The 144,179-nt window shown below is 34.7% G+C and overlaps 3 protein-coding genes and 1 long non-coding RNA gene across 6 annotated transcripts in view; 1 reads left to right on the top strand and 3 right to left on the bottom strand.

Annotated features, from left to right (window-relative positions):
* Nucleotides 1–12,589, bottom strand: part of LOC116165565 (leishmanolysin-like peptidase) — a 70,252-nt gene extending 57,663 nt beyond the window's left edge. Inside the window, exon 1 of one of the 2 annotated variants that reach the window (XM_031480114.1) lies at nt 12,344–12,589. In XM_031480114.1, the coding sequence (XP_031335974.1) occupies nt 12,344–12,466 (123 nt within the window). In that variant the 5' untranslated portion in view covers nt 12,467–12,589. The remainder of the gene's footprint in view (nt 1–12,343) is intronic. The other variant, XM_031480115.1, reaches the window with a different exon arrangement.
* A 23,153-nt stretch (nt 12,590–35,742) lies between these two features.
* LOC116165337 (steroid receptor seven-up, isoforms B/C) lies at nt 35,743–103,332 on the bottom strand. 2 transcript variants are annotated; one of them, XM_031479683.1, is made up of 6 exons: nt 102,361–103,332; nt 96,779–96,934; nt 77,676–77,974; nt 77,273–77,437; nt 77,144–77,225; nt 35,743–37,140 (listed from the first exon to the last, which is right to left on the bottom strand). In XM_031479683.1, the coding sequence occupies exons 1-6, from the start codon at nt 102,716–102,718 to the stop codon at nt 36,875–36,877; spliced, it is 1,326 nt and encodes a 441-aa protein (XP_031335543.1). In that variant the 5' UTR covers nt 102,719–103,332; the 3' UTR covers nt 35,743–36,874. The 2 variants fall into 2 exon arrangements, with proteins under 2 accessions (XP_031335543.1, XP_031335544.1); XM_031479684.1 differs by having other exon boundaries at nt 96,785–96,934.
* Nucleotides 81,157–83,138, bottom strand: LOC116165338. Its single transcript, XR_004144132.1, has 3 exons — nt 82,811–83,138; nt 81,300–81,354; nt 81,157–81,250 (listed from the first exon to the last, which is right to left on the bottom strand). It is a non-coding gene; the product is annotated as an uncharacterized LOC116165338 (long non-coding RNA).
* A 27,438-nt stretch (nt 103,333–130,770) lies between the features above and the next one.
* On the top strand, nt 130,771–135,825 carry LOC116165732. The gene is made up of 4 exons (XM_031480396.1): nt 130,771–130,845; nt 131,391–131,511; nt 134,506–135,764; nt 135,811–135,825. Exons 1-4 carry the CDS (start codon nt 130,771–130,773, stop codon nt 135,823–135,825), a joined length of 1,470 nt encoding a protein of 489 aa, XP_031336256.1.
* The last annotated feature ends 8,354 nt before the right edge of the window (nt 135,826–144,179 follow it).

Here is a 144,179-nt window from a genome sequence, read left to right as displayed (position 1 = left end):
AGTCCGTTTCGTTATCGACAAGTTTCGTTATAGTCACAGTATTAGCGCTCTGAATTCGGTTGTATCGGATTTTTTATTATTAAAATGGGAATTTTTCCAAATGATATCAGCAGAGCCGAATCGGGAATTTTCGTGGCCTTAAACTAACATCACTTAATTAACAACGAGCACATTTCGTCAAACAACTGTTTTGTATAATCTAAATAAGAAAAAACTTTTTTGGGTCCATTTATCTAACCATAAATAGCGATATTGATGCTTCAAAACTAGTGACGTAAAAGCCCACTGAATAAGATCGAAACCGATCACCACCATACAAAATATACAATATGTCCCACCACCAATGCCGGCTAATTATTAGATCTCGACAAGGAGACATCTTGAATCCTAAGGGAATGAAGTGGCGATTCCTCGAGTAATGGATATTTTGGTCCATAGTATTATTGTGTACGACTTGCTCCTTCATAAAGTGCAGCTATTCACCAAAAAAACAACGTGTAAATCAAAAATGAATGGCACGTCATAATACATTTATCCAATGGGAAGTGAGTTTGGGCTACCCTCGGGGCTACCCTTCTATTTTCAGCTAGGTATGCATCCTACAAACTATTTTTAAGAGTAGCTCAACGCTTCACTCATACGGGATTTTTATATGAGAATTCATACCTACTAAAAACCCAAAAGTAATCTCTGCGCTTTTTTAAATATTTCCTGATTCATATCTGTACAAAGTGTATTGTTTTGTTTAACTTTCACAGTCATTCTTCTATTTTGTATATAATAATAATGTAACACATTATTTGTAATTGCTTATGTATGAAACTACTTTTTAAATATATCAAGGTGAAAGACAACACATAATACAGAGACCAAAATAATAAACTGCAGACGATTTTTGCGCACTTTTCAAAGGATTACTTTCTCGCATTGCTTCTAATTCAAACTATGCACTTAGAATCATAAGCTGTAGTTTTCGGTGTAATGTGGGTCAACGCATATAAAGTGCAGAATTTTAATCTGTTGTTGTCCTTTCGATAGTTTCACAACTATGATTCACTGTCGTAAGTTGTCAAGCACGTTGAAAAACGTGATCGTGATATAAACGTGCATTTTTCCTGATAATAACAACAACAAACGTGTACTTACATTAAAAATGCGAACCGGAAGGATCATTATGCATGCATGATGCGTTGCGCTTTAAGCACATTCAAAGTCACAGAACAAGAGCAATGATGCAAAAATGCATACATTGAAAAGAACAATAGGAGGTTGCATGCAAAAATGTTATTCGTGAAGAAGCATTGAGTAAACCCGCCCGTGGCTATACTTCGATTCAATACCGGTAAAATTAAGGTAAAGGTCATCCGTCTATAATCATTAGAAGACACTTTCTCAGTCTTCCACATTGGTAGATTCTACCAATTTTGTAGCATTCGTTAAAATAGCACTTCTCGACACGACCTTAAGAAAAATTAACGATCGAGTGATCTTGACTTGGAGATTTAGTTCTTACCGAGGGTCATTAAAACACTTTTTTATTGTATTTAACACGGTTTCGGTGTTTAGCAATGTGAAGGTAATCATCATACATTAGTTCCATACGGTGTGAGCGCTTAAAATCGAGCAAAAACTTGTACAATTACACTCGTAATAAATTGTAAATATTCCTTGCTTAAAATTCGTACACACAAGCTTATTAAATCCTCTCCTTGGCTTACCTAAATCAACCCTATTGCGCTTATCCGTAAAATTCAATGTACAATTTTCACTTTTCTCTATGTATTATATTTTAGAAGAATACAGCGAATTTAATGAATCCTAGAATTATGAGATGGATTCTCCACTCTCATCAACTGTGGAGTTTTTTCCGAATCAATAGTTTTTTTTCTTCGGCGCACGCCATCCCCATAACCTCGTCCATAACACACAATAGACCAACGTTAGACAAGTTTTGTCTATATCTCGTAAATCAAAAGACAGGTTAAAACTGTGAACCAGTTAATGGGAGCAAGTTTGATTTTCTGTCAATGAACTGTCAATCACGGTCGGAGGACAGAATCAATGACATTATACGTATATTGCGTATATACACTTTCTGAGTTTTACAGAAACCTGGTGCAACAACGATAACGTAGGAAATGTGTATTGGTCTGGTTTCAGAAAAACATCTCACTATTCCAGATTCAACCCATAAAGCGGTCGCGTTGCAATTTGATGCCGTCAAAATCTCGACGGAAACCCCATAAACTTACATCCGTAGAGCAACGAAAAAATATTCGATAGATGTGCTATTGTATGGAACACAAGGACTGGTCCAAACAACAGGTCGCCAACTGACGATTTTAATGAATTCTATATCTTAAACTAAATTCTCTTAAATAATTTGTTCAATCAAAAGAGCCATCTTAGGTATATCAGGGGACCTGAATGTCGATCCCACACGGTACGCTAGACTGTTCAATATGTTATGTAATTTATTGATTTCATATACCTATAGTCTAGTGCAAACGCCCACCAGAGGAGATTAAATGCTAGATCACCGTTTCACTAGTCTTAAGCCGGTAAATTATATAGCAGAGGAAAATATCGAGGAAAATATTATATCCGTTCATTTCACTATACCATTTAACTCCAATATAAAGGGCACTACAAATGTTAAACGCCCCCGAAGACGCCCACCAGGATTTTTACTCAAAATCAAATTATAGCTGAGTTTGTTACTAAGTAACGATTATTGGCTTTCAGTAACCACTGCGGAGGAGTTAGACGTCGCATTCAATAATACTCTCATTTACCACTTCAACAATCTGTTTCCGAATCAAGACAGCAAAAAAGGGTGGGTAACAAATGAGGTGAGAGTTTCTGATATGTAAAATATGAAGAGTCGTTTGAGTATTTAGCATCTTACATTTTAAGTTTAGTGTGTTAAGTAAAATTGAAATGCCACCGTTGACTTTCAAAAAATTCAGTAAAGAATTCGTTAAAAATCTCACTTGGAAGAAAATGTAGTTTAGTTATTATTATTGTTATTAGGATAAATTGTGTTGTTCAATTTTTGTTATACAGTTTTCCTTAACCATATATTTCACTTTTTGTCTGATTTTTATTTCGATAAGATACCTACTTATTGTATTCATTATATACCTACGCAATTTAGGAACAAGAAAATGTAACCTTTTGTCAAAGTTTACGCAGTGACTGATTGGAATATTAAGAACATTGTTGACGCATTTAAATCTTCTGGCGCCACTGTACGTCTCCAGGAACTTCCATTTTTCCTAATAGGCGTATTTTTCATAGTTCCCCACTTAAGTATGTAGTATGTGTGACTGGTAAAATTTTTCATTGAGAGTAGATTGGTATAAGCAAGTGAACTATCACGGCACGCGTCCCGCTAAATAATTTCTATCTATCTTCTAAATGCAATTAAGGGTACTTACTCGGTCATAATAATAGAAAGAATATTTACGTTAATAGATTTTATTAACTGGCTTAAACTAAATAACCTATGATCACTTTGTTGGATCTTTGAATAATATGCAATTGGAGTCACGTTTTTATATAGAGCATTTTTCACAGAAAGGAATGCGCTATTACGAGCGTTTTTCTGCCCGTCCGTGTGAAGGACGAGACCTCGGCACTGGAAAATCATAGACATTGAGGTCTCGTTTGAGGTTGACTTGATAGAGCCAAATTTTTATTTAATAGGTACTCATTGATTTCACTGAGGAAACTGCAAAACAGATTGTTGCATATGATCATATACCCTAGTTTTTGTTAATTAGCTTCATTTATTCAATAATTTCGTCGAGGAAACTGCAAAATGCATTGCACAATAGCTAAGTTACGTGTACTTTCCGTCTTGGTCAATTTTTGGAGCAATTTCATTGAGAATATACAGCAAAAAACGCTACCGTAATACCCTGCCTATTATACGCTAGAGCTTTTTTCTTTCTATTACAAACTCAAATTTTGTTTTTGCGCAAAAATAGTTCTAGTTTCGATAAATTTCAAAGAATAATTTCGCAAAACTACAAAAAATAATCACGACCATAAAAAATAGTGTTTTCAAAGTTCAAATACACCGCAACTTTTTGAAAACGCGGCCGCTTCTATGTCGCCATGAATTACACGATAAAGTTTGTTTTTTTCGAATTTCCCAAAAATTAACTTTGAAGTAGGTATTATCATATTTCTAAACTCCCAGATACCAATTTTCGTAAGAATCGGAATGTAAACCAGATGCTAAATTCTTGCCGTAACAGCTCCTAGCTTAAATCAGTATTTAAATAAAATCGTTTTTGACAGTCTTACATTCTTTACCTAATGTACACTGCACTGCCAGAAATTTAACGAAATCAAAATAACCATTTTGCCGACAAAAAATATTTTACTAGTAGTTTTAGTAGCAAAACCTAGCATATTTTTTGTACGTTGCATACAGAAAAAGAAAGTTTTTCTAACAATTTAATAAAAATTTGCGTTGCTATTTGAAAGAAAAAGTTCGATGCCGGTGCGGCGCTCCAACATTTTTTTTTCAAAAATCCGGCCCGTTAATTTACTTTCCGTATGTCTAATATACAAATCCAAAATTTGGACATAATCCGTCGTGCCGTTATTTCGAAAAATTGCTAACCTGTACATACAAGCAGACGAAAAAATTGTATTCCTTAAAAGTTCCAGCTCTTCCAATTCCGTATTCAAACCTTGTGCCATTTTTGACACTAAAAAAGTAAGTAATATATAGTGATGTGGATTGTAAAATAACGATTTGTAAGTTACAAAAAAAACGGTTAGGTATATTACGCGTAACTTACAAGAGGTCGTTATTTTATGTAACTTATGCGTTTTTTCCTAATTCTATCCATGGGACTCGAGCAAGGAACGTAGGAATTGTGTGTAATGGTGTAATTGCGATGATAGGATTTTAATATTCAGAATATGAGTGACGGATCTTATATCTTTTTTACTCACTTGATATGTAATACAAAATCTGGAACCATTTACAAACACCCTTAAAGATAAAGCTTCAAGCAGCAAGCAGTATGTCAGCAAGACTGTTTCATATAAGCTTGAGCTTTTAGATTTTACAAAAGGGATTTGGGTTACTTGCAAACGCTTGCAAAAGAATCGAATTCAGTTTTTAAGTTACAAGTCGATTTTAAAGAATAACTTCAACACCTAAAGTTTACAAAGGTTTCAACCCCAAAGAAAAGGGATCGATGGTAAAAATCAAAATTATAAAGACAAAAATAGATTATGAAAATCATTTGCGTTAGCGAATTACGTGGTAGGTAATACGGAATATTTCGAAGCACTCAGGCTATAAGTTTCAGACATATATTTTTCCTACAGGATTTCAATTCATTTCTATAATAGGATTCCAGTACCATCTGTAAGGGGTTAGAACTTCTCGAATAAAACGAATTATCATTGACAAATCCTTTTGCAAAGGAATTCGAGCATACGTTAAACCACATCAAACTACTAATACCTACTCCATTTGCAAATATGAAACCCCAAAAATTCGAATGACGCCCGGAGCTATATATAGTGCGTTTAGAAACGGTATTCTTGTGAATTTGTATGCGTTTCCGAAAATAGTTAAAACTGTATCAATCTTACGCAATTTAATATTTACATAAATCACACCATAAGGTAATCACGATTCACGTTATAATGGAAATTGGATACATGTAAATTCACTCTCTGGGATACTGTCTGTTTTGCTAATGCAGTCTAGGAAATACATTTCCGTAGTTTCGAATTTATTTATAAAAAATATGAACAAATGGATGAAAATATTCCATAGACGCTCTAAAACTATGCAAATTTTCTTTCGGTTGAATAGCTTAGGCATATACAAACCGGCTTTATAATACACGCCAGGGAATTTTTAAGGGAATTTCACTATTGTCTAAAATGAGATGCATCTTATATAATTAATCATTAATGAAAGAAACCGAATACTTTCATTTTTGTCCTTTCCATTTTGAAGTTCAATTTACCTCTCTCGGCGCAATCAATAGGTCTATTCCATAATATTATATTTAAACGGGACACAATTAAAGTTTTATTAAACATTTGGAATAAGCTACCGACGTTTTAATATTGCACTCCAGGCAAAATAAATTTCGCCCGCCTAAAGTAAATTAAAGCAAACTGAAAATTAATTATTAACTCCCGTGAAAAGCAAAATGTTAATTGCAACTAAACGTGACGCATTGAGACAGTTGTTTTCTTCTAGTAACTAGCACTAACGTACATATACATTTCTGAAATCTAATTTAGTTTTGACCGCAGGCTAACGTAGAAACGGTGTTTACAATCACTCATAACTGGGTGTTTGAATTAACCACAACTTAAGAAAAGTCACCCTTGCATAATCCCACATCTATGCATGAAAATAAGTAAGTTATGGGAAATTATTATGTTGCTTGCCTTGGATTACAATTTTTTCCACAAACTTCAACGATTAAATAAGTACACCGACAGACATTTGGTCCATTTTCCCTCTTCCGACACTCCGGACTGGAAGTTGTTATCCATACGTACTACGTCTTGTATATATCTTCCACTTTGCGCTTTGAGGGTGCACCTGCACACACTAGATATCTGAGCTTAACATTTTTTGGAGAATCAGTCATTCTTTGAATTAAAAGTAGTAGATTTTTGAACTTTTCACCAAAAGACCTACCCTGGCGACAACCATGTTGGTAGTTACTGTCGGTGAAGTATTTTTGACGTTAGCCTTTGGCTCCATATGAGAGAACATGAAGGGCATTTTAGAACTTGAGAGGTACTTCTTAAAAACTTTAAGGGGTTTTAAGAAGAACTTGAAGGGACCATCATAATAAACTTCAGCATGAATATATGTAATTAATCGCAATTAACGGGTTTACATATAAAGAGGATTGCCCCCCCCCCTTCTTGGCAATAAAATCTTGATCTTTTGAAACCAACTTGAAATATTTAGCAACAGTTTAATCTCCTCCAAGCTCGCCTCCAAGGCTAGTTTTTAACCTAAATTTATCATTAACATTAACTACAAATTCAGAAATATACGTATTAAAAATGACCGATCTAATCCAATCAATTTTAAATCAGCATAAAAAGTTATCCATGTTTTGTTACATGATAGTAATTGGATGCTGTATACACATCTAAATCTGCTTTTCGATGCAAACCAAAAATTGCTCGAATTTTATGGGGCCATCTTATTATTTATTAGCTCATATATTCACTAAAAATATATTTTTTCCGTCATGTTTTTCTCTGTGAAAATTTAGAAAACTTCCTAGACAAATTCACACCTAACGTCTCATTAGTATATAAAAACGGCATTTTCAAAATCCCCTTTTTTAGGAAATTGTTCAGTTTTTTATACTAGATTCAAAACTGCACTCGATGTTCCAAAATTAATACATATAAGGTTATGGAAACTTAACATTTGTGTCTGCGATAATTGTGCTTCGAGTTTTTATGTTCCACAGCGAGCAACGTCAAATTTAAACAGTGCTTAAATTGCTAATAGGAAAAAATCTATCCAACGATTGTCACCACAATGATTTCTACCGATATTAAACTACACTGTATAAATTTGACGTGCAACCTCGCGTGCAACGGGCTATTAATTTTATAAAGGATTACAAGTGAATTACTTGCAACCAAATCGCTTTACGAATGCGGTAATTTCTCATTAAATCAGACGTACTTGAAATCCACTAACAATGACTCTAATTTGACGGATATTTCCATTGAAAACTAATTAGGTAGTGCAAAACTTAGAGCTTTTGAAGCTTTACAGAAAAACCAGTTATTTCTTTTTCTAATTTTGTCTTCGTTTACAGATTTACAATGTAATGATATATTTTGTAGCTATAGCTTTTGCTTTTTGCTCTTTCGCCGAATTTATTTAGAAGAAACTATCGCAATTGTCTTAGCTAAAATGGAAAATACACAATTACAATTTCCAAAAATATTAAAAACGAAGAGCCCGTACTATTCTCCAGAAAGTACAAAAGACCCCACTGAATAAGTTAATTTCCGAGAAATTAGAAAAACTTGATGAGGAGAGAAGTATTTTTTGAAATGGTAGCGGGTATCTTTGACCACTAATCCTACTAAACAATATGTTAAACGAAGGGTAAATGATTTAATATAGTGGCGTACACTTCAATCCAGTCCAACATTAGAGCAAAAACAAAAGTAAAAAGAAACCCACATTTTGAAACTTTTGGAGATCTACCCCTTCAAGTACCAAAGAATCACCACCAAAGATTTGATATGAGTGATAAATAAACGTCATATATTGCTATTGGGGGATTAATAGCAAAATCAATGACAAGTTTCAAAGTGATTGTCGATATTAATAACTTGAGTTGTGATTCTCCGTGCTAGACAAACCTACAAAGTTCTGGAAAAACTCAAGGAAAGAATTGTTATAAAGCTTTATAAAAGGCCTGATCTGTTTTTTAAATACTAAATGCGTACCCGAATATATTTGGCAAAGGGCGTCCATTATTTATTTTAGAAACCCGGAAATCGACTAAAATTCTGTGACAAGTGCATACAAGTGTTATTATTATATATTGTTAAGTTGTTCTATAATTGGCTTTTGCTGTTGGGCAATAAATTTATTATTATTATTATTATACGTGCATAAGTACTCTATGCAGGGTGCTCTCAAGAATCTGTGTACTTCAACTTTACAAGCATAACACCCTGGAAATATCTACAAAGCCCCTAAGAGGTCTTCTGGCGTGGAACTGAAAAAGTCTAGAAAGGACTTTCTGATTGTAGGTGGTTGCCATTTTTGTTCTGTGTGGGACTTGCAGAAGAGTAGAATTGTCGAGAGAATTGTATAACTTATGCACACACATTGTGGATGAGGAAGGTTCTGTTTTGATTGTTCATGTTAAGGATGCCAAAACACATCGGCCAAGAACGTTTACTAATTTGAATGAATCTGGAGGAATTGATTATACCGAATTAATCAAAAAGTGTAGAAATTTGCAGCCAAAGCACTGCAAAATTCAAAAGGTTCCTAGTAATATTGCAAAGTACTTGGAGTGTATGGGATATCGGGTTGTGTTTCGTTTTTAATTTCCTTTAAAATATGGCGAAACTCGACCCCCTACAAAAAACCCTCGGCGGCGCATGAAAGTTTTATACAATCTAATAATGTAGTTTTGTGACCCTTTGTCTACCCCAAAATTTGTATTAACAGATATGTGTACTTATCACAAATTGTATTTCATTTTACCAACTGCAAACTTGACACAAATTTATCAATTATTCTTTATCAGTCTTATCATCATCATAAACACAGAATAATAATTAAATAGAAACCGTTATAAAGTAATATCGTATTTTCAGTACCTACTGTTTTTGTGCATTTACGTTTTTCGTGTTTTTGTGCTCTAAAGATTGATGAATTACTATATCGTCTTTTTTTAACGTTTTATCTGTCAAGTCATGATGGACAAAGTGTCATTGACAGGGTTAAGAGCCATATAAGATCTAAAGCAAAAACTTATTGTGCTAAATTTACTAGCAAATGCATAAAATAGCGTTTTTAGTGGTTAGATACATTTTTCAAAATGGTGGGTGAGGAGCTCCGGACTCCCTTCGACGTGGGGTGTACTACACAGACCCCGCATTACCGACTATCATAGATATATCACTGTACTGAGGTTTGCCCTCTCAAAGATGTTATTCTGGGTCCGCCACTGGCCAGGTAGTTTCTTTTGTTTTACCTTTCAAATACTGACAAACCACGTTCGGTCCTTAGGAGTTTAAGGGGCCTATATTTACGTTAGCGTTTTGCTTTTTTTCTGAAAATCATAATAGATGGCAATAAGATCAACGTAAAAAATTTCCATATTGGTGCTGATCGTTTTTCTACTCTCATTTAGGATAAATGATTTTCCTATTCGTGGATCTATAACTATAAAACTAAGACCGATATTCCAACTTTTATAAGTACCGACGTTCACCTCATCATTGCAAAGAATTTCCGCTATCGAGAATTTGTTATTTGTTAGACTTCCAACTACAATAGCAGCATTTCGTAGCAACGTTTAGCTGTTTTTCCCAATATGCCGATTGCATAGCGTTACTCGCGTATTACTCAAACTGTGTACACCAAATTACTCTCCTCGACGTACGCATATCTTGATTGATTCTGTTGTAGTTTTGTATTTCTCAAGATAAATTACGTCAATTTACTGTTTTTTATCATTTTGTATTGGAGAAAGAAACAAACTACATTACATTAAATTGAATTTGGGCCTGGACATTACCGACCAAGAGAATGAGCTGCCTCGCGGTCACATTCAAATTACATTCTCCAGTGAGCTCGGAGACCACCGTATAAGGTTTCAGGTACATTTTTCACATATTCCCGTACTCTTATTTTCCAGACAACCTCAACACATTTCTTCGCTGTCAACTCTAGTTATTGCTCATTGTGCAACAAATTCGGACAACACTTGCATCATGAGCAACACTGTCAGATAATTTTATCCAGAATCCACGCTTCCCATTTTATATCTCAGCAACCTAATCGACTCTGGAATTCGTCCAATCCATACGTCATATCTATTGCTACTTTCAACCTTTACTTTGTGCCAATTGCGTAGCGTAGCATTTTTACCTCAACTGTTGGTCTCTAGATCATGGTACCCAACACATGACTTTCGTGCTCGAGGCGTACCCTCCATCAAGTCTGGGTGGTTTTTGCCTGTTTAAAATACACTATTACATCACTATATGGCACGTTAATGTAGTAGATCTCATTTAGCAGTAGCAATCGGCTTTAGTCCATGTAAACTCAAGCTTTATCCGTTTCACCATCTGGAAGAGATCAGTCCTTTATGTACAATACACTGGAACTGGTAATATCTGCTTCAGGTTCATTTTTTAAAGTTATCATGTAGTGTTACAAATCGGCAGGTACGTTTCCAAAGCCCTGGGAAGGATTAGTATAGTATCTTCTTTTAGCATAAATCTGAAATTGTAGTGTTAAACATGCAATAAACATCTCTACCTATATCTAGTTATGTGTTTGTTAACCACGTATTTCCTCTAAGGTTTTAAAGGTGGTTTCCGACAGCGAGGCGATTTCCCTATCCCGGATCGAGTTCGGACAGGAATGCTTTCCAGTCGATTCTTCGTCCTCTTTTGATAGCGACAGTTAAACCGAGTATTTTTCTGTATTATCTACGATGAAACCCATTCCCCGTGAGTTAATAGTGGATTTAGGGCCGGTTCTATAATTACAGCTATTCACAGAATAAGATATTCTTCGAATAAGTGCCATAGCAACAACTATTCCATTGGTTGACCCAATGGTAACCAACGCAACTGACAAAGTTTATTCTAGGTATAGCTTATTCTCGATATATACCTGCATTGTAGAATCGGCCCTTAGACACAAACTAATAATTTTTCAAGTCTTATATTTTGCATTTTTATCACTTATACGACATTCTAATGTCCGTAGCGTATTGCGGATATTTATATATCTTAAGAAGCACACCGAAATGACGTTCTAACACGAACCAGGAAACCCGAATTTACCCACTTTATTCGATTTGGGCCTATATAATTATGTTCGCGGCTTCGATATAAAAGAGTATGGTAAGTATGCATACTAGGTCATGTTATTCTCTAATATAATAAGATATAATTTGAGCTAGTTTTCTCTAACGAACATCAGTGGTATTAATTGCAATTATAAATAATAGCGTGACTTGCGATTTGATCATAAAATGGTTAATAACAGACAAAACTTTTCAAGAGGAGAAAACCAGACGCGATTTTACTTTTCAGCGTTGTTAAAATCTTATTAAGTTATGGAAATTGTGTACAATAAAGTGTCTCTTAATTAATAAATTATAGTCGTATGCTTAGGTACCTATATGTATATAGCATGCAATTGTCGTTAATGCTCCTTTTAGTTCTGTGTCTTATTGACACCTCGTTGTCATATACATTTTCGAAAGTTTTATGAAAAGTGTAAAATTGGCCTTTTAGAGGATAATGAAAGGAAAAAGAAAAGATTAACTAACTTTTTATATAAGCTTCTTATGAACTAAAACTGTTGGTATGATTCTTTCATATATCGCTCTTCAATATTGGAAAAACTTTGTTTATTACCAAGGCATTGAAATTTAATTACAATTTAGTAACAATTGGTTCCAAGCTGTTGGTAAACAATTTGAATATTTAAAATGTAAAAAAGTTTCCAAGACTACTAATTTATAATTTATCGTTTAAGTGATACAAATTGAAATGTGTTCAAATTGTAAATAGGATAATTAGTACAAAATAACTTTACCTCGTGATGTTTTGGATGCACATGATTACATAGTCTTTGGGAACTAGTTTTTCGAACTGTATTTAGCGAAAAAAATGCAAAAAATAAATAAAACACACACTTCCATGCGGTAACAACTGCCATAGTATGATACAAAATTGAAAAAACTACATTATTAAAGTTTTATTCATGGAATAAACAAACGTGAAAGGTAGCTTTTTGCGAACAATGATACACTGGAAGGTAAACGTGATCAACTAATGAACAGTGATACAAGTTTTGCAGATCTGCGCCTGTGATGGCGCAACCAAACAGCTGATTTACTACAGAAAGGGGATCTATTCATTGTAACGTGCAACCGTTATGTTATGTCCACGTTTCAACTTTACAAGCAAACCTTCATCAAACTGTGTATCACTCTCTTACCTGTCGCTAAATTTTTGCGCTATCGAGTAATATAACAGGTGACGCTGTTACGCCATTTGTAAATAAAGACATGTGATAACATAATTTATAAAGGTTATGAAAACATACAAATGCGCATGAAGGGTGCGCACGTTGAACGTGAACGTCGGTCGAAAACGATTAGTTTGAAAAAAAATTTAACCTTTACAATCAAAGCCCCTAAATGCGTCGATTATGATCTCAGACTTAATTGTTTACCCAGCAGCCAGCGATACCTAAGTATCAGACATAGTCTCCATATGTAGGCCACCCACAATCTTCAATTTGTAGTACGTTCACAATCTAAATTTATCTACTTTGGAAAGAATAGCGAAATATAAAAGTACTAGGTTTAGGCCAATTTGCTAGTAAGTATCAAGTCCAGTAACTCCAAAGAGAAGGGATACTGATTCTGGTTCTCCAACAGTTTAGCAAAATTGTTTATTGTACCAAAGCACACTTCCAATTTTTTTCTATCCATACCTAGCACGAAAAAAGCGGTATCTTACTATAACGATAGTGCAATTGTTAATGAACAATTCAGTTTTGTATTACTATGGAACACCAGAGCTGATAAATATTCGAACGCGTGTATTATGATTACGCCGCGTGTGCACGTAATTAGTAATAGATTACGTGTACCATATACTGTAATCGAGACTGTAATTAAATTACTTTATTGGAAATTAACCCAGTATAGTAGCAATAATCATTTTTTGTATCAATCTATGTAAAAACAATTCATGGTTTGACTCGCCATAGGTTTCATAAAATAAAAAATGGCATCCTCTTGCATATCACAAAATTGGTCGCCCAGAAAGCGCAAACCCAGAATTTTTCCACCAATCAGTGCCTACATATTATATACTACATTAAATAAGATTCTTTATTCAATTAATGGCATATACTGAATTAGCTCCAGTAGGATGAATGTGTGTGTATGCGTCTCACCTCCGCAGCATTATGTAGAATGTAGATAATCGAAGAACAAAGGAAGCTCAGTGCAATAACGTTTATCATTTACTCATGTCAGCGGTGCCTTCTGCCATAGATTATTTCATCTATGCTTCTGCCCTGCTCTACAGTAGACAAGTAAATGTCAACTTGAATAAAAAGCACATTATACCAATTCTATGGTGTTGTCCTTATAATAATGGACTGACGTTAACTTAATTTGACTGTATGACTTCTGATAATATACACGACTCGCGAATACCGTCTCATATAAATAATACACAACAATTACTATCGTTCCATCTGTCGATAAGGTAGAAATGGAATGGGTGGATGTGATGTATGGTACTAATTTGATCTAAACTGTAATAAAAGTCGACGTACAATAAACTCCAATTTGTAATGCACTGTTACCAGACTGATATACCATTCTTTATTGATTTGATCTTAATCGAACATCTTTAAAATATTGTAAATCATGAGCGAACATGATTGCCGGAAGTCGTGGTACTAAAAATAACAAAAAAATGCAACATAAATGGCAACTGCAATGAGAGAGAAGCTAAAAATGACAAATTTTTAATCTTAATTTTTTAATTATAAAGTATATAATGCTAAAGATTTGTGCGTTGTAATTGTACACTATATACCTACAGGTACACTTCGTTGCTTGTACATACGCAAATAGAACGGTCTACAGCTACACTGGTAATCGGTGCATAGGTATTTAATTTGTGGTTTCGTTTACAATAAATTAATATGAATGTAGTTGTCTCCAACGGAAGTTTTAGTATTTTCTATTTTCTTCCAGAATTCTGTTGGAAGGTATAGGTAATTCCCAAAGTGCTTTTGTCTGAAACGTGACGAAGTGTGTAGTTTTCGAGAAATTTTTTGAAAAATTCCACATTGGTATAGGTATCGGATCCCAAAACTGAATAACATGGGTGCGTATGTGACTTTCTATGAAACACTGGCAATGAATAAACAATAAATGCAGTTTTTCACGCATTGCATAGAAATTGTATAGTAATATCATTGAATAAAGAATCTGAATCTTTATTCAATGGTAAAATTGAAAATTGCAAAGAAAAGTTCGCTTGAGGCTTTTTAATGTAGCCAAAAGGACAGGTGAGCGGATTCCCTACCTCTCTCGCAGAGTATATCAAAACCATAAGGCGATTAAAAAGAGAATCGTGGAGGAAAAAAATTCCTGACATGACAAGACAACAAAGGACTCTTCCAAAAAGACAAGAAGGGACGGAAGTTATACGGAAACCGGGAAGGATACATTGGGATTTTTTCTTCAAACACACTTTCCGGGATAACTAAAAAGTGACAATTCAAACCTGCCTATTATATTTCATATTAGAAAGAAAGCAGGAACAATTGGAAATTAGCAAATACGATCATAGATTAGACAAAATAAATGGGCGATTAATTTAAATCTCCCAGCTTTGTTGCACGAAAGGGTATAGCAGTATAGCACAGTTGCACACTTTACACTCCTAATGTTTCTCTGCGCTCTAACATGGCGAGAAGTAAAAGTAGGATTCATACCAAAGCCTGGACGCGAGTCATACGAACAAACGAAATCGTTTAGGGCCGATAAACCTAACTTCATTCCTTCTAAACGATGATCGAAAAATAATATGTTAGTCCGAAGACTTCTAAGCATAAACCAATATGTTTACCAAGCGGGGATGTTGCCCCCCTGAAGTTGGCTGCAATCTGCATACATCATTGGCTTGAAATGAACCAATGTATCTGTTTCTGAATTAAATGTACTAAATCTTTTTTCCATTGTATCTCTTTATGCATATTGACTGCGATTGCGTGCGCTTAAGACGCGATATTCTTAAAATTTCTATATTTAATGTGCAGTTACATTTGCAAAGTGCTGATGTGCACGCAATGTTACCCTTCCCACACTTGCTTCCCGTACAGAGTCCAGGGCATCAGCAGCACTTATCGAATTCTCTGCAGGCCTTTGACACCTCCGGGATTGTGATCCACTGCACTGGCTCCCACTTCTTTTCAACCAAATTCTCTTGGGCTTGGAATTACAGGCTGCATCTGATCGCTTGTAATCCAAATACTTAATATATCTATGCTCGATCAGAGCGTCTCAAAAAATATAGATTGTTAACTGTCATCAAAGAATTTCGTTTCTCAACAAGTGTAATATTTAATACAATATAAGCAAGTACATTACCAAACGTACTGAACTTCTGTATATAAAGGGCGTTGAAATGGCTCATAGAAATTGATACATTTCAAAATCTAAATTTCTTTAAAATGGGCAATTCAGGCATCAACCATGACATTACTTAATATTCAACAAGAAAACATATTTGATGCTCTGGTAAATTTCATGATCAACATTCAAATGGACATTTAAAATTAGTGTGTCTTAATTATAAAACCCAGGCAATTAGTGGCGTATTAAGAGCGAATAACGCCCTAAGCCCTACAGAATTTTGCGCCTCAAATTACACAACAGATTTGTTAATAGCAATAATAAACCAACTTTAACGAAAATTAACACAATAAAATACATTTACATAGAAACAAACCTTTTTTCTGTTTAAAAACAAATTGAGAAAAATTCTTATACTCACAATTCAGACATAGTATAAGTACGTAGTTATACAATGTTTCAAGTGTGCGTCACAAGTTTTAAACCACCTAAAAAAGTAGTTTTTTATGACCCTTTATTGATCTCAAAATTTTAAAATTTTTTCTTCACTCGTTTGACACTACGCCACGGGACTTTTGGGTAACCCTGGATTAAGTATGTAGTTGTGTATACTATGGTTCAGAAGAAGAAGTATGAAAATTAGTTTTGCACAGTTAAGTCAATTTTTTCAAATATGACCACAGTGAATCGACCGAGTATTTTGAAACTCGGTGTACCTAATATATATTTTCCAAATAAATTAAATTTTTGAATTTATAGTAACTTACGGTTAAACTGGTGGCCCGTGTGGCGCAGTTCAGTTGAAGCTGGACTGCGGTACTAAGCGTTCCTGGTTCGAATCCGGGTTCGGGCATGTAAACGTATAGGGGGTTGGGTTGGTAGAGCAATCTTAGCCGAAACCTCGCCCACTGAAAAATAAGGACAAAAATAAATAAATACATAAATAAAACTAGAAATGACAGGAAAATACTATTTAGATTATTCAATTCGATTTTTTTATAGTTTTTTTTTGGGGTCCAGGAATCCCATTCGGAACTTCTAGGGTAGAATTTTGTTGGCCAATAAAAAAGCGCCTAATCTTTTTCGCTTGCAACAATATAAATGTATCAAAATGTCACACACGACAATAGTGGGCGTATTTCCACGATTTGAGAGAACGTCCTCGAAACTTCCAAAGGGGAGACAATGTAAACAATGGCGCTGCGTATATCATTTTATTTTCTTTTGTAATAAGGGGATTTTTATTCAATAATTATTCTATAAATGTACAGTAATGTCTGCTACCTCGTCCCTAATTCATTGTACCAAGGTACCATTCTATGGTACCTGGGAAGATGAGATTGAATTCTAAGGTATGTTTTAGGGAACCGGATTTACCGAAAGGTGCTTACTACAGTCTGTTGGCAAAGAATCCTTTGCAGGGCCGAATTACCCATTAGGCACACTAGGCAGGTGCCTAGGTTCCGGAAAGGATGGGGGCCCGGAAAAATTAAGGACACGTAACGTAACGTGTGAAATTGTAAAGTACACAACACAACAATTTTACACTATATAGGTAGGGGTAGATACAGGTGCTTTATTTCTTTACATTAAAAATTTGCACTATATTTATATACTATATTAAATAATGACTAGAGTGCGGATAAAAAGGCATTTATTTTTATAAAATAAGCGCTTATTATATGCATCAAAACGGTCAAAAAAGCTGAAAATGCACAATCAACCATCCACACAAAAAAACCTTTATTACTCAATAAAACATGATTATGATGAAACTAACTCTAATTAGGTATCGGAAAAACAATTAACAATTAGATATGTATTTCTCCAAATTTGCAATTAAAAAATGTTGCCTTCGGGCCGATAAAATATTTATATAGACGGATAGACATAGATGTCTTTCACTTTTGGCATATTTTTGACCAGGTTAATTGAATTAATATTTAGAAGGAGCTACGAACGGTTTAACGTATATGCGAAAAAGTACACGACTGTGCTGGAACACGAGTTATTATAATGTATGAAAAGGGGCCCGAAAATTTCATTGTGCCTAGGGCTCGGACAAACCTTAATTCGACCCTGATCCTTTGTATTCACTGGTTCACTGAATAAGGTACACTATTCAAGAGTTTTGACTAGCAACAATTCTATATGTTTAAGATGCTAAAAATGAATTATCATGTCCAACTTTATTTGAACGTATCGACTCCAAAAGTCTACTTTGAGTTATTTGATAACGTGCCCTTAACAATTTTTGACTCAAATCCTTAGTTTTCATTAAGGATGATTGCGGTTCTTCTTCGGACTTGGCGGGGGACGTAGGTAATATAATATGCAACAGAATTCCCTCTATTCTCGACATTGAGACGCTTTTTGTTCTGTGATAGTGAGAATTTCACGTGTAATATTTTTATGGCTGCGGTGAGTCGCAAAAATATTGACGTAGAAAAGAAGAATTTGGCATCATTCTTATTCATATTGGATTTAACTTTGATATCTACATCTTAAACCATTTGAATTCTGAAATTGCGTTCCGAAAAACTAAATGACAATCAACGATTTTTGTCGGGCCGAGCCTTGATAGCGCCTGTAAGTAAAATGTCTCGTAATGGAATGTATTACAGAATCGATCAATGGAGGGGAGGTCTAGCAGGCTGCAGGAGGGTTCCTTGAGTCTCCACACATTGAAAACCAAATTAAGATGAATAAATATGGGAGATTTGCAATGTTGAAATGTAGCATGACCATAGAGACAGGGAACTAAATCCAAAACTGCAGTGGTCTATTGGTGTTTCATAGTACATGTGATTCAAGAATTGCTCCGTTTAATAAAAGTGAACACATGATCTTTTGGTGTAAAAAATCTTCCTTGAACTTTCAGCAAGAAAATAGTAGGTAGGTAGGTACTTTACTTTTACAGGTAAGAATTGACTGGATTGACGAACTAAAATGCTTTAAACAGTCGATATTTCAAAAACTGTTGGCGGTTTCCCACAATAATACGAGTACCTAGTCTCAAGTTGCATTGTCATATTGTGTCCAACCTACTTACCTACTGAAGAAAAAGTCACTCATTGAAGAACTTGGGCGATTTAATTATTACTACAACCTACGAAGGAGCATCGATGGCAAAAGCTTGTACTGCAAACTATTCACTAAAATGTATTCAAAAAGACCCTATACAAGTTACTGGAGATAATTTTGATGCAGAAATTTTCTCCGAAAGCAAACTCATGCAATGAGAATGTATTTCTAAATTAATCAATATAAGTAGAATGTATGCAGGGTGTTAGCTAAACAGTTAATAAAATTTGAAATTTGAAAACTATTTCTGGAAACGGAATAACAACGGTATTTTAAAAATACATGTTTTTAATGGAGGTGAATTAGAGAAAGCAATGAAAGTAAGATCACATTTAAAGGATTCCACCAGCAATATGTGTTGCTGTGGCGGACGCCATGTAACATTATTTAATTCATGTTTCTAAGTGCAACTCAAACAGGACAAAGTTGGAAAAATCCTGCTTACTGGGAAGGACAGCCATACAAAAATTCATACCTCTCGAATACATGATGTCAAACTGAAAGTAGAATAAGAAGCCATTATATCAAACAGAGTTAATTTTCCTGGTCCCATTTTTAAAATTAGATTTCAAGAATTTGGTTTCAGTTTTTACTTTTGTCACACATTCAGATAAATTTTCCTTTTTTTCTAAATTTAACTTTTTCCAGGATTATATGAGTAGGGCAAATTCTATTTGTGTAAGGGACGTATTTTACTTCTAACACGGTTAGAGGTTTTTAAAAATTGTGCAATTGAGGAAAATAAATGTTGTATTAAAAAAGATATCAGTAAAGATGAAAGAAAATTAATCGTTACGTAGTCCACGTCAGCAATAGGTCCTTTAGTTTCTTTTGGTATTCGGTATAAAATGACATGTATTTAAAGAGAACGGCAAATCAAAAATCTCCCATCCAAAATCATCCAAGAACTGTCCAGTACCGTTGACAGTGTGCGGGCGAGCGTTGTTGTCGAAAAACAAAACTTCCACCTCTTCTCAGCGATGAAGACTTGGCTCGCATCGCAACGCAGCGGTTCGATTACCCAGTGCAGGTTAAAATCTCAGGCGACGGTCCGACAGATTTATACAATGTTAGAATCAAAACACTTGTGCCACCCAATGATAACTGCATCAATTTGAATGGCGCCTGTGTTGATAAATAGCCCAAGAGTGTAGCTGCCAAATGTAAGTAGGTATATAAAAATGATTTTCGTTACAATTTCACAATTTCAAAACGTCTGTTACTTTCTGGACAACCCTCGTAATATAGGCAACACATCATAAATTCAAACAAATTTTCGTTTTTTTGGTAAAATGAACTTTTGTCAGGATTTACATTATTAGCACAAATTCTACTTCTGTAAGAGACACGGTTCCAAGTTTTTCTAAAAATGGTGCAGTTGAGGAAAATGGATTTGCAGATTTTCGAAAAAAATTCTCCCAAGTGTATGATGTGTTTGCGCAAATGGGTCCATGGAAGTCTTAGTATCCTCAAAAAACTAATAATTGTAATGAGATTAGATTTGAGAGACCTTCATTATCATTGTGTACCAAAATCGATAAACGAAGATGACTGTAGTCGTGAATACGTAGGTATTTCTAAATTAATTAATTAATGTGCCTCATTAAGGAGAATGTGTATGCGGGGTGCTATCTAAACAATGAATACAATTTGGACGATCTTGCTTGTAATCTATTTCCGGAAACAGAACAACGAAATCTTAAAAATACATGTTTTTTAATAGATCTTCATGCTGAACTGAAAATGAATCAGGATTAATTAGTATTAGAGAAAGCAATACAAGGAAGATCAGATTTGAAGGATTCCATTCCCCATGTGTTGCTGTCAAGGACGCCAGCAACGTTATTTAAATCATTTTTCTAACAATGAATGAATACTGCAACACAAACAGGCTAAAGATGGAAGCATCCCGCTTGCAATGTGTCTGGGAAGAAAGCCAGCAACAAAAATTCGTACTCGTATTCGATGATATCATAAAAAGTTAATATTTCCAGTTTCAAAACGGATTAATTAGGCTTTAAAATGCTGGGTCCAGTTTTTACTTTTGAGTTCGATCAAAAGTTTAACGTTTGTTACTAACTCTGATTCTTGGCCTCTGTTAAATACAAAATACACAAACTTTAGAGAAGTCATGGATTCTTCGTATAGCTATATAAATTATAATCAATGGTGAAATGAGCCGGTGTAAGACAAAATCTTGTGTTATGAAAGGCAGTACATCACACATTCAAATAAATTTTCGCTTCTTTATAAATTTAACTTTTTGCAAGATTACATGAGTAAGAGACGTATTTAACTTGTAACACGGTATCACGATTCCAGGTTTCTCTAAAAAAAAAAGTTTAGCGTTTCTAACTTCACCTTTGTTAAATACAGAAACTTCAGAGAAATCATTGATTCTTCGTATAGGTACATTTTCAATGGTGAAAAGATCCGGTGGACAAAAAATGGTGTTATAAAAAGCAACACGTCACACATTCAGACAAATTTTCGTTTTTTCGGGATTACATGAGTAGGAAAGGTTCTATTTGTGTAAGGGACGTATTTACTGCTATTGCGGTTCGAGGTTTCTCTAAAAATTGTGCAATTGAGGAAAATAAATTTTGCAGGTTCTTGAAAAAATTCTCGTAGATGTATAATGTGTTGCGTAAATGTCCATGGAAGTCCAAAAAACTAAGAACTTCACTATCGTGTACAAAGTTCGATAAACGAAGATGACTGTAATCGTGAACATGTATCTCTAAATCAACTAATTAATATCAGGCAAATGTGTATGCAGGGATGTTAGCTAAACCATGAATAATATTTCGACGATCTGTCTTGCAAAGTATTTTTGGAACCAGGATGAATATTAGAGACAGCAATACAAGCCAGGTCAGATTTGAAGGATTGCACTACCAATATGTGATTTGAAGGATTCCAGCAACATTACTTAAATACCTCTTGAACACATGATGCCGAACTAAAGGTAGGATAAGAATCCCTTAGAAATTTCGTATGCCTTTAATTGTCTTGTACCTTCTACGTCTACCATCAGAACCACGAGATATTACGAAATATAGTTTATTTGTGAACGAAATGTTCGTATTTCTTTAACGGTCTAATAAATTCTATATAAATTTATTATCGTCGTACCTAGGTAGATCTTCAGTGTCAAGTTTTCAGTTAAAACAATTCTGCCCCTCCTGGCATTTTCAAAAGTCGGTGTCTATATGGACATGAAGATATCATAAAAAGTTAAATTTTCCTGGTCCCATTTTTAACATGGATTAATTAGATTTAAAAAATTGGGTTCCATGAAGTTCGATCAAAAGTTTGCGTTGCGAACTGCGATTTTTCGCCTTTGTTAAATACAAAATACACAAACTTCAGAGAGATCATTGATGCCTATTAAGGCAAATTCTATTTGTGTAACGAACGTGTTTTACATCTACAACGGCTCTAGGTGTTTTAAAAAATTGTGCAGTTGAGGAAAATAAATTTACAGAGAAGTCTTAATATCCTTTAAAAACTGAAGGCCTCGGTCGTCACACCCACGTGGCAGCTCTGGTTTTAATAAGATTAGAATTGAGAGAACTTCATTGTTAACTGTGTGTGTACCAAATTCGATAAATGAAGATGACTGTAGCCGTGAACATGTAATTAATTAATTTTTTATTTAATGACCGTATACAGCGTAGGTACATATTATTGGTCTTACCGCTACAGTGTAAAGTAGTGTTGCCGCGAGACGAGACGAGACGAGACTTTCGAAAGTCTCGTCTCGTCTCGTTACCTCGAGACGAGACCAAGTCTGAGTCTCGTCTCGTCCTGGTTCAGTCTCGTCTCGTCTCGTCTCGTCTAGTCTCGTTTGGTCTCGCCTGGTCTCGAGACACTATCCAAATATAGTGTATGTAGGTAGAGCAATGAGCATATAGCATATCAAAGACCACGAACTACGAAGGCATGACAAGTAAATAATAGGAGTAATATAGTAGGTACGAGAGCCGGACGCATGGAACCAGTAGTGATAAGCTAACAAGATGAAATCTTTGTTACTGGATTCCTTGCAACTTGAATAACACAAAATGAGTTTTCTGCCAGCCTTTTTCTGGCCGGAATGTTATTAAAAATAGGCACTTCCGGTGAATTTTTTTCCGCAAATTAAACCGAAAACCAAACCACCTGAAATTGATAACCGTAGGTTGAGGGCGATGGGTTTTAAGGAAAAATTCTTTTCTACCGAGTTTTGTCCAGCCGGAAATAGCGGCAGAAGCGGATTAATTGAACTGTTTTTTTGTGAATTGCTATACTCATAACACAACAACTGGAGGCCTCAAGATGGCCTCCGTGTCCGTGGGCACAATTAAACAAGATATGTACGAAGAATCGCATACGATTTTCAGGGAATTTTTTGACAGCTCGTAATCGGAAACACGACTTCTAATCCGCAGTGATCCTTGAACTCGTAGAAATCGATTCGCAAAAGTTTATCTTTTTTTGTTCTCGATTTAGACTATTCCGCTAAAACAGTACAAATAAATACAAACAAATTCGAGACCAAACGAGAGTCTCGGCGAGACTCTCGACGAGACTCATGCTTAGTCTCGTCTCGTCGAGACGAGACGAGACTGAACCTCGGTCTCGTCTCGAAAATTCGAGACGAGACGAGACGAGACTGAGTCTCGTCTCGGCGGCATCACTGGTGTAAAGTCAATATACTAGTTCAGGATTCAAGTTCCATGTACAGCAAAAAGCCCTTCTACAGCCCCAGTTTGTTACAAACATAATTGCAGAAGTTACAATTTTCCCCTGTCTTTGGAAGGTAAATGTATCCCTTTAGCCTCCGAATATTCACTATTTGTATTGGCACGACTGTTTCTTAGGTTTTGCATGTTGTATAAATTATAAATAAATGCCACAACATTCGCATTTGTAAAGGGTCTCTTTGTTTTTGGGACCTGTTACTAAAGTAATTATAAAGGAATAACGATTAATTTATTTTTATTATAGTAGGTAGTTACTTATATGAGGTAGATTGATACTTTTTGTTGTTTTGTAGGGTTTTTGCATGCTTTCGTAGTTGATTTACATTTTTTTCATTCCGCTTATTTATATGCGTTTTACACCCTTTCTTTGAAAAAATCATAATTTGATATACTTAACTTAGCTGGTCATCTGTAATATTTGCGAATCTGAATCCGAATCCCAGGCTGACTTTAGCGATATCAACAAAAATTCATACTTCTGGAACACATGATGTTGTTGAACTGAAAGTAGGATAAGAATCCATGATGATATCATAAAGAGTTAAGTTTCCTTGTCCCATTTTTAAAATGAATTAATTAGGTTTCAAAAATTTGGTTCCAGCTTTTACTTTTGATTTCGATCAAAAGTTCTTTAGCGTTTCTAACTTCACCTTTGTTAAATACAGAAACTTCAGAGAAATCATTGATTCTTCGTATAGGTACATTTTCAATGGTGAAAAGATCCGGTGGACAAAAAATGGTGTTATAAAAAGCAACACGTCACACATTCAGACAAATTTTCGTTTTTTCGGGATTACATGAGTAGGAAAGGTTCTATTTGTGTAAGGGACGTATTTACTGCTAATGGGGTTCGAGGTTTCTCTAAAAATTGTGCAATTGAGGAAAATTAATTTAGCAGGTTTTTGAAGAAAATTCTCGTAGATGTATGATGTGTTGCTTACATATTATGTCCATACAAGTCTTATAAAAAACAAATAATTGTAATGAGATTAGAATTAAGAGAAATTCATTTTTGTTGTGTACCAAATTCGACAAACGAAGATGATTATTATTTAGTCGTGAACATGTATTTCTAAATTAATTAATTAATGTAAGGGGGATGTACCTATGCAGGGTATTAGCCTGTTAGCTAAACAACGAATAAGATTTCGCCGACCTTGTTAACATTTCTGGAAACATAACAACAACGAAATTTTAAAAATACATGTTTTTTAATGGATCTTCTTTCATTGAAATATGATTCAGGAGGAATTAGCGAAATTTGTAAATATGATCAGATTTGAAGGACTCAAGCAGGATAATGTTGATAATACTGAAAGTAGGATGAGAAGCTATCAGGATGATGATGATATCATAAAGAGTTATTTTTCCTGGTCTCACTTTTAAAATGGATTAATTAGATTTGAAAAATTTGGTTCAAAGTTTAACGTTAGCAATTACTGACTAACTGCGATGCTCGCTTTTCTTAAATACAAAATACACAAGCTTCAGAGAAATCGTTGATTCTTCAATGGTGAAATGAACCAGCATGAGACGAAATCTGGTGTTTTGAAAGACATTCAGACAAATTTTCGTTAGATTAGGTAAAGATCATACTACGATCTTTGGATTAGGTACATAAGTAGGGCAAATTCTATTTGTCTAAGGGACGTATTTTATTTCTAGCACGGTCTCTAAAAATTGATTTGCAGGTTTTCGAAAAAGTATGATGTGTTGCGTACCTACAAGTTCATAGCAGTCTTAAATCCCTCAAAAAAATAATTCGAGCTTTCATTGCGTTGTAAATTAAGTGTACATAGGGCCATCTATCTTTAACCGTGTCAGCATTACAATTTCCTGTATCAAACTTTTGCATTGACTAGGTTTCTCGAGGCGGTATCTCTGAAGTATACTAGTTTAAAAATGAAGCAGTTAGTAAATTCGGCAATAGATGGCCACAGTAGGGCTTTACTCATGCTTAAGTAAAATTTGAAATTTTCATAAAAATTAGGTGTAACTAAATCGTAAATTTGATTTTTAATATTCTAATAGGACAATCTTCTAAAGGCAATGTGAAGGCAGCTATTAACGTTTGGAGAGATTTTCATTTGAAAAAAACTGTCACAGGTGCTCGTGAAGGGTCCTAATGATAAGCACTTACTAATTTCGAACCAGCTGCAACGAAGTCGCTTTTAAGTGGAAAGTTTCTAAATAAACACTTTTCTCATCTCAATTATCGTAAAATATTCCACAGAATATTTTAATTAATTTCATTCACGAGCTCACCATACCTTTCCTCGTCCATTTATTAATTGTTACGAGAGGGGCGCATCGGATCTATTACCTTTCAAATACCTAATCACTACGTTCATGTTAATTCAATTATTGCAAATTCAGAGGCAAGGTAACCCTCCAGAAAGAAGTCCCCATTGAAATGAAAGGAATTGAAGCTGTCTCTTCTACTTTCCGCGCTCTAATGTAGTTTTAAAATCCCAAAGGGACTTTTATATAAAAATACACACTTTTTCAATTCAAGCTAAGTACCTATCACTGCTTTCTGACGTTGACAGGTGACAATTCTTCAAACGATAAAGGACCTCCGATGAATGGTGGAATGTCCTTATTATCATACATTGATGTACCTATTTCGCGTTGAAGATCGTCACAGGTCATCACAGAGAGGATGAAAGCTTTGATTCTTAGGTACGTTAGGCGGAATAATGTTAAAAGGGCGAAGAATGCAAATTTATTATAGCAGTGGGATAAACAGCAGGAATAATTTCACAGCTCACTGCATAGATGAAGCATCGCTCTGCTTCCTTTAGTTCGCCAGTGCTTGTTTTACTACTTGTCCTTTCATTATATACACTTGCTCAAGCGATTAACTTCTTTAATTTTACGGCGATGGCTAAACACTGATATTGACTTTTACGCGCTACCTATATAGGTATAGGTTCACAAGATCTATTGCAAACCAAAAGGGTCAGCTCCACGAAAGCTTGTTTAAGTATAAAACAGAAAATAAATCTGAAATTATTAGACAGTAAATGACGCAATCTTTCCGAGTTTTTTATAAGTTGGGTCTTTAATATTAATTGACCTTTAATTGACATCAATAACCGAGCTCAACAAGCACATTTCTATAATGAGTATATGCACAATGCTATGATAAACTCGGCGCCAACATAAATATTTATTTGTATACGTGAAGTCATTTGACTTCTGTATCTTCAGGTTACATCTACGATAGAATCGAAACATGTAAAACTTTAAAAAGCTTGCACCATTTATTAATTAGTTGATTTGATCACGAACGAGATCGATTTGCAATTAAACTAAACCATTATATTTAAACGAGCTTGTGTGGTTAAGTAATGATAAGGGCGAAGCTTTTACTGTTGTTTGAAGTTAAAAGTTCAGAATTACTGCATGGGTTTCTAAATACTCATTAATTATTAAAATTTTAAAAGCAATTCGGTAAAGGTCGTAATATGATCAAAAATGGTTCCTGCATTGTTAATAATTTATGAAGAATAGGGTTTAGAACGGACCTTCATTTCTTTAATTATTCAATAAATACTTAAGCCGTCAATTACTTGTTAATGAATATGTCGTCAAAAACAAAGGCGACATTGCTTGTTCTTTCCATATTAAATATTCTTTTTAGATATTAATGAAACCTATTAATTCCCTTTTAGTCTATTCCACAATGAAAGGGCAAGTTTCAAGGTTAATGAATGTATAAGAACTCTATTAATTTGCATTTTACTGGCACTACGTACTTACCTATATAAACTTTTTCGACTTTAATTCTTATACCTTACGCGTAACTATATATAAGACTATAATTGATTCTTCAGTTTTAGGAATTGCAACTATGATTCTACTTACATATAGGCACTACAAATTATGTTCAGGGATTAGGTAGTCAAAAGGAGGTTTCAGATTGTAGTAAGTATGTCAATTTTAAGTCAGAAAATACCTAATGTACCTTATACTTACTATAGACATGACTAAAGTTCTGCGGACGTCCTCAATTTTAACTATAAGATATACCTATACCTAGATTAAAACATTAATTGAAGATTTTTAGAACCTATTCATTTAATCCTTTATAATCAGCTTTGCCGACTCTTTAAAAATGTATACTTAAGGTAAAAATTTCCTCCATCTTATATAAGCGTCACGGCAACCTAAGTATAATACGAACTTTGTAATTTTGTAAGAAATGACTTTCCTCCACTTTAACATCACTGCTTTGTGTAAATAAGTACATAGGTAAGTTAGTGATCAAAAATTGAAGGAAAAATATAGAACCTGTGGTAAAGATTTCGTTCTTTGATTGTTAGTAGTTCATAATTTGATCTTATTATAATATAATTTCTTATAGTTTTCTATTTTCTTAAACTTCCTGACAATTTCCATTTTTCCCTGTTTCCCTGACAGAAAGCTAAAATTCCGGATATGTCAGGAAAATACCTATGTTATCTGATAACCCTACTCATGTACGTATATATATATATAGGTATATGATACACACGTCCTGGCAATTTAACTTCAGTAGATAAGTGAAAACTTGTATGTGTAATTAACTAAATTATTCAAAAAATTAAATAATGTACCAGTATTTCTACTTGTAGGTATCCGATATATTTGAAACATTTTTGTTTTCATTTGAAAAGACGGCCACTGTTACTTTGAAGCCTCGGAGACCCCACCAGTTATCATGCATAAAAAATTTTACTATCTAGGTAGGTACATGTACATACCATACAAACAAAACGGAAAAGTAATATCCAAGTAATGGATGCGGATGGGTCGTTCGAAAATGACTACTTTTAGATAAATCTAAAGTGAGGTTTTTGTACAAAAGTCTCCCTCAAAATATTCATCATTTCATCTGTACCTTCATCGGAAGCTCGAAGCTCAACAATTGTGTCTGGCTAATTTTGGATAAATTTATATCAGCTGCCTTCATCCGCGGAAACTAAGGAACTAATTAAAAGGTAGGTACGCTTAATACAAATGACATATTTCACGAGAGCTATCCCCTCATCGGGAACAGTACGCAAACAATCTTTTATTTACGGAATAAAATTAGCGTCGTCTTAATTTTCACATCAGATATCGGAATATCAATAAAATTAGGAAAAGCGAGAGAAAAACGATTTGTAAACCGAAAAAATTAAAGCATTAAAACCGAGTTTCTTAATTATTGAAATTTAGAACTTTTGTGTAGAGACGAATTTGATAATCACTCTAATCAATCTCTTACTAAAGGTAGGGATGTTGTCACATCGGTAAAGCGTGGGCGTATCTATTGACAGTTTTCCCGTGGCCAATCGTAGCAGGTCACTAGGTTGTCATGGAAACCACCTTCTAAGGATTCCACTAAAGTTTCTTTCGATTTCAGATTAAATTACCTCTTTCAACTCATATATCCGGGACATAAAGGAACTGCTGAAATTTTACGAAATGCGTTCCCATAATAGCATTTTCTTCGCATTTGTTGAATTTAAGATGTTAATAGTACAAAATGAACAAGCTATTAAAACAATTCACCCCCTTATTACTGCGAGTGATTTTTCCAAGTTTACTATCTTTAATTGTAATTTGACGTTGCTATCGAAAAAAAGTCACATAACTATATATAAAATGTTCTACAAAAAGATATGCTTTGAAATGTAAACAGCACAAAGATGAAAACTGTCAGTCACTCTGTGCAGTCTTTGTTTAGAGGGCAGGGGTTACTCTGATAAAAATTTCATTTCCTTTTTTAAACAGGTGCTTTATTCCATAACCAAGAGATTTTTAAAGAAAACATTTCAGAGGTTTAACATTCATAAAGTTTTCAATTTTAACTCTATTACTTTTTACTTAATTCGAAAAATATATTGCAATCAGAAAAATAAAGGTCTTGACCTTTGCGTGTTTTATCTTGAAGTACGCCATTGACTATTTATTAATACCATTTAATATACTTTATAACTTGAATTTTATATACAGATAACCTTTCATATCCAATACCGTAATCACTGAACTATTTTTTTATTTATCTGTAATACGTTGTAGGGTGTACATAAGCTACCAAAATTAGATATTTTGGGTGCCAACTCATCAACTGCTCTGTTTTATAGTCATTAAAATTGCTCTATATCGTGTTCAGGATTCTATTTAAACCTAGTAAGGCAGACTGCATCTCAAACATTTCTTTATATAGGGGTCAAGGGACCTGCACTGATTTACAATGATTGCGGTAATTAGAAATTACATACCTATTACAAATTACATACCCACAGTATACCGTTACTGCATCCGCACTACTTTCAGATTTAACCCTACAAAATAGGCACTTGTGCCTGATGGTAACTGATGGTAAATGCAGCACCTTCAGATTTAAAGCTACAAAAGGTAAGTCGTAAGAGAAATTTGTAACATTGAGTTTGCTACTCAGTTAGATATCAATTTTTTTTTACATCTTGATCTGCAAGTTCTCTTATAATACAAAAAGGGGACGAACGTACTTACCTACATGTTGTTCAAGTTCCACTGAAGATGTACCTGTCATATATATCCATATCTATAATCCTTATTGGGATAAGGAAACCCGATTTTTGATTTAAAACGAAGTCGGGTGAAGAATGCGGTCATACAAAGAAGGAGGACTTCATTTTCCTATTTTATTTTAAGACTTGTTGATGGATTTCTCTCAACTTCGTTAACGTGGAGATAGTTACTGCATTGGAGCATTGCTGCCAGTGCCTCGTATTGATTTTAGTAGACGAATCTTCAAGGAGACCAATGAACAAGCCGTAAATGCAACTTTGCTCACCTATACCATTCCATATGGCAATATCGTATCAATAAACTCATGTTAATAAAAACCTTCTCGTCACAAGTATAAGAATAATTGTTGTAGTTATGGCATCTTCGCCTGTTCGTGTAATTAACTTTGTAAAAAAAAAGTTGACTTCGAGTACCTATAGGGACCGTCTGTAGCTCTTGGGATAGCCGCTTTTGCAGAACTAAATAAATCAGGTGAACCTATTTGCTTTTCCTACTAATGCGATGTGTTCAATAAGCATGAAAATTTGGGCATATAGTTAATTAGTAGAACCCAAGAAAACGTTCTGTATCTGCAGTTCACCCTCACGTATATATTCGTTTGCGATTATGCGAGGAATATTATCGTTAATATTTCGGTTACTCGCAAAATTGGATATTTTTTAAAGTAAATGTGCTACTTGAGGAGCATTCGTCTCAATTACGGACGGACGTGAGGTGCTCATATTTTTTTAAAATAAATTTAAAATTATTAGATATTCTTAAAGAGTACATTTTTTTGGATTCAGCAGCCATAAAAAACAATCAAATTTAAGGGCAAAATCAAAATTAATGAAAATAGTTTAATTAATTTCATAATTATACTAGTTTGATCTTGTTTTTTATGTTACCATATTTAAAAAAGTCCATTTTTTAATAACATTAAAAAAAGTCACCATCTTAGTTGTGTATACTCCTCGGTAGACGTACGCCACTATACTTCATTTTTGAGCATTTAGATTTACTTAAATTTTTTTAATTGATCTTTGACACAATAAATTGCTTTCAATAACTAACAAAATAATGTTTTTTTCAACGCAAACTATAATGAAATTATTAAATTAATTAACACAACCGTTTTCCTTAAATTTGAGCTTTTCTTTTTAATTTGATTCTTAAGTTGTAGGTAATTTCTGATATAAAACACATTCATTATTAATTGTGGACTGTAATCTGTATAGCTACATGCTCTTTGCTATAAACCCATTACTCTACTCTCCTAAAACGTGCGCTAACCCCCGCTCTTGCTATACATGGCGGTTGTTTTTGGATTTGAATGCATAAAAGTAACAACCTAACATTAAAAAAAATTAAGCCCCCTCTGACCATGCAGAAGTATTGACCACGCAATTAAAGTACGTAGATTGGTAGCAAGCTTTTTATAGTTTTAAATACCATAAAAAGCTTAAAAAAATGCAGTGTTAAAGTCAACATTTTCGTCCTGTATTGAGAAACAAGGAACAATTTAGATGCATCGATCAACATAATTACAAAAACATTGTTTGAAGATTTCAGTAGATAATACGTATCGACAGACTCAGATACTCTACTTGTTCCCGCAAATCTTTTAATGATTAGATAGTGTTGCAAACATCTCAGATTTTAAATAAGTCCACAGGAAAAGTCAGAATTTGAGATATTATAAATTAAAGTTGCTCCGTCGTAGGGGTTAATAAATAACCCATCGTGGAAATTTGCGAAGCGTCAAGTTCGGTCGGCGGAATTTGGAAAAAAGATTTCTTTTCGTCTACGTGACGGGACACCCCCCCCCCTCCGACTGCATTCGGTACCTCAGTTACTTTCCATTGTAGGTAATATAGTTCGAACCATATGTTGTATGTACCTATTAGAACACGGCAAAGCGGTAAAGAGATAAACCAAACAGTGATTCATCATCGGATGATATGTATGTGTCATAAAATGTACATTCATTAAAACACATGCAATTATACTCCCCAATCCAAGGAAAGGCGACTAATAAAATAAACCCAACGAAGTTCTTGAAAAAGTAGACAGACATAGGTACAGAAATTCAGTAACCTCTTCCCTTACCAGAGTTACAAATATCGTGAATTATAAGGACCTTTGCCTGTCTTCTAACAAAAAAACGCATATGCGTGTCAAAACGATATTCAATTTTCTTTGCAGTACCAATTTAATGCACTTCCAAAGTATGTAAGGGTAATATTGGTATTATGAACAAACAGCCTTGCAATTTCAAAATTAACGCGATTACAAAGCAAAATTTAATGAAAACTACATGCTAAACTCTACCTTTTTCTGTAAGGCAGCATCTTCCATTCACCACCATAATCCAAAATCCACCCCGACAAAATATCACAACCGTTATTATATACGCACACAAATCCTGCCGCGAAATAACTGCCATAATAGACAAATGGAATTCAAGATTACTCGGCGTTATCAGTTACCTACAATTAAACGAGTTTTTCGATTTACAGGTATCGGTTCTATGCCGTATGGTTTAATAACCTTATCTCATTTTAATTTTTCTCAGCAGCGTTTCAAATTCTTTTGCACGTAGAGAATGAAATATTTCACCCTATACATGCAAATTTTGCTATAGGCATTTAATATAAAAAATTATAAACTTATGAAGTCATTGACGGGCGATACAAGTCCAAAAACCATGATACGTGCGATACTTCTTTCGTTCGCTACGGCAAAAATGCAAAAGGTAGTCTCATGGGCTCCACCAACGCGTGATGCAAGGGCAAGCAATTTCAACGGGTTTATTTTTATGAAAGTACAAGGCTGAATAAATAGCTAAATCCTCAGGAAGAAATCAATTCCTGTTTCATACATCTACTGCTCTTTTCCCAAAAATAAGGTAATCCCTCGGGTAATCCTAGAATGGTGAGCTTTGGTGTAGTGGTATAGTGCAAATGGTGATTAAGTCGTCAGTTGCGAACACTCATTAGGCTTAATACCTTTTAGAAAAACGTGTCAAATTTCATATTGCGCATTGTACAGGATATCCACCTAAAACTCACGCCCTAGTAAATCAGTTTTTTTTAAATACGTCCAATGTGTACCTATCGATCATTTTTATTCATTTGGCCTTCTGTCGCATGATAGGTCTTCTTTCGTTTAATAAAATAGGATTTTGAAACTGAGTTTATCACCTGGCTAATTAGAAATACATGTTTAATTGAAATAACACCTCCCCACTTTAATCTAGGAATGCCTAAGTAAGGACCAAGTGGAGTAAAGTTTGATTCCCTTTTGAGGCGGTTTAGGTTTACTAAGGGCTGGAAAGTTGTTGGGACCTTATAGAGTCATCTCTTGCCCCTTAATGTAAAATTGGTAATACCCGTTTTGCATTTCACTGCAACGTAGGTACTTATTAACTTTTACCATTAATCTCTATTTGAGACAATTTATAATCAATGATGATGGATAGTCATCGTTTGCAACTTGGAAAAGCGATAAATCTCTGTTAAATAAGTTATAACAGAAATTAAGACTCTTACTACAGGTATTTGTGTATATACCTATACGAGTACGTAAATTGTGTTTCAAAGACTATATAAGGTTAGGTCAAATTGCTTGATGCCTAAGTTATGAATGCAATTTGTCACCCATTTTTTGTGTCATTAATTCAATAGCAGTAATTTAAACCTGTACACAACGGCATGACCAAAATGTTGACTTGATCTTATTACCAACGAAGGAAATGGTTTAATTATGCAAACTAAAGTATTCTTATAGTATGTAGCCGGATAAACAAAGAAATTCGGGATAGGTATTATAAAAACAAGGGACTTACTGTCGTCAATTCTTCATTTGTGTATTAATTGTTGCACCACCACAATCACAAATAAACGAGTTAACTTTCGCGATCGATATAAGACTGACTAATTTTCGCATTTTGAAAATACGCTGGCCTTATGCTTATCTCGTCCTCCGCTCACGTTCTGCATCGTTTAACAATAAGTCACCTAAATGCAATTAAAATACATGTAACTTGAAATATGTATTTGGAGGCTTTGGGAGAATTGTTCGATTCTCCTCAGATCTGATGTAATGTAATATCGTTTCTAATTATATTAAAGTAATTTTGAAAAAACGTGGTATTAGAGAACATGCACCCCATACAGGATTTGTGACTAGATAAAGTAAAAAACAAGCATATGGTGTAAGAACAGCACAATTTACGGAAGTGTAAGTGCTTGGTGTACAAATTTTGTAAAACTGCTTGACTGATCCGTACAATTTCCTTTTCCGACACGTACCAAACTGTGGCTCGCCCAGTTACTGGCAGTTTGTATGTATTTGAAATAAGTTGATGGGAATGTTTGTCATAAATAAACGCGGGTGTACGTGGTTCCAAAACTGCATGAAATTCGTTTATGGAGATCGATCTACTGATGCGTTCTTATGGTGTCCTCCCATCTAAAACAATAAGCTTACGGCTGTATCGCTACTAGATATATTGTTCTAATTTTAACGCTATTTGGTTCGTTATCGTTAGAGGATTGCACCAAGCAAGGAATTTTTTTGTCTGCGTTTATTATTAAAAAACAGGATTTTACGTTTTACAGTTTACCAGGACAGTTAACGCAGATCCAACTTTTTTACTTATGGACTAATTTTTTAAAGAGAAGCTGCATAATAAAAAAATTGAAATGTGTCAAAAAAAGTAGTTTGCGCATGGACAGCACAAGTTTCTTATTTGTGGACTATTTTTTTCCAAAATTTTAACTGAAGAGCCTTTTTATAGAAGTGAATTGAAATCACGTGTGAAAAAATACATTCTACATGCGCAGATAAAACTTTTTTATTTGTGGACCACTTTTTCTAATATTTTAATTGAAAATGAATTGGAACCATGTGCCAAAAAATGGAGTGTGTATGTGCGCAAAGCCATCCTTTTTAGTTGCAGACGGATTTTTCCAAAATCTTAACAGAAGAGCCTTTCAAATAACGATTGGTCATCAAAATCCCTGAAACGAATTTGTCTAGGGGGTGACTAATTTTTTCGGAAAAGAGGCTATTGTGGAAATGCGCTTTACGATTACTTTTGCAACTTTATTTTTGCGTTGTACGTTTAGGGGTGTGCTCTTTAGGTGAACTTTTAAAGGCGGCAAACAAAAGGCTTAGTTTTTTGAAAGTGCAGTTTTAGTTAGTCAGCGAAAATGCAGGATTTCGATTTTGTTTTCAAAAATAAGACAGTCAAATAAATATGTGGTACGGCCGTCGATTTTTCTAGTATATTAAGCTAAACTGGCCCTTCAAAAGAGTAGAGTTTTTTTTCTTTTTTCCCCCCCTCAGATAAATCAAAGGGAAGTCTTCATTTGTCGCATAGCCAGCATTCCTTTTTTCACCTGCATAGTATGTGCAACTCGCGCTTGTACTGGAAATGATCAGGTCCGAAATAATAGGATAGCTACAAGTTTTAATATTTGATTTATTGCTTTAACCCAATACATGAAAACTATGTCAATGGCAAAAAATACAAGTAAAATACATACTTGTCTTTACATCACGAGATTCTACTAAACAAAAAAACATACGTAATTGTACTAAAACAGCAAAATTCTTTAAACTGAAAAATTAAAAAAATATATACCAATTTTATCCTGTCAAACGGTATGCAGGCTAATTTTTAGTGATAATGATAACTATATGTAAAGAAAGGGTTGCTTCGCTATTGTATTTTGCTGAATCAGTTCCACGTCGAATTAAATATAAAAAGTTTGTATTGTAAAACTTAACAATAGTTAATAATAACAAATAATAACAACCACTTGAACTACTAAATCTTGGACAGAAATAACTTTAAACATTGATAAGTATAAACAACTAAACAACTATCCTCTATTCTATAGTAAATAAAGAAATTTGATGTGTGCTAGATTACAAATCTAGGTGGTACACGAAAAATTTTACAAAAATCAAGGGTTACGCTACCATTATTTTTACAATATTATGTTTTGGCTACCTTATCTAAAATTTTCGTTTAACACCGCATTTTTACCGTTATATAAAAAGGAACACGTTTACTCTAATCACGCTGATATCCTGAACTTTGCTAATAAAACAATGTACAATTTTTATGTAGTTTTCTTTTGATGATATGTTATTTCCGTTATTATACCCCGAGTATGATGCTATCAAACGTTTCTAAAATAGATATGAATTTGCACTTTTGCACTAACAAGAAACACCATTGAGCCAAAAATTTTCATTCAAAATAGCTTCTATCCTACACACCCACACATATACAATTTTTAATTAAAAAATATATAAAGAAAGTGTCTCTCTTAATGCAAAATGCGTCCGAGTTTTTACACGACGTTTTGATTTACCGTGCGTTTATAACAAAGTAAAAATGTTTTATGCACTGCTTTTTGTTAACAATTTTCAAATCAATTCCAACATAAAAAAGTGAAGTAGTTCAAGTTAATATTCTTAGACCTTAATTACCTACTATACAAATGTACATACATTTACATGTACACACCCCTAAGATATGTACGTATTAGTTTTTGACTAGGATTTCTAGTATAATTTGAAGTATCACATGTACGGCCAGGAGAAGGAACTTCCCGACAGAAGCATATCCCGAATTAGAGTTTCTATAGGAGTTTTACCCACCAGTCTTACAAAAAACAGCTGTTCAATAACTGCCGAACTGACAGTCCGTAAACTGGGCAAACGTAGCAGTAATTTACCAAATCTAGTTGGCTGATTTGGATATTGCGTTCTACAGTACTCTTCTAGGGCACACTGAGATTTCTCCTGAAGAGATTCGATGTGAGACACGTCACTTAAGCCGCATGCATCTGTAACAAAAAAACCAGTTATAGCTATACAATTCGACATATTTCAATTATTTATTGAAGGATACAATCTACGAGTACTAAAAGCTGAATGTTAATCAGAAACTTTTGGTGCAATTTAATTTATATCAGTGTTCTTATAAAAGAGTTGAAGTTCTTTATGATCCCTTGCCGACAATATAAAGTTTGATGCAGATGCTTTATATTAGGAAGTTTTAATTAGTGGTATTGCCATTAAAACCTGCTGAATCCGAATTTACATAACGAACAATGTTTTATTAATTCAAAATTATGGGATTTTCGTCGCCAACAGTTGCTCTTTAGAGCTGTTTAAGAAAATATGTATGGAAGTTGAGTGTAATATAGAATTGTCATAACTTTCTTATATCTTACACACCGCGCTTACTGTGCGATTGCTACCCTCAACTACAACTATCACTAAACCAGTTTAAAAGGCCAAACAACCGCCCTAAAGCACAATTATTATTCGGTGGGGTGCGCAAACTTGTCAAGTTTCTCACGTTTTCTTTGATTGAAACTAATCGCCAGGTTTTCGAAACCTTCATTAATAAGCGACCTTTCTGATTTAATTAGATGTAATTTACTGGAGAAGTACTGCCAATATTAATTTAGCGTAAAAAAGGGAGAAAAATGATAATGATGAATGAAGTTTCTTCTTCAAGATAAATTGGTTCATCACTATACCAGTAGGAGGTCAACGACATATAATCATATAGAATAACAAAAATGAAACTTCATTAAGGACCGAGCCAGAATCTCATCAACACATTTTATGCATCTCAAATTTATTCTTGATAGCTCTGCATTTTTAATTTTTAGCTTGTCGGATACTTAGTATGAGGTACTTAATTTCAATTACCGTAATTAATCTGTTTTGAAAAATGTGGCCACGTTAGGGCTTCTCTAACGAAGTGACACTTGGAACTAAAGTTGATTAAACATTGTTTGTTTAATTAAAAAAATTACGTACTACGTAATGAATGAATGTAAGAGTGAAGTCGCTTCCTTATCTGGGTAAATCATGTGGTTTTTCAGAGAGTGAACCTATTAATAATCATAATTCTGTACAATTCAAAACAGAACGTAATGTCCACGGTAAGATTTTAATCTCCGCGCGCTTACGGCCATTCATAAAAATCCTACGTAGCCTAGGATATCTCCATAAACATGCGAATATCTCATCATATTTAGATGCAATTATTTTAAAAAAATGCACAAGAAAAACTTACAGTTGCGATTATAAGGCGTTATACGTCAACACAAGAGACGTTCGTTACACTACAGCGAAATTAACGGGGAGGGCCCGCAGAGATTAATTTAAAAAAAACCTTTATTGATGAAAATTACAAACATTCTTTTTCGCGGAGACTAATTCTTAATAATCGGGTAAAATTAACAACATTTAAAAATGTGACGTAATTAAAATTATAACTGATGGTTGTAAGTATTTATTAACGTGTAAATGTACTTAAGGACATTTTTTCTTCATAAATCTTAGTTTCATTACGAGTATTTGATTTCAATCGGAATTCTCACAGCATAGCAGCCGCTGCAGCAGGGGTTGGGTAATGAACTTTGGGGGGTCCTGAGTTAGCACTGGATACTTAGGGTACTACCTGATTAGCCAATGTTAGCCCTAGTATTTCAAACAATGTTTCATATGAGGAACTCAAAAAAACTTAAAACTTCTGTCTGGCATACCGCTCATTGGTGCAGGTGTAAACGACCCAAATTACCGGCTCGTGTATACCTTTCCCAGACAGGTATATAGCGCTGATGGATCGTTTTGCGAGTTCTTCATGAAGGCGAAGGGGCAAAAGGGCGCTATAAGCATAGCTAAAAGCTATTCAGATAACGCGGCGGATATCTTAGATTTCGTCGTCCCATCGAACAAGATTAAATCACGCTTAAAAGCTTAGCAGTCAATTAATTCTGAACTTGATTTACAAATTTCTGATTACTCTCAGGAGTATACTTCTGATACCCCAATCATAGCTGAATCGATTACGGATGCATAATCAAATGATATTCCAAACGTAGCGAAATCGGTTGCGGATGCAGCTTGCAATGATGCATTAATAATGAATTCATACAAAAATTACCTTAATCTTCTGGACCTGTCAATCCGCATTAGCAAAAAAGAATAGAAATTGAGAAATTTATAATTGAACGTAACCTGGACTTGGACATAGTGTTGCTACAGAAGACGTGGTGTACACCAAATTAAGTCGTCAAATTTAACCATTATCTCGTAAAGCAGAAGTGGGAACGACAATGGATTAATTCTCATCGGTTATACATATTACGCAGTATGTAAAAATTCAACTCGATTTAATAACAAGACATTGGGCCCGAGATTTTTCTGTGGGTGTCAGTATTTCTCTACCATCGCCAGACTCAAATTCGGTCATGGTATTTATCCTACCCATTTCTATACAATGGGCACCATATAGAACGGTGCGGGAGTGAGATGGCGGATCTAACCCATTTTTTCGTTGGATGCCGACCAAATCAAAGGCACATGGACATACTGATGAGAAAACTAATGAAAAGGGGCTCCAACTGCCCACCAACATCGTTAGACTCTGGCTACCAATGATAGAAATATCTTGGATATGGTGTTTAAGACAAACAGAGATTCAGATTTAATTCCTAAACTTAATTGTTTTGGTCCCTTTGATTATATCACCTTAAGTACAGTGGTCTAGTGCTTGATCCTGTTAGGCCCTTATTTAAAAAAAATTATTTAGCATGTTGTAGTGAAAACGCGCCGCTCCACAGTTAGGGGTAGCGTACATGCATGTTCAAGACTAACTACAATCCGTTATTTTAAATGAAAGATTGATATGTCTCATATGTTTGTTTTTGAATTACGTTTAGCATTGACGCCCCATCACAAAATAAATTCAAGAGCAAAGCGGTCGTTTTTAGGATTGACATAAATATTCGGGATAACTGAAAAATGTATACAATTAAAGAAACCTTAACCCAACTCTTTGAGAAACACAGTTGCACAGCCCGCAACATGTTGTGATCTTATTATTAAATTGACAATATTGTCTGTTCTCCATCACTTGTATTTAATGTCTACATTGACGACTATTAAGAGAGTCTGCCTTGCAAAATAAAAGGCCCATAAATAGACCTGCTGCTGCAATAGTGTAGCTATCTCTAAAGTTGGTATATTCATGGTGCATTTCATTTCATTCGAGAAGATTCCCAGAACAATAGAGATTTTTCATTTTTGCAAAAGTAATTAAATATACGACAGGTAGTTTCCATTCATCCATGTAAGATGTTGATTGCGCATCGGACGAATCCTTTTATTATTTTAATAGGGTGAAATACAAGAACGACGGTCCTCTATCTAGCTACCATCTCTTGGTTTTCCTTTTCCGATCAATTTCCTCCACCATCATATCATTACTTTTGGCTAAATAACGAACCACGACAAGCAATGGAAAGAAAGGCAAAGCAAAGAGGTCGTAAGTATGAGATAAATAGTATCAACCAAAACTCAGTGGCAGATTCTGCAATGTAGATAAGACGATGGTTCAGTCCTTTTGAAAGAAGTGGAATTATTCGGCAAAGGAGACAAAGTTACTTGCCAGTTATTTCAAACTAACACCTAGACCTTGTGATGCTGGTAGGAACGGGGAGTGCTTCGGAGTTAGCTAATACCACAGAAACCGTCCACACCATCTCGATCAAAACCGGAAAATGATCGATGAAAGCGGCTTATTAAACAATAAATTCCGGTTTCAAATTTTGTTTAACATTGCTATGAGTGTATGTTGCCGAGGTACTAAACCCAACAGCCAAGCAAAGATTAATCACATCCATGTTGTCATCCAATCGCATATTCTACTTATTTCTTGAGTTTTTCAGATTGAAAGTAGCACACAACTCACTTTCATCAAATTTTAGTTACATCTAAAAATAGAATTGGAAGATCAATTATTTAATATTTGACAATAGCGTTTTACACTCTTGTTGAATCCATGGCAATTATGCTGCACAATTAGTAACTCAATTAAGTTCTAGTATGTGAAAAGTGACGTTACATCGCGCATTCTTACTTTGGTCAACGAACAATACGTGAGAGTGAAATGAATGATCTAACATGCAGTGCATCATCTCGTCGCATCACAATTATTGAGTAAGAACAATTAAAGCCAAGTGTTACTTATAGTTGGTCGTGTAATTACTAATCCTGCATACTTTAATTGTTGAAAAACAGCAGCTGTGCGATAAATAACACGAATACTCTCGCAAACTTACGTAATTGTTCATTAACGTTATGGTAAAATTAAAGAAAGCTTAAAATAACCTTAGGTCGAATTCGAATTAACCACGCTATTTGCAGTACCTACATGTATTTTATCAATGTCTCAGTGCATCCAATGAATACATCAAAACATAAATAGTACAAAGTGCATAGTCGTATACAGCTCATCAACGCGTTCCCTGCATTCAATCTAAAGTTTAATGGCATTCTTATACGATCGACAATATAAATAGTAAGACTCGGCGTAATTGCCAAACAAGAAAAAAATCGGCGACTCTCCATCTTAATTGCCCGCAGTTACCCATACAAAGAAGCTTTAAAATACTCTCATCACACATATCTAACCAAATTCTACGTCAGTAACATCCTTAACGTTATTATTTGCATATGCCAAATTTACTAAATGCAAGTCGCATACCTTCGCACGAGACCACGTAACTAATTGAAATGACAGTCTGATGACACTGCAGACATGGTTGGAAAACTTAAATGAACATTTACCACCAAATCAATGACTACTGCAAATATAATAAACATTCCATTTTTTATAGATGCAACTACATTTCTGTAATGGTGTACAATATCAAATCCCACATGGCAACAAAAGAAGATTTAACGTATTGATGTTATTTGCTAGCAACAAAAATTGATTCATGCAAACTTTGACGTTCTCAATCTGAAAGAGGAGAATTGAGGGGGTTTCATTCCAGGATTGAGTATAGGTAAAGCGTGACAGTGTTGTTCGTCAAAGCCACGGTTTTATTACAAAAGAAAGATGAGAAAACTTCACAGGGGACGCGTTTAACACGTCACACGTCTTCCATTTCAATAGTCTACAGAAAATGGAATCAAATAATACTCAAAAAACCTATGGATTATTATAAATTCCTTGTTGAGAATTATGGAAAATAGTAAGTAGAAATTGGATCTAATTGAATTAGTACTGGAAAGTTTGAGACCGCCCAAAAATCAGATCCTTAATTGAGCATTTGCCAATTTGGTATGACAGAAATAGAAGAGTATGCGAAAACAACTCAAATAGAGTGCGAGCTCATTTATGCTTTCCTATGGTCTACGAATGTTCGGCAAATAGAGTTTTCAGTTTTTCTTTATTGTCAGTGATTTAATGGAATTAGTGAGTAGGTACGTATAACTTTTAATTACTTTGCTAATGGAAAACGCTATATCAGAAACGGGGAGTTCGTTCCATACATGTACGGAGCACCATAGGAGAAAAGTACCCTAACGAATGTCCAATTTCAAAGATTAGATGGCGTTTGTGGAGTGTGTATAATTTCAATTTAAATGTGTCATTTTCAATATATCTTTTTGCATATTTCACCCCAAAAAAAAACATAACAACTTAGTACAATTCAGCAGTGTCCGATTATCCAGAAGGTTAAAAACCTGTAATTCCTGGAATATCTCCTAGTGAACGGTGAACATTCCAAGAAAAAGTGAATTGGCACCACTAGGAGGCGCCATTGCTTTTACAGTATATCTTCCGCCACCTTTCATGGTAAACTAGACCCTAAGAACAATTTTTGGTGAAAATTAGGACACCAGTAACTCTAGGCAGCTACTGGAATTTCTGGATGGGACACAATTTTGAAGAATAGCAGAAAAGACTTATAATTCAGCGTTTGATTTGTCTCTTTTCGTGCGAATGCATGCACAAACTGTAACGATGTCGTTTTTCGCGATTTGACTTGTCTAGTTCCAAACAAGACTGAAACTGGGGAGGATGCAAATACAGAAGATTCGGAAACTAAATTACAAAACCCTTAACAATACAAACACGGTATTCAAATACTTCTAGAGAAAAAGACTTCTGGCATTGAATTCCTATCCCAGGCCCATAGGCCCATTTAGAGAGCTTTTCTGATGGGTGGTATTTTGTACCTATATACTTTAATCTCGTAAAGTTATGATTATGAGGATGCTTCAATGGAATCTTTCTATGGTAAACTGGAATTTCAAAATATTCTTGGTGGAGAAACACTTTTAAGCGCAAATGTCGACGTTTTAGATTATTTTCAGCAACTTTTAAAGTTAGCAATTTTTCCGAGATAACGGCTCGACGGATTTTGTTCTAATTTTGGATATGTATATTAGGTACACGGAAACGAAAAATACCGGACCGGATATTTAAAAAAATTGCCGCAGCAGCATCGAACTTTTTTCAAAAATAACTTTAATTAAATTATTTTTCTACCTACAAAAATTGTGGCAGGCTCGATTACAAAAGAAACTGAAATAAAATGTCAAAGTTAAAAAGTGAAATATTTTTTTCGGCAAAACAGTTATACTGGTTGATCGTTAAAAGTTTTTTTAACATCTGAGCTTTTAGCGCCGTGACGTCATACAACTTTTTTTTAACATAGCAACGCAAAATGTTTATTAAACTATAGGAAATATTGATACTAGCAAGTACACTGGAGAAACTACAACAAAATTGGCAGAATCCGCTGGTCTTAGATCGATAGAAAAATGATAATTTCTGAAAGATTAGATATTAAAGAACTGGCAGAAAACATTAATTCATTTATACCGGTATTGTCCTCAATTCAATTGACCTGCATTTCCCCAATTTAATATATAATGTTTTCCTGCCAAAGTTTGATATAATGAACGTTGCAATGTGTTCAATTTTTTTGGAAGTATTTTCCTGTCACCTAAAAATGACTAAAAATTAAACTTAATTGGATGTTGTATTTATGAAGTAAATTGTTATAGAAATGGGGACGCAAGGAAGGTTTCAAACTTCTTATTGATTTGATTCGACTATGAAGAAAATGGGTGATGTTATAACGCGATGAACTACCAGATCCGTATAATGACGATGGGTCCGAAGAGAAGCGTTTGTCACATACCTATACCTGCAAAATGGCTAATACGGATGTGAACATGTCACATACGGATTCTAGGACCTATGATCATTTCCATTCTATTTAAAAAGCGTTTTCATTGTTGGACTTCCTCCCAGTTCCCAGAGGACTTGAATATAATCATTGGTGTGCGCAAAACTATTTACCTTTCGTTCGTGCCCATTTTACTACAGTGCTTTTCGCCAAAAATGAATAGTTACAATCGGGCCACCGTTAAATGTCCCTAGTATTTTAAGTGATATGCAAATGAATAACGTTTGTTTGTTATTAATTAAAGCCCAATTAAAACCTAACTCCACGAAATAAAGTAAAAAGGCATGATAAAGTGTCAGGAATGAAGCTTTCGTTGTAGCTCGAGTTGAAGTTATGAGGATGTGTCTGCCTGAAAGAAGAAGAACGGCTAAAATACTAAAAGGGCAATACAATTTTTCACACTTCCATACAAACATAAAACCTGTTTTTAAACCGGAGCCGACAGATACACTAACATTCTGTATAGTACGCAGTTTAGAAAAATCACTCAAGATACGGTAATTGAGTATTCAAGGGAGTACCTACCTACCAAATGTTTTAGTACCGAATACAAAAATAGAGAAGTGTGTCTTTTAACAACAGGGAGGATATAAATCGCTTTATGCTAACACTCGAAGCCTTTATTGTATGTGAATGTATAGACATTTGACCTTTCAGCGCATGCATGTGACGTAAAACAATTTAAATAACTGCTTATAAGGAAGGTAGTTTGCGCCTTTAAATATCAATATTTGTATACATATATAGAATACGAAAAGAAACACTACTAATATATATTTAAAGATAATGGTAAGTGTAAATAAATTTGGGTCATTAGATCCTTGTAAAAATGTGAAAGTTTCGAGGATTCCTATCAATAATCATATGAAATTGTAAATCAAACATAAATTATGTATTAATGTTATTTCCTTGTTTTGTCCTGTATCTTCATTAACATTTTGTACTCATTTTCTTTAAAAGAGGAACTGTATTTTCGGTGATCGTCTTCCTGTCGTCGTTTGAACTAACAAAGAAGCGACCAAGACTGAATTAATTGCAAAAAACTGCCTTTGTCTAAAATAAACGGTAAGTATTGCCAGCAATTAATCTTTCTGCACCTTAACATTTGCAAGAAGTAAATGTAAAAAATAAACCGAGCAATCAATCTCAACGATGTGTTTACAAGTGAACAGTTAGCGTTACCCGTCTATAGAATTTTAACTTTTTAAATTAAAGACTACCATAAACTAAAACCTAAATACGACAGCAGTTAATTGATGGAAGACCAAGTTACTTTAATAGCCCAATATTAATTTAAGAAATAACAGCCGCCCAAATAAATATTCGCTTAAGCTTAATAATGTGTAATTATGCTCCATATACGTGAATAAGTGCCCGACTACGTATTTTTAGACTTGCCGATAATTAAGCGTTTAAGGGAACATTTTTCCAAAAAGTATTTTGTACCACACAAAGTGACGGGTGAATTTCCGGACAAAAAGTCTTCAATTTATTGGGCGCTTTAATACCACTCGGATTAATGGCAAAAAAGTGGGTCAATACAAGAAATTTAATTAAAGAGAATTATCACAGTATCAGGTTACAATTGTATATAAGCGCCATTTTATTAAAGAAAAAAATTGCTCGTTTAAATCGTATTTATATAATTAATTGTCAAGGCGGTAATTAAAAGGATACCCAGGTCTATTTTCCTTTCAACGATCTGTTTAGAGACATTGCCCATCCAATTTTTTTTATTCGTAATGGACGAATTCTATGTCTAGTTATTCTAACAGCTTACATTTTGCATTGTATGCTGCAGGACATTCTCTGCATTTATCTTAAACCGAGATCACTATACACAATTAAATCAATTCAAAAGTACGTTTAATGTTTTACTAATCAGTTGAATTTGGGTCTTTCAAATTTTTAAAAGTTATCTCACGTTCTCACGAATTTCCAAAATAATATCGTTCCCCATTTAAGATTAATCTTGAATATTCGGGCAACATATTTCTATTGGTCCATTCCATTTAGATATAAATTGTTGATTTTTTCAAAGGAACGAACAATCCCTTTCTACTAGCGTATGTAATACAAATTTAGAAAAACAAGTCTGCTCCACATCACAGAAAGGTATACTTGATCATTTTGGTATTCACTGTTTTTAGGACATTTCTTAAGAACTAAGAAAAATGGTTTGTTCATCAGTCCGTCCTTTTAGGGGAATTGTCCTAGAGAACTTGATTTTATCCTTCGTGGTACCTACTCTAATCAAAAGTTTCAACGAAAGGAATTAATTTCTACCATCTAGTACTCCTTCTCGACCACTTCTCGTTATCGATTATAATTTCTTATACCTCAAGAGGGGATTTTCGGAGGGAAGTATTTAGAAAGGGCGATTGGCGGAAGAAATATATCTATTGGTGATGTCAACATTTTAAGAGCGAATATCTTGAGATATTTACAAAGAGAAAATGCAATATTTTCTTCTTGCATTATAGAGCGTAGATTTTTACTGTACGCCAGGTGTTCTTTTAATGCTTATTTGTAAACACCCCCCTCTCCATTAATCATCTACCAAGAAGATAAACATCGATAAATATAGTGTGTACCTTATAACCCAACTATATTTACCAAGTTATTTCGGTTTATAAAAATGCCAAAGAATAAAATTGTGCGCAGTTTTTACTTGTTTTCTATTTTTATAAGCAAGTACGAGGATTGTTCAAATAAAAAAATGGACACACTACGTACATTCAAGTTTCAAATTTTTCGTTTTCATACAGGGTGTTAATTTGAAAACTTCCCACCACGGATTTATCGAAAACCACTGATTAACGGAAAACACGCCGAGACACGTCAAAAGATTTGTCAAGGGAGACAACTTTTTAACCAAAAACTACTTTACCCCCTTTCACCCTCTGCCCCCCAGGGCCATTCCACTAAAAGTTTTAAATGACAAGTAGTATCGAGTAATAGCTTGTTTAAAAGTTCTTTCGAAGTCGTTTATTTTGACGTTTGATTTTTTAAAATCGGTTGATAATAATTTATAATAATTTCCACTCTTGCGTCTAGTGTGTAAACCATTGAATTAGGTCTATTAACTTTAATACATTTGAAACGCTGATTGCAAATCCAGATTCATACAAAACTTAACGCGGTCACTAATTAACAAGAGATGAACAATCGCATACGATTTTCAGTAGGGGATTTTTGGATAACACCCATTCGTAAGTATTTCATTATCTTACTTTGAAAAGTATATTCGAATACAGTAAAAAGTATACTTGTCACTCAAATACATTAAAAATTTAAAATAGTATTCTAGATAAAAGGCTTAATACTAAAAAATCAAGTTATACTTTGTATGGGGTTAGCTTTTTTTATATTTCTATTGTTATATTCAATTTTAAGGGGAGTAAAAGCGTATTATTATTAATATATTATTCCATAGGAGGTCCCTACCAGGACCTTTCTTATACCAGTTATATCTTTAAGAATACGTGTACCAGTTTTCAAAGCGATCGTACGTCGTGCACATGATGCCTTTCTGAAATTAATCCTAGCGATTTTGAAACAGATCCTTTTTTGTCCGTCCGTCTGTCCGTGTGCATGATAACTTGTTTAGAAACGTGCGATCGCTTTGAAAATTGGTACACATGGTTTTAAGGATATAAGAAAGGACCCTATTGTTTTTAAGTTACGTAGACTATCGAGTTCGGTATTCAGATGTATCGGATTTTTATATTTGATTTTGTGACAATGGAAACTTTCCCTAAACATTTCTAAATCGTTCTCAAATATTTGAATAACTTAAAAGTAGGTACTGCCTTTTTTTGAGGCCGGAAAAAAAATTGTCTGAGATCGAGATCGAGTCCATAATTTCAAACAGTTTGAAGATTTGGCTACTAGATCAAAAGTTACAGCCCTTTGAATTTTGTTTCGAAATTTGTTTTTTGTCCATAACTTTTTATTGAGAGGTCTAATCGAAAACGTACGAATTGTTTTGGATTCTACGCACCAAAATTAATAAGAAAAAGTGTTTTCCCGAGAAATTTTGGTGCAGTCGATTTTTGGTAAAAAAGGAAGGTTATACACTGCCTTTTTTTGAGCCCCGAAAAAAAATTGTCTCAGATCGACCCGGAAAAAAAATTTTCTTATAGAATGTGGCCTGTAGAATCCATAATTTCAAACAGTTCCAAGATTGGGCTACTAGTTCAAAAGTTACAGCCCTTTGAATTTTCTTTCGAAATTGGTTTCTTTTCTAGTCTATAACTTTTGATTGAGAAGTCTGATCGAAAAAGTACGAATTGTTTTGGATTCTACGCACCAAAATTAATAAGAAAAAGTGTTTTCCCGAGAAATTTTGGTGCAGTCGATTTTTGGTAAAAAAGGAAGGTTATACACTGCCTTTTTTTGAGGCCCGAAAAAAAATTGTCTCAGATCGACCCGGAAAAAAAATTTTCTTATAGAATGTGGCCTGTAGAATCCATAATTTCAAACAGTTCCAAGATTGGGCTGCTAGTTCAAAAGTTACAGCCCTTTGAATTTTCTTTCGAAATTGGTTTCTAGTCTATAACTTTTGATTGAAAAATCTAATCGAAAAAGTACGAATTGTTTTGGAGTCTACGCACCAAAATTAATAAGAAAAAGTGTTTTCCCGAGAAATTTTGGTGCAGTCGATTTTTGGTAAAAAAGGAAGGTTTGTACACTGTCTTTTTTTGAGGCCTTCAAAAAAAATTGTTTCAGATCGACCCGGAAAAAAATTTTTCCTATAGAATGTGGCCTGTAGAATCCATAATTTCAAACAGTTCCAAGATTGGGCTACTAGTTCAAAAGTAACAGCCCTTTGAATTTTCTTTCGAAATTGGTTTCTAGTCTATAACTTTTGATTGAAAAATCTAATCGAAAAAGTACGAATTGTTTTGGATTCTACGCATCAAAATTAATAAGAAAAAGTGTTTTCCCGAGAAATTTTGGTGCAGTCGATTTTTGGTAAAAAAGGAAGGTTGTAGTACACTGCCTTTTTTTGAGGCCCTCAAAAAAAATTGTCTCAGATCGCCCCTGAAAAAAAAATTTCTTATAGAATGTGGCCTGTAGAATCCATAATTTCAAACAGTTCCAAGATTGGGCTACTAGTTCAAAAGTTACAGCCCTTTGAATTTTCTTTCGAAATTGTTTTATGTACGAGGGAAAGAACAAACTCAAAAATAGAATTAGGATTTAGACAAATCCAAAATACAATTACTGTCAGACTATATGCACTTCAGAAAACAGAGGCACTGAGGCAGAAAGTGAAATTTTGGAAATACCGATACAAATTTGCACAATAAGAAAACCAACAAACGCGTAACAATAAATATGTCAAACAATTGGGTGGTAGGGAAAACCAAAACAATTATCTCTGAACTATTCAAACTGTTTCAGTGTTTGGGTATGTCTTTTATGATTTTATAAATGTTCGTACATTTTTCTTGTAAGGGCCCTGCTACGGGAGTGCAAAAAATGCGATCTTGACGAAATGCTGTGATTAGGGGTTTTCTTCAACCGAAAACACCGAATCAAAAATTAGTTTTTGACTTAACTACAATTCATGGCCGTGCAAGATAGAGTTTCAATTGCTGGATTTAAGAACCAAACTGTAGAACCGCTTGTGCAAAAAAAATAAAAACAATCTTCTTCATATTTTGTCACAATTTGAATGCGCTATCGCCTTCCACATGCGAATCATACGGCGTATCTGGAGTATGAAATTTAGCAAATTAAAGTCAATTATCATAGGCAATTTTTTCTATGCCTAACTTATCCATTTCAGGAAAATACAACGTGGAGCAAATCGTGGAGCCAGTTTTTTGGAAATTCGCACCCGCATTGCTTAATACAGTAATCCGATCGGTGTAGTTCCCTAATCGTAAGGAACCAAAACGTGTGATTTCATATCTTTTAATCCTTTTGATCCAGGATTTTCTTAAATTTCCATGATTGCAATAAAACGTAAGTTGGCGACAATAGTTTTAATCTGAGACCTGATATAGATTTAGAACTTAATGTATTACTGTCCAGGTCTTAATTTTGAGATTACTGCGTAACTCAGGCGTATGATAGAACCTACAATGCGAAAGAACTTTAAATATCCTCAAGTATAGATATTAAGAATTTACGTCACAAAAACAAGCTAAGCAAATGGCATACTTGTAATATAAAAAAGAGCGAAGATACTTAATAAGAAGTGCTGTATAATAAACACTATTGATTTACTACGACACTAAATTTGTCTCTAAATTGAAGTTGGAAGTTGATGGAGAGCTAGTGTTTTTGTTATGGCAGCGTACGGAAAATCTGTGGCTTTTAATTTTTAGGGATGCGCCCCAAGCAAGTGTGCTACAGAAGGGTGAATAATCTGATTTCGCAATACGTAACACTCAATCCTGTCGTCATTAAATAACATTGTCGCCAAAAAACACATTCTTATCTATTTTTAACAGCAAAATTACGATTCGTTGAAATACGGTAAAACAGTAACGAGTAAATCGGAACGATGTAATAGTCACTACATTGTAGATTAGTAGGTCAATCAAGTATTAGGGAGAAGGGAACGTGATGTGTTAGATAATCCATTGTACTCTAAAGGAAAAGAGCACCTAATCGATTGCTTTGAATGCTTTGAAAGTAGATCAATTTTTGCCTGCAATGGCTCTGAAGTATGAAAATCGCTCACACGGCACGAGGGTATACAATTAAATACCACTTTTCAAATTCTTATTTAAATTTCAAATAAATACTAGCAAAAACCTAAATACTAAGGCGAAAAAGTACCTTAATTGCGAGCGATAACAAAAAGTTGAGCTTCAATCTGTCGCTGTAGTAGCAAATCTTACTAAAAATCAGATCACAAAAAAATAGACCTACTTTGTTATGCACCCCTAAGCAAGCCACATCACTATTTCATTGTGATTTATTAGCACTCCACTAAAAGAATCGAAAAAACGACGCTGAATCAATCAGCCATTATTTCAAATGGAGACCTGCAGGAGATATAAGACCAGGGTCAAACTGCGGGTCAGTGTCATTGCAAGATGTGAATTTCGACTACTTCCAAAGGCGCTACCTGAATAATTAAATAAACTGAACTTGATTTTTGGCGATCTTAACATAACAATTTTCAAATTTGCGCATTCGATCAAATATACGTACGTGATTACATTGTAGATTCCTCTACCAGATTTCGTCTTTTTCTTTCTAAGGGAGGCTTAAGTGACCCTTTTCGTGATGTAATGCAGCTTTTAAGAATCTGGTATAACGATGGGGTAGATTAAGCGGTATACACTATAAAATTGCGATTTCTAGTTGTGCTGAAAGTATATTAGTAATTGTCTACAGATTGACGAATTCTTATTTTATAAGCAAAGGCAAATTTTGATAAAGCGAGTTTGAATCAGCCTGTGTAATACCAGATTTCCAATTTCGTGCTAATTCGGCATTGAGCGTTTCAGATTTTAAAGTGGAAAAGCAGCAACATCCAAAATACTATACAATCAAGTACCTATAAGTATACCATTAAAATCGTATAAGGAAAATCAAAACTGTTTTCGGTGACACTTACTTCTTCAAATTTTTGTATTTGAAACGCAGATTTTTCTGTCACTAACTGAAATTTCAAAGCTCATTTGAATTAGGACCGTGCTATCGAAAGATTTTTAACCCTGTTCTTATTTGCTCTCCTATTATTGTATGCTAACAGTAGTTGCTTGTCCCAGGTGGAAAATGTTTCTCCGAAACCTTTGGGAAGGTTCCGTATAGATAAAGGGACCGACATAAAACCATTGGAATAGGAAATATTTCTCTCCTGTTAGCTCCTAACCCTCTTCTAACTGAGGGCACAACGAGTGCCGCCTTTTGAATGGAAGATGAGTGAGTGGTATCTGCCATATTTTATCGACTATGATCGTGGATCGAACCAGGGTTCGAGCAAGGAACAGGACAGTTGAACTCCCGTAGTTTAAATAAAGGCAATATACAATTTAAGTAATTGTAGTATAGTAAGCCCTGCACTTACCTTGTTACAGAAAAGAATCGAATTTATGGAAGATTGCCAAAGGTGAGTAAAAGCGGAAATTTAGAATCGATCGAAATTTGACGACAAGAAACAAGTCGTAATAAATTACAAGTTTCATACGCCTCGACCACATTTGCGAGACTCACGTTCACGATCTAAGGTAGAACTTAAAAGCTTCGGGCGATGTAATTCGTATTCTTAGGATATGAAGTAGTTATTATAATATGTATATGGCACATTGTTGCATTTCTGCTTAATAACCGTTTATGACTCGATTAACATATTCTATACACCATTATACCTATATTAAAGTTCCATTTACCCTATGCAATTATCCTTAATCTTGTAATTTTGTATAATCTTTAATTGTCCAACTTTTACCTTTTTTCCAAGCGGAACCATGAAATAGTAACCTAAATAAACGTTGAAAATAGGGTAGGACATATTTTGTATTGTTCTATTAGCAGTAAGTATGTGCCCTATATGCTCTACGATTTGGTAAAGTATAAACCCCAAGCGGCTGGAGTCCAATCTAAATTGCATTTATTAGCAACAAACGACAATTAATACCTAAGGGATTTAAACTTGGATCTGTTATTTGGGGTACCAGTGGTCATTTCAACGAGCATCAATTTCCAAGGGTGCCCTGCAATTCTCTTAGGTCGAAAGACACTCTGAGAGTGCCCCAAGGTGCAATGTTACAAGTGCTGAAGTTGCTGGGTCAAAGGTAATTGTCTGCGGCCCGCTCCAATAGAGTGGTTTTGAATCTCTTGGCATGATGTGTTGCATGAAGTTCAGGTCATTTTTGATAATAAGGGTGTAAGTCTAACATGCCCAACAAGGGAGCAAGTGATCATTAATTTTATTAACTGGTTAGACATTAATTTTAACCTTCATTCTGTTTCAGCATTAAATTTGATTGTCATATGAGTCGGATCCCGAATTAGTTTTCCAAATCAAAACAGTCTTTGTGACCAGAGACTGACTGACTCCATCTCAGGAGAAGCAAAATTAAGTGTTGGGCTAAATTTTTTATCATAAAAAGGGCCAAGAAAAAATTATGGAAACTATTTGTAAGTTTCCTACAATAAGCCGAAATAAGCCCTTCCATTCAGAAAAACAGGATTTTCGTTCTAAATGGGAAAACGCTTCTATGTATTTTGTGCTACCTTATAAAATAAGTGAAGGTTCAAAAGTGGCCATTAAAATGGTATTAGTCTTTTCTGCTTCATGAATTTTCAAAAACTTTGGCTGGTTGCACTGCAACACATGACCGCTTCCAGTAGCTTTTGCACCTAGTTTGAATTGCTTTACTGGAACGATGGTAAGAAGAACACACTAGCAACGATGCTTACATTTCGCATCTATTATAAATGTACACCGTGTACATCAACAGTTATATATTTTTTAAAAACGATTGAGCAATAAAACAAATTGAAAATCTGCCTTTTTAACTAATCAAAGCTCAGAATTGTTTAATGTTTTTTTTCGATTACACGCACCCTCCTTTACCAGGCGAAAAAAATACATAGAAACAGCACATTGTTTTAAAAATTCCGATTTTTTTTATTTTGGTGCGCTTGTTTTGCCCTCTAGCAATACAACTAATATAATTTCCAGAGTTCTTAGCTGCTTTTACTTAAAAAATCTATTACCAGGTATATGATACAGTCCTATGCTCGCGGCATTTTTAGTAATGTTTAAAGAAAAAAGTATAAGAATATTAATAATCGTGACTTTCTGAAAAACTGTCAATTTCTAGAGCACCATGTTCGAGATTTTCTCTTTTGAAAAAAATCGCTTGCCGTAAAAGTGAATGATTGGCACAAGCACAATTAAGTTTCGATTCCCACGTTATGTATCATAAGGTATCATTTTTACGAGTAATTCTGATCAGTATACAATGTTGCAAATATCAAAACCATCGGTTATCTATGGAGATTTTTAAAATTTGTGTTTTGGATATTTCTGTCACGTTTTTGAGTTAAAAAGTCACAGTACAATTTAAGCCCATATTTTTTTTGTCAAAATTGACTTGTTCATGCTTTACTTATTCTATGTATCAATTAACGATATGATCTAGTCGTCTCAGTATCACGTAAGGTCTCAGATCGAATAAACTGGTATCAAAATTGCATAGCTAAAGATCAACACGCGTCTAATCTCGCTTTTTGTATCTAAAATGCCGGAACCATGAAGTTCTATAATCTCTATTAAAATGGATATTCAGATGATGAATGGAATAGTGTGCCTCGATCACTTTCAGCATACGCAGTTACAGAGCACTTTGTAGGCTACATCCAACAATGCGATTCCTCGGTAATTCTCGCATCGGGTTACATTTCCTTTCTGTTCTGTGTATTTATTGGCCACAGTATTTATTGCTTGTGACCAGTCTTTTGACATTTCTTCAGCATTCCATATCCTTTTTATTAATTTGTACAACTTTTTGTGCAAAGTTCCGCCTCCAAGCTTTAGCAATTCCGCTACTACTCCGATCTCTCCCCGGGCTCTTATTGTTCTTCAAGTGGTTTATTTCATTCTTCACTTTCTTTTCTGTGGGTGCTTGTATCCGACCTTCCTCCCGATCCTCTCTTCCTTCCGGTTCGTGTTCCGCCATGTCTGTTTCCTCATTGTTGTCCCCTAGATTTTTCCACTTATCTGTCGCTCGCCAGGTTTCCTTCTTTGTCTCTGCGGTTCAGCCTTTTCGCTTATTTTATCTTTTTTTGCGTCATGGTAAAAATGTCTAATGTCCTTATTGATGAAGTTTCCATCTAATTTTTGTATTTCTTCTTCCATTATCTTTCTCTTTTTTCTCTGCATATCATTCGGCTTTTCGGCTGTGTTCATACCTTCTCTTATTTTCTTGCGTATTCGTAGTCATTATCTCCATCCTGACTTTGTTTCGCATTTCAATACCTCTTCTGCATTCCCCATGGAACCAATCTGTGCGTTTTTTCAGTCATACACTTTGCCGTTTCCTTTATTGCTTTTGTATACTTTTCTAGTTTGCTGCTATGTTCTCAGTTATGTTTCGCAGGCTCTTTCCCAACCCTTTTCTATATTTTTGGATGCATTCTTCCGTTTTCAGTTTGCTCGTGATATATGTCGCTCCTTTCCCTCGTGCCGCCGTCTTTTCAGTCAGTTTCACCATATTTTTACGCGAACTAAAAGGTGGTCTGTATCAGCATCTGTCCGTCTGCAAGTACGTCTCTGATATGTTGTGATTCCACCGCCACGTGGCCAATCTGATTGGTAATTCTCCGATCTGGCGATGTCCAGGGTCTAAGATGTAAGTCTTTGTGTTTGAAGATGGTTGAAGCAATTATCATATTTCTTTCCGTTGCAAAATCAATTAATATTCTCCCGTTCTCATTACTTTCCGTATTACTGTACTGCCTACTCTCTTCCAAATTTTGCATTGCAGTTTTCTCTTTGACAGTTTTACTCGCTCTTTCACGTCTCATCTACTAAATACGGGCAGAAAAATTATGATTTCTTCTGCAAGATAAATAGACATCCTCTCCAGCATTGACAACATTTTCCGAACATAAGTATAATATCTTGTTGTTTGCGCAATTTGCAACCTGCAGAATTCTACGTCGTGATACGTTCCTCTTTATCTAATTAATAGTATCTTCATGAAGCTGAGAAAGTGAAATAAAAAGAATCTGAGGTACCTACGCAGATCCACACCCGTTTAACATTGATTTAAAATGCTAAGTAAAATAATATAGCGAGTAATCGTTGAACCAATTTCATTCTTAAAATCTAAAATCTATTGTCTAAAAAGAGAAAGGGTAAGGAAAGGCCCTACTTTTATTTTGCAAGAACTGTTGCATTTTGCATATACTTTACAGATTTGGAGGTGTTCAATGCAAATCAGGTAAGCACCAATTTAGTGTTACAAACTTTAAAGTTGCCCAGTTTCCCCTCGTCATGCCCTATCATTCAACGTAATTGGGTAATGAAACCATACTTATCATTATTTGAACTTAATACCGATCAAGCTTATAATATGGAATTTACAGTTGCCGGTATGTACACTTTGCGTATCAAAATAAGTATATCTGAATGTTTAAGTTATCAAAGGATACACACTTTGGGCAATTATTATAAAAATAATTGTTCTCACATAGAATTTGATGAATAATTTATTCCTCCGATTTGAATATCATTTACGTAGAGCGAATTTAATTTCCCAAGCCAACGTGTTCAGGCGACAAAAAATGCAGCAGGGGAGACTTATTAATTTTGTGACATTACGATTTACACACTGCTGCTATACGGAAAAAAGTTCGATACGCTTGCAGCTTTCGGTGTAGCCGCTTAAAATCGCCCGGTTTTATGGAAAATCTGAGAAAGCGTGGCAGGATCTTCTGTACTTTATAGTATGTGTTAGAAATGCAATAAATCGTCTAAATAGCTCGAAGTACAATGGAATGTAGTCGTCCCGAAGTCGACGATACGCCTTTTCGTTGTCGTCCAGCCGCAGTTACTTGTTACGTGTACATGGGGGTTGATTGAGGATATGATCACTCTGATTACAGACTATTGGGTCAAATAATCGATAAATTGGTTGCAAAAGAGGTCAAGTGCCCTTACGCTTGCCATTCAAGTACTTACTATACGTGTCTAAGAGCTCACATTTTTTTTAGTTAACTGCATTTCTTAATCCACGTCAACGTCCCTGTTGACAAGTTATCAGTTAGCCAAGGGCGATATGATATACGCCCGTTGCCCTGTTTATTAGGCGCGTGTGCACCCCATGACTGTAGCTTTTTACTAGGGAGCATCACATTGCAATTGTGGTTTGTGTAACTCTATTGTGTTACATGTTAGGGAGGACACATATTGTACCGATAAGGTACAACTGGAACAAGAAAAATATACGCTTGTTGCTTGGATATATTACAAAACACAATGCTCTAATGAACATTATCTACAAACTACTATTGTCGTTATTTTAATATATCACCTAAATAGTAGCCGTTTCAAACGTGCCCAGAACGCCTACAGATTCTATTCAGTTTTGTTCGGTTTCCTTTCATTTGCTTGACATTTCTATTATACCGATCACTACCTGACATACAATCTCAATTTTCTGCCAATAAAACCAAAGCTCTATTCGAAATGCAGCAGGCCATAACTTAATTCGAAACAAAAAAGCAAAAGAATTCGCGTTGCGATTCAAATTAGTTGCCCTTTTTTCGTATAAAAATACTATAACTACTGCGATTTCACCTTTGAGGCCAAAAGGTCATCGAGGGTTAATTGATAAAATTTATTACACAAAAGGGACAACTTATCCCCTAATATTCTAAAATATGACCTTTCCATAGGTCAAAGGTACTTTAAGAATACATGATCTATATTTTTATCTTCACGTTCCTACGATCACTTTTTATTGATAGTTTTAGGGACGTGCAAAGATCAAGCTCGGTTTTTACTTTGTATAATATTAATATAATATGAGAAATTAGTTTACCGACGTCGCGATGTGACTTCATGCGCTATTTTTTGACCTATGACACAGATTTTGTCCTTTTATTATTAATAATAACAGTCTTTATTTGTTTGTTGTAGATAGCCACAAAGAATACCGTGCCAAGGACGAGATTCAGGAGTAAGAAAGTCTACACCTGCTCTCCCATCTAACTAATAATGATTCTGGGTTAACAGTTACTGTACATATTCACACAGAAACTGACAAGAAATAAAATAATAATACATAAAAAATAGTACTCTTTTACGACCGTAACAACATCGAAATAATAAAAGTCTTAAATATTGTGAAAGTGGACTTACAGAGTGCGTAATATTATAAGGGAAGGACTTGTCAAATATCGGCTTTGTATGAATGGGTGATGTAAGCAGCCCTTTATGGCGTAAATTTCAAATTCTCTGTGAGAATAATTACTTTTGTAATGAAATGTGTTATCCGATTATTTGAATACTTTGGTAACAGAAACATTTAGCTGTACTTTGATTCCTAAAGGACATGCCAGCAACTCTAACACCATATTATGACCCTACAACATTTTAATTTTGTGCTAATTTTGGGGGTTATTCAATATTTTATAATGAGTTGCCAACGAAGCCCGTAATCTAAAAATTGTGCTCTGCACATGGGTACCATGATTTTGTGCTTGTTTTGTATATTTTTTGCTGTATCATGCAGATTTTGTACTACTACAATTCTAAGTTTAGCTACTACTACTAAAGAATAAGGGTCGTTTGTAATTACATCCCTAGGTATATCACATAATTAGCTGGCTGTGATTTAACAGAACCTTCACAAAACAGATGCTGTCTGTCATAAAACAAAACATCATGTTTCAGCATGATCAAGAAGCGAACCCTTGAAAGTGTGGAATACCCTTTGGGAAAGGTTGCTCAATGCTCATATTATTTTTCACAAGAAGGTGGTAGATCACTGCACAGACGGACCAGACACACCAGAGATCCTTCTCAGTGTCTGATCCAAAAAATGGAGAAAGAGATCTTAGAGGTTAGGTTTTTGGAAGATTGGTGGCTAGTAGCAATAAAAAAAATGGTTTGAGTTACTTTAGGCCATATGTAGGGCGATTTAAGGGATTCAATCAACTGACTTGGCATTGACAAATGAAAAGAGCTGTACTCATCGGGCCGCTTAGAGTTAAGTTTGACTTCATTAAAATAGTGACTTTTTAAATGAGCAATAACTTGTTACTGTAGGATCTAAATAATAGACGTGGAGGTGAGAAAAGTTTTGTTTCCTTTTAAATTAATTCCAATTGCTGATCCTTCAACAAACGGTTTCTTTGACTTCTTTCCTTTGGTAACCTCTATTAAGTCTCCATCGCCATCGATGGTTTTAGTATTTGAGACAGATTTGACATTTTGTGGGGTAGACTGAAAGCATTTGGAGGTAGAAATCCATCAATAGCGGCGGATACTTGGACAGCACTACAGGCTTTGGAGGTTTAATTAATCGAGCTCTTCCATTTATATTAGAATATGTAATAGATGTATCATATAATTTGTTTGTTTAAATCGTAATTAAACTAACTGGTATATTCTGTATTGTATTCTTTGCGTCAAAATGTCTATGCGCCGAATTATCTCTGCGTCTGAATAGCCGCGTCAAAACGGCTGCGTTGAAAAAAAATCGGTCGTACGTACTTGCTACATGATACTCACGAGAGTAGTATTCAGTTATAATACAAAATTTTGTAGTTTGTAATTTACTTGTGAAATGTAATTTATACAGCGTGTAACAAATATAAGTCATGTCAAAAAATAGAGGAAACCAAACATGTTTTCCTAATAAACTGACGCGTTTAAAAATTTCTACTTTATCCAGGTTTTTTAGTATTCCCTTTTAGATCTGGTTAAAATGTTTCAAAAATTCCTCCCTGAAGGATGATGTAAACGACGAAATTTGGTGGTTGGGTATGTTTGAGCATGAAAATAACAAACTCGGGGTTGGAATTTTATGTTTTATGCCAGTAGCGTAGCAGTTTTTTTTCTTTCAAATTAAGAAAATAGGGGCACACATTCATTTGTGCTGAATTGTGTGTCAAGTTCGACGGTTTGTTAAGTTCTTGGACTAGGGGGAGCAACTTATAGTGCACGTTATGAGAAAATCCTAAAAAAAAATCATCAACGACAACAAAGTATACATTTCTGAGTGAAAGTTCATCATTGATCCTTGCAGAGGAAATATACGGGATGGATCTTTTACAGATAGGTATGGAATAAAATAAGCAATAATGGCAATTTCTGTAACCGACAATGCCAAACTTTTAAGCCATTTTAACACCTACCCATTTAGATTCAGCGGAAAATGGGAGGTTATAAACCCCCAAAAGGAAAAAAACGAACTTCTTAAAATAATGATACTGTGTGTAATTACACTTTTTTTTTAATTGCGGGGTTCTCAAAAGCTTGCATCGCTCTGCCGTTTAATAAATAACGCACCGGGCACCGCGGCGTTCTATAAATAAGTGCGAAATAATAGGGAATCCATTTCTTCAATATATTAGGTAACAGGTATGGTGTATGACAGTTTCTCCTTTAGGCAGTACCCTTCCGATTACGTAGTTTTGCCTCTGTATCATCCCCCAGTTTTTTTTTACCAAACTTCAATGTTTTGCAATTTTAAAGTAATACCAGACCTTACGCATGTCCCTGCAGAATATAACAAACTTGTCTTATTCGTTTTTCTTTACTTCTTTCTGTATGTCAGAGAAATTACAATATTGGAGTCTCTAAACGTAATTATTAGGTCATTAGACGCATTGTGAAAATGCTTCTGTGCAAAAGTAAAAGCAATGCACTGTAGTTGTTCTGTTGAGGCCTTGTACTGATAAAAAGCCAAATCGAACAAATTTTATGCGAAGGATAATTGTGCAACAAGGATTAATCGCCAATTAATGTATATGTCGTAGTCTTTTAGTGAAATCAGTCATTTCACGAAACGCCTAGTCCGAGGCCTAGTCATTTAGTGAAACGCTGAAAATTTGTACGTGTGGGGTATTTTCCCTTCCCCTTCTAGATCGATAAGGATACCATTTATCGATCTCTAATGGGAAGGGAATCCAATCGCTTGGTCTTGGAAAGTAAACTGTTCCACAGTTTCATATAAATGACTAGACTTTTCATGAAATGTCCAATTTCATTAAACGGCTGCGACATATATAGCTCTACATAAAATGCATCATACACCGTAACATTGCTGATGAAATGTTAAAACTTTCACAGCATAAGATTTGTTCGATTTGGCTTTTTAATTGAGTCTAAAACTATCAGTACGAGGCCTCAACAGAACAACCACAGTGCATTGCTTTTACTTACGATGAAAATACAAGCTTCAGACTGCAGTCTGTACCTATTTATATTAATGATCTCGTCAAGTGTCAAATACTTGCTTAATGAATGTGTGAAGTGGACGGGAACTACACTACAACATTTTGGTATATAAAACTTTACATTTTTATACCAACGTCCTTCGTGACAAAATTAGATACATTTTAATGTAATCATCAACCCCTAAAAGTGTAGTAATCATCGAGTCAATTCAACATCTGAAAATAGTGCTGACTGCCCTAATTCCAATAACTCGATATTCCTGATTTGCACTAATTCAAGCATAAAATCTCATTTTTTCAATCGGATATTGGAAGTTTTCGCATTTGCTAATTTCCAATTTAACTAATAATAGATAATAATCTGCATGAAGTTAAATATGTATAAATTGCACAATTATGTAGGCATTTTCGCATCGTTTTAGTTTCAAAGAACAATACTTGCATATTAATTCTATTAACAGTACCTATAAATCAATTTTTAAGCTCGTCGATTTCAATAATCCATCATTATATTAACATGAATATTAATGTGGCTATATATCTTCATAAAACATAATCTACAACACGTGGAATTTAAATTATTTAATAACGATTAGTTTACGTACATTTTAGACCTTTGACAAATGAAGGTTCGGTGTAATTAAAACATTCGATTGTGGCAGTGAACTTCATTAGGTTTTTATACGTTGCAAAAGTAATACCTAGTCTTCATGGAAATATTGTTAAACTTATCCACAAAAAAATCTATTCAAATTGACCTAGTTTACTTCAAATTATCAGATGAAAAATAGTAATTTTTTGTACTCGATAAAATTAAATAAACAGTGGCGTAACATTTAAATACTTTTTCTGATTCCTACGTTTTGATTTAACACCATGATTACTTAAGAGCTGTTGAGGTTTTTGCATCAATTCCCGAGAGTGAGTAATTAGCAGGGTATATTTACTGAACTTGATGCAAAAAACTTATTAAAAAATAAACCAAAAATTCTCGCTCGAAATAGAGACATTCAGATCAGACCTCGACCCAACGCAAGTAGCTTAATGATTTGAAAGCTACATTTTTGGAAAGGCAGCAAAATGGAGAAAAAGGACCTAACCATCAACTACGTCTTAGGAGTCCCGAAAACTGTAAGTATCAAGAACTCAAAAAACTAAATCAGTTGACTTGAACTTTTATTATCAAAATGTACGCGGTCGTAACACTAAAATTCGCACTTTATTTAGGAAATCTACTATCGTGGCACGTATGAAGTTGTATGTTTGAGTGAGACTTGGTTGAATGAAACTCTGACTCTTTTGGATCCATCTTTTTTGACAATTGGATTTAAACGGAGTCTACCAAGTTTTTTTTTTTTAATTTTTGTAAACGCGGTGTTTGTTACCACGCACTCACAAAAGAGTTGATTGGACCAAGAATATAGCCCACAGACAATGCATTATCTGACTAAACATATACTTATTTAACAATTTTCAAAAAGCTAACAATTGGTAGTAAAAGTGTATTAGCGGCCATTGGCATTTTTACTACCAACTGTTTTTTTTCAAATCTAAATGTCTTTAAAATCAGATGGTTCATGTCCGACTAATTTTGTGCGCCATATTCTTGGTCCAATACTCCTAACTCTTTTGTAAACGCGTAGTATCAAACGCCGCATTTGCAAGAATTTTCGTGCATAAAAAAAACTTGGTAGAGTAGTGAAAATGAAGCTGCACAGAAAGTTTTAGAAGAATGGTAATCAAGTTGCAAAAAGGTCGAAGTCTGGTGAACTAAATTCAATCCACTAAACTATTGCTGTAACAAATTTTTGGATGTAGAATCAACAGTGCTAGTAAGTATGTGCAACATGCACAATATTTCCCTGAACACTGTATAAATGTACTTACAAATAACAAGAAATGTTGAATCAATAAGATAATTTCATTACATCAAATCATTTAAACGTAATTTTTCAAGAAACAAAGTACTTATCATAACATTTCAAGATTGTTCAATTGACATCTTAAAAATCTGTTCCCAATCTCGTAGACTGTTAGATGAGTCACCGCAACTCGATTCTTCCAATGTACAAGATTCTTGGTTGTTAACTCCTTAATCACCCTTAAAGCAATGTTTTAGATTTATTGAAATAACTTACCAGAGTTAGCATTTAAATGTTGTTGATTGAACACGCTCAGTGCATTGCTCATATATAACTCTCACAAAATGTTGTTTTAATTATTTATACGTTCCTGTAACCTTTTTTTTCGCTCAGTGTAGTCTTCATGGAAATATTGTTAAACTTATCCACAAAAAAATCTATTCAAATTGACCTAGTTTACTTCAAATTATCAGATGAAAAATAGTAATTTTTTGTACTCGATAAAATTAAATAAACAGTGGCGTAACATTTAAATACTTTTTCTGATTCCTACGTTTTGATTTAACACCATGATTACTTAAGAGCTGTTGAGGTTTTTGCATCAATTCCCGAGAGTGAGTAATTAGCAGGGTATATTTACTGAACTTGATGCAAAAAACTTATTAAAAAATAAACCAAAAATTCTCGCTCGAAATAGAGACATTCAGATCAGACCTCGACCCAACGCAAGTAGCTTAATGATTTGAAAGCTACATTTTTGGAAAGGCAGCAAAATGGAGAAAAAGGACCTAACCATCAACTACGTCTTAGGAGTCCCGAAAACTGTAAGTATCAAGAACTCAAAAAACTAAATCAGTTGACTTGAACTTTTATTATCAAAATGTACGCGGTCGTAACACTAAAATTCGACTTTATTTAGGAATCTACTACGTGCACGTATGAAGTTGTATGTTTGAGTGAGACTTGGTTGAATGAAACTCTGACTCTTTTGGTTAGATCCATCTTTTTTGACAATTGGATTTAAACGGATACAAATAGTGGGTTGTAAAATTTATAGGAACATCTTTGTCTATGTTATTAACTTGTGCATTTTTTGGAATCGCCTTCTTTTTTAAGACAACTCTGTGATAATAAGCTTATTGTTTTAGGCGACTTTAATCTTCCTAATTTTGTAAGTGAAAATTGCTATTTGGATAATAAGTACAGGCCACATTCTATAAGAAAATTTTTTTTCCGGGTCGATCTGAGACAATTTTTTTCTCGGTCCTCAAAAAAGGGCAGTCTATAACCTTCCTTTTTTAGAAAAAATCGACTGCACCAAAATTTCTGGGGAAAACACTTTCTCTTATTAATTTTGGTGCGTAGAATCCAAAACAATTCGTACTTTTTCGATCAGACTTCTCAATCAAAAGTTATAGACTAGAAAACCAATTTCGAAAAAAAATTCAAAGGGCTGTAACTTTTGAACTAGTAGCCCAATCTTGGAACTGTTTGAAATTATGGATTCCACAGGCCACATTCTATAAGAAAATTTTTTTCCGGGTCGATCTGAGACAATTTTTTTTCGGGCCTCAAAAAAAGGCAGTGTATAACCTTCCTTTTTTACCAAAAATCAACTGCACCAAAATTTCTCGGGAAAACACTTTTTCTTATTAATTTTGGTGCGTAGAATCCAAAACAATTCGTACTTTTTCGATCAGACTTCTCAATCAAAAGTTATAGACAAGAAACCAATTTCGAAAGAAAATTCAAAGGGCTGTAACTTTTGAACTAGTAGCCCAATCTTGGAACTGTTTGAAATTATGGATTCTACAGGCCACATTCTATGTAAATACCGCTTGTCTGAAGTTTTATCAACTACTGAAATCAGTATTCGATCAGCATGTACCTGTATCAGAAAAAGAAGAAATTTCCTTCGTGGTTATTATCGTAGATATTATTAGAAAAATCAAAATTAAACTCAAGTTAAATAATTTAAACAAACTGATAATATTCGTTATTATGAAGAATTCAAACGTGTAAGGTCAATAATTAAAACTCAATTAGAAGCATTGTATAGAGAGCATAATATGGCTTCAACCGAAAACGCTTCATCTTCAGACCCAAAATATTTTTGGGCATATTTGCGTAATAAAAAGGATAGGCATGTCACATATTCCCGGAAGGGTAACGTTAAATAATGAACCTTATGAGACCTCTCAAACGATAGTCTATATGCTTTCGCAACGCATTTTTCGCATGATTACAAGAACGCAACAAACCGTTATATTCCTCTATGCTACAAATTATTGTATTAATTTTGATTCAATAAGTAATAACAGTAGAAGACATAGAAGCGCCTATCGGAAAGTTGAAGAACAAACCTACATCAGGAACGGACCAAATACCCGCCTATAGTCAAGGAATATTCAGATATATTTTCATATGCTTTGATAATTACTCGTATATATCGGATTTTTCTGTTTGGGTAATAAAGCATTATTACTATTATTAAGCCCATGGGTTCCTATTTTTTATTTCTTAGGATATTTAAAAACTGCATGTAGCACTTGATTTGAATCTCTACACGTCCGTCTAAAAATTGAATTTAGGGGTGAGCGAATCAATTTGAATAGAAATTTGTTCTAAAAATAATAACTAATAACCCACTTCTGTTACGAGCGCGAGTACGGCGGCTTAACCACATGATTTTTTATTTAAATGGCCTTGCAGATTGTAATGGATCTAATTGCTTCCAATATTTACACGTGCGTCGTCTTAAAATGAACACACTGATTGAATTACGAATAAAACAGTGAGATGCATAGAGAAAAATTTATTTGTGTTATCCCATTTGTCCCAAAATGAATAACTAGATCTTGTACTCCAATCCAATCCTAAACTGATTTAGGGTAGGTAAGCCTCGAAATCCTGCGAATGCTTATAGTTATTATGTAAGTGTGGGGAAAACTTCAACATGGGATGCAAGACCGAAAAAGTGTTGATGTACGGCTTTGGAAATTTAGCTTCGAAATACTCACGATCGCGCGGTTTAGGTTTAGGTGTCTGTTTCACGAACACGAAAAATGAAGAACTATCGTGAACAATTATACGCAAGTGCAAAAAGGAATTAATATCCAGTATCAAGTCTTCACACATTTCAATTGAACGCTTAAATGGCTTTATGAGCAATAAATGACATCCTAGTACAATTAGTCTAAACCAGTTAAACATCTACCATTTCACGCAATAGCCTGGTATCACGTTTAAAGAAGTGCGATTGTCTCACAAATATGATTCAGTTTAATTTAGCAAGAGAGCTACCGCCGCTACCGGTTTTGATTTCATATTCAAATAGGTGTTTACATTTTGACCAATGTGTTAAGTAAGCAATTCGTTAGCTATGTTAATTTCCGTACAGTACATAACACTCTTAACACTATCTCCATCTGAAATTATTTTCAATCCCATTTCATGCACCGGAGCAAAGGGAAGCTGGAAAAGTGCTGATTATGAACACCGCCATTTATATTCGAGCATTGAAAAAACATTCGAATCTGAAAACTTCTGAAAATTTCCTACTCAAAATACAAAAGGCATACACTCCACATTCAGGGCTTACGCGACCAGATGTAATAACGGAATGTTTTGATAGCATTGAATAACTGGCTGTATATAATTTAAATTGAAACCTTATCTTTGAGTTTTGACCTTTGCCACCAAAGGGTTCGCTAATCTAGTTTAACCACGTATTTCGTTTTCGTGTGATATAAAGCAATAATAGCCAGCTAACGTATAGTTTGATGAAATATGCACTTAATCTACAAATGATGATAAAACTAAACGAAAATAGGCTCCTACGAATTTGTGAACGCGGACCGTGAAAAATCCGAAACATTTTTCAGGTATAGATTTTCTATATCTCCAATAAACGAGAACGTAGTTTATAGAGCAACCTGTTTGATTATGGCCATTTTATATGCAAGAGGTCGGAAATTACTTTCAGCTTCCAGTAGATATTTTACATGGGCTGTAATAATTTAGGACCCGTTTTGTCCAATCTGGCGCGAAGAAGCAAGCCAAGATTTCCCTAAATTTCAAACCATTGGGAAAAAAGCAACGTAAACGATGCAAATCTGTAATTCCAAAATAAACGAGGAATCTTATAAAAAGCACCTCCTCAATAATTTGCAAAAAATTACATGAACTGGAACTGATGCCAATTCCTCCTTCAGTCCTAAAATGCTTCTTTTTATTACGGTTTTCACATTCACTAAATAAAAATGAAACACACAAAGATCTTGCATCATAAATTAAGCTTTTTTACTAAATTTCTACTAAATCTACTAAATTATTTTGTCCTGAAAAATGCTTTATAATTCAGTAAAATGACAGTACAAAGCTGGAAAAAGTTATAGAAGCTTATTCTCTTTTTTATATTTTTGAGTTTTCAAATCTGAATGTTTGCATTTTTTGCAATCTTTCCTCAAGCAAATTATTAACATCCAAGTAATTTACTTGTCATGTAAATTATGTAATTGTCTTAGTAGTAAATTTAACGGATAGTGAAACTGGGTCTAGGTCATTACTTACCTGCGCCATTTTGATCAAAGCGTTTCAAGCGAATATTACTAATTCCGCAAAAACTAGCTTCAGAATTGAAGGTGCGTTAAAAAGCTCCTGTTGATCGTCGGGCATCCCTCATGCCTTTGTGATTCGTGTCGCATACTATTCAGCATTTAGCGTATTTCCACAAAAAGTTAAAAAAAATGCGCTATTGCGACCACTTTGTCCGTCCGTCCGTCTGTATGTCCAGTTGTCTGTCCTACGGCTGTGTCGCTGCTAGATCTTTATTTCAAGAGCTATTGTTCTACTTTTTCGGCTATTTGGTTCGTTATGGTGTCAAGGCTTGCACCTGGGAAGAAATTTTTTCTGCGCCACATACGAACAAAGCTATAAAAACTTTCATTTTGAACCAAACTTTTATTAAGTTATCGAATAACATGATGGGCCAGGACGCCTTCATCAACGAATATTAGACATACACAATCAAATGTGTATTATTCGTTATTTTACTACACAAGCACATTTGCTGGAGGTGCATTTTTTTGATATAACGTCCACTTGTATCATGTACCAAATTTTGTGTACCTATACCTATGGGTCTAAAGATACATATAACCAAGAGCCAACATCAGACAGACAGACACTGCATTTCATTTAAATAGAGATGTTTTTTAGAAACTATTTATCCCATTGTAAACTTATCAAATACGCTTTAAGTGATCCGAATCCAATTATAATTAGCATTTCGGAAAACAAAACCTTGGCTTATATTTAACATCTTGCGCAAAAAAGTTATATCTCTATGTCATACTTAGACAACAATTCTGTCGTGACCTTTGACTTTGTAAAGTAATACCTCAGACGAAAAAAAAACTGGAGAATCCGCAGCCAATAATTTAACAAAACGGAACTTCAAAACCAAAAGGTCTCATTAATTCATCAATAACTGAGCTAAAGGTCTATTGGAAAATTTTAAAATAAAAGTAGTCAATCAAAGTATGGTGCTAAATTTAAGCCTTTGCATTGTTTGCAACGTTTTCCTCAATAAATCACTACATTCTGTAGACATATGGTCTAGTATACTAAATAAGTGGTTTGCATTTGCAAATGCCGCATGTATAATCAACCGTTTCCCGTTAGTTTGTTGACAAATTTTGGAAACCGTTAAACGAACTACGGTCCACGTTTCGTATTTGTAATAGCTACACTTTTTGGACTGAACTAAAATTTTCTACCGTGTAAAACTGGGGCCGAAATGCAAATTACACGATTTTTGACGATCAAATTTTTAACCCGCTTTTTTTACTATTTTTGGTGTTTTTAAATTGATTGCGGTGGGGACGTGGTTTTAATTATTAAAAAATGCTTGTATGTATTATAACGGCCTCTAATTGCCGTATCCGTAATCAGCAGACGCTGAAAACAGTTTTACATTTTAGCAGTCTTAAAACCTACAACATCACATCAATGTTTGTTATAAAGTAATAAATCATTTGGTGGGGTTTCGGGTACCGGAATGTTATCAAAATATGAACAAGCAATTTTAATAATAATTTAAATGCAAATGGAATTGAATATTGTAGGATATGTTTCATAGCGTTATTAAACGTTTAATAATAACCAGATCAAATAATGTTTAAAATGAAATGGTCCAATTCCAATAATGTGCCATACGTCACCGAATCTGAAATTTTCAATTTAAATAGTGAAAGCGAAATGAGTAGGAACGTGTCGTAACTTGTTGCCACAAAATTGTAGGTACGCTTTTATAAAGCTAATTTCTCAATTAAAGTGGATCCTTCTCGCGCGAACAGAAAGGTGGAGGTATTAACAAAAAGGTGCCAAAACAGTGTAAATAAACGGTAGATGAATCGACAACTAGAAAGGTCATCTACAGCGATTGTTATACCTTAGAACATTCTAACAGAACGGTATCTCATTTGGTTAGATGTTACTTGAAACTAACAGGCAATGCTTGTAGCAACTCTTCGAAGGCATAGACAACGGGCTCAGATTGCAGCCGCGGGCATACCCTGGTGCTTGGCGTGAGCATTCAAGTCACGACCTTTCGTAACCCTAGCCTGCCCACCAAGTTCACATAACATAAAGTGATGCTCAGCCTGTTAAAATACGTAGCAGCATGTAATAGTTGAGTTTCTTGTTGAACAAACTACTTTTTCACACAGATCCCTTTAATTTTAATTCCTAGAACACTCTTTTACAAAATCTTCTAAACCACTCCGTGCTAATTAATGCATTATTACTAAGGAATTTCGTATTTCACTTATCGGCGTATAAGTTGAAAATACTAGGTGTCCTCATAATTACCTTGTGGGACAGTTGCGCCAATACGTAAACGCTTCCATTTTAATTTACAAAAATTGTGTAGAAAATTGACTACCTAGCGTAAATATTTGGTAGTAGTGACAAGAATTTTGTCCAGGGATTAATTGAACACTTTCCACAAGCAATTTGATAATATCTTCATCTAATAGACAGTCGTGGTGTGAATTAGACAGTGAGTTAGAAGAGAGCAATTGACAATTTAGAGAAACCACGTTGAACTTCTGACCACCGGATTTGGCACATGATCTAAGTGGATCTGAGACAGTTCTATCAAAAAAATGCGCCTTCAAGGTAAATGGAGAGAACCCCATCCTGCAATACAATCAGGCGCAATAGCCCATGACGGATTTGGGGGAGTTGAAGAGGCGCAGCACATTAGAAATGAAATCGTACACACACAAGTCAAAGGCAGGACGAATTTTGGTAGAATTAAAACTTGAGCGAAGTGAAGCGGCGCAGCCACAAAGAGCATGGCCAATTACGGTAAAATTAGAACTCTTCGGAATCCATTTTACTTACTTTTTAGTACCAACGAACTCATAAATAAGTTTTTCCACAAAACAACCATTTTCTTGAAAAGTCACACACTTTAAAATTACATTAAAATTTACTCTTAGAAGGAAATTTTGCAGAACAACAGTTTCATTATAGTGCCAATGAGCAAGATGGATATAGATAAAGCATTCAGCATGTTTAGCACAATATGCATAGGACACACAAATCTTCCACCTACATTCTGGTGCAATGTTTCAAAAACCTTGATCTGGAAATGAGTGGAGATCGTGTATAAAACTTTTGTGCCAAATTCGGCCAAAGCAAATGCTACATCCTATCAATCGCTGAAGCTACAGACCATTTCCAACGACTAATGATTTAATTACAGACATCAGATGATGATATTATTATACATATTTTGCGTGCCAAAGTTATAGTGAAGTGGTCCACTTTATAAACGAGAGGTAGGTACTTCAGTTACAGTACCCAAAATTCGATGCAAGAGTCCACCCTGATTACTAATCATTACCACAGATGTAAATATACTACATCTGTGTTATTACCCAATAAACAAAAAATATCTACAACAGACTAAAATAAAATCGTAGAACGATTAATCTACATGTTAAAATCGTGTTTGAGGTTTTCGAAACAATCGCATTAGTGTTGACATCTGTCCGCATAACGGCAATCCATTGTCCTTAGTTCATTACAACAAAAAGCAAATATTTTTCGATACACGCGATTTATTGAACATCTGTACGTCAATTGTTTTCCTGATTTTCATTCTTTTAATAAATCTCAATGAATAGTTATGTTCCGGTCTACATGCGTGGACATAATTATATATACACATACTAATCCAAAGGAAACGCTTGGTCAACAGGTCAAAGTTGAAGCAGGTGCGTGCTGTGATTATTCCATTCAACCGTAGATATAAAAGCGCTTTCATTTAAATTGTTTTATACGAATTTACAATTTAAACCACATAACTTGCATTGTAAATTTTGTATAAATTACAATAGGTACATTTATTTGCATTTTTTTAAAGTTGGACATGACATTAAAACTGTATCATTAGGTGCTACCGTTTCGTTTTCAGCAATCATTTTGTATACTAAAATTCATCGTCTTAAGATTTAGCATGTACTTTTTATTGCTAATTAGTAAAACATATCTTTGATTTGTTGTTTTGTTTTGAATTTACACCCTTATACATGCTTCTAATTTAAGTGTTGCTGCTATTGGGATGGATTAGTGTTAAATACAGCAATTATTCATGTTTGAGTTCTCATTACGAGTAAGAGTAACATAAAATCAAGCAAACAGAAAGGAAGTTGCTACCAATAATCTAAACTAGCCATGAGATGGGTAAATCTCGTATTTGAAGATCCTCTTTAATTTTAATGTCATTTTCTGTTTCAGAAATTTGTTGACGTGGGGAAATTTATTAAAATTCAGATTGTGCGGTATGTCCGGAAATGAAGTTCATTATAGCTATATATAATCGTCCATTTTTGACATTTATTATTTATTTATTTATTTATTGTCCCTCTTGTTCTAGGCCCTCAACACGTAGATCTTTGATACTGTTACGAAGCGCATGGAATGCTGAATTTAAAGCGCATGGAATGTTGAGTTTAAAGCAGGAAATTTATCTTGTGAAGTGATATGGTACAGAGATTGCTTACTTTTACCTGTCAATATTTGGATCTGGTCAAAAACTGCAAGACTTTGATAAAGAATGAATTTTTCTCGCAAAATGAAAAAAAAGGTCCATTATTTATAGCTAGTAGCCTCATCTCGGAACATACTGTACAGTTACTCAAAAAGTCAATAACTAATCAATGAATGTAAAACTTTCTACATGAAGATAGGGAAATTTCGCAAAACTTGGATTGGGACATGCGGAAATAGTCATGCGCTTCGAAATTCGTAACAGTTTATTGTAACCTACACCCTATCCTGCCCCAAAATGTGAACAGACTTTGCTAAATTGTATGAGCTCTGGCACGTATTAGAGTTAGGTGCAAAGTGAGAAATTGCTATGATGTTGCGGATTTTGTAATTTCAAAACCTTGAATAAACCAAAGCAACTATGCTTTTCGCTTTCCCTAAAATATTCAATTATGACAAATAATGTAACCGCAATAATTCATAGTAACCTTTAAAAATGATGAACCGACACAGAAAAGGAACAATTTCTATTATCCCTTAGAATCTTAGATAGTTAGAAATGTTCAGGGAAATGTTTCAATATGCGATGTGGAGATGGCGTAGAGACAGTCCTCATAATCTCCAGTTAAAAAGATCATTGAATCTTCCATGAAATTTTGATCTGTAGATATTAAAGAATAATGAATGTCTATACGTCACGTCGATTTGAAATATTTAACTTTCCAAGGGATAATAATAATTCATGAAAAATGATGCCTGAAAATGGGACTCTTTTTGTTGGCCGTTTGACAGAACGCTTTTATTTGTTTCACGTATAAAGACACTATTGTAGGTACAAGTGCTTGATCAATACTCCGTAATTGACATAATTACAAAGAACTAGAAACCCCTTCCATATTTTTAAGATCTTTAGTCTTCAAAATTCCTACAGCGTCCTTTTTGTTTCATCTGCTGAATTTCGTGATTGGGGGCGAAACAAATACCAATGATAAAGCAACGGTTTTCTAGTAAATTTTCGAAGTATTTCCTGCACCCACTAATTTTTTCCAAAAAAGTTTTAAATAATTTTAAAACTGTCGATATCAATGTGTGCGTATCAAGAGAATCCAAATTTCACATAAAACGTAATATTGCATTGAAAAATAACGCTGGTTGCTATAACTGCAACCAGTTTCTGGTAATGAATTTTCAAAGTGCCTATCCTCTACATCCGCTATTTATTTAAAAAAAGTGAAAACAATTAAAAATATTAAGTACGATACGAATAATGTAGAAAAATTTCACAGATACTCTAAAAATGCAATAAAAAATTCCCATTCAATATAGATTATAAGGTTCAGATCTCTATTTCCGATATTTCCGAAAGTGTCGCCATTTGGAATTTACATGGATCCGTCATTTAGAGTATTTCCATAACCTATACAAATTACCAAAAAGCTCTCAAAGAAAAACGTCCTGTATATAATAGTACCTAGCTATGTAGTTCAAAATGTATGTTTCTTGAGAAATGAGTCTGTTAATGTTAAAAAGGATTGCAACTTGGTTTTAAATATACAACAGGAAATTCTTTAAAACTGTGAATCAGTGATTGATGTAACATTATTGAACTATGACGTCATAGATATTTTAAATGTTAAAAAAGTGACAATCTCTAAAACCGCAAAATGTGCCTTGCTGAATAAAATGATAAAATGTAACAGCGCAACATTTGCATGATAAAGCTCGGATACAGCAAAAACGCTCAGTATAAAATTAAGGTCGATACATCAGCACATAATTTGTATCGAACGGGATCAAATAACTTTTTTTAGGTTTCTAATTTTTGATGAACAGCAGAAAATTATAATTTCTTGCTAAAAACGAGAACAACTCAAAAAAATATGAACACAAATTCCCTCTCTGAATCAAACACAACAGGATATTTCCCATTTTCCAATCGTTTCCAAAATCGGTCGAGTAGATTCGACTGAACTTTGTGTACAAGAATCATGTCGCACGCACATACGACCATACCGACATTTTTTAAAAAAGCACTTTTTTGGACTCCTGAGACATTGAAACGTAAAGATCCGGTGAAATCTCGAAATCGAAATTTGGAGTGATTTCAATAACCTCCCAATTTCTTATTGGTGAGGTTAAAAATTATAAATTTACGTTGTCTGTTATATTACAAGAAAAACTGCGGAGCGTTCGTCTTAGCGCTAGTCTTCTAGTCTTTGAGCAAATGTCCAGGGATACGTTGAGGGTATGCCGTTTTTTCAAAGTTTATAAACAACTTTGTGTAAGTACCATATTCGTATGCAATAATTTTTTTGCACACAATGCAACTTGTTAATATTAATAGCTGAAGTTCTGACAGTGTTTAGTAATTGTTGAGGTGCAGGATGTGCATTTGTTATGTATAAACACCTTTTTTGAATGACTTTTAGAAGGTGAAGCTTTCTGCCACTGATGATTCGAAAAAGGGACCCGAATCCGGGGTTTCGAATCATTAAAAAAGTACAATAAAGTCGTTAAAATAACCAACAAAAACATAAAACCTTCCCCATGCTAATTTATTAGACAAGACGTAAAAGCGACTAGTTTCGACCAACGGTCATCTTCTGGCTATAATATCTGTTACAGATTTATGAAATTTACAGTTAATACCTTGAGGAGATTACAGATTAAAATTTAGACATTCTAGAAGTTATACATATAACAATATTTGAATACAGCATACTGAAACAGCTAGGTTAAGTTATATGATACACAGTTAATTTTTACTTACGGGAAAACGATGGCAATTAAAATTATAACATTATACGTTTTTGTTGGTTATTTTAACGACTTTATTCTACACAACCCCATTTTAAGTTTCATCACACCGTGGATACCTCCGATTCAAAAAGTACAAAACGAACTGAGTATCAAAATCCCTTCTGTGATTCGTATCAATTATTTGAGGATTCGTTCTGACCCTGATTCCTATACAGAGTGACTTATTTTCAGTGTACAGCACATTTTTATTATTTTTTATAAATTTTTACGTAGAAATTGGCACAGAAATAACTTTCTTATCCGCCACAGTTTTTGAGAAATAACACAAGTCTTTAATTTTTTAATTTCTCAATAGTGAAGGTAGTGGTAATCAAAATGATTTCTACGCTAATTATTTCCACCTGAAAATGTAAAACATTGTGTTTGTCATTTTTTAGATATTCCTTAATAATGAAACCAACAGACTTTTAACACGTTGATTACCGATTGTTAACTAGTTTTAACCTGTACCCCAAGAATAGTTTACAAGCTTGTATTTATTTATACACATACCACGCTGTTATGTCGGTGATGGCGATAAAGTTATGATTTCATCGTTACTGTTTGCTACTAGGGCGCTGTATCTATACAGGCATACTAGTGCACCAATTTGGTTCTGGTGAACTTGGTAAATTTTGCTGTTTTTATCGATTATTTTACTTAATGGGTTGGGTATATCTATAAATAAAACTGATTTCTTCCTAAACAGAGCTGGGGAGCAATTGACATTTATCAGTAGGTAGTAACCAAACCACAATAAGTAATTGATTACATGTTATAGGCCCAGTAATTGTAACTTTACTTTTATTTTTTCCTTGTAATAAGAGCTCTAATCTCAGATAAGAGTAAACAAGACTGTGGGTTGTCGCCATGGAGTAGTACACTCCAGAGACGTCCAATGGGAAAAAATTTAGAAAATAGTTTATGGGAGATACTAAGTTTTTGTCGATAATGTAGTACGCCTCTAACATTTTTTTCCGCTATCCCTTCCAAACAAAATCTTACAAAGAAAAATACGCTAACACTTATTTTTATTTTTTATTTATTATATTGATAGCTAAAGTACTGAGAAATTGTATTACGTATACATTTTACCTTTCAGTTTCAAAACGGCGTCTAGTATTCCGAGTCTACGTCGTTAGTATTTTTTCAAAATCGTATTTCAATTTCATAAACACATTCTTTTGACTCAACTAAAACCAATCTTTATCTTTATTGTTGGCGTACGCGATTCTTCAACCCTTAAATTTGACGCCATCATGAGATGTCTAAATGCTCCATCGTATTCTTAAGGAGACGCTGTGGAAGATCAGAAACCACGAAAAAATTTACCATACTTCTATATTTTATAAAGCCTGTTTTTATCCAATCCTATAGACGTTTTTAATTGATATACATGGAGATAATCTTTACCAAATGTACGTAATAATACCGCTTAGACACACAATACGTTTTACAAGTTAGTAAATAAGTTACGTAAGGACTAACCAAATGTTGAATTCACAATCTGTTGTAATACGTATGACACCATTATTTAAAAAAAGTGTTTATTATGCGCGAAGTGACCTCAGAATGAGTGTCCAAGAGTAAAGGAAACAAATGTAATTTTTGCAAACACTTTATGCATCACATTTTAAGGTCAACATTCATCAATATAGGGCGCTTTTCTTGTTTCAGTGAGTAAGGTAGACAAGATAAGAAGTACTAGTAAGGCGATTGTGACTGAAGGAAAATGAAAATATTCGCATAACCATATTGAGTTTGAAAATGAAGCTTTCAACCCTTTACTGCCAAGTCACGCATTTCTATGTGTATCATGTTTTGAAAGGACACGATGGTCTAGTTCCGGTAGATAACATAAGTACAAAGAGCGAATATTAGATCGAATGGCCGAGCTGCATTTCTGCACGATACCACTGTTACTATTGTTGAAATCTTATATACAAATGTCTCCTAAAAACAATGGAATCGTAGTCGAGAAAACGTTTACATATATTATCAAATCATTCCATTTTTTACGTAGGTGAAGAAACAGCGCCATAAATCTTGCATGATCGTAAATAAGTTATCAGTCAAAGTAATAAATATACGAAGTAATTAATGCGATATAAGTAATTTAATACGCTTTTAAGATTACCAATAAAAATGGAAAATACACTTACCAGTTGTAAATAACACAATAGCTTTCAGACACGAATACTCCGCCGAATCGACGTGCAGCGCCTTTAATTTTTCCACTTGTTCCTGAAAAGCCGAGTAAATTGCGTTCACGAAGGAAAATGGTAACATACCTGAAATATTCTAATGTGATCCATAAATTGTACCACCCGATCTGCACACATTGGCGATGCATGAAGTCCAGCTGCAGCTATTAGAGGTGCTACATGTAACGGCATTGAACATTGACTCGCATTTAAGACAAAAAGTTCTGACCACACCAATCGTAACAGTGCCACCTGAAACAAAAATTATACTGTGGCAGAAAAAAAAATGAAACGTACGGCAATAAAAGTAAATGGATCATAGATGCTGAGATTACGATGGAATACGTACGAGTTGACCTCTAACCCAAGATGATGACCCGTTGATTGTGCATAGCATACGGTCTTTTCATTACAAATGTCGACTTATAGTAAACGTAACGGTACGTCTCGCTAATGAAATGCTAATCGAAATAAAGCAAATGACAATTACCTGATCCGTTACTTGAAGGTCGGGAAAGAATGGTATATTTCTCGCCCATTCGACTGCCGAAAACAGTAGGCGAGCAGCTAATTCGCAAATATTGTCAATGCCCATAATGTTGTTCGCTTGGATGCATTGGCCATAGCGACTTGTCGGATAGGGTTCCGCTCGTAATAGTAATGATATATAACTGCTGAGGTACGAATGGTTACTTAACGAAGTCGTTACTGAATCTGAAGAATTTAGAAATTGATTTGGTAATCCAGGTAGCGCAGGTTGAGATGGTGGTACTCTTCCTCGTTGAACGGCTGCAATCATAAGGAAAGAAGTATAAGTCACTGTCCTAATCATGGGAGGGCCTCGTATGGATATATTAAAAACACTGTTTTTAAACAAACTGCCTACGTAGAGGCATCTTTTTAAAGGAAAGTAGTGACTGTAAAGACCCTGATGTACGAGTCACCCAAGGAAGTTAATTAGTCCGAAATGCCCACCTGATCTTTTTCGTTGGGTAAAATATAGAATTTATTCAGAGTTTGGGTACTGTCTTGCGTACTTTAGAGACACAAATCATGACAATTAAGCAGAAGAAATAATTAATTTTATTGCATGCATTTTGAAGTATTTCAACATTAAGTCGTTCACTAAATACAAACATGTTGCCTTGTTTTTTAATGTCTTAATGATTCTCAAACGGTCACCATGATGGAACATTTATTTTGGATAAAACATCACTCCACCAAAACCTCAAAAGTGAACAGTTTTGGGACTATGGATGAGGACCCTAACTGCTAACCTGTCTGGGATAAAAAATTCGTCCAATCGATGGATAATATACAATAAATATACAATAAAATGTAGAATTATCTTCATTTTTACAGGCGATGAGTTTAAAAAAGAACAAAAGTAACAGTCGAAAGATGCGTCCATCAAAAGAAAATTTAATTTGTAAGTGATTAGGTTATCATCCCATTAAAAAATTGACTTTTAATTACTCCCAACTTATACTTATACTATGATTGTAATAGACATCTTTTTCGCAGAATAATAATCTCATGTTATCGCTAAAAATGTTATGATGACATCATGTATAATTTATTCTCGAAATGACAAAGACTTCAATAAAAAAAACATGTTCCATTTTCCGTAATAAGCGGAAATGAAAATATTTTGGTGCAACTGAAAATTTTGGGAAATCGCAGTAAATAGCATGAGTGGTTTCTCAGTTATGGGTAACTGAAGGTCCATGCATCATCCTTTGCGAAGAATTTTATTTCCCATACTGTGTAAGTGTATACTGTATATGTACAGGGTGTAGCATCTAACACTCCTCGGAACATAATTGCTTACCATAAAAGATACTTTGGAGCAGAGTTGTGCACAATTACCGTCGCCATGTTAATAAAATATTTTTCGAATTTTTTTAAAGAAAGGAAATCGCGGCGGAGGCTATGTCTAAGACCTCTTCCTCTTTAACATAATTTTTTTAGGTACTTTATCGAAAAAAGGTAATTTTTGATTTTGATTTTTTTTAATTCCAAATGGTACCCACCTAAAGAAACTATATCTGTGGATAGCCGAAACTACAAAATTTCCACTAAAAAAATTTTAAAATTTCAATTCTTCCAACTCAATTTCTAAAAAATAAAAAATATATGGTTAACGTGTTACTTATTAAAAAAGTGTTGGGTAGATTACTACTAATGTGAAAATGATACACGAACAAAGGGGTTAGCAAATCTAGCATAACCACCACCTGGATCCGCAGGCGCTAAACACCGCCCTTAGGACTTCAGATCATACACTACGAAAAGCCGCATAAATTCTCCCTCGCATATCCTCGACAGTCGTTAGTAGCGTCCTTTAGACCTAATCCTTGAATCCGGAAACCTTTTTCCAAAGTATTCCCGAACGGCACGGCTGTAATGTGCAGAAGCTATCGCCGAGCGGCTACAAAAACATTTTCCAAGAGTTCCACCAAGTTGTCACGAAGGAACTTTAAATAGCTATTGCCGTCTAAGGGTTCCACGAAGAGGTAACGATCTAGAAATGTTTTTCCACTAGGCTATCCCAAACATTCACTGGTCATCTTTGCTGGTAATGCGCAATTCACATGGCATGCGGGTTTTCATCGGTGTAATAATGGAAGTTGAGATGATTGACTGCGCCATTTTTATGGAACTGTCAACTGTTACATAGCCCGGTCGATTGGTATTACCTGCTTGAAAACCCGTTTGGATAAAGGAAATGAAGACTTGAAGTGTGGTTCTGTTTCTCCGAAAATTAAGAACGAAAAGTTCACAGTAGGCCTACTCACTCTATTCCAATGAGGGTGCATAATCAAACAATCAGAGGCTGACCTCAGAAACTTGCTCAAGTATGTACCTACTCGCTTCTTTCCCAACGTCTCTCTTCACAGCAGAAGGAATGCATAAGGGCAGAAAAAAGATTCTGTGCATTTTTTTCCGTCATTTGATGTTGGGTTCTGTTGCATAGGGTTGTTTAGACCAAATCAAGTGAAGGCACTTTCAGGAAGTCTGCCAGAACTACGTGGGTTATGGAGCAATACCATAGTGGGTTATCCTGTTGGAATAGGCTACCAAAGCATCAAAGCAATAACGATATCGTCGTTCTTTACTGCACTTCTCAACCAGCACGATTTCGCCGGCAAAATACAATAACGATTCGGGAGATAGAAATTGAACTCGAGGGGATCCAAGTCAAGCAGGCAGTAGAAGGGCAGACATAATAATTATGGAAACTACTGGCTCAGATGTTGACAAGTATGATAGTGTCATCGTAACAGAGGAAGACATAGATCTTCTGGGGCTACAGGGACAGACGGACGAACCAATAAAAATTAAAAGCTATAAAAGTATCTGGGGATCTTAACTAAAAGTTATAGCGAACAGAGTCGAACGAGCGGATAAAAATACGGACAACCATACCCTGAATAATATGCGCTTGTATAAAAAGTAACGTTTGTATGCAAAATAAGAATATGATGATGTCTGTCATTCTGTTGATCACGTGTCCTAGAAAGGCTCTTGTGAGTATTTTTTTGCATTACTCGACCACGAAAGCTATCTAAACTACACCATTCAGCTTGGTATGATTCAGCTCAGGTAGACACACAGGCTCGTCAGTTGAGCAAGTCTGTGGTTACGGGCTACGAAAAGTACACCCCCACTAAAAATTTATCCCCCTATTCTGCCGTCGACTTCCGATTGTTCCATCAACTCCGGTGTATATTCGATCCGGACCCACATAACTATACAGTAAATGCAAAGTGACGTCTATGAAATGCAAGTGCAACTGCATTTGTGCAATCAATCATGTGGCAAAACGAAAACCAGATAAATTCTGCTGTATCACATAAAAATCGTCTAGAACTCAATTTGTACTTACCAAATGAGTAATTTCCATTTTCTGTTTAAATGTAGTAGGAAAGGCAACATAGGATGATGCTATTACCTATTTTATTGCTATTACCTATTTTATTCAAATTTATTTGGATGTTGTAATCGTATAAAATGATTTCAACAATAATCAGCTCTTTGGTTGATTTGTCTCGCTCAGTAGTCCTATAAATGCAATTGGTCAGAATGTTACGGTAGACAAAGAAGAAATTACCTAGGGCGAGCGTCAGTTCGCTTCAGCTGAACATTGACGAAAATAAACAAAACATCTATAAGAAATGATTGAAATAAATAATAAATTCTTTATTTATTCAACGTTTACGTCAGAAATCACTGGTCGTTAAAAATGTTACCATATTATCTACCCATCCACGGAAAGAGAAATTGCGAAAAGAAATGATGATAGTGTAAAATAAATTGAAGTTGAACTCCGACACCAAGGTTTAGTTGGATAAACGTTCATTAGGAAAATTTAATACCACCATAAATAGTGCTTTCTTTCTTGGCACCGCGAATAAAAGTTTCCTGGATATTACGCTTGAATGTCAAATTGGCTATGCATTAACAATTGGCTGAAAGTGAATGCTTATTTATTATGAATCGACGAAAAAATTGAAAGTTAATTTTCTATAACATCGAGACTTTGCGTTATACAACGTTGTAAAGGTTGTAATAACGAAATAATTAAAAAATAAAAAGTAATCAGCCACTATAGATCAGAATCGGTATTTATTTGAGGGGGAATTCATGACAATAGTATATTATATTAGTATACTTTCTTTTTTGTGGGCGTACGTTTAACATTTATCCGAATTAAAATCGGTATGATTGTTTCGTTGGATTTGGTTGTTGAATTAGCCCAAAATGGATGCGATGTCCCATTTCACACTTTTTGCTATTTACATCAATCTTATCCAACGCGTTTAGGATCATACTAGCGATTACTAATCGAGACTACGATTCCCACATTAGCTAAAGAAACCGATAACATGCTAACCAACTTTCACCCGTAAATATAATTTGAAAACGCGATCTTACATAAGAATCGGTATTGTCTGCAATGGTAGTGCACGGAAAATACGATTTTGCCATCTTAAGTCTTTTCTACTGAAAGGAATATAGCCCGTAATATAAGTTGAAGTATGTCAAAACAAAACTGCATTCCATGGGTGTAACCATTTATACTTTGCAGTAAGAACAAGTTCTACCATTCCATGTCATCTGTTATTCTCTGCAAATTAATTGAAATTGCAGTAAAACATAAACATTTAAATTGTTTAAATGTTATAACCTAACTATCATAATTCTCCATAATTGCAATTATCTAGTGGCGCTATACGGTCATTATTCACAATTTAGCCATAAATTTACTCAAAAAGTCCGACACCAATGACCAACAATTTAACAATTTCTAATAAATTCCTCTGTTTACATAATTTATTAAGTACATTTCATCTTATAAATGAGTACATGCCATTAAAAAAAATTGAAAAGTCGAACACCAATCGCGGCCAATCAATGTTAATTCAAACGTCAGAATTCATATAAATGATGTCAGACAGGCGTAAGCCTTGATTAATGGTCTGTGCGCTACCCTCAGAGATGCTACAATCTTACATATGATTATTATTTCTCCTGCAGAAAACGAATCCCGGTCAGTGTTGTTTTTTAATGCCCAGTACATTTTTTCTTTTAATTTTTTTTTCTTTCATTCATGTCACTCACCTAACTTTAACACAATTCGTTGTTGAGTTACAGAAAAGTGCTAAATTGATTTTTAAAATGAACATAAATTAATCAAACAACACCAGACGACGACTTATTGTAATAATTAGTTGCACAAATAAAGAAAAAAGTAACTAGAACCGAATGTATCAATCAAGCAAAGAATTTTTTGTTCCTAAAGATACATAAAAAGTATTTTTTTCGTTTTGGTTAAAATATGCCACAATTCACTTTATCCTCTTACAGCCCATGGATCTGATCTTTCTATCAGCTCTATATAGCGTTTCACTATAATAAAGGCAAGGTTGTAGAGGTTATCATAGGTCTTCCTATCGGTCCGTTTTGTTTTCTATGAAACGCATAACCTTGTTTTTTAAAAAATAATTTCCCGACCTTCCCCTTGTAGATGTGTAACCTTAACTCCATTTCGATGTTTGTTTTTCATCGTGTTGGGTATAATTGGATAAATTGAAGATGTAGGATCACTGAATACTGATCTATTTTGCCTTCATTTACCTTCAGAACAAAATTGGCATGTTCGACCAAAGAAGATCTTTTGATTTCCGACAACGAATTGTGAAGCAATGGTGGGTAGACTTCGCACAACTCTTATGATCGAAAAAATTGACTTCTTCAGATTTATTAAGAGATCATCGAAAGACCAAATCTTTACCTACTAACACATGTTTGAGATAAAAGTTGTGTAGGCCAGTATACACCAGAACCAGGGGGTAAACACCAGGGGAAGTAATTGTACAGAATGGAGGAAGTTATGAGGAAGTACAGGGAAGTACGGGGAAGTACAGGGAAGTACGGGGAAGTACAGGGAAGTACGGGGAAGTTCGGGGAAGTACTGGAAGTCCAGGGAAGTACGGGGAAGTTCGAGGAAGTACGGGGAAGTAACGAGGAAGTACTCATTTGTTCATATGATGCGTAATGTGACAGAAGGTGACCGGAGAGGTAAAATCTGGTAAACACTTAAAAAGTAATAAAGTAGTTATTTCTGAGTGCATAAATCCCGCCTCGTTCCAAAAAAGTCAACACCTATGATTGTGATTATCTATATAGATACCTAAAATCAAAACCTGTTGTTTCACTACTAGCGCCTGATAACATAATTATTAACCTTTTTTCCACTTGTAAAGCAGGCTTTCTCGCCACTTGTTCAAAGTAGTTAATAATGTGGTCATTATTAACCAGTAGTCAATAATGAGAACTGTCACGCTGTCAATTTTAGAAATCACAACCTGAAATTTCGCTCAATAAACGTTCAGATAAGTTCTCTAAAATGAATAATTGCCACCATCCGCCATTTCAAGAGAAATTACATACAATTATCACATTTCAAAAAAATTCGAACGAAACTACTCTTTGAAAATATCTCAATAGCAGAAGAAAATACGGCCTCCTTGACTGTTACTTCCACCCACGTCCATTCAAAACAAGGAAGTTGATGTCAATATCTCGAAAAGCGCCATTTTGAAAAAAAATTCTATTGAATATCCGTTGAATTTATCCGATCGAATCTTGCAACTTTTATTTGAAACGATTTTCACATTTTTCCAATTACCTACTACGAAACGAATTATTTTTTTCAAAATATCGCATCGGAATATGCATCAACATCAAAGACTACACGTAAACTTTGCCAATTTAACCGAATTTGTAAGTATAATAATAACAAAGATAGCCATGTTATCCTACTCAATTTAAGACACCACGATAGAGAAGTCTATTACGCACCTTACATCCCTCGGCGCAAGCGCCTCAGGGTGTAATCTTCGTGCTTAGGCAATAATACTAGACTTCTCTACCTTGGTATATAATGTACTATTACATAATCACATAAAATATCAATAATATCAACCCCTAACCTAATAATGATTTAAACAGAAATTTTGAAAAATCTTGAATACCTTGAAAACCTTTGATGCTGGGTATAGGGAAATGTGGCATCAAACGACGTAGATCTTCATGTAGATGACGGAAATAAAATATAGGGTGTTCTATTTAAAAGCTATCCACATCCGTTAAAACTGGAAGTGACACAATGATGATAATATTTTCTTTCGATAGATCATGGAAAAATATATTAGTATGCACATTTTCAGATTTCAATTATTAATGGGAGTCGGAATACTTTTAGGTAACGGTTTGCGTGATTACCGATAAATTAGTATCCATCTATAAATTATTGTTCCGTACATATGTTTTCATTATAAAATTTTGGAATAAATGCTGGCAGGACAATTATTTATGTCTTAATTTCTTTCATATTAAAAATTCTTTCAAACCTCATGTAAATACAAAGGTAAATATTAAATAGGTAAGTGTGAAAATAAATAATGATTAACACTTATCTAATTTTTCATTTCATGTATAGTATGCATTTCACATCCATTCGCATGTGTAATGCATTTTCGTGGACACGTTATAAGCGTTACTACGTATAACACTCAAGAAGCAAATCTAAAGTCTATATCAATGTCTACTTACAGTAGAATTTCGGGAAAGTACAAGGGAAGTTTGGGGGAAGTACAAGGAAGTACGGGGAAGTACTGGGAAGTACGGGGAAGTATGAGGAAGTAAAGGGAAGTACGGGGAAGTATAGTGAAGTTAAGAGGAAGTACTGGAGGACTTCCCCCGAAGGGGAAGTATTGTACAAATTTTAGGTCTGGTGATTACCCCCTGACCAGAACTGATCAGCACTCCATCATTAAATCCTCCCAAATATTTTTCGTTATCGAAATAGTTAAGGAGACACTAAGTATTAAATATTCTCCAAATTTTTCTTGTTGCAAGGTTCAATACTATAACGCATTATAAAGTTTCATAACCATTGAAAAGATATATAATCGACATTTAAAGCAAAATATTAAACTCCTTATAGACTATTTCCTAAGAGCACTAAGAAAAAAGGGGGTGGTGGCGATAAGATACGTGTGAGGAATAGGAGAGATCACTTTATAACAAGAAAATACCTGTTCGATGCAATAGTGAGAGGGGTGGAAGGGATGAACAAGAAGGAATACAAAGACACCGAATTGTATTTTAGACGAGAGAACGTGGAGAAGATAAGGATAGCGTTGGGACGCAGGGCGTGGGCTCGACGAGAGGAAGAGAATTGGCAAAGAATACTTGACAATGAGGATGCACGTAAAAGGAATGTGAGACGAAATACGAAAAAAATACTTATGAAAGGAATGGATACGGACGGACAGATCGAAAGAGGGAGAGGAATAGGAGAAAGGATGGAAGAAGAAGAAAGAAAATGTAGAACCTATGGGGAGGAAGAAGGGGACATCTAACACATGCTATGGAATTACAAGGAGGTGAAAAGGATTAGGGAGAAGCAGGAGTAATGTTCTAAAATTCATTTTAGATTTTTTTGTTATAATTTAAATTGTACGAAGTTTTGTAATTGTGGCAAAGTTGATTGATTGATTATAGACTATTTCCTACTTCCGATGTCTCTTTGAAGTTCAAGTTCAAAAACAAATAACATTTTTTTAATTTATTGTTACAGTGCTAGATATTTCCTCAAGACTTCTGAAAGTATCTATAATAAAATGGAGTAATCCTTCTATACACCTATTTTCCTAATAGGAATTACGTCTAGTGTGGGATGCCGGGGGTGAGAAGGGCATTAGGCGAGAGTATCACCGAAAGATCAGTGGAAACAATTGAAGAGCAATACTAAGTGCATCTAATCATTGTTCCTCCTCTCCCCTAGAGCAACTTTGGGAGATGGATGGCGTATCACATGACATATAAATGTCAGAAACTTGCAAGAGATTTTTAACATTTTTAACCTGTCATACATGGGTACTTTTTCAACTGTTCTTCCGTTTAGTGACTTGTATTTTTGATGATGCATTATGCTATAATCACCCGCATCTTTTCTGAAAGAGAAAGGCAATTAATTCCATTTGAAACAGGTTGTGCATTCATTAGCAGACTTTCGGTATGTTTCAAATACGCTACAATTTTACTGGCAGTTTTTTATCATACCATGCAGGCAGTAGAATTGCACTTCGAAAATACAGACTTAGAGGTGGTATATTACGCTCCAAACAATTTTTTGCAACACTACTGTTGTGTGTAGGGTATGTCAAGTGCGAAAAGTTTATGAATGTATTAGAACATTAACCGGTTGTAAAACAACTTCGCGGAGAAGTTACTTTCAATTCCCTCATAATGTTGTAATGCATAGATTTAGTAATGACGGGGTTTTCGGATTAAAATTTCTGTACGCGTCGAACAGGTCTAATACGATTTACATTAATTTCGCCAATACATACTATACAAAAATAAAAAATTTCATGGATGTAGATTCGTATCAGCTTTGTTTATTTACCGTGTGTCATTATTTTTACGTAATAAACAAGGTTCTAGTAGTTAATAAACTTGGCGGTATTGTTCAGGAAGAGGACGTTGTCCCGACAACGATTGTGGTGAATACTGGTTACAATTAGAATGAAAGCAAAACAGTTTTCATAAGGAGTAAGGATCCCAAAAAGAACATGACAGGCTAATTGTAAATGTAGGTAAAACTTTTATGTTTGTACATGGAATTTGTATTATAATTCTGTACTCTGAAGTTGCTAAGCCGAGTGAGGCTATCGTGGGAAATGACCTTACCTGACCCTGACCTCGAACCAAGACCAAGCATGTAGCAAGAGATGGGACCACAATCAAATACCGTGAAGAATAAAGAACTGAAATTGTTAAAAGTGTGGGTGTCTTCGTAAATTGTTGCATTACTTGTTTCTAATTTCTTTTAATTCGGGTCATCAATATTCGGTAAATCGTTTACTTAATGCGTTTTATTCCTTAACAGATTTTATTGACACCATTATTACTAATAGAAACGAAGTACCCGTATGTGTCACGAAAGATTAGCCTCTGGAATCTTTAATTGATTGATTCTACTTCAAACGTTTTATAACTTCTAATGATTTGTTATTAAATTCGTATTTTGATTAAGCGTGTACCTTACTTATATTGATTATATAAGTATATATAAGATCGTTTACCTACAAATCGCGAGTGGCCATCATTCCAGAACAATAACCTAAATTTGCATGCATTTGAATTACAATACAAAAAGCCCATAAAACGTCCATTCGTTCTGTTAAGCATTAAGTCACCTTAACTTACGTTTTACGTGAACCGTGTATCTTTCACAATGCAATGATAGATTTGCCATAATCATTTGTGGAATATTAATTATATTAACTGAGATGTGCTAAAATCAACCTCATTATTTCAACTCGGCAACTACCACATACTGAAAAAAAGGTGTATATTGCACACTTTTACTTAAAAAAAACCGAGTGTGGGGATAGGATCTTTCTCTTAGGGGGTAATCGGACCTTCACACACTTCAGCCCCATGAAACGTGCCGCAAGACCGCGCACACCATTTGCTTCATAAATTGCGCTTTCTTATAGAGAGTGCCCAAAAAGTATGGAATATCCTATACATCTCTATAAATGTTTTAAGTAACTATTTGAGATTTTTTCTTCGCACTATAAACTGATGTTTATTTATTATTTGTGTGAAAAAAACAGTGCAGTGAATGCTTGTAATAATAATCTATGTACACAGGCACTGGCCAATCAATTGTTTTAACAAAACTGCCAATCGTGGACATCTAGAGTAATATACAAAAGTAACATTCTGAGAACGTTTTTTAACACAAGTCCTGGTGAAAAGCTATTCGGATATTACATTCTTGAGCACAAAAAGTTGTAAACTGCTTTTACGTAAAGCATTGTTGTATTTAGTAAATTAATTTCTGGATAAAGCTCCGTCATAAACGCACATATAGAGATAGAGATTGCTTTTATTCCAGGTGGCAAACGATCAAACGCCAAAAAACTCAAAACGCTCAAATCTTTTCCCATTACAATTAATCTATGGCCCCTGGTTGGTATGGTACGAAATATTAAAAATAAAATATTTATCAAAGAAGAATACGAAGAGTCAATGATCAAAATAAAAACAGAAAAGGATCTTTGGAGGGCGATAAACAGAGGAAAAAAGAAAAAAGAACAAATAGGAGGGAAATGCAATTGGAGGAATCGAAACAACATTTTGTCAGGTTACTACTACAACAGGAAAAAGTTGAGGCTATGGAAGATGTAGGAAGAGAGAAGATTGGAGGAGATGATATAACAATTAAAAAGACTGAGGAAAGGGAAAACGACAGGAAGAGACGAGATAGGTAATAACGCTTGGATTCTAGCCACAGACAAGGTCAAGGAACGGATGAGAAAACTAATAAAGAAAGTATGGAAAGGAGGGGGTTTACTCGAAGAATGGAAGGAGTAATTGTGCCGATCTTCAAAAGAGGAACAAAGATTGCGTGGGAAACTAAAGGGTAATTACTATAATGACTATATGGCGTATAGAATCTATGCAATGATACTGAACGAGAGATAGAAATGGGGGAGAAGAGGATGTTGGACGTCAAATGGGCTGTTCAGAAAAGGGAGGGAATTAGAAAAAAACGGGCGCGTTTTTCATGCACTTAAAAGGTGTGTTTGACAAGGTGGAACGGGAGAAAGTATAGAAAATGATGGAAGGTGGGAACTATGTGGAGAGACAAGATTAAGGGTAAAAATACAAGAAAAAAAGTCCTGAAGTGTTTTGGACATATAAACGACTAAAACAGGGATGTCCACTTAGCCTTAAAGAACATGAAAAAGTAATTAACGACAGGCTCAAGGTGGAGGGATAGTAGTGGGAAGAAGAAAAATATAGTCCCTTTCCTGGCATACGCAATGCTCATGGCAAAAGGAGTAGAACAGATAAAGGAAGAATTGAAAGGTATTGGGAAAGGAAGGGAGGGAGGAAAGAATGGAAGAGGTAAAAGAAATTAAATATTTATGATACCAAATCCAAAGAAGCATATGGGGCAAATGCGCAGATAAAAGAAGTAAGGAAAAAGGGGGTGACGGGAATTCGAGAGAGGGGGTTCAAGAATGATTTTAGAGCAAAAAAGTACCTGTTCGCTGCAATGGGGAGAGTCGGTGCTCGTATACCGGAGATATGGGGGTGGAAGGTATGGGATGAACTAGAAGGAATACAAAGATGGTATTAGAATTAGAATTAGAATAGTAGAATTGGTGCTTGACAACGAGGATGAATGCAAAAGGAATGTGGGAAGAATAAAGAGGAAAATATTATGAAATAAATGGATATGGACAGGCTGAGGTGAAAAGTAGGAGAGATGCGCCCAAAAGGGATCTGGATGCACAAATATAGAACAATAGAGAGTGAAGATAGAGAGCGCACGCGGAAGTAGTAGTTATACAGAGCTAATAAGGGAGTGGTTACCAAAACATTTATGGGAAGGAAGAAAAATATAATGATAGGGAAATTCACATTTATTTTGGTATAAGTTAAATTGCAAAAGGTTTTGCCAAGTTGCGGTCTAATAAAGATTGATTGATTGAGATAGATTTAACGGTAACATGAAACTTAGTATTAAAAATTAACATATTTAAAAAACGCGGGGCGAAGGGCACCCCTCAATATAAGGTTTGTCGCACATGAGAGCATAACTTCGAGAAAAATATCCTTGGTAAATCGCGCTAAGGGGAGAAGGTGAAGAGCATTTTTGCCACCACCACAATATGATTTTAGATTACTGAAAAATCGTAATGGCGTGAATACTTTCTGTGTACCAGTGCAGCGCATAGCGATTGAATTCCATTAGAGTAATACCAATTCGTAACCTCAGTAATGAGGGGGTGGAGGGAGTGGGTTAAGTGGTCTATCACTAAAGCAGCAATACAAATTCTTTGCTAGATATAAATACCACCAAGTGGATGGTTTTAATTTCTCTCTGTTTGGACATTTTTTGGGCCGAAAATCAAATTGTGTGTATATTGCACTAAAAGTAAATTAAAAATTAATATACAAAACGAGGGCACTAAAGGGCTGAAAATATTCTGGTTGTAAGATTCAGAATTTTATTAAATTGTTTTATTGTGGCAAACCAGAATTTTATTAAATACCGGAATTTCTATAAAGTAATACACTCGTCCTACTATTCTTGGTGAGATAAAACCTAAATTTGCAAAGAAACCTAAGGGCTCATCGGCAAATGTGTGATTACAAAAAAACTCATTTCGATAATTATCTAAGAGTTTAAACTACCCTAACTTTACTTCAGGAATGCCAGGTGTGCCTTTTAAAAAGCAGCGGGGGTATTCGAAATTGCAAGAGCATCAAGTACAAAGTAATTGATTACGACCTTTGCGTGTGTACATGGAAAATATTTTACTTGACACTTTCAACACTTTATTTTATCACCCATGATAAAACGTAGAAGAGAACGACCGCTCTTAACAAGAAGGGAATGGAAAGCGCGAAAAATTCCAATTAGTAATTTAATCACAAGAGCTCATTTATATACATAAAGATTACGGTGCTTTATTAAGTTATCCTTCGGGAAGCTCGAAATTGCGGATATCCCTAACTCCCCTGACATGTCACCAAGATTACTTGACAATGACATACGTTGGCTGATTTAAACTAATTAGGATCTGGGTAAATTATGTGTTACAAGGATAAATTCCTGAAATTGGTAGTTTTCAAACACCGTAACGCGAAAGTTTTCCTTTAAGTTTCGGGAGTCTACAGTTACAGCAAAAAATATGATTTATAATTTGTGATGGCCATCTACCTTACCTTAATTAATCATCTTCAAAATAGCTAATGGAAAAAGTTAATTGAGCGCTTTACACAAAATTACTTTTCGCAAAAATCCCTTTGAGGGGCATATGTTAAATGCAAAGCCTTGCGCTATTGAATAAGTATGAAAATGTCCAGTGTCATAATCAAAGCTTTACCCCTAAATTCAACGAATATCGTATAAGTTTTTGCAAGGTTTATCTTCTTTCCCACGAAGCATCAAAAGATCCCTTCTTCATTTGAATAAATCCCTTAAAGCTGTCCTGGCCTAATTTACATAATGTTTACTGGACACTGGTCATCCGGGACCCCTACTTATCGTATATCCTACCCCTTGTAAGGTGTCATTGCAAACCCTATAAAACGAGTTTTCTACCTGCCGAGTATTACGTTACTATTCATAATATTTTTTAAACATTAAGCTTGCTAAACTTTTCAATCGACTGATAAATGATACTACAATGCAGCGTGCATAATGGGCAGCGTAATATTTTAAAACTGCCGGTCGGAGAACTGCGTCTTGAAATTCGAGTATAACTCACTTGACTTTTGGTACCTATGTTAAGGCCGGTTTCGCATATTTAATTTGAAAATCAAACTACATATAATTGTAAAGCGTAACTGCTATACGAGAATTGACTTTTATGCAGCGCTGAACTGTGTCTGGGATAGAGAGGATAATTGCATAGATTTTAGGTAATTAAATCTGCGTTTGTTGAAATACTTGTCAATAGCGTTGGCATTACACGATAACCGCGCGTGTGTAATTAGTATTTGTTAACTCTGGTCCGAATTACATAAATATATGCAACCGCAATAACACTAAGCTTTGAAATTGAATTGTTATCATAACGCTACTGTTGCTACTAGAATATTTTAATCTTTTGTTCGTTTGTTACACAAATTTCTTATACTTCTTTTTATCTTGGAATAACCCGTAATCACATAGGTGGAGTATGGTTATGCGGCAGCCTTATATATATGTATAGCGAGACCCATTTCATTGTACTCCATTCTTGTGGATGATTGATCGGTTTAATATACAAATACTTGACCGTAAGGGCCAACAAAGGCCTTTTCCCGAGCCCTAAAGGATCGTTTACAGCGTGCATGTATTAACGACTTGTTAAAGATTAATGGTATATCGGTGGTCAGTGTAAGCAAAAGCGGCTGAAAATTTCAAATAGTTTTACCTTATTTATTATATTAACGCAACACTAGCCAAATCCGTTACACTTCCTTTCTTTATATTTTTCATTCTGACAATATGTTTACCGTAATATCCCCTAAGACGAAACTCCTGTTAGCAAAAACACTCTATCATTTATCAAAAAAGAAAAATTGTGTTCACAAAATTACTCAAATAAGGGATAATGACAGATGTCGAACAACACGGGATTTCATTAATCTCGCAATAGTTACTGATGTAATTAAGCATTTTACGCAATAATTTAATCGACCTGGTGGAGCCTATAGCGTAAATATAAATGAAATCTTTAGATATAGGTAGTCAATAATAATCCATTAACATATTCGACACATCCTCGCTGTAAGTTGAGCACAAGTAGAATTACCTACTATACATAATCTGTTTGCAAGATCAACAATCAATCTGGTATTTGCACATAACCCAGCGAAAAGCAGTTTACAAACATTTATTCGTGCGTGTAGAATATAATAATGGCCCCGATAAACTACATAACATACTCTAGAAATAGTTTTGTGGTTCTATACCTAAATCTTAATTTTTTCATTAAGGATCACACTAGCTAGCGTAGGTACCTTACGATTTTGATCTTGATAATTGTAATCAATCAATTTGCCAAAAAATTCGAATGATATCGGATGACCATATTAATTCCATGCGTGGTAACCCCCTTTGCATAGCAGTACCTACATTTTTCAACATGTCGAACAATGCAGATTCAATTACATCTGAGAGCTTTTTGGCAACGAGCGAAAGCATACATCAAGAATGATTTTAAAGTTTTCGTCGTCCAAGAAATGCAAGTCACCTTCAATTCATTTGTAATGCTCTAATTTCAACGAGACTATAACGTAATTATATGTACAAAAAATGGGTAATATAGATGGAATCACAATAAACATATCTTCCAAATAAATGCATAATTTTTCGCTTGGGTGTTACGTTTCCAAAACTCCCAAAACCTACACTTTTCGTTTTTTAATATTTCTCTCAGTTGTTTGTGTGTAGGGTCTCAGAGCCGATGGCGAGGTGGTTGCGGTTAAACTCAAAGAAGCACTTACCAAGTTAGAAAACAATGGCCCCACAGCAAAACTACCAATATATGGGTCCAGTATTTCCAAATGAGCACTTTAGTGAAACAGTTCATTGAAACTGAGCTGGGAAACTGCATCTCGACACTTGTTCAAAGAATGCTTCAGTACTTTCATGCAAGCGGAAATGTCCCTTATGCATAATCTGCTTTTTGACTGTTCCAAATTGAGTTGTCATGATTTATTGACTGCAGGTAGGTTTTAAACGTTTGATTCTTAGCTGATTACTTTAAGTGATTAAACCTTTTCTTGTTTTCAATACTGTGGATGCGTTTCCATTCGCTCTCGCTTGTCTTTGTTCTTTGACTATTTCCATGATTTAATTTCTAATGTTAGGACTGTTTATTTTTATATTTGCCAAAGCGTTTTGGCAGTGTGATAATAAATTACTACTGCAACGAAATATAGTATGCAGAGGGAGGGGGGGCTTTCAATATAAAAATAACTAATACAACATTTTTAAAAGTAAAAACCATTCCAACTAAAATTCTTGGCCGCACATCAAAATAGTCAAAATTTCACGCAATTTGCGCGGACGAACCAAAAACTCTACTTTGGCAATATACCGTGTGTAAAGCAAACTCACGCCGGTAATTTTCGTAGAATCTTTTGGGAATTTACGCAAGGATAGTCAAACATTAATTAAATTTTATTGTTTAATCTAAATTGTGACAAAATCTTTGTTCTTCATTGACTCCACACTACTAAAAATATTCACTTGGTCTTTGAATTTTAAACGATTTTGAAGTCAAAAATAAGTCAATTTTTCCAAATATGATCACAATGGCTCACTCCGAAACCATAATGTATGGAGCGTGCATTGTCGGATGTAAGGTGTATAATCGAAACCGTAGCGAAATTTGGTATTCTGGAGGCTTTCAATATAAAACTAACGAATACAAAATTAGCTTTTGAACGTTCAAGAAACGAAAATATTTCCAGCCAAATTTGCCGGAACATTCGCAGTGCTATAAACGAATATTCGCACATCGGCAATTTAGGCGAATATTTCCCATTCCCATTCTTCCAAAATTTTTGGGAAGTTTTTCAAGCTTCATTCTTATTTTCGAGTTTGCTTGAATTTGTCTGAATGCTTAGAGTTTTGTTTCGAAGGTACGGTATTTATTATGGCATATGAACTTAGAATTTAAGTTTTTAATTTTTTATGTACCTATGTTAAATAAACAATCTGAAACTCTACTTTTATTGTTTAAAAAAACATAACATTATTAAAAAATTGATTCGGTCGTATTATCGTATATTTTTTAAGATGAATATTACCAGAAATTCTCGAAAATTCCCGAATATTCGCAGCAATAATAATAATAATAATAGAAATTCGCCCAAATGATCATAAAATACGATATAAGACAAGTCATCGAATTATAATTAGGGTACTAGCAACATAAATTCATCCACAGAGTAATAAGGCTTACTTAAAAGGAATTTTTTAAGCTTTAAGGTATTTAAATCTGGTATGGTTTTTGCGATAAATAAATTGCGACAATTTTACAAGACTAATTCCAACTAAAATTCTTGGTGAGAGATAACAATAGTGCGAATAGTTATTCCTATGTTCAAGGATGCCAAAATGTACAATCTTGTAGAGATCAAAGACCCACGTTCACGGCTGTCTCGATGACCAATAGAAATATACCAAACTAGGCTCACCTTCACCAGGTAATTTTGGCAGAATCTGCGGTATGACCCAATTAAGCCATCTTCAATACTAATGCAACTTTCGCTGGTACAGCTCAGATAACGTCCTGGAGGTTTATTTTTTGTAACTGAGACCACTTCGAAGGTAGCCTTTCTTTATTTAATACATTTTGATATGCAGAGTGCGGAAACGTATTCCAGGTTCTAGATCAAGTTAGAGCTGAAGGAAATAAATGGACGAAACTGGTAAAACTTATATTTTTTTGTGTACATCAAACATATCAAGTTAGAGATATATGTAAAATAAATTTATTTAAACATCCTTCCGCTTTGGTACCTCCACATCCACCCGTTTCCTTTTCTGAAACGGGACGGGACGGGAAAGGAGCATTTTTGAAATAATTGAACTTGACAATATCTGTTATGCCTGAATACATTCATTATTTTTAACTATTTCATACAGAATAACCAGAAAGTTTAAGTGCTGTCGAAGATTAAATTTAAACGTTGAAATATTTGGATTCCGGTTCTCCTGCAGAAAATTCGACAAGAACGCTAATTTTTTGGAAAATTATTTTATTTAAAACGCTAATGATTATGACGTTCTTAATTGTTGGATGTCATATTTGCCTATGTATAAACCTTTATCTGTCAATAAATTAAATGCTGATTGGCTCATCGTATAGTTAGATGTAATTGACATTTAACCCTTCTTATCGCAATATTCCTGATATTTATATCGTTACGTTTCTATTTGTGTGTACAATAATATCAGTTAAGTGGGCTGAAAAACAATTCAATAAATTCAACTTTCAAAAACGTTAAAATACATTAAAGAATTTAAATATATAATCAACTCTCTCGGATATTTTGGTGCGCGTATGTTCACAGGGAATGATAAATTGATTGTAAAAGTGATCATAAGCGAGCCCATCAATTGACGTTTTGTATTAATATTAACAAGAACGCTGTTAAAACTTAATAACGAAAGATAATTAATCATTCATTCTAAAGTCTATCTTCTGAAAAAATAAAAAATTGGACAGGGAGCTGTGTAGATGGGTAAAATATGAGCGATATAGCGTTATCTACACACGCTGTAAACAGTTTCGCAATGTTAACTTGCACAATACTGTAGCAGTTCTGATAGTAACAGCTAACGTTTGAATGATATCCATACGAGTTTTAAATAAAATACTAAAAAGGTGGTTAGTAAAGAAGCATTGGTCCAATAAGAAGTATATCCAATGCGTTTTGACAGAGATAAAATTATGAAAAAGTAACACGCAATAAAAAGTCACATACACGTACCTTCTCTTCTCATACCCATCTTCATGCATTTCTTAAGACGACAAAACTGGCATTGATTCCTATGATGTTGGTCAATTGGGCAGTTTCGACTGCCCCTACATGAATAAGTTAAATTACGCCGTACACTTCGTTTAAAGAACGATTTGCACCCTGAAACAAAGAAAAATATGCATGTAATAATTGACATAGTCTAAAAATGCTACACAGTATACACTACGAATATGAACATGCGGAAAGGTAGAGAAATACGTCGCATTAATTTGTCTAGAAACAAAATAAATGTATAAAAACAGTAAGAAGAGCCACAAATCAAGACTTTTTATGAAACAAACAACGACGAGACGTTGAGAATAAATGTAGACATCGTTAGTAAAGAGGAAAAACCCCTCGCATAGAATTTGACAGCCCTTTAGGGAATTCTAAAGAAAAATGACGGTTTATAAAAACATTTTGGCCATAAAACTATAAAAATCTAAGACTTCGTTCAACACTCCTACATACAAAAGGGCGATTACCCTTATAATGACACTTCTACTTGATCTAATTTTTCTCAAATATAGCCGCGCTGAATTTCTAAATTGATGAACTTTTTGCGAACATTACTTGACAATCTTAATGCAATTGCATACGAGAATAACAATGTTGATTTCTATAGCAATCGAGTTGGAAAAAATATGTTTGACTGTTCTGTATTCATTAAAAATTCGCCTAGGAATCACCTGCATGGTTTCAATTTTTTGCGGCTGGAATCATCAGTCAATCAAAATAGGAGAATGAACTAACGTGTGCTACAATTTTGGCGAAGTAAAGAAAGATTCGACTCATTTGATGCGATCTGTACAAACTGAGACAGCTGCTAGTTGTTGGTCAATGGATCTTAGTGTTTCACGAATTTTTGCTTTTTCTTATTATTGTCAGCAGGAAATCAGACAAGAAGAATTTACAGGAAACAAACTCAAGATTTTTTGTCATCAAATATGCAATGTTCGTTGTATATGAACGTGGCTATACCTTGGTAGGGGGTTTCTATGCAATTACGATTGTAAAAATAGAGATATTTTGGAGTAACAATAATGTATAGCTCAACATTGAACGGAAGGAAGGCCTTTACAACAAAAAAGTTGTCCTTAACCTTAACTATCATGCAGGATGATTTTTACTGGATGTAATGTCATAACAGTTCAGTCAACAGACAGATAATGTGATTTCACAATGAATACCGTAAATAAGTGTTAATTGCAATGCAAGAATGTAAAAAGTTTTCGGTAAAAATCATGTAAGTTAATAATTTGTTCAAGTCAGCGTCTTCCTTGTCAAGGGAGGTTTTATGAAGCACTAGATCTCTGGATTCCTTGCCGATAATCAGAATCATTTGGAGGAACCCTTTGAAAAGCTCAAAAACGGTACCAATCATGTAAGCCATAAAAGCTCGTAAAAAGTAAATTGCAGAGGAGTAAATTTCCTAACATAAAACTCCGAAGTCATATGTCTATCTCAACGGTTTTTTTAATCATAACCATGCAAATGAAAGAAAATCACGCCGGGCACCTTCAATTCAAAACGCAGGCAAGCTGAAATAGATACAAAAAAATCTATGTCTATCTTTAACGGTTTTTTAATAACAACCATGCAATTGTTACGGAAAAAACTGTTACGAAGCCTGCTTTTTTGGATGTAGGAGACCTTATTACTGCTTGGATTATATTTTATTTCACAATCCCATGGTGAATCTGTTGTTTCCCGTCACGATTTGCAACAAAAAGTGAGAAATATCGACTTTTGAAAGTTCTCCAACGACGTTAACGTATCCGTTAGAGGGTTGAGATCTCATCATTGGAGCTTAGCTCGTAGGATTGTCGAGTTTCTAGAATAATAGCAACGTCGAGTTAATACGATTTTCTTCTCGTAAGCAAATACACGTAGGGTCTGTTGAATGCTATTTGCGCGTAGGTATGCAAATCTATGTGTTAGTCACAAATTTTATGATAGCACCTTCTACAGTTTTTTAGAACTACAAGGCTTTTCAGAAGTTTTGCAAGGGTCCCCATGATCTTTCTAGAGGCTTTTTAAAACATGTTCGTTTATGGGCCATTAAAAGCATTCAAAAGGCTCTTTTAGAGTTTTGTATATTGTTCAGTAGTCTTTTAGAGTAGTTAGTATCGCTTACGCAGATATTCAAGAGGCTTCTGCGCCCGAAAGAATCATTTTGATAACTATAATTCATGAATCATGAGGTTTGTTGAGACTCGTGAAGGCTTTTAAGTACGAAAAGAGGAGTTTTCTCGGGATTTGGCTTGTACAGCCTTTAAGACCCTTTGTGAGGTTTAAGGGCCTCTAAGTTGCCAACGGTTTCTAAGCGTTTCAAAATCTTTGACGCCCTTAATTAGCTTTTACGGTCCTTACGAACAATCATTAATATACTTTGAAAGTATTTAGGGGACTCGTCTTGAGGAGCGTCTATATGCGTCCTTAAGCTTTTAAGTGGTTATATGAGTTTTTAAAAGACTTTCTTTCCTAATTCATTGTCACTAAAGGATTGTATCCAACCCAATTCTGTATCAGCATTGTCACCTGCAAAAGGAACGTCGTATATGAGGACCATTTAGATTAAATAAATACAAATTATAAAATAGACCTTATTAAGTTATTACTTCCAATCAAACCGAAAACTCAAATTTGTTATAAACAAGCAACTGCACAATTTACTATAATTCCGACCTAACAAATTCCAGAGATATTTACTTGGTTCCTAAGAACTTTCAAGGGTTGCAAAGGTCTCCCTTTTAGAGTCCTTCAAACCCTCTCCTCTGTATAAAAGCTTTTAAGAGCTTTTGAGAATTTTAAAAGATCTTTAAAAATTGCCAGGGCATTCAAAAAGTATAAGGGCAGAGTTTCTTAAGGTCTTTATTAGTCTTTGAGTCTTGAAAAGTGGGAAAAGGTCTTCAAGAGGCTTTAAGAAGCGTGTGAGACCAATAGGGAGCTTTTATTAGTCGTTAACAGTCGTGTAAGTTTTGAACAGTTTTCAGAAACCTACAGAACCACGCGCTTTTAGAGTCTTTTACAGCACTTTTAACCTTCCAGAAAGTTTTATGGGTCGTTAGAGTACGAAATCGCCGAGTGCCTTGAGAATCTCCAATGATTTGTAGCGGTATATGTACTTATGATTCTTGTATGCAGTGAAAAATTAAGCGATCCCTAATTTAAGTTCAAATTAAGGTCGAAGGCGTTATGGACTGTTCATAATCCTAAGTTCTACTAAAATTTCAAGATACAAACGGCCATTATAAGTAAAGAAGCTTGGAATTGTGGGTGGCAAAATGGAGGAGACAGTTCTGAACTGTGCGAATGACGGGATAAAAGGGCACTTCTTACGGAGATTGTTTAAAAATGAGATATTTAATTGCGTTCATAAGCAGATAAGCCGCAGGCAGTTTAATACATAACGGGTCAATTATAAACAAAGCCGTCGCCCTAGCGATTAGCTAAAGAGTATTTTTCAGATGTACTTATTGGACGTATTTTTTCAGAGTACCCATTCCCGACACTCTGATCCTTAAAATCCACCATATCTCCGTTACTAGTGATCGGACCAGGTCAAATAAGGATGGATGCATCTCAAGAAGATGTATCACTTTCTCTTTGTGGGTACCCACTTCCTACATTCCGTTCTCAAGATATTCGTATTTGAAGCTTGACCCTTCCGATCACTGCGCCTGCTCCATAATTTCCATTTTCTTTTCGGAAATTTCATAAAAATTGCTCACATAGTATGTCTACTAATGTCTAATTTTTGGAATGCATAGACACGGCGACTTTTTTTTTCAAAAAACCTGTCCTTCTCGTCCGCCCTATACACTTTGAAACGAACGGAATTGAAGCACGTTTTCATTCTATTTTTTTAAATTGAGAATGCGCTAAAGATGCAAATTTTCTTGTCTGATGTATATTCCAGTTCATTTATTTGTTTAGGGAATTAAAAACGATTTCCACCATCCCTGGAAACTCGCTTTGTGAAACAGGTATAGGTACCAAACTCGGGCCTCCTCTTTATGCGTTAAATACCTAAGTTATTAAGAATAATGAAAATTTCCGTTTAAAGACTACTGTTTTCAATTCTTTACTAAAAATGGGGTAGGCATATTAGGTACCTATGTCACTGTTATGACAGATGAATTTGGGGTATAGAATTGTAGAGAACGGTGGCACAATTAAATGACATTGAAGTGAGGAATTGCCTGATGGGGTGGAATTTGCAGCGGAACCAATACCTATATGAGATTGACGCGAATTGAAGATACCTACAATTACCTATACCTACCTATCTAGGATAAAATTGTATGGTTTCATTAAACCTCGGTTTAAAGATCTACGCCTCTATGACAATGGTCTTATTCAGTTTGACTCAAATTTTGAAAAAATTGATTAAATTATAGGTACCTATAGGTATTTGAAAATGCTCGTATTCTGTAAGTTGTAGTAACTACCCACTTATTCGCCCTTTGGTCATAAAGTAATAGCCACTACAAATTTGACAACAATTCGACGGATTACCAAAAAACCTGAATTTATTATAGGTAGGTATACAAATCACAACAAAAAAGGGTTTAATGTTTCGTGTTAAGACAACATCCAAATCAATGGTAAGTTTCAACACGTGTGCAATTCCATACGAATCAAATAAATTATAGACATGAAGCGCCAACAACCGCTCCATCGATGGCATACAAAACGGTAAATAACAGAAAATATGAAACTTAACGATAATTAACGATAATAAATTGGAACCACAAGCGTATAGCGATCGCGATTAACGATTTAGGTTGTCCATTTCTTTAAATTTATAACTTCATTATGGCGAAAAAAAACTTTAATGGCGAAAACGATCCAAAATTTTTTTTCGGTAAAAATTGTATAACGATTTTAATATTGGATAGATAAAGATCCTCATTTTGTAGTTAGCATATGCATTTTTAGGCCATCGCGGACGCAGAAGTTACAGATTCTGAATATTAGCATACAATGAATATTTATGAACCATCACAACAACGCTTTTCCTTTAAAATTTGCAATACCTGCACATATTAAAAGATTTTCCTATTTGAAGTTTACCGAAATGAAGCCAAAATTTTTAAAAGGACGCACTTTTAATAAGTATACTACTAGAAAGTAAAATTATTCCGAAAAAATTGTGAATTAGGTAGTGAAATATTGCAAATTAGAAAAGCTTAGGTATGTATAAATATCAAATATGTTATAACTTTCTCAGGATGTGAAAATTTTTACGATTTTATACTATTTTTGAATAAGTATAGGAGCGTGTTTGGAATTGGGACGACAATCGTATAAACCAGTGATAACTTGGGCTATCCATTTTTTCAAAAACTTTCGAACGAATTCAGATCTTATGAAATGTTTATGCAACAATTTTACAATCCACGTGTAGTTTTTTATGTTGTAAGTCCCATACGAATATGGAATTTTCAACGGTTTGCATATATCGTCATATTCAATGATATCCTCAACAATGTAAATTTTAAAACGTGCGAGATATGAAGCAGGTACAAAGCGATTCTTACCTTCACATGTGAACTGTCCATAGTGTTTTCCAGAACTTTTATCACCACAAACTACGCACTCAATATTCTGATTTTTGTCATTACTGTTCGTGCTATTTTGCGAATTTTGAGACGGTGTTTGGCGATTGATAACCGCAACGGCTAATTCCGAATTTTCGGTAGGCAAAGAAATTGGGGTTAAATTTGTCGGTAAAGGATTTAAGTTTCCCTGCAAAGGATTTAACACATTCGATAAAGGATTTAAGCTCGTCGGAATAGGATTCACAAGAGATGATTCGCGCCACGAAGTCGCCACCACTGCCATTGTAAAATCACGTTCGTACGTATTTGCTAATTGTTCTTTTAATGCGTACTTCATAAACTTCACATTTCTTATTTATTTCACTTACGCTGAAATTATTCTTAATCTCCAAAAATTGGCGATGTACTTTTAGTTGTCCGTGTAAGTCTAGTGAGTAAATCTGAGTTAAATTTCAGAAAAAAGCTTTTCGTTTTTCTAACATTTGGAAATGTTCAACTTTCAAGTTGGCGATTCGAAACCGAGCACGTATCAGACCAGTCGAGGTGATAGGTCATCCCCTCGGCACTCTCTAGCCTCTACTAGTGACCTTTTGGTCGCAGGCCCGACACTAACTTGGCCTGGGCGGACTAGGGAGTTCCCCGGTTCACAGCCGGGTCGCGATAGGCCATGAGGCGTTTCCTAGAATCAGAGAGGGATTCCGCACTCCACCACTATTGCTCATCAAGTGAGTTTTCTACTTGTTACATGCTATACAGATACAGTGCGGTAGTGTTTAAACAGTTACAGCATCTTTATGAGCACGTGTTCGATATTGCTCTTTCAGTCCCGGTCATGAATAAAGGAATCCGACCGCATTTACCTACTCATATTCGACAGGATTTAATGTGCAATCGCGTAAACGAGTGAAGTGAAAACGTGCTTTCTCAATTTAGTGCAACAATCTCAGTGACAATGCTGTTTGTTGAAATATCTCTCAATAAATTTTAATTTCGTTAAATTTTTGTTCTCTCATACACTTTACTTGGTAAATGTGTATAATGCACACATGGTACATTTACCACACAGCATATAACCCCAAATAAGTTGGTGATGTCCTGTATTTCAATGACAAAGAGATTAGGTCCGCGTGTGCCTCATCTGTATAGGGTTACAGGTGATCTAAGAGACAAAAGAACCATTCATTGTATTATTACACGCCCTTTGCACTTTAAGGGATGCTAACCCTCTCTTTCTCGCGGCAACCACCTGATGACGTTTAGCGCATATATGAAAGATGTCCAAACAACCATCTTTGTTTAAATCCCATAAGTAAATAGATCTTTTTGTGGATGAGATGAAACAAGTTTGTACTACCTGTTAAACAACAATAAACATCTTCCCTATACATTTACCACAGGCACATGTAATAAAAACGGATTTAAAACACCTTTTTTATTGTTGATTAAATAGGCGCAAGACCTCAAGCTACCTGAAATTCAATTATCTTTGTAAGCAGATATAGTCGATAAGATCTGGAGTTTAAAATAGGTAAGTATAGCATTCCCACATATAAAAACAATTTTTAAAAAAATCTATATTGCTCTAGTAAAATAACAAATTTAAAAGCTGCTTTACCATCCACTGTTCCCATTAATGAATGGCACGAACTACTGAATATTAAGCTGCTTAAGATGTAGCAGTATGCAACATATTTTTTGGTATAAAGGCAGTGCCGTATTTATAAGGGGCAAACGTGGACAATTGCCCACAGCGGCAAAGTTGTAAGGGCAACATATTTGGAGGAAAACAGAAACATTACAATGCGTTCAAATTTTTTAGGTAAACGGTGAATCGGTAAATGAAATGAAGCAAAAATAAAATCTGTTAGTAGGTACATTCATTGCATTGCAAATATAGCCAATGAATGCCTTACTTTTTTTATTCGAAGGGAGCTTTTGCGCTGTAATAACGGTGATATAGTGATATGTCAAGGGCGGCAAAAAATGTTTGCCCACAGCGGCAGAAACCCTAAATCCGGCACTGTATAAAGGGCGTTAAGGTAACGCACACGCCGGGGTATCTTTGGCAGAGCGCGCGCCCCTTTGTTTTTTAAAATTCAGTAATCACTTATCGAGATTTGTTCAGATATACCTAGGGCAGTAAACTCATCCGTGCAGAATATGGTGCACGTGTCAAGCTGTTATGAGTAAAGAGGATACCTTCCAACGCTGGAACTTTCCTCCCGAAACAGGCTATTTGAGAGACATGCGGGTCGCGTAGGTCATCCGACGGTCCTAATCCCAATAGGAGGGGACACAAATATTGGAGACCGTCAACCAGGTAGCAAATTGGGGTTTTCCTGTTACTGTCAGTGCCACCATCAGTAAAATTGTTAGGTACTAAGGTACAAAAATATCCTACCTACCTATACCTACCAAAACCAAGGAAGAAACATTTCAGAATGGCCCAACAATATAAATCAGGACCTTTAGAATAATTTTGTTGCTTAGTGAAAAATAACATGAAGGTGCTATTTTTCATGGAGAATGCGGTTAAGTTTTAATAGAAAATGTTGAATAATCTGGTGCGTAATGTAACCCCACGATGGGACTACAATATTTTTTACTTTTCTGTTTAGGTGCCAATGTAACCCCAAACACGGGACTACTTTGGCACCCACTTTTTTCAAAAACGGTTTCTCATAAAAAGAACATTATTTTGGCATAACCGGTAGGTACCCATGATTTTTTTCAAGTCGATTCGATTAAATATAGCGCCCCAGAATAAAAAATAGCTCAACACCTGTGCACAAAATACCTATAGTCACCCATCGATTGCATTTTAAACGTATTTGACGCCCGATGACGCGCCAACGTCACTTTATGCAGAAATAATGTAATTTCAAATTTGCATGGTTTCTATAATATACCGATGTAATTTTATCCATAGGTATATTTCTCAATAATTACAGAATTTGCAAAGTGAATAAAATGTACCTATACTTATTGAAATTTGAAATTAGTGTTTCACAATGCAAGATTTCTCTAGTTTGGCGCTGCTTACGATCTTTATCTTGTTAATGCAAAAAAAGAGCTACTTATTTTTCTCTTTCATTTTCTGATGGCTGTCTAATTTGTGGGATTCCCTTCCCATTAGCTACCTATCTTGCATGTTTCTTGCTCATACTTTAAGAGATCACAAATACAAATAGGGATGGAATCTGAAATTGTCCAGATCGCGCGAAAAAATCAACCGGACTGACTTCGGTCCGATCAGGTACAGAAGACCATGACCATCTAAAAATTATGGTACACGAGGTTTAGGTAATCATTTTTTTTTTATTTAAAAAAATTCTACCAAATAAAGATTAACAAAGGAAGTGGTAATTTCGCTCTTGACTAATCCCAGAAATACTCCATATAAGATTTTCCATTTTCTGTATAAAAGGTAAGCTTATAACATTATAAATGCCACCAGGCACTAAAATTCTAAAATGCATGTTACGCAGAGAAGAGGTAATCCTCTGGCTGGGGTGGTAGACATCTAAACGTATGTATCTGCATAACAGGTTTAAAAATATGTACCTATACGCGTAAACTAGGTGCAATTTAGAGTTGCCAAGTGGATGTTAAGGCTCTGAAAATTATAAAATCTATAAAAAAAATCTCCAAACAATATTCCGGGAGAGGTGTGGGTTTTTTACTCTTGCCAACTCCTTCTTTGGTTTTATTAACGGTTCAAAAACATAACGAAAACACATTAAGTAAAGGAATGATCCCCATTTAAAATTTTCTCCATGGGCGATGTGATAACTAAAAGATTAACATTCAATAATTTATCTTTTAAAAAAGTTTACATATAAAATCAGTTTTTATGCTCGTTTTTATGTAGATAAGTAGTATATCTACATTCTCTAATTTTGGAAACGGTTTGGAAACGGTTTTATATTAGTCCTTAAAAGGTGAATCCTCTACAGTCTAAGCCAATTCATATTCCTATCCATGAATAAGAGGAAATTGAAATTAATGTCGAAACTACACGTATCAAACAAGGAAAAAGAATTTTTGAAGTACCTACATACCACAAAAATTACTCCCCTCTCAATAGAAACGGCCAGTTTACTTAAAAGATTGTCTTTTTTAAAATGAGAACGAGCTAAGGTGCCTTTGTATTCATTTAGAAGGAGTTTAGTGGTTCTGTAAACAAAACCAATTAAGGAAATAAGTAAAAATATTTAATGTACCTACCCTACCACAAAAATTGCAATCCTCATAATAGACGGATTATCCTAGGTATACGTATATTAAAAAAAATTACAATTTTTGTAACACGGAAGGATTCACTTTTATGCGTGCATTTAACGGATCACTTGTGAATCCTAAAAACAATATCAAGCAAGTATACCTACCAATGGAATTACGCAGCCTCACAGTAAACGGATTGTCAAGTAAAAGTCAGTTTCCTTAAACTGATACAAGAAGGACTACAAAATTTTTTGCAGATTAATAATTTTATAGATCGATAAAAATTTACAGATGGGTATTTATTTCTTTCTACGGGTCTGCGCTTATAGATCGGTCATCTCTGCTTCGAGGAGGTATTTTACAAGACAATAATGAGAAAATGCCTTTTTGCTTGATTTTTTTTATTTGGTGAGCCGTTAGTTTCCAAAATGTTCCTCGCCAAAGGTATACGCATAATGCGTTTGAAATCTGTGCTAGCTTTTTGAAAGGCAAGACAAATTCTTTGTGCTTGTGTCTATAGTCCTTTTTTGATAACGAGAACCATCCGTGCTCCCAAACAAAATTAGAAAACCACATAAGTGCATTTTCTCGATTTGTATGACATACACGGAGAAAAATGTATGTTAAACGTAATTAAAAATATAATAATAGCTATCAAAAAATATAATACGTATAGGGATAGCTATGAAGAATTATAAAATTTATCATATACATATTGTTGCAAGCAGGGTTGCAAGTGTATAGCTAGTTTTACTATATATTGTTTTAACTCATACAAAAAAACTGTACCTATGTAACGGCAACCATCTCATATGCACGCTTTTGTAATACGGGAATAGATTATTACAACACCCTGCCAAAAATCGACTGCACCAAAATTTCTCGGGAAAACACTTGTTCTTATTCATTTTGGTGCGTAGAATCCAAAACAATTCGTACTTTTTCGATCAGACTTCTCAATCAAAAGTTATAGACTAGAAACCAATTTCGAAAGAAAATTCAAAGGGCTGTAACTTTTGAACTAGTAGCCCAATCTTGGAACTGTTGAAATTATGGATTCTACAGGCCACATTCTATAAGAAAATTTTTTTTCCGGGTCGATCTGAGACAATTTTTTTTTCGGGGCTCAAAAAAAAGGCAGTGTATAACCTTCCTTTTTTACCAAAAATCGACTACACCAAAATTTCTCGGGAAAACACTTTTTCTTATTAATTTTGGTGCGTAGAATCCAAACAATTCGTACTTTTTCGATCAGACTTCTCAATCAAAAGTTATAGACTAGAAACCAATTTCGAAAGAAAATTCAAAGGGCTGTAACTTTTGAACCAGTAGCCCAATCTTGGAACTGTTTGAAATTATGGATTCTACAGGCCATATTCTATAAGAAAATTTTCCGAGTCGATGTGAGACAATTTTTTTTTCGGAGCTCAAAAAAAGCATCGTGTAATAAACCCATTTCGTTAATAAACTATATTTTAATGTTTATTATCTATTTGCTCTTGGATATATTTAAATATCTGAGATCATATTTAATACAATATCATTATTATAGTGAGAATAATTTTGATTAGACATATTCATATTGTACAGCGTGTGTCAAGGTTTGTTTGATTTAATAATAGCTTCTCGTACTGATTTCAATATAAATTTTACTATATGATTTTAACAATCCATTTTTCTCCGTGTATACCTATAGGTAGAAATGAATAATCATTCCGTTAAACATTAAAAATTTTTTGGAGAAAATCTCTGTTTTTATGTCTAAGTTTAAGATATAGAAAGCGTGTCATAAAACCGCAACGCGCACTGTATGCTACTAATAATTTGTTGATTTCTGCCCCCAATCTCTTGTATCTTCGGCAATTTTTCACACACAAATTGCTAGAACTGCTAATAACCGATTACAAAATTGACGAGTACAAGTTTGCAAGGCGCCTTCTCCATATATAGGTATATAGGAATTATGGTACAAAACAATTTACAAATAGCAATTTCCATTAAAAAAATGGGCGAAGACATGGAGGGGTGGACCGACGAAGATCTTTTGTCATCTTACTAGGAGATACTTATACATACCACAAAAATGCTGGTGGCATAAAATAAGTCGGTATGAAATATGTATTGTTGCAATGCGCAGCGGTTTTATGAGACGGTATCTTACCTTAAGGTGGCGTTTACATTGAAAAATTGGAAATTTGTTTCCACAATAACTACCTTCTGGGTACAAATTTTTGGTTGAAAAAGCATTCATTCAAATATATAATGTCCCGACATTTGCATGAAACAAAAATTATTTAGCTAATTCCTGCACTTTCGCCGTTATTTAGGAAATAAGTTGTTTCATTTTTATCACACACTGATAATAACTTGTTATCAAATTTAACTTCATTCACAAGTTTAAACCCTTAGCAAACCATCGGTCATTAACAGAAGTTTATTTTTTTTACCTCGAAACAAAGTTATTGAGGAAATCGCAAGGCAACCTTTGCACTTTTTGTAAACGCCACCTTAACCGTAGATGGTACAGTTTTTCGTTCTTTTGAAAACTGAAAAAGTGTCTGGAAGCCTGCGGAGCGAGATTTAGCAATCCTTGCATCATTAAATTTATGAGCTGTTAGTTGTTACACACATTTACCAATTGACAACTAAGGATTATAACGCAAAAGTAATTAGTTTTAATAGTATTATGTCATACGTAAACCAAAAAAAATCTTGGATTCAATGAGGGTTAATTCGACCCAGCAATGAGATCTCTCCTCGAGAAGAATGTTTATGTCATGTGAGTATTTTTAGCCCATTTTCCATGAATTGATCAGTATTTTCCGAAAGATCATGTAACGGACTATCTATATGTGTATAAAGGAAAATAAGTTATGACATAAATATTCTTATAAGTAAGCAACTTGCGCGTCTGCGCATGTGCACGCCTGATTTTTACAATATGCGATATGTTTGTCTTTACTAGAAGCATCGGTGGTTAAAATTTCAACAAAATAACTCTGTAAATAAGAAAGATAACATTTTGCTCATACGCACATTAATCGTCAAGATTTTTCCCGGTTGAGGTGCCATCAACTACATAAACTACCGAATGTAAAAAGAACGAACTAAATACCTTAAAACTGTGGACGCTGACAATAGATAAAAGTTTTGATAAAATTTGGTACCCACCCTCAAGCACAGTTAAGAAAAATTCAATTAGGTATCTTCGCACGAGCTTTTTGAGATTTTCCAGTGCCGAGGCCTTGTCCCCATCAATAGATAAAATGCTCGACACACATGATTTATGCACTTTGATTTTTATGCATTATATTGGCCAAGAAACTGTCATAGGTATTCTTTCAACAAACGGGAACCTGCATTCGTAATTCGTATAGAGAATATCTGCGGTGAAATTAATAAGGCTTGTCACGAAGAGAAGGGTACCATCAAAGGGGAGGTTTTTTGAAGGCTTCGTGGTAGTTTTGTAAACGCGAATTTTGATTCGAACAAGATTGTTGGTAAATACCTAAGCATTGCGACAGACAAATGTTCAAGGGGTGAATCTTGCCATCTCTTAACCAATGATTTTATTTAAAAAATGTATAAATGGCCACAACACTAACTGTAACTGAGATTCCTCTTAAATGCGTTTTTTTGGAAAAGAATGTCGCACGTATTCTCCTATTCCGAAAGCGCATTTTAATCTTATAGAATGAGAGATTTCTTACAAATCAAAATGGGAACACACTGAGGAGTAGAGACCCGTACAAATGCTTTTTACTAATCATAACTTTTTTAGTACTAAACGCAGAAACCACCATAACGAACCAAAATAGCGAAAAAAGTATAGAACAATACCTCAAAAGTAAAGATATAGTAGCGACACAGCCGTAGCGACGGACAGATAAAATGACCACATTTTTTATTTTTGTGGAAATGTGGAAAAAACCTACCCTACCCCTACCGTCTGTGGGAATGTATATTGGATGTATCAATCAAATAATGTGACAGATATAAAAGTTATTTATAGTAATAACCCGGTGTTCACACATTGTGATGGGAAGCAAAACCTCAAAATTTTCGAATTTTTTCATATATATAGCAATGTGCAACTGACCTGCTTCCTATTAAACTAGTAGGTAATGTGTGTAAATTATTGGGAGAGACTTTCAAAAATAGGTAGGTATATATTTTAGATACCCATGATTTTTATACATACTTACATTTCAGCACTTATTGAATAAGTAGGTACCTATTTCAAATTTCCGGAGCTATCTCTGCAATACTTTTTTAACACTAAGGTTGTGTGTTTTTAGTCAGCTCTATTTATGCAGTCAGAATTTAAAATTACTTTCACATGTTATGATGTTGTGTGTTACGTAAAAAAATCACGACGTCTTCGAAACGCGATTTCAACGGTAATAGGTACAGACTTGCTTTAAATCTGAGAAAAAAAATTCCTTTTTTTATCATCAACCTATCATTAACGACCGAGACGTTTAAATCCCCATTTCATTCCGTTTGAAGCACTTCTCCCAGCTGCCTTCGATTTGTTAAACAAACTGTGAATGCAGATACAGTAACTCCCTTATTGAATCCACTTGGTAAGCCTTTAATTTGAATGTCGTGTTTAAATAAGAAAAGTATTTCATTCTGTATGCCACAAATAGACCCCGCTATACACTAAATTTGTCAATTGGTATTACAATCGAGAGCTGGCGCGTTTATGTGCTTTACTGTATAATCAAGGCGAACGTTTGTTTACCGAAATTTGTTTTAAGGGGTCCATTTTAGAGTGTGATTGTTAAAACTTGTATTGTATAATGTCACTATCGCAAGTGTACAGTTAAGAAGTACGTACAACTTTACCTCTATCTGCATGATCCACGAAAATTTTGTTTGAGATTGGTACCATTTGCCAGGAGGTACAATTCTGTATGCTCTCTTTGAGATAATGAATGTATGAAAATGTGCAAAAAATGGAAAAAACGTTTACGTCAGGCAAATAATTCTTAGAACGATCGGAAACATGGGTAGTGCATGATCTGAACCTTCACGGGAGGTGCACTCATTATTCGAGAATACTGCGTTGGCCATAAAGGTAAAAGAATCGAAAAATCTTCGCCGAAGCGTCTGAAAATTGGATTGATTACGCTGTTGAGTTCAGCCTTGCACCTTACGTCAGATTGTTTAAATGTTCATTATTTCAAATTACCAAAATGAAGAAGTAGGTATATTTTTTTGACATCGAAAACTGCTTGGTACCTTTTTGATGGAAATAAATGCCTCAACGGCTGTTATGCGCAGTATCATCAGTGAAAAACATTTGATCAAAATACATGGGATTTAAACGATGATTAGCAAAGGCTTGTTATTTAGCTCATGAACGTTAATAATAATTTTTCACGTATCCAAAGTACAAATTGCTAAAAATGATAAGAGGTTCTTTATCTTATATAGGGAGGTTAGAAGGTTAGTTGATAAATTATAGTTTACTGTTGCTCAAAAATTTTTGTTTTTTATGTCACCATCTCATCTCGATTCCGTTCTTTTGAAATCTTTCTTAGAATTTACGTAACGGGAAATTTGAGCACGTTTTTACTATCATAGGACGCGAATTGCCTTACTGTAGGTTGCTATGTACGAAGCCGTACACGGGCCACATATACACTTGGTGTTCTTCTTCTACAAAAAAGTGAAAATATCGCCAAAAAAGTGAACATTTCTACAAAAAAGTGGAAATTTCTACAAAAAGTGGAAATTCCCATAAAAAAGTGGAAATTTCGACAAAAATATTTGATGGCCTTTAAAATGATGGGTCACTCGATGGGGCGGCGGGGGAAGGTCAAATTTCTGCTTTGTTGTCGCCGCTTTCACTTTTTTTCGAAATTTTCACTTTTTTGTCGAAATTTCCACTTTTTTGTTGAAATTTCTACTTTTTTGTGGGAATTTCCACTTTTTTGTAGAAATTTTCACTTTTTTGTGAAAATTTCCACTTTTTTGTCGAAGTTTCCACTTTTTTTGTCGAAATTTCCACTTATTTTTGGAATAAGAACACCAAGTGTGTGTATGGCCCGTGTACGGCTTCGTAGCTATGGAGGAAATTCTATCACGTCTGTGTGAATTGTGATGAACGATCTGTTTGCGAGTCCATACATTACAAAAATAGTTCAATTGTGATAATTACTAATGTACCACCATTGAAGGTGGATATATTTTTTTAAAAGGTCGAGGCAGTTGGCAGACGGACAAATCAACCCCGGTGGAAAAATGAAGAACCTACCAGAAACGAAAACATTATTCCATTGATTCCGTGTAAAATAGAAAGGTTTGGATATTTCGAAGTTTTCTCTCTAGTATCTTGATCACTAACATAAGTTATTTACAAGAACTCACGAGCTAACGGGTAGATGGGAAAACAAAAAAATGATAATTTGCAGAATTACCTATGAACAGCTCTTGTACAGGTTTTCAGATTTTGGACTTCTGTTGAGTACAAAAACTCTCCAAGATCTTACAAAATCTGCACCCCCGAATGATGTACCTAAGTGCCCTATTGGAAACAAGTTGGAAAGTACTCGATGCCTCGAGCTACTTAAGCTACGGATCGATGTTTTATTAACAAATTCATTTTATGCTACAGTTTCATAATGAAGGACACAAAGCTAATGAGCATTCTACGACGATTCCTCCCGTTAAAAAACTTTTGCAGCCGACCTACCGACCGAACAGCCAAGGAGAATATATAAGCGCTACTTTTTTTCAAGATCGCGCTAAAAATTCTAAATTCAACACGGTGGATTACTTCTGTGATTTGTTAAATACTGTCAGTCCAGATATAATCCAGTGAACAGAAGGGGTTACCTTACAAATGGTCTTATAAATAGAGAATTAAATTTATTCTAGGACTGATTGTTACGGTAATAGGCACAAATGAATTTTCCTGTAAATCAATTATGACCCATTGTATTGTAGGAAAACAAGTATCAGAATAACATTTGTAGGGAATTTAATTCCGACCCGTGCGAAGCAGTTCAGTTGAAGCTGGACTGCGGTACTAAGGGTCCCTGCTTCGAATCCGGGTTCGGGCACGGCCCACTCAAAAATAAAGGCAAAAATAAAAAAATAAAATGTACCTACAAAATGCATAGGTATATAAAATGCCCCAAAAGTTCCATTGTCCCAATTATGTTTCTTTTAAAAATTCGAAAGAAAATCCAACTGCGATTCTTCAAATTAACGCCCCTATTAATATAATGTAAAATTCATGACCAAGAATTATAAGTTTTTAATACATACACACATGCATAAAAAAATACTAACAATATCAGAAAAAATTCAGTGACAGGGAGACTAGGACAAACATTTTTCCATAAACCGACGTTCCAAAATGGATTTTTTGGGAGCTACGCCCCAAAAGTTCCATTCTCCCAATCATGTTTCTTTTAAAAATTCGAAAGAGAATCCAACTGCGATTCTTGATTGACCCACAAAAATTGCAAGAAGACCATCAAGTTTATGGGTAGGTAGGTATTAGGGTGGGACGAAAAAAATGATTTTTTTCGGCCCACCCTAGTAGGTATACACATTTTATGTATTAATAAAAAACAGTACAACCGTGCAATTTTTCAAAAACCAATTAACCTAGGCAAATTTTTTTGGTTACTGTGTTTGGCAAGAACAAAATTAATGTAATTGAAATTTTAAGGGTTGCTTGTTGATCCTTTTAATATAATCGATTAAGGAAACCGAAATATTGGACCCACAAGAGAATTTAGAACCTTCTAAATTGAAGATTGCTACGTAGGTAGGAGCGAATTTCCCTAAAAATTACGAATTTCGAAAACAGGACGGGAGTTTACTTGTAATTGGAAACTGAAGGGTTGTCTGTAGATACTCTTAATATAATCGATCAAGGAATAAAAATATTTGACTTACAACAAAATTTACAACTCCCTCAATCGAATACTGCATAACGTAGGTACGAGCGAATTTTCTTAAAAATTGCGACTTTAAAACGGGATGTTATTTTACTTGTAATTGGAAACTGAAGGGTTGTCTGTAGATCGTCTTATTATAATCGATCAAGGAAATAAAAATATTTGACTTACAACAACATTTACAACCCCCTCAATCGTATACTGCAACGTTTTTATGCGATATGAAAAATTAGATAAACCCCCATAAGACGTGTAACTAATGTGCTGAGTGCCCGTTATCCCCCAAATGTTACCCGATTTAGCGCTAGACCTTAGCTATCTGTATCCGAAAATAAAATTCGAAAATTCGCTTACTCAGGCATACGTAGGTAAATATTTTCATAAATGATTTTAAGTATAGGGTTATTCATGATCATCAACTTCGAGTATACCACGTATACCCCCGTATTAATGTAAGTAAGAGCAACAATGCAAAAAATGATCAATTGAGTGCTAATTTAGTGCCCAATATTTTCGATATTTGTTTTATTTTTACAGAAGGTTCTGCTAGCTACAGATACACAGAGCCTTAATTAAGTATGTCATCAAAAATTGGATGTTGGATGGTAGAGGTGATAAACAAATATTTTCTACAAATAAACGGGGGATCCAAAATGTTGCAAACAGTTTGGAAGATATGGCTCCAATGCGCCTTGGCGCACGGTCCGCCCGTCTACCCGTCCATCAGTACCTCGATTGAAAATGATGCGGATTTTTGTACATTACTGGAGGCATCAGTTTCGGGTACTAATATGGTCGACCTATCAAGCATATCTCTTGCGCAATTTTATGTAGAAATACGAGGGCTTTTAGTTCATTATTCAACGATTACCAAATATAATTGTAGCACGGCAGGAAGAATGGTTTTCAATTAACATTCGCCTCGTATACGAGAGGCTTCAATTAAATCTCGTTTTTACTATAAATTTGCCGTTTCTTTCCTTTTTGTGTTTTGTGCATAATAACTCAAATCGAGCTTAATTGTCTTGGAATTGTTCTCACTTCAATCTTCATACGTCTATAGGTACCTACACTGTAAAATGATAAAGTTGCAAACGAATTCAAAAACCTTTAAAAGTGAATTGCTGGCAAAGTAAAATTGCAAAAACGATTTTGTGTAAAGCTGACAATTAGCGGTCGATTTTTGAATAAACAATATGTAAAAGAATCTGTTCATGTGGCACATTTGGTGCTTAATCACCAGTAAGCAACACCTTTTTTTAGTGGATTTATTGATATCATAATGCTTGGAATAATTAGTATTGACTATTATATAAGAATGCAACATTTGGATTTTATGTTGAAGTGGATATACCTAAACTGTGCTTATTTATACCGTTTGTTTGGTGAATAAATAAATTTGAAAATAATTAAATATTACACTAAAAATCCTTGCAATTTCTTTTTACCTTTTTATTATAAATTCATTGTCAAAGTTTGAGTTTTAATTAATAGATAAAGTTTATTGAAATTGAAGGGCGACGAGACGAGGATTACTTGTAAAACGGATTAAGCAGCAAATATTTACTGTGGAAGCTTTACAAAACAAGTTTATTACATAGTGGTGTTCATGCATAAAACTTAAACGTAGGGAGCTACTGAAACACTTCAAAATTCTTCAGAAGTCAAAACGGCGTGCTAATACTACTTCAATGAATTACCCTACCGTAATAATCGTCGGATCTACACGGCCTTTCCTAGTGCATCTCCATGACCGTCGATATTATCACAGTTGGTTTATTATCTCTTATTGAAATCTCTGCTCGGTACGACTCCAAAACCGTAATTTCATTCAAAACTTACTATATGGATTGCGCGACCACGAAATCTACTTTGCAATCTGTAATAAAATATATGTCCATTTGTAAAATACGAAATAAGTACGCTTTTATATCATTGTGTCTACGCCATTGAACAAGTTGTATACAAAAGTGTATCATATAATGCATATTGTTCCTTGCAACCGCATATTTCTATTGTTGGTTCACTCACTGGATAAAATCACGCCTTCATAATGTGGGGATCTAATGCGATATTAAGAATGACTGCTTTCCTGAGAGAAATTTCCTGCGAATGGAACCTTATGCAATATATCGGATATACGGTCCGCTGAAACTAATTTTCGCATAGATACGAATATATACGCCTCTAAAATCAGTACCAATCTCATCAGAGGTTAAGCCAAGTAAAAATTTAATAAATGCCATAGATTACTTTCGCGATGTATGGAATTGCACATCTGCTACTGTCTATATCTACTTCACTCTTTCAATGCCTGTACCCAGCAGGTGACTTTGGACAAATTGGGCTATTAGTTTTAGTTGTTGCCTTATCGTGTGAAAACGGCAAATTGCACACTACCTACCATTCCGTGTTCGCGCTTTTGTGGTTCTTCTAAAAAAGTAAGATAGAGCCTTGGGATAATTGCAAAGTATAAATACGCAGATCAAAAGGAAATGCTGGAAATTATAGGGGGCGAAACATGCTCTCAAAAAGGAACTTTATTCCTTTAAATGGTATAGGGTATATAAAAACGACACCATCGCAAAAGTTATGAAAACAGAAATGTTTGATGTATTTTTCCTTTCATGCGTAAAATAAGGGAAAGTGGCATGGAAAGATGTGGCCATTCCAAAAATGCTTTGTGTTCCATGGATTTTGATAAGCTTGGTTACATATTTTGACCCGTTTGTCGACAAAGTTAAACGAATATAAGTCCGTTTATGTAGGAACAACGTCTTAAAGCGCCATCTGGCGGCTACGAATAAACCGCAATTAATAGTGCATGCATACTTTATATTTAGTGTATTGACATTCTAGGACAATTACAAAGTGGAGCACGGCAGTGAGGTTGCATCCCCTGGAATTCAAAATGTTGCTATTTGATTAATGAATTGAAAGTTGCAATTGCAAAGCGATCAGCCGCATCTAAAAAAATGTTGTCGTGCGTACGAACGGACTAAAATATACAAGTTCAAAAAGTAATAGTAAACGATTTACAAAAACCGCATTCATATGTTCTTTGTAACAAAAATTATACAAGAGCCCCATTTTTTGGAGATTTGGTCAGTTTTTGAGTTGTAACTTTTTTGATCGTTTGATTTGATTGATTTGATTTATTTATAATTCCTTTTGACAATTATCGATATTGTATAGGAAGCGTCAAGAATAAGTATATGACAAACAATTAATGAGACAATTAAACTATGACAAACATTAGATACATAAAATAGACAATTCAACATACAACTTTTCATTACAAAATTTGAAATATTCGGCGATGGAGTAAAAACAATTTTCATTTAAGTAACTTTTAAGTTGACATTTAAATTGCTGCAGGTTACAGGAACTCTTTATATATTGCGGTAGAGTATTATATATTTGTGGACCCAGGAACGCAGGAGAGTGTTGCGATACTTTTAATGTTGCTTTCGGGAGATACAGGTTGTCTTTTGTCCTGGTGTTGTGGTTGTGTATATCCGATTTTAAGGTGTGATCATTCTTGTTTGCGAAGACATAGATACTAAGTTCATATATTAGCATACTTGGTAATGTTAATATTTGAAAATTTTTAAAAATTATTCTACATGACGTTGTACCACTAACGCCAGCAATTTGCCTTACAATCTTTTTTTGGGCAACTAATACCTTACTAGCGAACGATGAATGACCCCAATAACAAATTCCGTATCTCAAGCGCGATGATATTTCGCTGTGGTAGAGGTTTATTATTTGTGGTAGCGTTAGCACGTTAGTCTACGTAGTTGAAAAACAGTAGCGACATTTCTTACATCCTTGAGAACATGCGTACCAATTTTCAAAGCGATCCGACGTTTCTGTCCAAAGTTAGTACAGGCCTCAACACCATAACGAACCAAATAGCGAAAAAAGTAGAACGATAGCTTTAATGATAAAGATGTAGTAGCGACCAGACGGACGGACAAAGTGGCCTCAATAGCGCACTTTTTTTTAATGGAATTGTGCTAAAAACCCATAAAGGATCTGTTGATCCCGAGGAGGGGGTGCCTGAGTAGTACCTACACAGGAGTTGTCTGCTTATACAGGGATGCTTATAACTCAATTGCAACGGTCGGTTATAGGGGAAAATCGAGGGGAAAATATAAGTTTTCTAGTTTTTCTTTGAATGGAGTTCTGTCTAACGTTTGCATAGATCGTTTTGGCACCACCAGTTCCGCACCACCGAATCGGCGCAATTGCGTTTTGCCTCAAAGATCATTCTGCGTGAAGACATTTCGGTCCCGTTTACCGTTATCTAATTCACCTTTGGAAAATTGCGTGTCTTTCAAAAATGATTTTCATCCACCGCCCCAATTTTGTGAAGCATTTATTAACAACATCAAAACTCAATAATTTTAATTTTGTAGATCACATTACAACTTAAACATATGGAAGGCTTCACTCGGGCAGAAACGGTTGTGCCAACCGGCAGAAATATATTATGAATTTGTAAATTTTCTGTGGATGAAAGACACATTTTTGGAAGGCGCTCTTTCTTAACCGTTCTCTTCAAAAGAGATGAAAATGCTATTGTCACTTAACATATTTTGCATAATTTTGCTAAATTAAAATCGTGTATTAAAAAATGTTATGCCAGGTGTTTTAGTACGTAATCACTAATAGAAGATGCTAATTAATTCCAATTTGTTTACGTAAGTTCCCTAGGAGTATAGCGCTTTCTATACCCAAAACATGCGCCCCCGCAATTTTCATTATTAACATATGAATATAAAATCGGTCGCGGTTTACTTTAGTCATTATGAGAATTATCGAAGCACTTGATTAAAACCCTCATTTTTAATAGTGCCATATCTCTGCAGCACGTTGAAACCACGCACAAACCACAAGGGACGCAGGTGGATGGATAGCGCGGCATCGAGTTTGATTCTGTTTAGGGCTTGCCAGCATTTTTTACAATAGATATAACAGGCTCGTGCGCAGCAATCTGTGAAACCCTTGAAAGCGTTATATTGAACAGGTATTGCACTTCATAATTGTTTGTAAGTCACTTTAATTAACTGATGCATTGCACTAATGCAATGTGAAATAATGGCTTTTACATCGCATTGCCCTTTTTTTTCTGAAAATTAGAAGTTACAGACAATAAAAAGGGAGAGAAAAAGTTACAAATCGCATCAATCCATCCCCCACTGTTTGAACATTGCTGAAGTCACACGTTTATTAGAGCGTATGGGTAATTGTTACGGTATGACGCTTCTACACAGTTAATACATGCTATATACACGCATCATGCGATTACACACATTCAGAACACATCTAGCATAAATGTTAATACGTTAATCCGACATTTAAAACCAAAACTCTAGAAACGGGGTTGTATTTAATATAGGGTATTATGGAATCAACTGCGTCACTTGAACGCATGTTGTAATTATATATTATACTTTCGCACTTTCTTGTCGGATTTGATTAAAAACATCCCTCATGCTAAAAAATCTTATCGCTTGTTAATAATTATTATATATTATTCGTTGCATTTAGGCAATAATTTCTTTTAGTGATGTTGAACAGTGAAGAAACATTAACGCGATCGCGTTCACAATACCAGTGTAGCCCTCCAAGGGGAGTTTCAGCAAACCCTGTATCATGTAGCACATTAATTACCTTAGTAATCACTCAGCAGCCCCAATTAGCACTGCCTTACCGACTGTGTCTCATACGTCAAGCGTGGAAAAAAGTTTTGTGCTGCATTGAATTAAACCGAATTTAATGAAAATCGACCTCTTTTTTTCGATCGTTAATTTTCTCGTCCGAGTGAACGTAGCAGATTTGACATTTTCCTTCGTTTAAATCATTGTAAAGTTGTGGGGTGTAATCACTTGAATCTCTAGTTATTTTCTGCTTTCCTGGTCGGAATAATCGATCAAATAACGTGTTCGAGTCTCCCACTTTATTCAGTAAGCGATTTCTTTTTTACTTTATACGCGCACGATTCGGCCCAAACATTTTCAAAGTGCAAATTTGCAACGAAACATGAATTTTCGATCAGTAAAGATTTAGTAAGCATCAATGATTCGATAGTAGTAGAGATTCCCCTACCGAAATTTTAATTCCGGAACACTTTTTAGTAATAATAGAAAGTCTGCACAGTTAAAAAGTGGACAGACAGTTGTACAATAGCAATTAATATCAGGAATCTTTTATCAAAGTTTCAGGTCGATAGCACTCCAATAACTGAAGACCTTAATGAGCGAAGGGACAGGGGTCGCAGATGTTTTATGATACAATGGATAATTGCTATTTTTCCCATTTTGTACTGGTTCTATTGTTTGTGTTTTGTCTGTGTTAAGACTTACTTCTCCAATTTACTGGTTTCCAAATTTGCACGTGGTGAAAAGGACATTAATCGTGATTTCAATTGGACCTTTTTGGAAAATGCTACTGAATTACCTTTTTCTAATAAAATCAACTGAATTTGTAAATAGTGAAAACCTTTACCAAAACAGTTTAATTCAGATGAATTGCTTTTTGAGAAGAAAGATAATATCCCACCACATTTTGGCAAGAGGACGCTAATCGTCCATGGGTAGTTTATATCCAAAACGTTCCTTTTGGATCTTAAATTAATTCGAATTTAAATGAATTATGATTATCAATTGTGTCAATATAATTTTTAATTTGCTTTGTGAATTGTAATTGTTTTTTTTAGAGCTTGACCAAACTGTACTTACATGGTTCACATGCACCAGTTACCGGGAAATGTCCGAAAATTTCTATAAAGAAGATATCCAGCCGAGATCAAAAAGCCGACGCGTTAAAAATTAAAGGTTAGGCGCGATGGCGGTACATTTATCTGTTACTTCCTTTTATTGCACAATGAACGTTGTTAATAATAAATGTACTTAATATTTTATTAACTTTTTGTAATTTTACTTAGATATGTTATAGGAGGAGTAAAAAGAGATATTTAGTCAAAGAGACGAAAATTACATAAGCTCTCCAAACATATTGGACTATAACTTTAAAAATACGTATTTTTCCCAATTTTGGTTACATTTTGGTTTTAGATACTAGTGACAGCTGAATAAATTGAATTCTTTCCTTATTTTATACAATTTTTTAACTGACCTAGCTAGGAGCAAACGTACCAAAAAGGTAAGTTATAAGGGTACGGCAAGAGAACCAAACGAAGAGATCACCAGAAGAATTTACACTACGATTCGGAGAAAGAATTTAACCCTTTACGAGATACCGATAAGCATTAGCAATCCTTGTACCAGAAAGAATTACCGAACCACCCTTCTATTTGTAACTGACCGTTACAATATTAAAAGGTTTTCAAAAAATGTCCCACGATGGAGCCCTTTCAATGGAAGTACGAGAACGATTCCAATATCGACGAATTTTTGCATTTGAGTATTTGCGAACATGAAAATTCCTACTCGCAGAACACATCCAATAATACAATTTTTCAACGTTATAATTAATCTTAAAGAAATAGGCGTTTCAGGCAACACACTAGCTTTTCTGGTAATTTTTTTTAGTACGGCCCAAGTGAATTCAGGAACAAGTTCACACTCATTCACTTGGGAAAATGGTGTGCCGCAAGGACTCGTCCTCAGGCCTACACTGCTCAACCTAGGCATAAATGATATAGGCACACACATACAGGCACCAATACAATACTTACTGTACGCTGATGACCTTGTACTTCGTGCTAGCATGTCCCATCAATACCACTTGCAACCTAATCCAAACTGCACTGAATGGCCTGACCACCTGGATTAAATGAACAGAATTCACGTTTTCCCGATTTAAGACGAAAGTCCTGAATTTCAGTTGGAATATCAATATTTATACTCCTACATTTTTTCTCAAATTGTATCTGCTACAAAAAGACATGGTTATGATGAATTTCATAGAATTCTGATCATTTTTGTTGCCATGGCCAAGAATGACTAGTTATAAAAATCGTTAGGGGGTTAGGGTAGGAAATAAATAAGAGCATGCCCAACAACGGCAAATTTGTTTCAAATTTAGATATAGTTCACCGATTAGGTGTCTAATCCACCAACTTATTTTGTAGAGAAATCAATATGACAGTGAAGACAAGCGTTTTTGAAGAACTACGGTTATGAGTTTCTATGTGTGGTTGCTGTATATTAGCTTCTCAATTTGTTTTAAATTAAATCATGCAATAACTTTAAGGTTACATTTTCTAAGATCTAAGTACTCGAAAAATAGCGCATATTTATCATTTATGGCAAATTTTCTATAACGTCAGTAAATTTCACGAAATATCATATAAAAAATGAAACTGTTTTTGTGCTCCCATCCAGGGGTTATCTTGTTAAATGATAATGATGCGCTCCATATGTAAATCGTTCTGTAACGTTTAAAATTGCATCATTTTAAAATAAAGTTCGGTATAATTTTGAGGGTGTAAAAGGGTCACTTTATGCGAGCGAAAAGTTTGAATGAAATGAAAAGTATCAAATAGAATAAACAGAGTGATTATTAAGTAGCTTTAAAACAGTTGCGGTTTTTAACATTTATTTCGGCATTGTAGAAATTAATTATATATTCAAGTTGAATATGCTCAAACTCCGACCACGACGAATTAGGGAAGTGCGTACCTTTTCTTCTTTAGAAAATGAGAACTTCCTTATTTCCTTTCTTTGCAAGATCGGCTTATCTGGTCTATTGTGTCTCGAAATTTCCATCATGAGGCGCGGAAGGAAACAATGGCTCATCCTTAGGCGAAGTACATCAATTCTCTTTATGTTAAAGTCAAAATTTCAGTGGCAAACTAAATTATGGAAATTAAGCGTATAGACCAATAGTCTATTTATAAAATTTCTCCAAATACTGTAATTTAAAAATAGACACTTTGCATATCTATCTCATAAATCTGTTAAATCCTTGATAGTTGAAAGGGCAACTGGCTACCATTTACATTCGAGAAGTTGACATAAGTTTAGCGTCACACACATGTGTAAAATTGACCTGGCCGTGGGAAAACTTGAGGTCGACCCTAAACTGAAGTAACCTGAGTTACCGCTTTACTAACTTATTATCAGTTATAGATATATTTTAGTTTCGGGTTTCGGTCGAATCGAAAGGCGAATGTGGCTATTAGAACAGTAAAAATAAGAAAAATGAACGCACATTATCGTAATTTAACACGTTCGTCCACCAAAAGAATTCCATTGGTTTTAGAAATTTGCGTTATAACCAAAACGTATTTTGTTAATTTTATTATACGGATCTATATGGAACGTTATAAAGAAATTAGGAACCTGTTTAATAAAACTGGTACTTTGCCATAATCCTACGTGCAGTGTACACGATACTACGATTATACGATCTGGTCCTTGGATACTATTTGTAAAATAATGCTCCTATGGATATATTCCATAGAAAAATCTACACATACTTATATCGTATTTTATGGACTAAAAGCCACTCAATATTGCTAATTGTTCATATGGCTTAAATCTGCTAACGCAACTGTATACGTCTGCAGAAACCTTTTTTTCATAATCACTTAAGAAAGTATTTATGACTTGTTCGATTTTTCGTTAGGAGCAGGTACGGTACGCGTTCAATTTCTACCTGACTTCTAAAAGGTTTTTAAGGGTCTAATCGGCAATAACAGATAGATTAAATTTTGGTGAATAGCTTTTATTAATAATAATATATTAAATTATTAATAATTACCTATAATTAACAATTCATTAAATACTAATGCCCTTATACTTTAGGAATAATATGCAATTGGGACCGGGTTTTTTTTTATTATTTAGCACATTCCTAAGGAGATTGAATTATTATGTTCATCTAACATATGTACGAACCGACACCCTTCCTGAGTCTGAGAATATTGTTCAATGGGACTTTTTTGTACGGTAAATTCGTAAAATACGGAAAATTCAACAAATGCGGTCGTTTTCTTATACATATTTTTGTGGTAACTAAATGACCACCTTTCGTATTGCGTGACAATGTCATCGGTTGATTTTACATAGATAGAACAATTTATTGCATGTTAAATCTTATAGAGCAGGCGCTGAATGGATGGCAAATGAGATTAAAATATTCATACCTATTTGAAAGAAATGCAAATAATCAATAATCCATATTTTTACAATCGCTATTTATACATCTGCATATAACGAAATAAGTACATATAAGTTAGATGTTTTGCAATTGCAACCCATGGTTCGACAAAGCGATTTAATGAAAAAAATCAAAGGTCCGTATGCGAGAAAAACAAATCACAGACAAGACGTTGTATAGGTTTAAATGCTCCGAAAATTTATGTTATTTGTGGTATGACGGTTTTTCATCAAATTCAATTTTTCCGAAGAATCATGAATCTTTTTTGCAGTCAAATGTGAAAAGGGTCGTTGAGACGTGATTTCTTGACTATTGAAAATAAAGTACTTGTTCATTGCCATTTGGCCGTTCAATTCCTTACCGAAAATATTTGTCGAATTTTACCTGCATTACATTCTATAAGTGATTGCGATAGTACAACGAGGAAAAATGTATGTTTAAGTGCTACTACGTTGGATTTTGTACAAAAAACTCTACCATCTTTGGAAAATGAATGTTGGAATAAAATAATCAACTGCTGATGAACTTCGATTTAAATTGATTTTACAAAAAATCGACTTCGATTTAAATTTAGTGATCATTGTAAGCACATCGGATGCGCATTTACAAACATATAACATCTAACTTATATGTAGTTCGTTATATGCAAGTGGATAAATTGAGATTGTAACAATATTTGCATTTCTTTCAAGCGTGTGGTGTATATTTGCATCTTATTTTTTCCTTAAATCATTTTTTATTGGAAAATAATGAATTTTTTATTAATAATTTTTGTTTTAATTTCATTTGCCAACCATTAATTATGTTTAATTAAAAAAAAAACTAATACTCATCAAAATAGATACTACCAAAAATTGTATCGAAAAATGTACTCATGGCTGCTTATTTTGGCAAAATACATAGTATAGTTTCCCATAATCCGGTATGTTGGGGACATTACTGTTACCTGTAACGATGTATTTAGAATTCAGAGGCAGATAGTGCGTGTAATTACAGGATTAAAATATCGAGAGGATTGTAATGTGTAAAAGAGCATTTATCAACCTGAATATCCTCACATTACAGTTAATTTACATATATCAGTGCATACGCTATGTTCATAACAACTTAAGTGTATATAGGTACAACAAATAAAAATAACCATCAGCTGCATTATTGCAATTCCACTAGATAAAAAAATAGCATAGAAATTCCTGCTTTAAGATTAAATAAAACAAGGACTGGTGTAAATCATATTGGTATTAAATTGTACTACGCTCTGCCCCTACACATGAAAGAATTAGACTGCACCAATTCATTTAGTAAATGTTTAAAGAAGCACCTACATTTAAATTATAAGTTTAACTGGCTTTAAAATTGTGTAATATATAGTCTTTTTAGTTTATATCCTGTATACAGGGTGGTGCACGGTAAGTAGAAACATAGGGAAATTAGTTTTATGCAAAATCCTGCCCTCCTGTACATTTTACAGAAAAGACTGTAGAGTTTAAAGTTGATCAGAATTAAAAGGTGCATACAAAACTGTATTTACGTGAAATTGTATAATGACTAACGACATTCAATAACAAGAACACAACTTATACCTACCATCATTCCATTGATACCTAAATATAGTTGAATATTGCCTTTTTGTTCACTAGGGAATGCAATACCGGGATTGCGGGATCCCGAAATACCGGGATCCCACAGCATTTTTGCGAGATTAATCCCGCACATAAATGGAACGGGATCCCGCAGGATTTGCAGGACTGAGGAATTTGTCGACCAAGGGGACGACTCTGTTTACTTTGTTAATGAAACTGATAACGGCGAATTATTTTTCAAATAATTGTTAAACTTTTTTCGTTAAAAATGTACTATGATTTTTGAGGCACTTTAGAAGTCTTTTTGTGCTTTACAGGTAAGGTTTTTTTTAGGTTCTAAGTTAGGCCGAAGGTACTTTTTTGTTAAATATTGTGATAATTAGCGATTTATTTTAATACAGAAGTTAACCGCACAGAATTGCTTATTTGCCAATTTATTTAAAGTTTTGCGAGATCCCGCAAATACCGGGATCCCGCGGGATTAAATCTAACAATCCCGCAAATACCGGGATTGAGATTTTGCTGCGGAATTGCATTCCGTACTAGAAACCAATTTCGAAAGAAAATTCAAAGGGCTGTAACTTTTGAACTAGTAGCCCAATCTTGGAACTGTTTGAAATTATGAATTCTACAGGCCACGTTATATAAGAAAATTTTTTTTCCGGGTCGATCTGAGACAATTTTTTTTCGGGCCTCAAAAAAAAGGCAGTGTACAACCTTCCTTTTTTACCAAAAATCGACTGCACCAAAATTTCTCGGGAAAACACTTTTTCTTATTAATTTTGGTGCGCAGAATCCAAAACAATTCGTACTTTTTCGATCAGACTTCTCAATCAAACGTTATAGACTAGAACAGAAACCAATTTCGAAAGAAAATTCAAAGGGCTGTAACTTTTGAACTAGTAGCCCAATCTTGGAACTGTTTGAAATTATGGATTCTACAGGCCACATTCTATAAGAAAAATTTTTTCCGGGTCGATCTGAGACAATTTTTTTTTCGGGGCTCAAAAAAAGGCAGTGTATAACCTTCCTTTTTTACCAAAAATCGACTACAGCAAAATTTCTCGGGAAAACACTTTTTCTTATTAATTTGGGTGCGTAGAATCCAAATCAATTCGTACTTTTTCGATCAGACTTCTCCATCAAAAGTTATAGACTAGAAACCAATTTCGAAAAAAAATTCAAAGGGCTGTAACTTTTGAACTAGTAGCCCAATCTTGGAACTGTTTGAAATTATGGATTCTACAGGCCACATCCTATAAGAAAATTTTTTTTTCCGAGTCGATCTGAGACAATTTTTCTGAGGGCCTCAAAAAAGACAGTGTACAACCTTCCTTTTTTACCAAAAATCAACTGCTCCAAAATTTCTCGGGAAAACACTTTTTCTTATTAATTTTGGTGCGTAGAATCCAAAACAATTCGTACTTTTTCGATCAGACTTCTTAATCAAAAGTTATAGACTAGAAAAGAAACCAATTTCGAAAGATAATTCAAAGGGCTGTAACTTTTGAACTAGTAGCCCAATCTTGGAACTGTTTGAAATTATGGATTCTACAGGCCACATTCTATAAGAAAATTTTTTTCCGGGTCGATCTGAGACAATTTTTTTTCGGGCCTCAAAAAAAGGCAGTGTATAACCTTCCTTTTTTACCAAAACTCGACTACACCAAAATTTCTCGGGAAAACACTTTTTCTTATTAATTTTGGTGCGTAGAATCCAACACAATTCGTACTTTTTCGATCAGACTTCTCAATCAAAAGTTATAGACTAGAAACCAATTTCGAAAAAAAATTCAAAGGGCTGTAACTTTTGAACTAGTAGCCCAATCTTGGAAGTGTTTGAAATTATGGATTCTACAGGCCACATTCTATAAGAAAATTTTTTTTCCGGGTCGATCTGAGACAATTTTTTCTGAGGGCCTCAAAAAAGACAGTGTACAACCTTCCTTTTTTACCGAAAATCAACTGCACCAAAATTTCTCGGGAAAACACTTTTTCTTATTAATTTTGGTGCGTAGAATCCAAAACAATTCGTACTTTTTCGATTAGACGTCTCAGTCTGATCAAATGTTATAGACTAGGAACTAGGGAATGCAATACCCGGATTGCGGGATCCCGAAATACCGGGATCCCGCAGCATTTTTGCGAGATTAATCCCGCACATAAATGGAGCGGGATCCCGCGGGATTTGCGGGACTGAGGAATTTGTCGACCAAGGGGACGACTCTGTTTACTTTGTTAATGAAACTGATAACGGCGAATTATTTTTTAAATAATTGTTAAACTTTTTTCGTTAAAAATGTACTATGATTTTTGAGGCACTTTAGAAGACTTTTTGTGCTTTACAGGTAAAGTTTTTTTGAGTTCTAAGTTAGGCCGAAGGTACTTTTTTGTTAAATATTGTGATAATTAGCGATTTATTTTAATACAGAAGTTAACTGCACAGAATTGCTTATTTGCCAATTTATTTAAAGTTTTGCAAGATCCCGCAAGTACCGGGATCCCGCGGGATTAACATCTAACAATCCCGCAAATACCGGGATTGAGATTTTGCTGCGGGATTGCATTCCCTAGTGCAGACACAGCATCGGTCATGTCAAAATTCCCATTAAACATTTTGAGGGTTGTATAGTCCGCGCAATATTTCATACAACCCCGGAAACTGAAGAGTTAAAGCAATTCTAATTTTCATTTTATAAATGCATGACGTGCACAATGCAATTACAGTGTGATAAAATAGAAATGATGGCTCTATTAAAGCCACATGTCACAACATTTTTAAATGCAAATATATCTTAGTGGTATAGGTTCATTACGACAGTAATAGATGCACTTACCTGAAGGATGTTAATCCCCATAGATTTAAAATATTCTGTAAGAGGACCAGTTGTATAGAAGCTTATTTCCACTGAATGCCACTACTTGGCTGAAATCAAAACCAAACACAGTGCAAGGGGTGGAAAAAGCATTTACATTTATACTGTATGATTCGCTTAAGCCTCTATTACACGCGCGCTGCCATTTTTGGAATGAATTAATATTGATGGTGGCAAACACATTTATATCCTTTATGGCCGTCTACTAATCTGAGGCAAAATAAAGACAATTGACGACGATTTATCTTTCTCCATTTTCTCTTACTCATTCTGTTTATTTCGGGGATTTCGGTGATTGAAGGTAAGTGTATTTTTCTATCTAATGCGTGAAGGGAAGACAAATTCGATATTACCCCTTCTGTAAGAAAAACGATGAGATACATTAGTTTATTCCTTCCTCCACCATACGAAAGCTTCGATTGAAAGTACACACTATACTCGCAAATTTTATTCAAAGATTTTTTAACGCAATTATTCCTTGTGCTTGGTTAAAAGTAAATGTCTAATTAACGACTAGGACTAGGTACAATAACTTGCACCGTTGGGATACGTATAATTTAGCCAGGGGGTGGACCTGTCTAGAACGTGAGTAGAAATCAATCCTCCACTTTTTATGCGGTAAATTTGAATTTGTGCGGGAGATTTGAATTTTCGAATTTCCGGATGTCGGGCATTTTGTAGCGGTAAGTTTGAATTTGTGCGGGAGATTTGAACTTTGGAATTTCACAATAATTACAGCCCTCGCAATAGGTGGATTGCTTTGAAAAAGTGCCTTTCTGAACAATTTGTATTTTTTCAAATGGGAATGGGGTATACTTTAAAAGCATTTAATACAAGTTAAAAGGTCATTATGCAAACATAAATGACGAGAGCGTATTTTCCTCCTTATAATATGAATGCTAGGACCGGAAAAAATACTGGTAGGTACGAGATCCTTACCCCACTCTCTTTCAAATGAGTCGCATATCGTCCAAGTCTATATATAATGTGTCAGATTTGTCTTTATTCCAAATGGCTATGTATAAGATTTCATTTAAATGCTTTCATAAATAAGAAAGTTGGCATTGCGCATGCGCAAAACAACATTTTGTTAAGGTCGTTAATTTTACTTAGGTATATTCGTAATGTTTACATACAAAGTTTCATTTAAATATCTGCATAAATAAAAAAGTTAGCCTTGCACATGCGTTATACCAAATTTTTGACACCGCGCATGCGCAAAACCAAAAAATATCGGTATGCACGGAATCCTTGGAAAAGCCCTTTATTGCCCAAATCGGTTCAGTGGTGTAGAAGGAGTACGTGTGACGGACGGACGGACGACAAAGTGCAGCCAATAGCGATTTTTCACTTTGAGGAAAATACGCTAATAATACTTTCTCACATGGTACAATCGCCGCTTTTCGTTTACCTATCATTTTATTCACTTCATCCCAAGGTTTAAAAAGCGGGGTTCGATAAACTTTACTTATCTGGAGGTATTTCCATTTGGTTTCAGATTTTGTTGGTTTGGTGATCGGAATGTTCAAATAAAAAAAAGAGAAAGAGGTGGAACATGCGGATTAGCACGTTTTTTTTGGGTTTGGAATGAAATGAACTGTCATAATTTTTAAATATTCGTTGATTGCCCCATTCAACTTGTTAGCAATGGTTTGGATTTGTTTCCGAAGGGAGTGTTTCGCGTTAATTAATTTATGTGCAGTGGCGAAAATATCAAAGGAGGTATTGTATTTCATTTTCTCAAATTTGCATTATAATAAATAATCGTGTCGGTTCTCCTCAATTATAGTGACATTTGGCAAGGAATGACATAACTCTAAAGTTTGAGTGCGTGATACGAATACATGTTGTTAATTAGACTTTTAATGTGCAATTTTAGACGCGTTTAAAATAGAAAAGGGAACGAATTATAAAGGGAATTACTATTCATTGCTTTTATGAGTAATATCTATGATTAAATTCGCGAACGCAGTACGATTTCACGATTCGTAGTAATGTTAGGGTGTTGCATAGAACAATGGTCTAATTAATTATTTTAATAATCATTGGGCACCACCACTGAAACGATCCATTTTACTTACACCTTTCCCAAAAATTTACTTATTCTATTGCACGTACAGGTCAAGTTAAATTACTAAACTAAATGAAACATAACTCATGGTTTGGATTAAGAGGGCGACGTTTTGAGTATAGAAAGCTTAAGGGATAAAGTAACGCACTATGTGGAAGATCGAGTACGTCCGCTATATACACATTTTTTGTTTCAGGTGGCTCTTTGTGATGATTATAGTTTACCGGTAGATCATCTTAACAAAAGGAGGCCTAATAGTATTGCAGCTCCTAGTCTTTCAGAATGGAACGTATCCAGTCCAAATGAAGAAAAAGTAAGTAATTTTTGTTAAACATTAAGCTTTGGCTGTAACTGCCTTTTCCAGCAGTTGCATTCATACATAATTTTCACTCGTTTCTTATTTCCCTATTCGAACAGTAGGTACATCATAGCTCACAGATAATTGAAATTGAATTGAAACTTGACACTTGATTGATACACTCGTAGCACTGTTGTAATCAAAATTGACCTTGTAAATGACAATTTTTTGCTTAAAAATTTCATCATTTCAATAAACTCGGGAAAAACATGGTTTACCTAAACAAGAAACCCTAACAGGGGGCTTTCGGTGCCAAAGTGAATCCGAGAACGCACAAACTCATGGTCGGCTCGTCGGTCTACTAGGATCAATCACATCACATCAATTACTTGAAAAAGAAAAACTGTTACCAGTAAAAACGGGCCTCAGAACTTCGTAGATGGGGACGGTTGTGTAATTGGGTGTCATGTTACCCTGTTGGAGTTTAAAAGTTAATGTACTTATTTGCTTTTGCTGTTAAAAAAAGCAAAATAATCAGAAAGTAATTGAAATGAATGCGAATGGATTAAAAGGTTAAAACTGTTTGAAGGTGTTTACTTGCATCTTCCATTTTACCCCTGGTTTTGCTAATCACGACCAAACAAAATAAGAATAACAACAAATTTTCTGGAGCAAGAAATCTTACAAAATACGTCAAAAGTTTGTGTGCTTTCATCTTTTTCTGCTCATGAATGCCAGATCATTAGAAGGTAATCGGTATCATAACATATACATATGTATGGTAATACAAAATGTCGACACAGACGAATAAAACAAAAAAAGTGGATTTTTTAGCTTGATGTAGGTACACTACATTCAAATTTTGAATTAAAAAAAACTTATGTATTAGGACATTTTTCGAATTGTCTATTGAGTCTGCATTGTAAATCGATTTTTTAGTAAATGAATATATATGAAAGGTATAAGTAAACTAAGAAAGATATAGATAGAAGCTGATTCATCTGGAAATTGATCGAGAAGGTAGTTATAAAATTGCTTTATAAATAGTACAATGGCATCAAAATATTGTTATAGATAAGGAGCCAGTCTCCCCAACAGGGACCTGTAACGGTAGCTCTAAATTTGCATTTAAGTTTTTTCGAAATTTCTTTGTCAAGTTAGATACCTTGAAATTTCTAAGGTAGAGCAAGTAAGGCATTGTATGTCATAGAAATTCTATAGGGTGTTGAAGTTTACTGGGCCAATTTTCCAGTGAATTGTTTGACTAATGGAATTGTATCTTTTCAGTAACGTAGAATTTCTGTAGAGCATTGTTATGTTAATGGATTCCAGATGTCAGGGATTTGGACCATATTCAGTTATCTTAATTAGGACTATTTGGTTACAACTGCGAATTCAGAATGAGGTCAGTTTAGCGTTGTGGAAACTGCAGCGTCGCATATATGTTGGTTAAATGGACGATTTGATTTATTTCTCTGACTTTTATTTGATTCGTAGAGCGATTAGGGGATTTAATTTAGTGGTTGGAATATGTAACTCTGAAATATGCATAAGCGCCCGTAGTTAAACCCATATCTAAAACCCGTTAATGACAAACTTTAACGTTAATAAAAGGAGTGCTTGCAATAAATAAACAACAGGATAAATAATAAAAACTACACCCTAGAACTGTAGATTTCGTCGAAGGTTTTTTTACACCCGCGCTTCTGGATTATTTATCATTTATAACATTTATTTATTATGTCAAATCGTCATAATTTATGATTTAAAGTTTAAAGTACTCGAAAAATTAGGAGCTGTGATTTCTCCAGTAGGCAAATTTCAAGCCGTTTATTTTGCAAGTACTTTTATCGTTTATGAACCCTTAAAGAATTGGATTTTATCAGAAAAATCAGCGCCGAGTTTCAAATAAATTGGTTATAGTTCAAGATAGAAATTTTTCAAGTTTACGTGTCCATCGTGACTATTTATAAGGTAAATTGTGCATTAAAAATCGTTCTATATATTGCATTACCTTCAAATTCAAATTAAGGTTATTCATACTAACCCGTGGCCACGAATTTGATCTAGTTATTTTGAAATTTATATTGGGAATTGTCTCTCTAAGAATTGGAACCAGCTCATTATTTAAAATTTTTAATATATACAAAACTTTATGGTCATTTGGCGTTTAATTTTGCAAGCCAGCAATTTTTCGAAATTTAAAAGTTTGAAGCGAAATCGAGGAAAAGAGAAATTTCTTGTAAGTATGTAACCGTAAATCTCAGGAACTAGTTCATAGAAGGGAGGCACAACCCTCTTATATGCACCCCCACGACAAACATAATAAACATTTTGGCCATTTACAACACCAGAAGTTTATTTTGCAATTTTTTACTGAATGGGAGAACAGATCAAAAGTGAGTCGGAATTCAGACCTTTGATAGCATAACCATACTGCAAGTACTAAGAGCAGTAATAAGACGTTACCTGACCAGTAATGCCTTATGCCTAAATACCGAAGTCCACAAATCATTTAAATCTTGAATACACGCACTTTCTTAGAATCGTAAGGCATGAAAGGTATAATCCAAACTTCCTTGAGAAAACTTTAAACCTTTAGGAAATTAAGGAATTTTGGTTTTGGGACGTACAAAGACTAATATAACTTGCCCTTTGAAATATTATAATTGTAAGCATGTGTAAGTACCTATTGGGCAAATGGGCGTTTTATTTTTCGGAGCAAGAAATTAAATTTTCCTGTTAAATATTATCATCGTCGGTCTCTATACTTCAAAATCCTACTTTCTTATAGAGAGAGTGGAGGTGCGAGTTAAAATAATTTCACACTAGAACTCGTATCCCTCCCATTCCTTCAATATTACTTACTTAGATAATTTGAAAAATGCATATTTGCCCCTTCGGCATTGTGCTCGTTTTTCCATTTAAATTGGGACACATGAAGTTCAATTTTTAAATATTCCTGTCAACAGTGAATTGCAACCTATATTTTGTAATCGCAACCGCATTTCAGAGCTTATATGTGACGCATTCAACCTGTTCGGCTTCCATCAATTCGACTCAATCAACAACCGGGTGAATGACAATATCCTTGATCTAGTCTTTTCTAACTGTGATACTTCCGTTTCTAACTGTGATATTAATTTAGTTAACTGTGATTCCTACCACCCAGCACTTAGTGTAGCGCTTCACACCCACCAAGGTTTCTTCAAGTGTGATGACTCGAATCAACAACCAGTCTACAAATTCAATTTCTCGAAGGCTCCTTATGATCAAATCAATGACTACATTCGTTCCGTGGACTGGCATTCACTATTTTTCAATGGAGATTTGGAATCAAATGTTGAAAACTTTTACACAGTCATCTACGACATTTTAAATGTATGTGTTCCAAAAATTAAATGTTTTAAATCAACGTACCCGCCATGGTTTAGTAGTAAACTACATAAGCTGATTAGGGATAAGAAGCTTGCCCACAAAACATATAAAGCATCTAAGAGCAACATCGATTATCAAGTTTTTACCGAGTTGCGAACTCAGTGTAAATCCTTGACCACACAGTGCTATGACACCTTTATTAAAACCTGTGAAGAAAATGTTACTTTAAATCCGAAGTCGTTCTGGAAATTTTATCATAATATGAACAAAACTTCTATTATCCCTCCTTTGATGATAAAAGATGATGAGTCCACATCTGACCGTCGTGAAATTGCCAATCATTTTGCCAAACACTTTTCTACAGCTTTCGTGGAGGGCCGCATTCACGAAAATTCGTTCTCCACGACCAGTGAAATCGCGCTCGCTCAGTTCAAAATAACGGCTGAGGAGGTTTTTGGCGGTCTATCAGCTATTGATGAATTTGGAAGCACAGGACCGGATGAAATTCCACCAAAATTTCTCAAGAACTGTGCTCAATCAATATTCCGACCATTGTTCCTTTTATTTTCATCTTCGTTGGAGAAAAGTGTTTTTCCGAGTGCCTGGAAGAATTTGAAAATTACACCGATTTTCAAGAATGGAATCAAGCCCGATTACAATAACTACAGACCAATATCCATCCAGTCGGCTATACCGAAACTTTTCGAATCCATAGTTGTCCGGCAGTTCACCCAGGCCTTCTCGCAAGTGTTATCGGTTAATCAACATGGTTTTACAAAAGGAAGATCCGTGGAAACAAACCTGTTTCTATACTTGAACCGGATTTTTGGTTCTCTTGATCAAGGTATTGAAGTGCACTCGATCTACACAGATTTTTCCAAAGCATTTGACCGGGTTAACCACAAATTGCTGATATTCAAGCTAAAAAAGTACGGTCTAGGTAACCAAGCAGTGAAATGGTTGGAAAGCTACTTAGCTGGTCGTAAAGCACGAGTCCAAATCGATAGGTCTGGACCACAGCATACGTCAACGACAATCGGTGCTGACGAAAGACTACCTATTGGATGTGCTGATCCTTCAACTGGTCGATTTGCAACTGCAAATGTTGTTCAATTTGTTTTTCGAAGAAATCATCGCCTTCTGTTCCGCTCTACCATCTTTGTGGTCAAGAACTTCAACATATGGGCATCATCAAGGACCTGGGGGTAGTACTTGACACAAAATTGAATTTCCAGCATCACTACGATCATGTTATTTCGAAGGCTAGCAAAATGGTTGGCTCATTCGTCGCCAATTCAAGGATTTCTTCAACATAACCGCACTGAGGACTTTATACTTCTCCCTGGTTAGGTCGCATCTGGACTATTGCTGCACGATCTGGTCACCATACTACTTAACTCACGTCAATCGGTTGGAAAAGATACAGAACAATTTTCTTCGCCTTATAAAGTACAAATTCCTTCTTCATGGAATCATATTGGATCGCACTGAAAATGTCCGATTTTACTTGGGAATACTGACTCTTAAACAGAGGAGAAATTTACTTACCGCATGTTTTGGTTTCAAACTACTAAATGGTCACCTAAACTGCCCGGATATTTTATCCACTATTAATTTAAACGTACCCCAACGATTTGTTCGTTCGGCTCGACTTCTACATGCACGACAATGCCGAACGCTATACTTCCAAAACAGCCCTTTAAACCGCATGGTTGACCTGATCAACAGCTTACATCTGAAAATCGATTTCTTCGGACTGCCACTAGCCGCCTTCAAACGTACTGGAAATTCACTGTTGATCCAATAAACAAGTTTTTCGCTATCTCTCCTACACGTCGATCTTGTCCTTCGTTTTATTGATTTATGTTGTGTATTTTATTGTGTATCACTATAATTTTAATTTGTATGCAAAATGCCTTGTAGCGTTAATAAAATTATTATTATTATTATTATTATATATCACGAATGTATTTGAATGTTTCAATAATGGAAACGGTGCATCAATTATATCATTTTGTATTTTTTGTCAGCCCTGCTTTGTTCATGTACGGAGTGAATGTCGAAAATAGAATTTAAACATCTTTATACTCTTCGTTAAGGTTTCGGGGGACAGCGACGTTACGAACGAATTTTTTCGCCCCAAAGACTTTGCTTAATAATAATTGTTATAATTCGGAATGAAATAGTAGTTCAAGTTTAACTGTTTATGTATAGGTATGTTTTCTTTTATGTATAAGGATTTAATCTTGCAAGGAATGAAATCGTATCGCTTAATATCGACGAAATTGATTTCATTGTAAGGATTTCAAAGGTTCAATTGGCAACTTTGTAAGGCTACTTTATCTACAATTCTTTTCCAACTCTCGAGTCTTGTTCCAAATCCGAATTGTGGCATGATGATGGATCGCTCGAGTCATATGAAACTGTATGCACTCTGAAACATGAAAAGTGCACACAACATGCGATGATAGATTAAGTTGTTGGAATCCGAAACTTTTCATGTATTAAATCATTCTAACGGACCATAATTTATTCGAAGAGTTTATTTTTATTGGCCGGCCAACCGAATGTCGTTCCTTCCATTAAAGCGGTGAAATGAGATACAGTTGTTAAGTAGAAAACTTTCGGAATGCATTATAATAATATTTCCCTGATGAAACTTTACCTTTGTGTGCTGCGAGCCGTTTTTACTTTACGCTTAGTTAGTTTCTGTACATTTTGCTATTGTATACATCAACATCAAAGAAATCAATTTAGTACGTATTCAAAATAGGAACTGGCGCGTACAATTTTGGTTATTCCATTAGCGCGTTATACAAAATTATGCAATTAAGTTTTGATCGTTCTATTTCGAAGTACGAAGTTAATGGCCAAAGTACATTTATTATGACTTAACAAATACAAAGCGTTGCGCAAGGACTCGTTTTCGATTTTCCTAAAGGAATTCCAATTAGGGCTGCCAAAGGGGCTCCGAAGCTATTTTAACCAAAATTCCGTTCGAAGATTTCACTTGTATTCACGTAAAGTTTAACAATTTACATTGATTTAACTCCCTGAATTAAATGCGATTGCTTCCTATGCCGGTCAAGTCTGAGCAATAAATATCATGCAAGGGGCTAAACACCGAGGGTTGTTCTTTCATGTATAGAATTACCCAGCATAAATGGCGAAATGGAAACGCATACATTTTAAACTAACACGGCAAGAATGTAAAATTGACTTTAACGTTGCATTCCTACAATTATCGTTTAAGCGTAATACCGCATCCATAGGTAATGCATTTAGTTAGAGCATAAATTAGCAAAATGAAGAAGTAAGATCAGTAACAACAGGAATAATTTAAATAATATGCTTTGGGATTTATGTGAAGACACGAAGCAATAGATATTCAACGTTTTTCCGCCTGTTCTCGCGTTGTACCTACCTATTAGTGAAGAGTTAGGTACCCTTCAACATTTTAAGTCCTTAAACTTACCTTTGCAATTGTTTGTTAATCTTATATAGTGTCCTTTTAATTTTTGTAGTTGTTTAGAGACTTTATTGTTTTTCGGTATGTGTTCAATAGCTATTTTTAATTTTGGTTTTCAATGTATACCTATAACCGCAATTATTATTACTAATAGAGTGAGAGTTTCAATGCTTTCTCGACATTCACCTGGCAACAGCAGTCATAATTTTGTAAAAATGTGTTTAAATAAGCGACCAAAAGAATATTTAAATTACACAAATAATGCAATTTTTTAAATCTTGTTTTTACCACGTAAAAACATTAGGTAGTGGGGCTGTTTTTCTTAATAAAAAATGTTATATTCATTCAGGAAGGATTTGGTGGGAATATCGAATTGTTCCGTTTTATTATTGGGAACAAAGAATCCACGAATGGTAGATGAAACCACTGCATCGCATCCACTTACATCCAACTTTGTTTAATATGGTTAATTGTCCATATGTCAGTTTTAAATCTGTCAAATATGCGTACATTGAATGGCTTTATCCAAAACATTGTTATTTTCAGAAAAAATATTATTTTTTATTTTTTTTTGTCCCTCCATTTCAGAAAACCTCCCGTGAAAGTATTCCCCCTGTGGGTTCGGGGTTAGAATTGGCCCACTCCCGTCCTGGGGATCGTAAAAGGCGATCAATGGGCAGAGGAGGCAGCGAGTCCAACCGCCTCTTCTTAGATTCCGACCACACATCCTTCCATCCTAAACACCTTTCGATCGTCTCCCAATTATCCCGAAATCCTAAGGTGAGAGCGTGCGCGAACGCTCACGCAAAAGGGGGACTGATATTCTACGTGTTTGATGAAAACGCGGGCCCTAGCTGGTTACCTTACCTAAAAAAGGCGTGTGGCCCCTGAGACAAAGGGGTATTTATGGTGATGCAATTTATAGAGTAACAGGAGAAACAAAAAACTGAAATAAAACTAAAATTGGATTGATAATTGAGACAGTATCAAGACAACCGACTGAAGTTTTGACGAAAATGAAAGAAATTGGTGATATTGAAATAAAAGTAGAACCACACAGAATGCTAAACATTTACAAAGGAGTACGATGATCGTATGTACGTATGATCTAAGGGTTCGTTCCTATATTTCGGAACCTATGAAGTGTTTTAGGTGTCAAAAATGTGGCCACACATCTCGATGTAGCAGGTCCGCCAGTGTAGAAAACTGCTACATGAAGCAAAAGAATGTGAAGAACTGATTGAATGTGTAAACTATGGTGGAAATCATCTAGCGCAATCGAGAGAGTGCCCAGTGACCAAAATAGAAAAGATAGCGCAAGAGATCAAAGTAGCACACAAAGATGGTTTTATATAAACAAGGCCAATGGCCAAGTCTTCCATTACAACATCTCAAAATGGGGTAACAAAATGACCCCCATGCGATCAAAAATTAGTTGTTGTCGAGTTACCTTTGGAATTTTTGTTTACGTGGTAAATCGTACTTAACTTGAATTTCCAAGGGCGATTCGACAGCAACTCATAATATAGCACAGTAGAATACCTATACCAGCAAATGAACAGATTGTAACTAAAATGTCGAAAAGTACCTATATACTGCCTGAAATGAACACAGTGGTTGCCAATGAAATTAAAAAACTACAGATAGATATGTCGATGAAATCGCCAGAAAAGCAAAGACTATTGTTTAGAGAACAATTAGGACCTAATTATACCAACTATAGACAAATTTATACAGATGTGTTTCGCACGGATCAAGGTGTTGGTGGCACTGTGTATACTAAGGAGCTGTCACTGAGTTGGCCCTTATCACGGGGGGGTCACAGTATTCATGGCGGAACAGATTGCGGTATACAAGGCTTTACAGTTAGTGTAGGAACTACTGGACAACGAATTCGTCTTATGCTCGGATTCGAAAAGTGCACTTGACGCAGTAAGTGTATATAACTCGAAGGACGAGCTTTTCAAATTAATTATGATTTGGAAGTGATAAGAAGGAACAGAAAACGTTGGATTTTTTGTGGATGTGTGAAGGTGGACTATGGTGAAATGGTACTGGGAACAACCTACTGTATGTATCCAGACAGGAGCTTCATAGAAGGGACGAAGTGGTCATTAGCAGGATAAGAATCGGGCACATACATATAACGAATGGACATTTACTAGTTGGAAATCCCGCTCCGCAATGTCCAAAGTGTGGGGAAAGATGCCCTCACAGTCGAGCGCATTCTTCGGTACTGCTCTGAAACGAGAGCTTTAGAAAAAGGAATAAACAACATATACAAGAACTATGCCAGGAAAAAAAGAAATGAGAGCTTATTAAGGAGTGAATATCTACAGACATAAAAGTTGAGAAAGGGTAGAAGAAATGGATATGTACTTATCTAAGTCAAATGAAGATAGTCATTGAATACTTACCTGAATCGCTAATAACTCTATCAGCTGATGCGGTTTGTCAAAAAAGGGGAAAAAATCCATAGCAATCTAGAAATATAGACATACGAATATGTATGATAAAGTACAAAAATAATAGATTATGTCGAAAACCGTTGAAGTAGAATAACTTTTGGAAATTTTTTGTGACAATTTGCAAGTCTAGAATAGTTAACGGAAATCCTCATTCGCTGCACTCCACGGCACCTTTAATTAATTGAGCTTCTTCTTCGTTACCTACTGAAGATCGTCTAACCTCCGTCCTTTATACTTATTGTAAACGGTTCTGTATGCTATGCCGCCCTGTTAATGGACCAGCCATTTTCAACGATTTGTTGGAGTGCATTTTCAAGGTTTTTGGCACTAAAATCGTCGACTTCAAACTTTCCTGGCGTACAGAAACGTGGTTGAACAGGAGCCTTTGCGGGCCGAATGAAATAGCATCTTTCTGAGGGAAATTCAAACCTGTTTGAATTTTTTTTTATCAAAGTCCCCCTAAACTTAAAGTCACCCCAAATTACTGTACTTGTTTTTTTGTTTGATTTTCGCTTACAGAGTCTAATTGTAATTTGTATGTAGTGTGTTTAGTAATTCGTATTTTAAAAAAAAAACATTAAAACCATTAGCTGCAGTTTCCAAAGGGGCAAAGACTACGTTCTGTATGACTGAATCCCGCCTCTTCACCCCCTGGCTATGGGCCAATGGATCTACAATTGTAGAAAAACCACTGAATCCAATATTTGATGAAGGAAGTTATCCTAATCACCTTTAAACCGTTTGAGCAGGTTCTAGTAATTTCTAACAATACACCTCAATTTGTTACCACCTGTACAGCAATGAAGTCTCCTTTTAATATAATTATTGTAGATTCAGTATAGTACAGCAAATTTGTATTATTCATTAATTTTTTTTTAACAATTGTGCTTCTACTGTAGGTTCTGTTTGGGGACAATGATAAAGGAAAGAGTGATATATTAGAACTTTGCCTCTACTGTTCTGCATGATGAATAGATTTGACACAATGTAAAAAATATTGCCCCCTTAGGTCACTAGGCAGTATCATGTGCTATGTTCGGAATCGGGGTTTATTAACAAACGCTTGAAATCTTTACTGAAAAGCTGCTTATTTTTGATTCTAGAGAGACTTCTGCGTCGTCTCTCATCATACTCTATACGGTCTGTTATTTCTACCCACATCATATATAGAAATCTTTCTCCGACACTGAAAAACCGCTTGTACCTAATTGCGAACGTGACGTACGTTGAACAACTTAATAAGCTTTCTTCAAATGTAATTTCGCACTTTAAAAAAGTCAAGGGGAAAGTGTAATCTTGAATCTTTAAATTTGTAATTTTTAATCTGACGAGAACCTTTTAAAACTTTAATGCTCTTTTAAATTAAATTCCTTGGTAGCTTCCAGGAGATTAAACGGGACAAAAACACTACAGTCATTAATGAAATATACGCAGGTAATACACAGCTATAGAAATTAATTGTAAAAGATGAAAGTAAAGTTGTCTTTTGTACGTTGTTAACTCAATTATAATTACGAAAGCGGTTGTCAAGTTATTACCGTCACTATTAATTAAAGAAAATTCTCTCATTCGATTACTACTCTAAGTGCTGAAAGATTGGGGGGCGTCTTTGTTAAGGAAATCGAGGTATATTATAATTTCGTTAAGGTAGGTTGAGGAAGTTGATGTGTTCGAGAACAAATTGGTCTTTGAAAAGCATGCCGAAGTATTTCATATAAGTAATGTAATGTTGTGTGCGCCTCATCCCTCTAAGTAAATAAATTAATAATTTGATCATTCCTTCTGAAACGTCGATTCTTTTAAAACGTAGCGATTACGGACAACTACTCTTTCTTAGGGCACTTTGATGTTGTTAGTAATGTTTACATATTTGGTTGAGGCAAGATGATACGTGAACTTTCTCTGAGGAATGCCGCAGTATTTCTGGTGTGTGTCAATTCGATTACCAGTAACTAACATTTTTACATAATACCAAAGGACTACTGTAACCGCCTTTTGTCAATTTCCACACCATCTCACCATCTTCGGTTCATATTATTTTTATTTAAAAAAAAGTTATCCCGACTCACTTCACAATTTAGCCTCCTTTCCCTGTTGTTTTTCACTAATGCAGTATAAGTTTGCAGACAGCTTTTCTTGCAGTTCTTTTCGAGTATTCTTGACCACCGTCTATATTCTCAAATATAAACTGGAGCTGTTGTTGGTTATCCTTAAAGTGTTCCATGTGTTTATGATAGTATATGGAAAAAAGCTCTTTCTTCTTAAATAGTGTGTTCCAATTCTATTCTCTACCTATCTCTAAGACACGATTACTAAACAATGGTGACTCAGCTTCCTTAAAGTTCTGGTTGCTGGTTTGCCCTTAATTTATCGCAATCCTCGAGGAAAACCCTTTACTCATTTATCGAATCCATGAAGAAGTTTGCCATTTTAAAACCATTTCTGCAAAGTGTTTAAACGAAAACATATTAACTTCGATTGTACATTTACAAACCCTAGTTCTCTCTCAGCACAGGCCCATTTCCTTACAGCTTCCCTGTTTCTCTCGCCATATCAAGTTGAGAAGCAGCACTTATTTGTGCCTTGCTGAGACATGCCATTTTTAGGCGCTTGGTTAACTATTGACTTTTGTCTAACAAAAGAGGAATTTAGCAATCTCACTACAACTTTTATAGGGTTCGTGAAAGATATGCATTTTAGGGACTGCCGGCATAAGGAGAGAAAGGGTTCAATGGCTAACGAATATAATGGTTTAGAAAGAGGGAATCCTATTTGCGTATGCTTTTTTTCATAGAAATTGTGCTTGTCAGTAGTGTAATAAACTCAATATAACTCCACAGCGGTAATGAAAAACTCCCTAGGTTAAACAGTTCGGAAAATCTCTAGGCAAGTGGATTTCACCGAAAATTGATAAATTTTACATGGAACGGGAAAGGATTATATCTTATAGATAGACGTTGATCTGTTGAATCCAAAACAAACAAAATCTTCAATAATGGACCACTTCATCATTCCTTTTTGTTTGGAAACTGATTTTTTTATGTAGTCGTCCAATCTTGAAAATTCAGACAGCACATACAGAGTGATAAATAACATTTTACTGTTATTTATTATTTATTATTATTTGTTATTTATGTTATAAATTTATTGTTAATTATGTGTACATAAATAAAGCACGTAATTAAATTTACGTTACAATACCATGATGATAGAAGCATATCGTCATTTACATTATCCATTTTTATTTCTTGGAATGTCACAATTATTAACGTTTAACAATCCGTTCACAATTATGCGTTCGCGTTTACTTTCAACGTTTAATGTCAACATTTGTTTGTAAGTGCGTAATCCGTCTGTAATTAAATTATGTAT

Source organism: Photinus pyralis, unplaced genomic scaffold (assembly GCF_008802855.1).
Source record: "Photinus pyralis isolate 1611_PpyrPB1 unplaced genomic scaffold, Ppyr1.3 Ppyr1.4_LG3a, whole genome shotgun sequence".
Lineage (NCBI taxonomy): Eukaryota > Metazoa > Arthropoda > Insecta > Coleoptera > Lampyridae > Photinus > Photinus pyralis.
Note: the sequence above shows the minus strand (reverse complement) of the source record. Positions and strands in the feature narration are given on the sequence as shown.

Coding starts and splice junctions, on each gene's coding strand:
- LOC116165337 (XM_031479683.1), bottom strand. CDS start 102,718: ATGAAGTACGCATTAAAAGAACAATTAGCAAATACGTACGAACGTGAT. Junction 77,226..77,272: donor ATCACATTAGAATATTTCAG/GTATGTTACCAT, acceptor TCGGCTTTTCAG/GAACAAGTGGAAAAATTAAA. Junction 37,141..77,143: donor TATTGTGTTATTTACAACTG/GTAAGTGTATTT, acceptor TTTTTGTTACAG/ATGCATGCGGCTTAAGTGAC.
- LOC116165732 (XM_031480396.1), top strand. CDS start 130,771: ATGGTTTGGATTTGTTTCCGAAGGGAGTGTTTCGCGTTAATTAATTTA. Junction 130,846..131,390: donor TGGCGAAAATATCAAAGGAG/GTATTGTATTTC, acceptor TTTTTGTTTCAG/GTGGCTCTTTGTGATGATTA. Junction 131,512..134,505: donor TCCAAATGAAGAAAAAGTAA/GTAATTTTTGTT, acceptor ACCGCATTTCAG/AGCTTATATGTGACGCATTC.